This window comes from Strongylocentrotus purpuratus, unplaced genomic scaffold, assembly GCF_000002235.5.
Source record: "Strongylocentrotus purpuratus isolate Spur 01 unplaced genomic scaffold, Spur_5.0 spur5_scaffold_13, whole genome shotgun sequence".
Lineage (NCBI taxonomy): Eukaryota > Metazoa > Echinodermata > Echinoidea > Camarodonta > Strongylocentrotidae > Strongylocentrotus > Strongylocentrotus purpuratus.
Genome location: NW_022145598.1, coordinates 9,796,297 through 9,922,368, shown reverse-complemented (window position 1 = coordinate 9,922,368; position 126,072 = coordinate 9,796,297). Strand labels below are relative to the sequence as shown.

Genomic DNA, 126,072 nt, shown 5'->3' with positions numbered 1-126,072 from the left:
GGAAAATTCCCTAATTGACAGTCAGGCAAAAAATATGCTTTTTAGAACCGTCATGTCAGGACCTTCGTAACGGCGGGGTTCGGAGGCTCAAGTCCCCCTCAAGTTCCTGAAAAATTATGTTAACTACAGAGAAAAGACTGAAAGAGAGAAAGAAATGAGGTATCAAAATATATGCTCATCTGACCGTAATTAAGTGTCTAAACCCCCTGAGCTTCATGGGGCTCAGCCCCTGGACCCCCGCCAATTAGTGACATGTCACAAATAAGGCCTGCCTGGAGAGGGGGAATATGAGAAATTCATAATAAATGTTTCTTCGACTGGTCTGTGTGTTTGTCGTATCCCCTCCCCATTTTAAGTTTAAAATAGACCGATGTTTACTTTAGAAGATACATAAGTTTCGTGGGCATATTAACTTGGTCCAGCTGGGTGAAATGGCCTGTTCATCTGCAGATATTCTTCAAACTGGTGATTGCTGTTTTGAGAGTAGGACGTTTTCAGAATATGACCAAATGTATGCTTAAAGGGATCCAGTAACTTTGTCTCAGATTCTGAAACAAATCCTGGATTTACCTCATGCTACAATGATAATTATAACGCTTTAGGTCAGTCAGGAACCCCATGACTTTTACAAGCCGATCGCCTGTCTGATTATCAAGATATTTATGATTGGAATAACAAATTTTGAAAACCGTTTGTTAAACGGTTTTCATAACACTATAGTCTATTGTGGAAAACGAGTATGGTTAAACCGGTCATTCAAAGATTTTTACATTTTTGAGGCTCTTCTTGATCATTTTGAAGCGCAATCTTTTAGGGCTTTACTGTGAGGTGGTCGAGAACTCGAAATCAATGACAGACAGATCCTGTGAGAGGGCCAAGCAAAGAGTCTTTATTAGTAGTAACCAGTAACAGACACATTACATATCACTAATGCCGATAATCATGGAGATCATGCATTCCCCAAAACATGTCATGTTATCAAATATTAAACGAGTAAATTTGCCCTTTAAAAACCAATTGCCACAGTACAATGTAGCTGAAACTCTCAACATTAACACTTAAAAAACTAGAACAGTCAATATAAACCTCGTATAAAGCAATACATTCACATATTTGGATAAACCAACACACCAAGCTAGGTTTAATAACCTTATCATGTCACCTCAATATCACTACTTAATTCTTGTTCAATAAACTATACCTTTAACTTGTACATTGTAATATTAAGACAATGCAAATATCCTAATAACATAAACTTAAATAGGGCTATCCTGGTTCCCCCTTGTCACGGTAAGCACATATTAGAGAATGAATAATGAAACTAACAATATATCATAATAATGGAACAAAGACAAAATATCGCTGCTTTTAAATATCAGAATATCCCAAGACCTGAAACATTGATAAATCCTGGAAACTATAAATCTCCTTATATCTGCATCAAATACAACTTCCATCAACCAATCCAATTCAAATATGTATCTTCCATAATTGTCTTGCTTCCAAACAAACTCCAATAATCTCCTGGTCTAACCCTAAACATTGCTCTTACTCCTATTATTCCATCTCAATTTAACATGTAACAATATTCTTTTATAGCAATCTGCAAAATGAGAAATAAGGTTTACAATGATAGAGGGCGCTAGAAACCCTCAAATGGCTACATAGTCAGACAAAGTTCGATCATCACTGTTTGAAGTGCCATAATTAATACCCCCTAGCTTAGCAACCAAAATACAAACAACATGCAATACTTTTAAACACTCAACTTCTATTATAAGCAATTCTTTTCTATGCTCCCTACCGTTCTTACTGACCTCATTCCTAAACCAAGACTTATACTCATCACATCAATTAGAGCGTACCCTGGTCCTGGTCCTGGCCCTGGGACCAGGCACAACATTAGCGCGCACGCACTACACCCAATTTTGGTACCGCGCGTTCAACTTATTAGTGTACATAACCATGTACTACAATGTAAATGCATATAACAAATCAAAGCGCTAAGCATCACACAGTTTAACATTAAATCCTCGTTTCCAATATAATCATATCAACCCACATGATACATCAAAATAACTACTGAAATCGTTTTGACACAATACACATATGTACATAACAAATCTCTAGCATAACAATATTAATATTTACTAAACATAACAGTGGTTCAAGTTTGGTCAACTCACCTGTGAGAGGGCCAAGCAAAGAGTGCCGGCTTGTCTTAGCACTCCGCCCTCTACAGGTCACAGGGTATTTTCCTAACCCTTTACAATACCATATCACGTACAGACACTCATAGGGCCGTGTATCTCAGATTTAACATTGTTAAACGATGCCTTTAAAGACCCTATCCGATGAAAATACAACTTGATGTAAATTGAAAAATGAATGAATTTAGAAAACAAATGTAAAGGAGTAAATAGTATTGAAATCAAATCAAATCAAATCAAATTAAAACCTCATGTTTTGCCTCCCCCTCCAAATTACGGGTCAACAGGGGTCAAGTTTCCCGAAGCTACAGTGACGAGATAACATTTGGACGGTGGACCCAGGGACGTGATAGAGAAGCCGCTCTCCTTTGACCCTAAATACTAAGTAGTAAATTTTAAATCTGGTAACTTCTTGGTTTGATGCACTATTCCCAATACAATCCACATAAAAGTTTTTGATTTACACTGAAATTTTGCCGATAATTTAATATTTTGTAATAAATGTAAAACTGGTGCCTGGCTTCCTTAAGTCCCCGCAGTGGAAGCGCGGTTCGGAGCACGGAACTTCAAAGCCAAGTGGAATGTTACACATCCCATTGTTACGCTTTAGAACTCACGATTGCGTTTGAATAAATTACAAGAGTTTCGCCTCCTTTCTTTCACCTCCCTGGTGGACCCGACCGGTTCACCCAGGCGCGTACGCAGGGGGTTGAGTTTCTTTTATGTGTATGTCTTTTGTATGTTTTTGGCGAAAATTATTATTATTATGCCAATGGCTGACCTAAAAAAAATGACTTTAGCCCCCCCCCCCCCCCCCCCCCCCCCACGGAACAAATGTAAAATTTTCAAATTTCAAGACCAAAAAAAAAAGTGTGTCCCCCCCCCCCCCCCCCCTTCCCCCTGCGTACGCCACTGGGTTCACCTATAGTTGAGGCGATGAACAGTGCTTAATTAATGCCATTTTAGAGTGGAAAAATATTTTTAAAAGGGCCTCCTCCTTCCTATTTTTCAAAAAATCAGGATGCGAAACATGTCTCTCTTTTAAATATCCTAAAGGCTAATACAAACCTACCTCTACTCCCACCCTGCCCCTGCATAGTAACATTTTGTTACTACTACCATCCTACCACTATAACAAGCCGGGGATTCCCCGCATTGTATGTACGATCGGTGGGAATGAACTTCGTACCTAACATACGGCGCTGTCCTTGGTGTTATGAACTATTGTATGAGCGCAATGCAGCCCTGCCTATTTATAGGCTACACCTATTGGTTTCGTTAATCGTTATAATATTCACATGGCAGGACACTGACTGAGAAGGGTCATATCGCGGTACGTACAATTATTACGTTTATATTGATGTGCAAAGTGGGATTCATTTTTAACACCGTCTTAATATATCTTTTGTTGTTGTTGTTAATATCGGTTATACAATTATTGTCTAAATAGAATAAGGAATATCAATTGTTGTTGCAGTCTGCAGGGATTCACTCTACCTCCATCTCAGAGATTGCTCTAGAGTCTAGGATTATTAGAAAGGTGCAGGCGGAGGGGAGGGGGAGGGGGGGGGGGGGTAGATGTTTGAAACGGTTCTAGGGGAGTCGGGCTAACTCGGACCAAAGACAACTCGGCCCAGCTGCAAAGACGGTCAGTTTTTGCAGGTGTAGGGCAAGATTTAGGGTTAGAGTTAGTTTTAGGTTTAGGGCTAGGGTTAGGGTTAGGGTTAGGGTAAAATGAGTTAGCCCGTATTCGTCCGGGGGTAGTTTACCTAGGGATAGTTGTCCAGGGGGTAGTTGTCCGGGGCTAGTTGTCCTGGGGGTAGTCGTCCCAAACGGTGGTTGCCTATAGGGGGTAGTTGTCCAACGAGGTAGTTGTCCTAGGGGGTAGTTGACTGGGGGTAGTCGTCCCAAACGGTGGTTGCCCTAGGGGGTAGTTGTCCAATGAGGTAGTTGTCCTAGGGGGTAGTTGACTGGGGGTGGTTATCCGGGGTGGATACCCCGGGGTAGGTGTCATGGGACGACTACCCCCTAGGGCAACTAGCCCCGGAAAACTACCCCCTGGACAACTACCCCAAGGTCAACTACCCTCGGGACAACTATCCTAGGGGTCCTAGGGGGTAGTTGACTGGGGGTGGTTATCCGGGGATGGATGTCCAGGGGGGTAGGTGTCCGGTTACGGTTTGAAACGACGAAATTCCACAACTGCTTGGAAACCTAGCGTGTGTATTGTAGAGACCGACTTCGGAGTGGGGTAGCCCCTTCCCCCAATAGATCCGCCTATGCATTGATAAAGGCTAGATAAAATATTCTGTATTGGATACACGCGATGGATAAGCCAGTTCATAGATACAATCTGCGCATGGGCAGGAAAAGGTCATTTGTACCAAAAGGGTAAAACTCACAGAGATGAATACTGGATATGCGCTCATGAAAGTTATGTAACATTATTCATTTATACACCAACGGTACATTCTATGATACGCAGGTGGAAGTATTATTTTCAAGAGGACAAACAAAAGGTATTCATGAAGCACATCTAGGACTTTGGCAGTTATTATTCTAAGATGCTCAAAGTGGAACTTCTCCATGAGTAAAAGATCTGTGGATATTTGGGGTCATTTGTATTGTCGTTGAAAACATGGAAAGTTATAAATACTTTGCTTTCAATTTCAATTTCAATTTTGAAATACCTTCAGCTGGATATATTCAGGAACCAGTAACCATGGGAACCAATTCCAAGCTAATACTTGACAGTATCTTCAGATTGGATCATGGAACTGATCTAACTCAGAAGCAACGAACCGAACTATTTAAAGCGATGACACCAATACGTCTGGTAGAAGCATTCCGAGATACTAGTTTCATTGGGCTCGGGTAAGGATACTTTAACTGACCATCTTTCCTCCATGTTGTATTACAAAACATATAGTTTCATTATAACACTATATTCCACTATTCCACTATAACATGGAATCAGAGGCGGCTCTCCCAAGGGGGGGGGGGGGGAGACGGGGGGGCACAGCGCCCCCCTCTTTTTCAATCACAAGAAAAGTGCCCCTTTTTACATAGGAAAAGTGCTCCTTTAACTTGTTAAGAAGTGCCCTTTTTTCATAGGAATAGTGCCCCTTTTACTTTGACAAGTGCCCCTATTAATTTGTAAAAGTGCCTCTTCCCACTTTCAACTCTAATAAGTACCCCTTTTTTGGACACGTGCCCCCTTTCCTTCGACATGTTCCCATTTTCCTTTGCAATAAGTGTCCATTTTCCATTCTCATAAGTGCCCTTTTTAATTTCTAGTAAATGCCCCTAATTAGGTACGAATAGTGCCTCTTTTCACTTTTGATAAGTGCCCCCTTCACCTCTGATAATTGTTCTATTTTAATCTGAGAGGTGCCTCTTTTACTTTGACAAGTGCCCCTTTTACTTTGTCAGAAGTGCCCCTTCCCCTGTTAATAACTACCTCTATTTAAACTCGGATAAGCGCATTTTATATTTTCACATTTTCCCTTTTTCCTTTCTAATAAGTGCCCCTTATCTTAATGAAAAGTGACCCATTAAAAAAAGGAGCCCCTTCCCCTTCTCATAAGTGCCGCTTCTTTGATAAATGACCCTTTTCAGGTACGAGAAGTTACTCCTTTTCACTTCAGATAAGTGCCCCCTTCACCTCCAAAAAATGCCCCCTTAAAATATGTCCGGTGCCCATTTTCTTTCAACTAATTTTTGTTAATTACAAGTGCCCCTTTTTCATTCACATAAGTGCCCCTTTTCATATCTGGTCATTGGCCCTTTTCATGTGCAATAAGTGCTTCTTTTCACCTCTGATAGTTTCCCTTTTAACAATGATACGTGCCCCTTTTCCTTTCTAATAAGGGACCTTTCCCCTTTTCATGAATGCCCCTTTTCACTTCTTATAAATGCCGCTATCAAGATCTGATTGAGGCCCCTTTTCCGTCGACAAATGCCCATTTACTATTCTCATGACTCACTTTTTTCATCCCTGGTGAGTGCCTCCTTTCGGGGGTGTAAGAAGTGCCCCATTTTCACCTCTGATATGTACTCTTTGTACTTTGGCACATGCTCCTTTTCTTTCATAATAAGTGTCCCCTTTTCCTCTCATCATTAAAGGCGTCCTAGCTAATTCCAAGCGAATAAGAGCAATTTCCCCCAAAGTTCGCTCGCACGCATTTATAGATGATAAACTTATTTTACTTAATTATCAAAGGTCTTTTCAGTCTTCTGTTATAAGAATGTGCTGATAACCCCATTAGGATTTGTTTTTTCCTCTTTATAAGATGTAATTTATCGCACTGCGACCTCACACCTCTTCGATATTTTCCTCGCTCGCAGATAATTTTGTAGACAATCAAACCCAACTGCAAAGCATGATGCTTAAGCAATATCTTGTATGGTGTAAAAAGTGAAACAAATATTTAAATCATCCCTAATAATTGTAATCACAATGTAGGGGTATATACCAATACCAACAAAATTGTATATTTTCGCTTTGAGATTTCCCTTTGTAGGTGCCCTTTTTTCCAGAAAGTGCCCTTTTTCTTGGTGCCCCCCCCCCTCCACTTTGGAAGTCGCTCGGCCGCCCCTTCTTGTAATTGATTCAAATTCAAAACAAAGTGATATCTAATATTCGAAACTCCCGAGTTGATTTCTACTCCTCTACCTTTTAATAAAGCATTTTCAATGAGTTAATAGTCTTGAAATATATAAATTCTAACAAGGAAAAAAAGGAAAAGGCATCAGGTTTTTTTTATTTGGAAGGGGAAGGGGTGCCACATGGTCCCTCTGGAATCGACATAACCTTTCACATATCAACTGTGCATGGTGGTGTCGTGGTATTGCAGTTCATTCACTTGACTCTTAATATAAGGATTGAGGGTTCGAATCCCAGCCAGGCACCAACATCTTTTGGCAAGACATTAATCTATATTTGACACCCTTCACCCAGGTGTAAGTGGGTACCTGTTAATTGTTGGGGGTAATGATGATTGCAACGCCTTCAGGAAAAACAGCACTGACGCTTATGAATCCTCCCTTGGTAATATCATTATCAAAGCTTGCCGTGGCATAGAAAATGTTGTCTATACCCCAGAGAGGATTCATATCGATGATATATGATAACGACATTGCATACTTGTACTAGTTTAAAGTTATTCAGTTTTGTTTGAATATTGTCAAATGAATCTTACACAGTATACGTTTAGATTATAGCCCCCGCATGGCTTTTACAAACCAAAAGTATATATGCCACATCATTTTTATCTAGGTCTTTCTCTATATTAATCGAAGTATTGTTTTCTACATTTATATTTTATTTGAAGAGACCAATATGCGGCTTTGCAAATGGACTCACTGAAGGAAACCTTTTTCCTTCTCAAAGGCAACATTAAGCTCTTAGAACAGGTATGTGTCAATACTTTAGTTTGTAATATTCATGTATACCGAACTCGCAATTATATTTTAGTTTATTATTGCAAACTTCTTCTTCTTTGGTTAACATTTAATGTTATGCATAAAATAACTCTTGATTCATTGTGATCGCATGACTTTGTTAAAGTCGAGCATATAGTCATTTGTGTTTGAATGAGTTTAGTTAACATTTCTGAAATAAAAAAATCTGATCACTTGCTGAAATCAATGTGTTAAATCTCCCATGTCAAATCGGCAATTCGGTCAAGATTTGTGATGCTACAACTTTCCAATTCGCCGCGTACAAATATTATTTAAACATTTTTCCCACTTTAATAAAAGGACAGACTTTTTCCTTCAAACATAACAAATTAAGTTTCATTATTACATTGAGAAAGTGGTAAATTTGAATGATTTAAATACGATGGAGATTTTGAGTTAAAACATACATTACCGCATTTATATTTATATATTATGGTTCTAGGACACCCCCTGTTCATCCACCCCCGGATATCTACCCCAGTCAACTACCCCCTAGGACAATTACCCCCTAGGACAACTCCCCCGGACAACTACCCCCGGACGACTACCCCCGGACTACTAACCCTAGAAAACTACCCACTTCGACAACCATCCTCTAGGACCGCTACCCCCTCCCCGACAATTCTCCTAGAGGCTAGTTGTCTGGGGGTAGTTGTCCTAGGGGTAGTTGCCCTAGGGGGTAGTTGTCCTCGGGGGTAGTTGTCTGGGGGTAGTTGTCCTAGTGGTGTTGTCCTAGGAGGTAGTTAACTGGGGGTAATCATCCTAGAGGGTAGTTGCCCCGGGGTAGTCGTCCTAGAGGGTAGTTGTCCTAGGGGGGTGGTTACCCTAGGGATGGTTATCTGGATGGTGGTTGTCAAGGGGTTAGGTGTCCTAGAACATATATATATATATACTGCACTATATAGTAGGGTGATCACACTGCCTGTGCACACAGTCTGCCCCACGCACACACACACACACACACACGCACACACACATACACACACAACAGCAGTCAGTTGGTAGAAATAGCCATTTTCGTAAATTTATTTCAAAAATACTGAACAATAATTTTAAAAATTTTATTTCACATATCTTTCAAGCATACCTTTAACTACAATTCTGTGTAGTTTCATTGTTATAGGCATGTGGGAAATATGTTAAATTATTAATTAGAATATTGTCTTTTCAGCCATGTGTGACATGGCCCGCTGATCGCCTGTTGACTGTTATTCTGCGAGGTGAAAATGCACCTCAATGTATAAAACTCCCCTACAAAAATGCAATATCCTCATGTGTTTCACTCATTGAATCAATTTGTTGTTTACACTCAAGGTAGCCACAACTGGAATCACCAAACTTTGTTTTTCTCTGAAATTCAGTCCCTGTGGAATGTTATGGACTGTTGAATGGTTTCTCGGAAAATCGTCATAAATCCTCAAATCTGACATTATTTAAAAAGAAAACTATACTGTGATGTAGCTGAAAATCTGCAAATTCTTATCATATGATCGTTTTTTCTGAATAATTTGTGACACATATGAGGAAAAAAGCTGTAACGGTGATCCAAGTAATTTCTATCGCCATATTTTATTGGCATTGCAAAAATATTTGGAATTTAATGTTAATATTTGGTGTAAATATGATAAATAAATATATGATTTATAAAATGCCACAAAATGAACAGTTTGACTTTCCTATTTCGTCGAAATCTTGAATTTTCAGGAGAGCAAAAAAACCTTTCCTGTCTCAACAGATTTAGTGCTGTGACACCGTCTTTTGTGTGTAATTTGTGAAAAAAACCGAGACAGGAAGCGTTCCATGGATTTATCAGGTGGTGTCGTAGGCCATTAGGTACAAATTATGCAACAAAAAATCAAAATCTCAAAAAATTGAGATACGAGGTTTTGTCACCCACCAACGATATTTATAATTAGCTGAAATGACCTAATTTGCATATTTGATGAATATTCATAATTTCCTTTTCTTCAAAAAAATAAATATTTCCATACCTGTGTGATATACATAGGTTTCATTGATGTATCATGTTCGGTTATGATTCGATTACATATGCGCATATTAATTAGGCGGACTTAGTTATTTTCACAACTTTTTCATATCTGCAGATTCGCAAAAATAGCAAAAATTACTTATTTTGTTTGCTTCTGTTTTCAAAACGGTAATAGATATATGAATTTTCTTTTTTGTAGTTTTTACCACAAAGATGATATTTTAGTGTCTGATAATTTAATTTTTATTTGTGTCCGAGAAAGTGATGAATTAAGTTATCAACTTTGTCGAATTTTGCCGTTTTTGCCAATTTGACCATTTCTGGCAGGTTTTTCGGTAATTTTGCGATATCAAAAAAATTGTATAAAATCACAACGCATTGACCGATTTCAATTCTGCTTCTTTTTTTGTTGAACCTTTCATAAAGCTTGATCATTTGCAATCATCAAATAAAATGTGTTTGTTGTACTTATTTTTGGTGTGCTATACCTATATACAGTGCGTCTCAGAAAAAAACGAAACCGAGAATCATCGATGTTTTATCATAACTTTAATAGTCACAATCATAATTAATAAATGACACATATATGGAAAGCTTAGATCCTCCTCTTTAATTTGATGTAACTCATGATAAATTATGATGCATATTTCACGCATGAGTGATTAAAAGCAATTTGAAGAGAGGAAAACAAAAAGTCATTTGGCGGGCGGTATCTGAATTTTAAAGGGAAAATCTCATTTCTAGAAAGTTCAATTTCTGCCCTTCCATATGACATCTCAATTAGGGAAAAATGAGCGAGGAATAACAAAGTTCTGTTTGTTTAAAGTAATGCTTGCATTTCCATAATTTGATCAAACGGGTTCGTTTTCACTGGCTTCTTGCCGTTGCAACGAATGGAGTTGACAAAAGACTTAACTCCGTTTCGTTGACGATCAGCCATGCACAAAGAAGACGAAAGACCTGATGCATGGGAGTTAAGTCTTTTGTCAACTATGTTTGTTGCTACAGCAATCCCCCCCCCCCCCCCCTCCACTGAGCGAATTTTCGGCCAGCGTGATTTTCAAATTTTCGGGAGCAAAAATCTCATTCTCACTATTCGTTTGGCTCATGTTGAATGCAGGTAGCAGGAGCTATCTACGAGCACATGAGGAGGGGAATGCAGGTAGCAGCAGCTTTCTTCGAGCACATGAGAAGGGGAATGCGTTCAGAATTATGCGATGATGAAATCGAACCCGATCTTCTCCTAGTAGTTCCGATCCTACTCGAGTGTCCAGCCTTCGACAGACCGGATGAAGAGTGGGGTGGTCGTATCATCAAAGAAATGGCAGTAATCTTGACCTTGATGTATCAAACTTCGAAGAGAAACATCGCTGTGCTTGGTAATGACAAATCAAAAGTGGCTTGAAGCATAATGTTCACTTATATAGTAAGGCAAGCCCCTCCCCCTCCCCCTCCCCCTCCCCCTCCCCCTCCCCCCCCCCTGCCCCCTCCCCCCTCCCCCCCCCCCCCCCGCACTCAGTGTTATTTAGGGTACGCATATACATGTTCCCTCCCTTTGAAAGGACCCCTATTTCCGGTGTCTAAAGTCAATACGGGATTATTACGTACAATTACGAATATTTAGTCCTTATATTAGGGGTCTACTATTTCCAATTATCCAATTACTGCAGGTTAAAATACATTTCTCAATCGTGAATTTAAAGAAACTCAAAATAAATTGACTACAATAGTTGTGTTTGGACTGATTTAAAGCGTATCTGCCGTAGTTTACAGGAGGGATTAGACTGCCCTGCAAGGTCACTGGACAGGTGGTTATCTCATCAACTCAGCTCTCAGTTAACATAAGAAAAAGAGGATCATGGGGGACAAACGGTCACCGATTAGACATTGTTTGTTATATAGAGGGCGCAAGTAGCTACAAGTAGTGCAGTGGGCCTTTAAAGCACAGAATGAGTCTTGATAACAGAGACCAGGACCTTTAGACAAACTGTTTTAATTTCGCGTGCAAAAATTTACGGGAAAATGAATTTCTCAGTCGTAAATTTATAAAATTGACTTCAAGTGGTTGATTTTAGACTGATTTGAAGCATAGAATGAGTCTTGAATATTTAGATCATTGGACCATTCGATAAAATATTTTATTTTCCCTTGACAGAACGTTGGTGGGATAAGGATTCTGATCTTTTAGCCAGAGTGATCAAGGTCTTCGTACAGGCATTCAGGCATGAGCTGAAGTTTTATCTGGACAATAATGCGTCGAAACCACCTGATAATTACCCATACTTTGAGATATTGAGACTGGTTCGTATGTTTGGGAAACGGAAATGATTTAATTTTCAATTAATAACTGTTATTGGTTGTTCTGTCTGTCTGACTTCATGTTTGTTTTCATGCGACGCGTTGTCGTAATTTGAATATTCATAGTGTGAAATGCATTGTGATGTCGACCTACATCAAAAGATCGTAACAAAGTAGCGAATAATCTGATAATCTGAGGCATACTGTTGGGGATAGGTTGAACATTTAACCTGTCAACTCTTCCGGTCAGCAACCTTCACTGTTACCCTCTTGAGGTTTATTGTTTCACAGTCAGTGCAAAATGTAACACTCATTGATACGTGTAATCCTACCCTTGTAATAAGTTCATTTGTATATAAGAATAATTCATTTAAGGAAATTATTAGTGTTTGAAATATGAGATCACTAAGTCTATGTGCGTGTCTCTAATCGACAGTTTAGTCAGTGGTTGTGACGTTGTCACGGATAACTCTTCCGTTTGTCATGTACAAACATATAAATAATCTCAGTTTTTTTTCCTTGGTGTCTTCTTCCTTGGGACACTACTCAAAATATTTTATGGATAGCATATTATTATAAGTCCTCTAATGATGATAAACCCTCCTGAATCATACATTTTTGAAAACGTGAAATTTTAGTCATTTTGTGTGATTGAACAAAAAGGAAAGTTATTCGAAACTACATCCTCGAGACATTACTTTATTTATTTATTTCGGTTTAAAAAGACATATAAATATACATGATTCAAAGGTCCAAGGACCAAAACTGTTCATGTTTACAAATTATACAATACGGTTATAAATAAAGTAAATATACAATAGTGAGCCAAACGAAAGGTATGACAAGTACAATACGAAATAAAGATGACAAAAATAATTCAATTCCATCAATACAATACCAAAATAAACTAAGAGAAAGTAGGGTCAGGATCATCAAATTACTAAACTGATATATGGTAATGGTAGCAGATAAACAGACAAAAATAATGTTGAGCAACCAAACAATCAAAGAAAAAGGGGGAAAAATATTTTGAAGATAGGCAACGATAAAAGCCTTAAAACCTGAATTAACATAATTACGTTTGAGTTGATAATATAACCACACAGAAATATATAAATTACAAATTGGAATCGACTTTAAAAATTAGTTATACAATGCCATTATTAAAATATAACGTACACCAAATTGTGAATGTGTCAATTAAAAGATTCTGAGGAATAAGGCAAGAGGGAGAGAGAGATAGAGAGAAAGAGAGAGAAAGATGATAGAGATAGAGATAGATAGAGAGAGAGAGAGAGAGAGAGAGAGATTTTGAGTCAATTTGAAGAGCGCATATCTGTAGTGATTACAACTTTTAAAAATGCATAGCTTTCTCATTTTTGTCTAATTTCATTCAAACTTTTACCAGTCTATACTTTTCCGACTTGTCTACTTTCCTCGAGAGTACTTTGATATGAAGGTAGGATTTCCCTTTAATTACGTTTCTATGGAACTGCTCAATGCAAAATTGTCTCACTATAATGATGCAATGAGATTGAAAGACGTTTATGGATCATTTCACATACAGATCAATGAATCGCCTGGGTGCAAGGTCCGAGCGAATCAGTTTTACATCCTTCAATCAGGAGATAAAGAAACAAACAGGAAGATCGCGAATAATCTTCTTGAGTATCATCAACAGCAATTGCAACCCCATCTCCCGGTATTTATTTAGTCATCTTATGCCTCATATTTTCTTGAGAACATTACACTACACTACAAAAAAAAAACAATCATGAAATTATGCAGTAGGCTTACGGTTGCACCATGTGAGAGGTGGGGGTGATATAATTATGTTATCGACAATGTATCAAATCTGTATCAAGATTACTTGAACATTAATCACTTCATTCTAGATTATTCTAAAGAAACATAATTATGATGATTTTTAACCAAAAACAGGTTAACTCAAAGCCGGGGGTAGGGGTGAAATGTTCTTATCTCATCCTTGGATTTGAGATTATATTGACTCCCGCCATCGAGTTTTCTCTTCTCGTCCGCTTATGTAATAGAAAATATTTTTCCCTTTTCCCCCCTCTTCTCCCCCCCCCCCTCGTTTATTCAGGGTCCCCTTCCATTAGGTAACCTGCTTTTTCTACTGGATGTACCTCTGAAGTGGAAGATGCTGTGTATTGACTTTGAAGATGCATGTAAGGTATGTTTAAAGTTCTATTCATAGACATGGTGAGGTCATGGAAGCAGCAAAAAAAAATCTTCTCGATTTCTCGATAAATGAAAATTAGATGTGAATTTAAAGAAATTTCATACAATGGTCACTATCCATATTATTCTACTTTTCATAACCATAACTAATTTATTCAAAATGTCTTTATGAAAATGTGAGTAAAAGAGGAATTGGCAATTTCAGTTTTAATTTTATTTCTTGATCTGAAGGAACAAAAATGAAACCTGTCGTAGTGAAGAAGTGAACTCTCAATGATTTGTATTTAAAAAAAAATATATATATATAAAGGCGTGGTAAAGAATGTCACTTATACATGTAGTAAGTAATAAATATTTGTTTAATCAAAACAAAACCAGAATGTAGCTAAAACTTTCTCTTTGTGAATTAGTTTTCATTAATTCTTACTTTGTGGATAAATAACCCAAAATGAACTTACACGACTTAAAAATGTCGTTTTAGTCCATCTGATATTCAGATAACCCAAATTATATTTGTTCTATATCTTTCTGTGTATTTGCTTTCATTTTCTCTTGTTTGCGTGTGTGTTGAGACATTATTATAGTCTTACCAAATCGCTTATCTTTCTTACTTGAGTGATTGGACTTGCCAATAGTTGTTTGCATTATAAAACACGTTACGGAATACTGGCAAAAAAAATAACAAAAAAATTAAACTGTATTTTAGAAAAAAATGTATTTCAGCAAAACTGAGAAATATCAGCCTAAAGAGGGAGTTTTAAATAAAAAGATTTTCTGACCGACCGACCCATGTTTTTGGCACCTAAAGGGCAATACAACATCTTTTTTGTGAGGCCTTATCATTATGACCATCGATGGTTGCATGCATGGAAGGCTTATTTCGTTTCAAATATTTTTTTTTACCCATGAACCCCTCTCCAGCGCCATTTGGAGGAAGCTTTTCGGAATCTGACAATGAACCCAGCTGCATTAAACCTGAGAGTAGCACAGCTTCAATTCGAAATCGACAACGACAAAGAGAAGGTTGTTGAATCGGCGATCTCGGAGGTTAAAGGTAAAGATGAAACGTCTCTCTTGCTCCCGTTGGCGGTCCATTTCAAGGATAACGAATCTTGGGGTGTAGATGCTGGTGGCCCCATGAAGGTAAATCTGAACACCCTTTCACGAGATCTCAACTACTATCGAAAAATCAACCGAAGGCACTTTTAATCGTTTTGCGTGTCACCTATCGAACCGTGTAAAAAGGACAATGACGTATTGTGTCATCTGAAAATTATTGATATCGGACATACAATAAGGTATTTAAAGAGAAGGTTGAGTTCTGGGAAGAGGTGAACAAACATTTGTGAGCGTTATCATTCTTATTATGCAAATGTGGAAGAACATCAGATAAACCATGTTCCCTAAAAAACATGGCTCTTCAAATGCATTCATGTTATAAATATGGCATGTAACTTCGTACAAATCGGGACGGATTTTTAGGTCACGTGCTCGCGTAGTCCCATAACTATACATCTTTCTGTGTACAGTGCTTGTAACTTTACCAAGACTTTGCCAAATTTCTTATCATTTTGATGATTCCAAAACATTGCTATACACACAAATACTTATATGCTAGATGATCAACCTCTTCTGATCCATTCCACACCGTTTTTTCACAATGCAATCGTATGAACACAACTCAACTTTATCTTTAGGCTGCCCTTGAGTTGATTTTCGAAAATAGTGTTGCGGTCGTGTGAACATAACTTTATCTAGAACATGCAGACATGCTTAATTTCAAAGACGTAGGCCAACATTTATTCTGCGATGTCGTCTGAACAAAACGAAATATTTTAGTTGCTGTGACTTTAGGCTTTGGAGAAGGAAACAACACTGAAAATGCCTTAATTTATTGTTCATTAATCTGGATAATATTATAAAATATGATGGTCAAGTCGCTTTGTAACCGGTTTCCTCGGATTTAATAAGGCTAAACGAGACTTAATACAACTTCTACCGAAACCCTCGTTGTACTTTCAAATTAGTTATACTGTACGTGTGTTATTTTGATTTTTCTATATAAAATTCGAGATGAAGAACCTAAATTAACATTAAGATATTTCAATTTCAATATTACAATCTTTACTGGACCGTAATTTTTAAATTTAAGAAAACTAGTTTTAATTAATTGCTGTTTCCGATTTCGGATACTTTGGGATTGTTTAGATATTATGTTTAAATGTGTATTTTCCTTTTCATTTCTCTTAAAGGAATTCTTTTCCCGACTGTTCGAAGAGCTGTTCAATGTTGAGAAGCATTCCATCTTCAAGAAACTCAAGGATTCTCCTTCGTGTACGACATTGTGGTTTAACAAGGTTATTATTGAAATTAAATGTTCATCTCGGGAGTTGAGTACCCATTATTACTAATCTCAATATGTAAGTTGATTGTAGCTATTACTAGCATCAACATGCCGGAGGCAGGGAAACACGAAATCATTTGCCCGTCCTTTTATGTTTAAAATACGTGTTCTGTATAGAAACCTCCACATGTACATTAAACAATTTGCTTGATTTAATCTACAATTCCAACACTATATAAGTACCTATTTTGAACCCCCTCCCCCCCCCCCCATTTTTTTTTTGAAAGCCCTCCTTGGTTATCCCCCACATTTACTTCTGGGAACCTGTCGAAACCGTCGTTCGTTTATGAACGTATTGGTTTTCTAATCTGATTACTCGACCATGAGTAATCAGGACCTGTGGCCCAGTGTTCAGTGAGTGGGTTCGATACTCAAGCAGGCAAGCTAGTGTCCTAACGGGATCAATATATTGACTTTATAACCAGAAATTTATAAACTATATACATTGCATTACCATGAGAACAGACCAACAATTTGCACACCCTCATATACATAATGTTTGTTGGCCAAGGAAAAGCATACCTAATCAATCTGTATTTCGTGCAGGAATAGTTGTACTGATCAAAACACCTGGCAATCGAAATTTGTATTTTTCTGTATTTGAAATGTATCATATAGGACGATAAGGACCTGGACAAATTGCGATCAGTTGGCAAGCTGTTTGCTCTGATGTTCTACAATAAGGTCATCGTCACAATGCCGTTTCCACTTCTTGTCTACAAGAAACTGCTTGAAACTAGGTAATAATAATAATAATAATAATCATAATAATAATAATAATAATAATAATAATAATAATATTAATAATAATAATAATATATTAATAATAATAGCCTAATAGTCCACTCCAAATTGTATTAAACCGAAACGGAAATTCTTTTAGCCCAATTGATCGTGAGCCCGGCAGCCACTGAGCAGCGCCAGATCAACGTTGCTCTTTCCCTTCCCTATATACACCCAATTAACAATTGTTAGTTTAATCGAAGGAAAGCAAGTAAGTTATGTGTGTCTAATATTTTGGGGCCAGGGGTATAAAGTCTCTCATTCTTTTGCCAATTTTGTTGCCAATTTGTTTGATTTTCATTTGCATTCCTGCATTGGAGAGCTCATTGTTACATTTTCTGAAAAATGTAAACATTTCAAAATGATTGTAATTCTCTGCGAACTAAAACGAGATCGAGCTTGGCAGGACTTGTTTCCCAAGATTTCCGTACGCGTTTTACCGAGTTTGTTTGAGAGATAGCTCGTTGTCAAACTCCACAAGCTCTTGAAAAGAACACACCAAAGAATGACTTCATGTATGTCAATAAATTGATCTGGAATACATTGAATGGAAGAGCTTTAGCTAATGAATAGAGAAAGGGAGAGAGAGGTGGAAGAGGAAGAGAGGAAGAGGGAGAGAGAGAGAGAGAGAGAGAAATAAAGAAAGAGAAAAAAGAGAGAAACAGAAAAAGAAAAAAAGAGGGAGAGCGCGCGAGAGAGAGAGAGAGAGAGAATAGAAAGAGAGATAGAGAGAAAGAGGAAGAGGGTAGAGATAGATAGAAAGAGAAATAGAGAAAGAGTGAGAGAGAGAGAGAGAAAGAGAGAGAAAGGGAGAAAGAGAAAATGTATATATATAGAGAGAGAGAGAGAGAGAGAGAGAGAGGGAGAGAAAAGAGAGTAATATATCTCATTTACATTTTAAATCATATTTGAGGATGCATTGCTGATTACAATACAGTAAACAATTAAATTATTCGTACCTCTTTCAAATTTGATATTTTTGTTTTGTTTTTCGTATCTCGAGAATTAAAGGTGAACGGATTATATTAGGGTATTTGTTGGATACTTTTTAATGTGAGAAACATAAATTGGGACAAATCCAATTTTTATTTAAAGCCACACTGTCCTACTTGCAGCTACTTGCTCCATCTATATAGAAAACAATGCCTAATCGGTGACCATTGATGCCCCATGATCCTCTTTTTCTTATGTTAATTGAGAGCTGAGTTGATGAGATAATCACCAGTCTAGTGACCTTGCATGGTGGTCTAATCCCTCATAAACTAGTACAGATAAGCTTTAAACAATTACAAAACTTGGTAAGGGTATGAACAATTTAGTTATCAACTGTAGCTTATTACAACAGGTGACTAGAGAAATAATACGACTCGTATCTTAAAGGGACCGTATCGGCAGTTTCCATGTGCAGAAGGCCATATTTCGCTGACACCAGACTTGGTGGATATACCATTAATGGGAGTACAAATCTGCACACAGCAAAACCGTTGGCCAGTCAAGAATTCTCCCCTAATCTCTCGGATAATACTCGAGAGTTTTCGGGTGATGGGGGAAAGCAAAGCATTACATAAGGTCTAATGGTCATAAAACACAAGGCTAACCCGGGTGATTGACAACACCTGTTTTGGGGTAAACACCCGAACGGTGTCGAATTCTCCATGAGAGCTGACTACTGAGTGTCTTTAACAATATTCAGCCAATCCCAGCCTGGCCAGTCCAGTTTCAAAGATCTGGAACTACTTGATCCCGGGATGGCGAAGAGCATGGAAACATTGCTAGAGGCGAGTGACGATGAGCTTTCCGACTACAGATTTACAGTGGATGGACCTGTGAACGAACCGGACATCGAACTCAAACCAGGAGGCAGAGACGAGGTCGTGACCACAGCAAATGTGTAAGTGTATCATGACCCGTCAGAAAGATTTATACCGTTGAAATGTGTTTATAAGCTTCTATATTAGACATTTTGGTCGCGGAAGTATTAATAAAAAAATTCTGCTTTTACATAGCGCTGAATACATCGATGATGTCTCTAAGTGCTTTACAGATATATTATTACCCCGGTCATCTGATTCAGGCTTGCCCGCACACAATGTATGAACATTATTTTTTTCTCCATTCCCTGGGGAACATTCTAGCCAGGCGTCATTTTAAGCGCACACTTGCTCATGTAACCGCATTAACTTTCGTATCCTACCGGGTACCCATTTAAAACCTGGGTGGAGAGTGGCAAATGTAGATTAACATCTTGCCAAAGGAAATTAGTGCCGCGGCAGGACTAGAACCCCGTACCTTGAGATCTGCAGTCGGATGACTTATCCACTAGACCACAACACGTCTACATTAGTTGATTGTGGATCAATTTGTCTCAGAATGTTATTTAATAAAACATCCCTTATTATTGTTTATGAAATTTTCTACATTAAGTAGAATTATTAGAATATACATTTTATACTGACGCAAAATATAATTTCAAAACAAACGTTACATAGCATTTGGAGTTTATAGCTTTAAGTTGTAAGTTAAAAAGTTTCTTTCTTGTAATTAAGCACTAAATTACAAGAGGCGCAATAGCTCAGTTGGTCGAGCAGTGGTCCCGTAATCCGGTGACCCGGGTTCGAAACCAAGTCGATGCGCTAGTGCCCTTTGCTAAGGCATTAATCCTCATTACCAGGTCCCTCGGAGAGTACCTAAAGCCGTCGGCCGTCTGGTTGCCTACTAACAGGCATTTATGCTTTCTTAGCAGCCAGGTAAAATAACCACCACCACAAAATTTCTAAACCCCCTTTATTAATTATGGTATCCTGAGAAGTAATTTTGAACAATAAGAGAGATGTTTTAATAAAGGCCGCGTTTTCTTTACTCCCGTTTTCAAACGAACCCTAAAATGAATCCTTAAGTCTTGTTGGCTTTCAATGAAAATATTTCTTTTATTTTATGAATCCCAGTCGAGAGTACATTGATCTTTACGCCAAGCACTACACAGCATCGACCCAGTTCGACGTATTCAGTGAGAGTTTTCGAAGCATGTTCGGTCGTTTCGGTCTTCACCAACGTTTCGCACCACAAGAGCTGATGTCATTATTCCAAGGAAAGGAATATGATTGGAAGGCCTTTCAAAAAGTGAGCATCTCTTCTTCAACATTCTTTTTCCTTTTTAATCTCTCATCAACGCACTCAAAAAAAAAAATCACAAATGTCGAAAATTAATCTTTTTCGGACAAGATAGATGCAGAAAATGGATGTACAAAATATCGTTATTTTTATTTCTTGAATAATGCAAAGCTGTTAAATGCTTTTAGATTTAATAGAAGATAAAACAAAGATAATACAAATTGTATTCTTGAAATTTGTTTCTGAAGAACTAAATTTGAAATTGTGTTTCATTTTTTTAGTGGCACAGATCAATTATCTTTTCGTTGTTGTTGTTATTGCTGTTGTTTGTTGTTCTTTTTTTTAATTTGCTCTTCTCTGCACAGAGCTTTGGTTATGACATTGTCCCGACTGAAAATGCCAGTAACGAAAAAGGCTACACAGCAAACGATCGCGTGGTCAAGATGTTTTGGTCAGTGTTCCATGATCTCACTGAGGATGATAAAAGAGACTTCCTGAGTAAGTCAAATCTCCACTGGTGATCGTTGACCGACAAATGCCTAAATGTATATAAAAAAAGACGTGCCTATAGCATAGTGCTGTGTACAAAATTGATAATATCAAAAAGATCAGTTATTTCAGTGTTTTTGTTAATTCCTTTGAAAGCCCCACTGTACTAGCCTACTTGTAGCTACTTACTCCTTCTATATAGCAAACAATGGCCAAGCGGTGTCCGTTGGTCCCCCAAGATCCTCTTTTTCTTATGTTTATTGAGAGCTGAGATAGCCACCTGTTAGTGACCACTCTGGGTGTTCTAATCCCTCCTGGTCAAACTAGTACAGACGGGCTTTAAAACATCCTGTTTTGACAGTGCTACCATCAAGACAACGATAGTGTCACTGAGACAAGATAATAGTAATCTAGCCATTTCTCTCGCTCCGTTTTTAGGGCACAATGCTTTCATGATCCATCCACTATACCTTTGATTATTTCGGATGGCACTCGTTTTTACGAAAGTCATGATCCCGAAAGTTTGAAATTCAGAAAAAAAACATTTTTCCCATACCAGGTGGAGTCATAATTCCGAAAATGAAGAAGGGTTCTTTTCACGAAAATTCGTAATTTTGTACAAATCATGCAGGGTTCTATGTAATTTTCGGAATTAGAAACATTCAGAATCATGGAAATCATGAGCCCTATTTCAATTTCCGAAATATGAACCTTCCGAATTTTGAAACTTTTTTTGTTTTCAATGATATTTTATTTTCTAGAAATGACTAGATTACTATCATCTTGTCTCAGTGACACTATCGTTGTCTTGAACGTAGCACCCTGTTAAAACAGGATGTTTTAAAGCCCGTCTGTACTAGTTTGACCGGGGGGGATTAGAATACCTTCAGATTTTCTTATTTAACCGAGAGAGGGCGGTAGGCAGTTACAAGATTTAAACAAGTCATTCAACGGTTTCTGCCCCGAAAAGGGTATAGGATGAGAGTTTTTTAACACCCGAATTCTTCCAAATGGGCCAAGTAATAGAAACTTATTGATTTGACATTTGACATCTTAGTATCCAACACACATTTTATGATGATAAATTACCAGTTTTGTGGTCACTACGTTTCCATTACCAGTACTCTACTTTAAGAAAAATGGATACCGATTATTCATCTTCGATGCAAATTGTTTTCAGGAATCTTGACGGGTGCAGACCATGTCCCCATTGGTGGTTTCCAGGAGATTAGTCCTAAGATGTGGCCTATGGGAGGAGACGGAGATTGTAGGGGGAACCCCCCGAAGGATATGTGCCCTGAAGTGAATACTTGTCACGATTACGTCGTGCTTCATCTCCCGATGTACAGCAAAAGAGAGCATCTCAAAGAACGACTCATGAAGCTAATAGAGATGAAAGGGCATGGATTTTATAAAGAACGTGGTCTAGCACTTCGATAAATGCAGTTTTGTACAAAATGAGACTTTCTATTATTTAGAACCTTCAGTCGATTTTTGTTTTCAAAATACATTCTAATAACTATTCCTTCAAGTACATGTTCTGAGGTTGAGGAAATGGTAGTTTTTAAAAAGGTTAAAGGGCAAGTCCACTCTAAAAATAACTTACTTTCAATATAGAAGCAGAAAAATTAGACTAACCAGTCAAAAAAAGTTTGAGCAAAATCGGAAAATTGATAAGAAAGTTATGAATTTCTAATGACATGAAAAACTTTGAAAATCACAAGACAAAGGGGCAACTCATTAATGATTCTGTGACGTCATTGCCTCACTATCCACTAATTGTTATCGTTATATTGATAACATAAATTTCACATCCCCCCCCCCAAGAATCTTATTTCCTCACACCAGCATTCAAGTTATATTGATAGTAATATGTTTTTGTGTAGATGCACTAATATAGAGGGTTTTTTTCAGTTAAATCATGAAAAATTCGGATTTTGATAAAGTATTTATATAAAAATCAATAATTATGATTATATAATATTCAGAAAATAGTATCAATTCTTCAAGTTCATAAAAGATTTTGTGAAATGTCATGCACGCAATATGATACATAATCAGCATGTACCTGCATCCGCATGATTGGTTGACTACCTGCATGTATAGTTACAATTACTTGGAGAAAATATCATGGGGATGATAATTACAAAGGATGTGTGTGTATTACACATTATCAGAAACTCCAGCTGCCCATTGCTCTGTTTCACCTGTTTTTCTGCATCTATTAAAAGCACTTTTTTTTTTAGTGGACTAATCCTTTAAAGGAGTCACCCCAAGAAACAAAAGTGTTTTGAATTGATGCAAAATTCATATCATTGCGAAGGAAAGCCTTACTGATCAAATACAACAACTTCCCTCTTCAAAATATGTTTGGGGCCCGCAGTAATCAGCTCTCAAAAATGTTAGTTTTGAGATCCAGATTTTCTGCCTTCAGCGGTGCTTTGTAGAGCGTCAATATTTGTGACGTCACATACGGGACACGGCTGGCTAGCTGCATACTGCTACACGGCACTGAGCTGTTCGTCCAGTGTGTGACGTCACAATTCAGAGCTCGCTACGCTTGTGTGTTTGACTTACGTTCAGGGGCGTTCGGGGGTCTAAGGAGGGTCTTGGGAAATTGCATTTTACGCCTTTCCATGATATCTATATGATTTCTCAGCAAATTGTTCGTGTTTTTCAAGAGAAAATCTTTCCATCCATATGTAATTTTTTATAATTATGAGTTGTTAGTGAATTTTCTTTGTGTAGCTCCTTTAAGTTTTGTTATTAGTTTCCTCAATCATCGTTGAGTGCGCTTCGGTATACCACAACGTAAATAATGTAACGATGTCACAACAAAACGCGAGTATGAGGATGATATTAAGGATAAGAAAAAGATAAAGACAAAGTTAGACAAGTTCTGGTTGCCCATACAACATGCTCATCCATTGGAATAGTTTTTTCCATCCCTTTGGCACAGCAGAGCACACTGGCACAATACACGAATACACTGTCGCTCATATAGGGGGAATATTTTTGTTTTACCCCAATTTATGGAATTATTTTTAAAATAATTTAAAGATAATAGATCTGGATAAAAGTATACATTATCAGATTTTATTGAATAATACAAAAGCTTACACTATTGCAGAAGAAGATTATTCGTATAATATCCGGAATGCACTATCGTTCCCATACTGGTCCCATCTTTAAACAAATTATTTTCTTGAGATTCAGTGATATCAACTTGCACCAACAGGGTATTTTCATGTATAAAAGCATGAATAAAAGCATGAATAACATCTTCCCATCACAATTTAGTGATTTTATCAATTTTCAATGCAACTCGGAAACCCATACGTATAATACGAGAAGCGCTGCCAACATTCATCTCCCTAAACATAGAACCCGAAGATTTCAATTTGACATTCTGGGCCAAAAAATGTTGGAACACCTTACCATCTATTCTACAAAAATCGCTCTCCTTGCAGACTTTTTCCCGTTAGGCAAAAATGTATTTAATTGCTCGATATTGATACCCTCTCTTGTATTTATGTGTGAAATGACCTCTTGTGGAATTCAATTCAATGACATGTTTGTATTTTGATCACTTACGTACATGCCTCAGCTGTTGCTAGTACCATATATGTATATTCCCAGGACAATGCTGTCGGATAAAGCTGTTGTTTGTTTGATGATTTTGCTTGTTTGTAATGATATGTACCCGCTGTCTATTTTAAAATTGTAGTACTTCGTTATTTTTTATTATGTAATCACAGACACATGCACAGCCCAATTGAGGTAACATTCTCTTTATAAGTGAACATGCCTTCCTATACTTAATTCTCTCCTCATTTTTTTCCTTCTCTCTGTTCCATTTACTATTTTTGTTCTTTCCTATCAACTTTCTGTTATATAAAATGTAATTTTCATAATAATGTCTATAAAGTTCTTTCGGTAACTGTGTTAATTTATTATGGGCGTTCCCAACTCAAGCTATGCTTTCCGGGTTTTCGCCTCCTTCCGTATCTGAATTATTTACTGTATACTCTATGTTGAAATAATTGTTACATATATCATGTATATATATACATTGTGTTTCATATTGTACTGTTGAGAAGGAAATAGATGTTAATAAATACAAACACAAATAAAGTGTTTTGTCAGACATAGGCGCGGTTGCTTCACTATGATTATTATAATTTAAATAATAATATAATTATGTTTGAATGTAAATAGCATTTTGGTACAAGATTTTGTCATTTTCTTTCATGTGGTGACGGGGGGAATACAAAATTTGGATGCCATATGGTCAACAGAAATTTGATATTTTTAGAAGCATGTAGGTTTTAAACATACAGGTTTACTAAATTGTCCTGCCTTTGTAAAAATTTCCATGAACTCTGTTTTTTTATATTCGTTATCATGATGAATAAAAATATGATTTAATTGAATAGTTATTAGGAGGGGAAAACTTTCTTTTTTGGGAAATCCAGCCTACTTTTTCAGGCTATACAGTGCGTCCCAGAAAAAACGAAACCGAGAATTACCGATGTTTTATCATAACTTAATCACATTTATAATTAATAAATGACACATATTTGGAAAGCTTAGATCCCCCTCTTTCATTTGATGCAACTCATTATGATGCATATTTCACGCATCAGTGAAAATCAATTTGAAGAGAGGAAACCGAAAAATCGTTTGGCGGGCGGTATCTTAATTTCAAAGAGAAAATCACATTTCTAGAAAGTTGGGTTTATGCCCTTTCATATGACACCTCAATCAGGGAAAATGAGCAAGGAATGACAAAGTTCTGTTTGTTTAAAGTAGTGCTTGCATTTCCATAATTTGATTAAACGAATTCGTTTTCACTTGCTGCCTGCCGTAGCAAAAAGCAGAATTGACAAAAGACTTAACTCCGTTTCCTTGACAATCAGCCATGCATGAAGACTTTCGTCTACGGCTGATTGTCAACGAAACGGAGTTAAGTCTTTTGTTAATTTCGTTTGTTGTTATTGCAGGCAGCTCATTTTTCCTTTTTTCCTGAGGTGTCATATGAAAGGGCAGAGACTCATTTTTTTAGAAATTTGACTTTCTGTTAGAACTTCAGATATCCTCCGCCAAATGAGTTTTTTTTCCCTCTCTTCAAAATGATTTTATTCACTCTCGCGTGAAATATGCATTATTATGAGTTGCATCAAATGAAAGAAGAGGATCTAAGCTTTCCAAACATGTGTCATTTTATCAATTATAATTGTGATTAAGTTATGATAAAACATCGATAATTTTCGGTTTCGTTTTATCTGGGACGGACTGTATATTGAAAGGGTGATTCTTTTAAACCTCTTTTACCGTGAGAAATGATTTCGTTCATAAATATTTTATTTCATCTCAAATGTGAGAGTAGACATTGTGATTCACAAGATCTTCTGGATCCGCAAATTAAAAGAAAGAAGAAAAAAATATAAATTTCTGCAAATTTTACACTGCGTTTGAAAAGATTGTTCTTAAAGTTGTCTTAAGTTTGGATATGAGGAATTAGATTATGATAATATCATTCTGTCAAGTATTTTATAAAAGTTTGCCAATGTGCGTTTTTGCGTGACTGCTAAAGCATGTGTATGCTACTATGCTTATCAAATAGGGGACCTACACCCTTAAGTCATAAATGACAGTAATGAGGATTAATGCCCCACAAAAGAGCACTAATATAGCACATCGACACGGTTTTGATCATGGGGCCTCACAGTTACGAGGCTATTGATTTGTCACTGAACCAAGATTGTACGCAGCGGGGGCTAGGGTAGGGGACAGTTTCCATAAATAAATTAAAAAACAGAAAATGCAATAAATTTTCAATAATTTATTGCATTTTAACCCGGTCCCCAACATAAAAAAATCCTCTAGACGGCCATGCATTATAATGGCATGAGCACACAGAGGATTTTTTAATGTCATAAGATAGAGTAACGTAAAGTGTGTTGCACTTTACGTCATCATAAAAAAAAAAACCTACTGTGGTTTTGCAACGTCAAATCTGAACCAGCATTAATACATCTACATTCATGATAATCATGTCCATCTAAATGTACATACAAGAAAATGCCTATACAGAGATATTGCCCCATGTGTCTTCTCTTCTATGATACTATTATTTCAGCTAAATTGGCAAGACTAATGACAAAAAATTTATTTCTATGAATATTTCCATAAAACACAACATTACGGATACTACGGATCAGGTTCCACTCCTCCTTTCCGCCAGTTTTAAATTAATTTACCCCCTCTTTTCTACCAGTTTCAATCACATTCGCCCCTGCCTTTCTACCACTTTCAATCAGCTTCACCCCCATCTTACTACCAGATCCGATCGGCTTCATATTCTCACTACTAACGATGGCATCCCTACTGTTGTTCCCAATCATCTTCACAACCTCGTTGCTGCCAGCCTGAGTGCCAGTCACCCAATTCATTCTACCGGTTCCAATCACCTTCACCCCTTCTCCACTAATGGTGCCATTCAGTTTAACATCCTTCATGGAGTCCCAGCTACCATTAACCATCATGGAGTCCTGTACCAGAAGACAAGCCTTGACAAATCTACCGATACAAAGCCCTCCTTGCTGATAAGCTTTTTGCTGAAAGCTATTCTCGGCACCCCTGATATCCCCGTAGATCTCATACCTATTCAAAAACAGAATCCGGAGCTCCTTAATAAAGTCGAAGACAAAACTAAGACAATTACCCCGAATGCACTTAAGGAGATCAGTGATATAGCCCAGGAGTTTCTGAGTGATCGAAAATAGATGACATTTTGTCAGAGTCTTGGCAACATCTTCAAGGGCTATGCCGAGGAGTTGTAGACCTTGGAACACCTAGGGGAAAAAAGACATAAACATAAACAAAGGCATAAAAATGTAAACACACTAGCAACAACAACAACAATAATAATGATAATAACAACAACAACAATAAAGTGAATGAATTCTCTCGTCAACCACACAGCTGGGTGTATGGGAATTCAGCCGTCATTCAAACATTTCTTGCTACTTCAAGCAATGTTGCAAATCTTGATAACAACATTGCCTTACAGAAATAACCGTAGAATCAAAACGCCTTACCCAAAACGTATGATCTCGGTGTCATGTCATTTAGGAATACATTGTTCACTCAATAAATTAAAATTCAATGACATTGTGTCAATCATTTTATTGCAATTGCAGATTTCATGTGTTGGGCCCGATCTTTTCTAGTGCACGTACCATGTACGATAATTATCTGTAATTCTAATGAAGGTGACGTTCCAAACACCGAGGGAACAGTCGTTAGTAATTACCTTTCCCATCTTGAACGCATGGAAGCACTCTTCAAACGTCTGGACAGTCTCTAGAGTCTCATTTATACATGCATCAATGTTATCCGTAGGAACATCCAGACCGGTGTATATACCTCGGTAAAGTTGCATCTTTTTCGACTCTTGGGATTCGTTGTAGAAGGTTACATCTGATCCAGACAAGTATAGTTTGGGTAGCAATGTGGAAATTGGCATGAAATATGTTATTAAGTTATTAGCGAAATGAACGGGGTAGTCCCTGTGTTAACTCAATGGGAAAAAGAAAATTCAGTAGTCAACGGGTTAATATGTCCTTCTAGCTTGTAGAAAAAGATAAAAGTACATAATGCAAGATCATTTGGCATTCCTTCAATGATTTACGGTGAATTTCAGTGTAAACAACTATGTAAGGGGCAAATGCTAGATCAAGAATACACATAACCCTTTAATTTTAGTCTACTGCCTGGGACTATTCCCGTGTCAAGCGCCCGATCAGCTGAGACCAGGTGGGCATTTCCCAGAACTTGTCATAAGTGACAAGTGACAGTCTTTGTTATAAGCTACTGAAATCCTTGCTTCTGATTGGTTATCAGCAGATTTGTCACAGATTTAGGTCATTTGTCATTGAAAAAAGGCTTTGTGAAACGGGTCCCTGCTGTACCACATAGGCTGTATCAAAATTAGCGAGTTGATGATGTCATCGCCTCAATTTTCTCTATCTGTTTTGAACATATTATATTTTACAAAAATTTCACTTTTCTTCTTTAGGTATGTAAAACATTGCTAGAAATCCTCATGTAATATATGTATAATCGTCATTTATTGAAATTACATTATGTTAATATAAGGAACTTCTTTTTAACAGGTGTGTCCAAGAAAAAGAAAAAAACTTCCAATGTCATTAATACAAAATATGGGGAATAGCATTACAAACGAGCCTTTAACGTACCCATTTCCATAATGCTGATGAATTGACTGTTAACCAGGTAGCGAACCTGATAAGCCCCGTTCGGAAGGAAGGAGGCCATGGACACCTTCCCTATGTTGACTGGGTTCTTTCCAGGATTCAGGCCACCCTGGACATACCTGGAGAATAATGAAAAAGAAACCTGTTTTGTAAAGACCACTCAAGAGAGATGGAAAACTCAAGAACGGTGAAACCTTTATAGACCACTCATCAAGAAAAGTGAAAAACTCCAGAAATTTGCAATTTTATCCCAAGATGGACGATTTTTAAAGTTACCTTTTATATTAAGGGACATAACACACAAAATTGGGCTTGAGCAGAGCTTAACTCTGTCAGTTTCTTCTGTCAACCTAGTCTCTCACAGTCTTGGAGGCGTCATAGCTCAGTTCGTAGAGCAGTGGTATTGCAATCCGGCGACCCGGGTTCGAAACCCAGTCGATGCGCTAGTGCCCTTTGGTAAAGCATCAATCCTCATTACCAGGTCCTTCGGAGATGACATGAAGCCGTCGGTCCTCTGGTTGCTTACTAACAAGCATTTATGCTTTCTTAGCAGTCGGATAAAGAATATTAAACCACCACATAAATATCCATAAGACATTGTTATACACAGCGACGAACAAGATTGATGTATACCAGCAAACTAATCGTCTAGTTAGAGCTTTCAGGCCTACCTGTAGTCTAGGTACTGATCGTTGTTTAATCCCTTGGGGTAGACACCAATCCAGTCCATTTTTGAAGCCTGGTTACTAGAGATGGACCAGGACACGACCATGTTCTTGGACCAGGCTACCTTCTTTGGACTGATGTCCATGGAATGTGACGCCTCAACCGGAACAACCTGTAAGGAATGGTCAGAATGAGTTAAAAGAGGAGAGAAACACTCCAAAGGTTCGAATTTATTGGCTTAATTTATCTCCTCAGATGGATACCGATTCGTATTGTATTTTTCATTCACTCTTAGATTTGTTTATGGAGTTTGTCATATCAGGAGAGAAGATGGGCCTCAGAGACACACTGTTGATTGCGATTGCAATATATGGCCCTCTGTTTGGTAGACCAACAGCTATGTCAAACAGCTCTCACCTTACATAAAGCACGCAAGAATCCCTCCAAGCTTAGGTTGCAAAAGGACTTTAGGGTTCTAGTTAGGGTTAAGTGTTGGGTCCAGGGTTGAAATTAGGAAGTTGGTTAACATAACAAATTGACGCGGAGCAACAAGAGCAAGTATCATACAACTGGTCCCATCTCTCACATGATCAAGTTATATCTCGTATCAAGAACAGTCTCTAATGAAATGTAACCAATGTTAGTCAATGTCCAATGATCACTATACAATCTTGCATGATAAAATAATCACCTGATGTTTGTAATTGAGACCATATGCTATCCACCAGCCAGCTTCGTTGAGACGGAGGAAAGGGTTATTGATGAACGCTGCCCCAGTCAGGTTTTGGGGAATCTTTCTCCAGACATTCCAAGATGTATCTCTCGCGGGCTGCCAAGTTTGCCATAATCTACAAAATGAAGACAAACAATCATGGTTTCTCGTGGGGAACTTCACATTATAGCAGATGTGTATTGGGCTACCTTCAAATCGTCTGGTCATCGCGTCTAGTCGGTTGGTCGCGTTACACGACCTTTCGTGAAACGAAAACGGATGATTATATGAAGATGCACGTTAAGGAAGAGACCTTGCGTACATTTGCCTTAAAGTTGTTAAAATGTCGAGTACATTCGACCAAACAAATGTTAGTCTCTTAGGTGCTGTCGGTATTGTGGCCTGATAATAGTCTAATCTATCCATGTCTTGAGGGCTAATTACATTTGACTAAATAAATTGGTCTCATGTGCCGTTTTCCGGCCTACAAATGAATAAATAAAAGTTAAACATTTTATTTTTTCAAGACAAATATCATAGTCATTACATATTTCATCGCGTGGTTCATTTCATTTCATTTCATTTATTTAACCAGTATAAAAACAATTTACAATGAAAATACAATATACAATATACAATATAATGGTAAGGACCCCTAAGAAGCAGAAATCTGCTTGTAATCGGGGCCCTGCAAACAAACAATAAGAAGATAATGCACATAAATTAACAATAAAAAGTAAAGGACTTAAATAATACAAGTACGCACCCGTACATCAACACACACGCACGTTCATAAAGAAGGTTACAGAGAAAGAATAGAAGGAAGCGAAAATTGGGCAGAAAGAGATAAAAGTAGAAAAAAGATGGGAAAGAGAAGTACTTACTCAACCATGGATTGAAAAATACTTTTTTTATACTTTGATTTAAATCTGGTAATTGTAGAACTTGATCTTAGGTCATAATTCAAGGAATTCCACTCCCGTACCCCAACAAATGATATAGAATTATACAGTGAAGTTGAACGACAGAGTGGGTGATGTAAATTTAGACGTTGACGAGTGGGGTAATTGTGAATAGAAGAATTTGTGTGGAACATATTATTAAAAACAGATGGTATTAAACAGTTTTTTATGAAATTTAAACATAAATATACATGTATTAAGTTTGATCAAATCATATACAGGAATAATTTTCAGTTTAATAAATAATGGTAAACTTGGAGATATATAATGACTATTTGTTATTAACCGAAATGCACGTTTCTGTAACATATAAATCTTGAACAGTTTTGTTTTGTAAGTATTACCCCAAATGATATTGCAATAATTTAAGTGGGGAAGAAGTGTTGCATTGTAAATATTCATTAATATGTTCCTTGGGAGAAAATTCTTAAGTCTAGATAAGACACCAATACTTCTAGAAATTTTAGAACAAACATAATCAATATGACATTTCCAATCTAGAGTTTCTTCAATATTAGTACCTAAAAAAATAACACTTAGTTCTCGTTCAATAGTTACATTCGCTATTTTAACAGGATTGGTGACATTTGGAACATTTTTTTCTTTGTGTGAAAAATTACATATTTTGTTTTTTCATAATTCAAAAATAATTTATTACATTTAAACCAATCATTCAATTTTATTAACTCTTCATTTTAAATAGAAACTAAGCGTGCTACATTAGAATGAGAATAATATACAACCGTATCATCAGCAAATAATGAAAACATAAGTAATTTGGATGAACTGATTATATCATTAATATATATGATAAATAAAAGTGGTCCGAGAACCGATCCTTGTGGAACTCCGGTATTTACATCCATATAATCAGATTCGACACCATCGACCACCACATATTGTTTTCTATTATACAAATAATCAGAAAATCACAGGTCTCTGGATATACTCACTGCCCACTCGTTTCTTGGACTGCAAAGATCTCAACCCCAAAGTGTACATTCCTGCTCATGACCAAGTTGTTTTGCATCCCTCCATTGTCAAATGGAATCTTCCCACCAGTCTGATGCCAGTTTCCCCACGTGCAGTAACTCCAAGGATTGTCCACTATGTCACAGGTAGCCTGGGCGCACCTGGAACAACCACATCACAGCGTGTAATTACAAAATATATAATGTATGATATGGAACTCAAACTTTAAAAAAGTACAAATAAAAGAAATGAAATGAAAGGAGGTTTAAGTCTTCTTGGACGTAATTTGGTTTTTCCAGTCGTGTATCAATCAGATATGATTATTAACGTCTGGGACCGACATTTCGCGTCACCATCCAAAAGACGCGACTCAGTTTCGAACCGGGGTCGCCTGAGCCAGGCGAAGACAGAGAGCTGACCAAGTGAACGTGGCGGTAGATCAACCCACATCTCCTTGTTTTCAAGAAATTTAATTTTTTTTGTGGAATTAGCTGATTTGATGAAAGATGGGATATTGTTTCATTCTTTAGATGCAGTTCCAGTAAATATGCGATACCCAGCTTTGCAAAAAGTTTTCATTGATTGATACAAGGAAGCAGAAAAGGTCCTTGTAACAGTGAAGATTGGAACGAGATGAATTTGAACATTTGCATCCATCTTTAATAATATAGTCCTGAATTTGATCATTTACAATAATAGTTTTGCCACAGAGGAACAATCTACAAGCGCCTCACTGAGCAATCTTACCAAAATAGAGAGAAAAGGTAGTAAGATGTAAGAGGACAATGCTAGCAGAAAGGCTCACCTGTGTACGTAGTTATCCACTCCGATTCCCCCAATCATGATCTTGCCGTTAAAAATGTTGTAGCCCATTACTTGAGCGACAGGTCTGGAGACAACTGAGAAGGTAGGTGAAGCTGAAAAGAAAATAAGGGTTAGGTTCTTGTTTCAAGCACCTGATACCAATAATCGAGCCAGTAAGGTATCGAAGCAGGTGACCCAAAGTCGCTCAGTATATATCAGAGCAGAATATATATTCTGTAACCCAGGTGACATAGTTGCAATAGTTATGTACTGGAACTATATTGTCTCCTGGATTATACTGATGACGTAGTAAGATACTGTAAAACTAGTCGTCCAGCGCGCGCGCGCTACTCAGCTACTGTAGATCACCGCCTCTGGATTATATTCTGTTACAGTAACTTACTGTGGAAGGCTTGTGCGGAATACGCGTGCGTACCATTAGGCAGCCTATGCCATATACATCCTGCATGCTCGACCGGCTGTAGCGGCGGATCCAAGAGTTTTTTTTTAAAGGAGGGGCATGAAGTGTTATATCGGCATGGGACACGGGGCCAAAGGGCCCCGGAAAAAAAATGAAATATAAGATGCTTTATGGTACATTCTGAGGCATTTCTGAATGCGTAAACTGAACATTTATTTGAAAATTCTGGGCTTTTCCCTGTTTTTTCGGAAGGAAAAGGGGGCATGCACCCCAACGCTCCCCATGGGTCCGGCCCTGGCAAGGCTAGCTAGCTCGACGCGATCCGCCATGCAGGGCTAGCTCTCTGCAGTACGCCCAGGACTGGCGTCGACCGCCGGCGCCGCCGCTAGACCCGCCAGAGCGCCTAGCTAGATACCGTACCTGCAGCTAGCATCAGCTACAGTTTCAGCTGGTCGGCGCAGCTTTTTAGCCTTGCCTATGCTGCTGGTGGTTCCTTGTCTTCACTCCAAAAATATCTACAATGTATACCGTAAGTTTTAAATATGTCTATAGATATTCATCTTAGAGGAATAATCGATAAGGACTAACGTTAGGCCTACTCTGATATTGTTTGAAAAACATTTGCCTTTGTATTTCATGAATAGTAGGGAGGCCAATGCCCGGGCGTAAGGCTTCTACACCTACGATTTGTGCGCTCGTCGCCCACTTCAAAAAATTAGCAAAGGGAAAAAAATGATGTAAAAATAAAAATTGAAGAAAATATGAAAAGAAAATACAATTATACATTTCACAACATACCTATAATCACGGATCTGTAACAGTCTTTCACCATTTGTTGACAATCTTGCAGATTTTGACGTTTTTTAATCCAATAATTGTGGTTGCAGACGACCTTGACGCACTCGCACCACCGACTAAGAAAATCCTAGAGGGCGTAGAGGTTTGCTCACTAAAAACCTTCTCATTGGCAGAAGGTAGACCCTAAAAATATGGGATCCGTTTTGAGTAAAGAACTTTTGATAGAGATCAACATTTCAGATGTTCACAATTGCCACTTCTAACAACTAGAAAATATAAAGAAAAAAGATTATATCTTTTTAAATACAGATTTTCACAAACTGAACATTCGAAAGTAGATAGAGTACGATGTTTCTGTCAATCTTGCGTTGGTTTGAGCCCTATAGCTACATCCATCTCAAAATGAGAAGGAAAACAGTGAACAGTGACGTCATTGTTCGCGCCAAAAATAAAGGGTATTGCGACATAATCTGAGCTCCGGTCAGAGCGTGCCCAAAGCGTAGTCTTATTTATAGACCCTAGTACCTTATTCTCACAGCACTAGATACGAGTGTCGTGCAGTAATGTATGAGAAGTGTTAAAAAAGATATTTCAGTAAAAAAAAAGTCTACGTGAGCAGTCTATACTCCAATTGAGAATTGAAATGAAAGCCATGATTTGAAGGTGTGTGTTGTATATGATACATGGTTAGTGAGTGTGTATGTTACGTATAGCGAAAGGGAGAGAGAGAGAGAGAGAGAGTGAGAGAAATATTAGTACACGTACGTTGCATGCATGGATGTGCGCTATGATTGTGTTCGCTGCAAGATGGATTTTAATTGGACCTCGTAACTTCTCGATCGTTGATAATAAGGAATACTCATGAGGAAATCAAATTATTGGAATACACATCTAAGGTAAATATCAATGAATTATATATATTTCTTTCCTTTTTTGAACCATCGTCTTCGGCTCGTAGTAGTAGAAGATGTAATCGTTCGCACATTGATGGCTGGACTTCAGCCTGCATCGGGGCTTGCCTGTGTCGGTGGAGGGATCAACTAAGAAGAAGAAGGTGTGTACGTGTGCGACCGATTCAAGGCTAGCCGCTGTTGAGTGATTGCACTTTCGCGCGAAGTTTTAAACTTCATCATGAACTTTGTCCCTCGGGCCTGTCTAATTATGAACGTAACTTTGCGACATGAAATATAATTGTTTCAAGGCTCTTACGTACGGAAAGGCGTAGAAGGAAATGGCTACAAACCAGCTGGATATCTCCTATTTGATGGAACCTATGGAGTCGGCAGATGGGTGGATTTTCTTAGTGAAAGTAAATGCTTTCTTTTAATCTTAGTTTTAGTATAAACAAATTAGTAATTAAAAAGTTAGATTTGGGCATTGGCCTCCCTATGAATAGTCCCAAATATAAACTTTTCTGTGTGTGATTCCATCGTTAATTGTGTGTGTGTGTTGGCAATTTTTCTACGAAAAAGTGTTGTACAATCAAAATTCATCCAACTTGAGCATACCAAATTCCACTTCACACTCCTATAATTTCAATGCATAAGGTCTAGCCATTAATTAACCGGTATCAACCTCATGAAACTCATTGGATTTTACTAGGGTCTAAGTTAAACTAACAAATTACTTTTCCACACACTGGCATGCATGTAGATCTAACTAGTAACAGTTAGGTCTACAAAACGAATACCGGTAGCCTAGATCTAGATCTAGATCTAGGCCCACTAAATTATAAATAGATCTAGGAGAACATGTAAATTATTGTTCAATTGAATATTGAATATGAATCATTATGATGCTTCAAAATCATACTGCAGTTTAAATAACCTAAACAAATCAGTTCTCTTAATTTCATGATTCACACTTACAGCTCAAAATCGCGTTGAAAAACTGAAGAAACTGCCCCTTGATTTTATTCCATTGCACTTTGTTTCACTAGGGTTTGCGCATCGATAGACTTTATGATAGACTCTATCTAGATCAACAGAAAATTCAAAGAAATTTTGGGCAAACCTTGATGAAACTGCGGCTATTTGTGCTGTTCACTCTCCTCATTTGGCATGTTTGGCGCTATAGCCAATGTACTATGTAGGTATTTCATTTAAAATAATTATTATAAAGTCAAAATGACTAGTATATTGTCTACACATTCTTGGCATGCTTGTGAAATATTCCACCACTCATTCAAGGACTCTGCACAGTAAAGCCTAACGGTTCATTGTGCGCAATGCTTGCACATGTTATGTCTGTAGATTATATAGGCCTACACGAAGAAAAAAAAATGGTTTATTCACAAAATCAGTAGGGTGCTAGTACGAGAATAAGCATCGTCCGCATAAACGACAATACCCTCGTAAATGCAGACCATTCGCATCCAGAAAAATAAGGATCATCCGCATTTTTTATGCTCCATAATGCATTTTACACTTACGCAGAGACTTTCACGTCATGAACAATAAATCCTAGGGAAGACAGACAACCCATAGAAAGTATAGACGGTGAACTGGAGGTATTTTATTACGCGGAATCCGTTTTTCGCATTAATTGCCAGCATGCGGATCAGGAACCCTGTACCTGCAGAACACCGAAGAAGAAAAAACGTCCGTGAAAATTGCAGACAATCCTTATTTTTTTAGGTCGAGACTTGTCCGCGTTTACCAGGATATTTTCGTTTATGCGGACAATCTTCATTCTCAGACCAGTGCCCCTACTGAAAATGGCAATATTCCTCACATCAATTCCACTCTTAGAGAAATAACTTGGCACAAAGTACCCTGCAGGAAGTCAAGCTAGGGCCATGCAAGGACAAGTAAAAGGGCCACATCCAATCCATTGTAATTTGCAATTATAATTTTTTTTTCTTTTTCATAAAATAGAGAATAATAGGAATAACTCATTGTTAAAAATACACATCACATATGATTTGAACAAAAATACCATGCAAACATTATCTATTTTTCTATTTGGGACTATTAAATGGCAAAATGGAATGATGATGCATTTTGGAGCAGGCAGCATGTTCTTGGCCATCAACACCTAATTACCAGGATTTTTCACTGAATATTTTTTAGATGGAATATATTAATTGTTCTTTATGTTATAATTTCATTATATTTTAATCAACCAGATTTTATATGTTTTCATTGAAATGAGTTATCAATGTAATTTTTTTTTGGTAAAATTGTTTCTTAGGATCATACACTGGCCCAACTTTATTTTTGAAGAAAAAAATGTTATTGTTTTGGTAATTACTGTTGTAATCTAACAATACGAACAAGCAAAGGGCGTATACAGTAGTACACAATAAGCACTGACTTGAACAATTCAGGGAAAGCTATTTATAGTGAGGAGGGGGGGGGGGGGGGGGGTAATGATCCTATGCACCTAATTCTGCATTGGTGTAATACGTAGTTCCCATCATTTGCGATTTCCCCAGTGGTGTTATAAATTTGCTTGCATCTTCACATTGGAGTGAATGTTGTTATAGGGTTCTATAGACTATTACCCCCCCCCCCCCTCTGAAAACTTAGCCCCCCCCCCCCCAACCCTCAATTGAAGCTGTTATTCAACCCTTACACTGACAGCAGTGATCAAGGTTGACCTCTCAGTCATGAATATAAGCCATAAGGGGGAGGGGGGGGTTATACTTTGCACCATACAAGTAGGGTGATCCTATACACCCAATTTTGCATCCAGTGGTTCCTATCATTTGTGATTTTTCCAAACATTATTTAAGTCAATTTTATGAATTTGATTGCATCTTCACATTGATTTGAATGCTAGCTGTCATAAAATTAGTGTTATTTCATGTTAATATTGCATCTATTATGAACAGAAACCAAACATGCTTGAAGATGTAGGAGATCCTCGCTATCCATCCACCTTCGCAGCTTCTTTTGCCTCACAATTACCTCTGTCACAAGTCCTATCAAACACCGTGCCCGATTCTGGTGCAGATGACAGCACTGGGGACACTTCGCCTCAATTGAAGCTGTTATACAACCCTTAGACACAACCACTTGCCTGCTAATTACCTGCTATGAAAGAAATTACATATTGTGGTAAGTACATTAAAGCAGCAATGGGAATGTGGGGCTGTCTCACTGACAGCAGTGATCATGGTTGACGTACTCTCAGTCGTATAATCATCATGGGCGGGGGTCATACGTTGACGCTATACAAGTAGCATGATCCTATACACCTAATTCTACATCCAGTGTTCCAATCATTTGTGATTTTCCCAGAGATTAAGTCAATTTTATAAATTTCCTTGCATCTTCACATTTGAGTGAATTTTGTTTTAGCATGGGGCATGGGGCATGGGGGGGGGGGGGGGGTCATACTTTGATGTCATACAAGTAGCATGATTCTGTACACCCAATTCTGTTTTAAGTTTCATTTATAGATTTGATTGCATTTGACATTCTTGAACATGTACGATATCCTCGCTATCCTTCCATCTTCACAGCTTCTTTTGCCTCACAATTACTTCTGTCACATACAAGTAACACCATGCCTGCTTTTGGTGCAGGGAGCCTTAAGGGCATTTCCAATTTCCTTTGGTTGTTGCCACTTTTTTTTTAATGAATGCGTTTTACAGAGCTGCCAACTAGTACGGATTTTCCGTAATTGGTACGGAAATTAACGACCATTACGGAATGTTGTCTCAAATTACGGATTTAAAAAAAAAAAAAAAAAAAAAGATTTTTTTTTTTTTTTTTTTTAATGAATTAAATATGATTTATCGTAGCGAGTGCTGTGAATAGGAGCCATTTTTCATGATAAACTGTGTTGTGATGACCTGAAATTCAATACTTAACATCTTTGTGTGAGTAAAATCACCAAAAATTTCAGATAATCATGCGTCCGCGCAGTGTTGGCGTGTCGTTTTTTTAGATTCATAGCGCCGCATAAGAAATTACTGATTTATACCCCAAATTACTGATTTTGAGCCTTGTGATTACTGATTTCTGTTCTGGAGGTTGGCAGCTCTGGTTTTAAGCCTTGTAATTGCGATATCTTAGTAATCATTTGAGGTATGAACTTCAAACCTGCTAATAGTATGTATCACTTTAGGAAGACAATCTGATTATATTTTGGGGTAAGTAGGTCAAAGGTCACATAAGGATTTCTCTTTATGCCAATAGAAAAAACTCTCACATTGTTTAATACAAATAACGTTATAGAATTTACACAATGGAGGGATTTTATTTTTTATTTTTTAATCTCTGAAACCCAAAACTGTACAAAATCCAGGAATGAAAATTTAATCTAATGATACTTTGATCTCAAGATATATGTTTTGGCGGACCCACCTCCCACTAGCATAGAGTGTTGAAAGAGTCACACACTTTTTACAGCAAACGTTATTGTTGAGGCATAACATAAACTGTTTTGCGAGAACGTGCAGTTTTCTTCATGTTGGACTGTTTTCAAGATATGTAATTTTCGATCTTTACCAATTAGTATTGCATCTGTTGGATCATTTAGAAGAAACACCTACTTATGATATTCATATTAATGTTTAAATGTGCCACATTAATCTGTACAAAGTAAAAAGGGTATTTATTCAAGATTAAAATGATAGTGTTTAAGCCTATATTAATTATACACTATTTATTTTAAAAAAAATCAGTAATGTGAAGATAAGTTAAGGCTAGTAGTCTGCAATACTTTGAAACAGATAAAGTCCTGCAAAGGAAACAAAATAGAGCCTCAAGCACGTTAGGAAATGTGTGTCGAAGTGTTGAAATGAAAAATTATCTTACAGTAGTCTGATTGGTGTCCCTTTTTTTATCTCCTTTGCAGCTTTGCTCAAGCTCAGCATCCATTATTACATTATTCCTTCACTTTTTATCAAAATTTAATGAATTTTTTCTTTTCTCTTTTTTTCTTTTATTTGATAGAGCTACTAGCAAAGGAACAACTTCAACACTGCATCAAATGGCTCGACCAAAGTTATCAGTGGAGCAATATTCACCTGGTTTCCCCAAAACAAAACAGCACATCCCAAAGAATGGTGAACTCCAGTTGAAAAGACATGCGATTCTGAAATAACCATGGTCATTTCAGACATCTTGCGGGAGAATTAAAAGGGGCAAGAACATTCAGTGATTTAGATACATTTTACCATCAGGAGCATTCACTGCATTGCACAGTATGTAACTGAATAGTTGGAGAGAAACTGGACTCTGTGTAACTATACTAGACATGACAAGTACAGAAGTACTAGCTAGTAATGGACAAGGAATTTTACTCATGTGAGCAGTTCAAAACCGAATCCAAGTAAGTTTTCCTCAAGTGTATCCAACCAGCCCTTTAACTGCTGCACCTAGACCACAAGGCCGTCCAAAACTGCACCACTCCGACAATTCTGGGAGTTATATTACAGTCAGATCTCCAATGGAATTTCCAAGTGTTTGATATGATATCAAGTGCCGGCAAGCGACTATACATTTACGACATCTCAGAGTATCGTGTGAAGATCTAGCAGACATCTTCTCGACATATATCCGATCTTCGCTAGAATACGCTTCTCCAGTTTGGTCCACATCAATTTCCCGAACAGTTATCTTGCAGTCTGAAGAAAGTGCAGAAACGTGTCTGCTGTATTATCCTTGGATAAGAACAGTTGTATGAAACCACTCGTTTCTCTCCAGAGTCTAACTTCTTGCCGTCTTGCCCTTCTTGAATCCTTTTCTCTCAAACTGTTTAAGTCATCACGAGATCGAATTATGTTCTACCGCCAACTCGTCGCCAAACCTCTTGCCATGAACTCTGAAACTCTCTACACATAACTATACCCTATTGTAGAACTGAGAGACACCGCACTTCAATTATTCCCTTTATCGTACGACTCCTTAACAACTAACTGTGATTTTAATTATCTTTGTCATGTTTGTATTTATTTATTTTTGCTTACCATATTATTGTTTTTCATTCTTCTCTTTTCCATTCTTCATTCTTTTATCCTCCCCTCTCATGTACTTTTTCTCCTTCTCTCTAAATCAGGAATTAAAGTACTCACATGCATTATGATTATTATTACAATTTTGATTAATTACAAAAGAGTCATCTCAGAATGAAGTATCTTTTTAAAGGTAAAGACCAGTATTGGACACGCCCCAATTTCAAAAAATGAAATGGAAACTCTCATTACCAATCATGTGAAAGAATATGTTTTGACTAATACATGTACATGATGATAAAAAATTTGCCGGGAAACCGCCTACTAATTCATATATTTGGTAAATTTGTTTCTCTCGTGGTCGTGTGAGAGATATAGGGTAGTCCCATATACATCTTTCTGTGTATAGTGCTTGTAACTTTACGAAGAATGGGCCAAATTTCTTATCATTTTGATGATTCCAGAACTTTGCAGATGCTAGATGCTGGATGATCAACCTTTTCTGATCGATTCCACAACATTTCTTTCACAATGCAATCGCATGACCATTACTGGTCTCTACCTTTAATCAATCTTTTTATTCATTATGTTTAGCTTGTATTTAGGTTTTTCACACCAATTAACCAATGTATCGGTTATTACAGAATTATAAAATCACAATTATAGGCATGTATTTTCTGAGAGGGTGGTGTTGACTTTTTGTGACTGCTTTTATTTGTGTTTGCGATGGGATTCCATTTCTTTCATTACCCATTGTCGGTTTAATTCAAAACTGTATAGTTTTAAAGCTCAATAAGTAATAAGTCTTATTTAGGTATCAACAAAAGCTTTTACTCTGAACATAATTGTTTAAATATAAGGTTATACTATTTACAATTGCTATACAATTTCTATTTGGAGCATTTTTGGGGTACTAAAGTTCTTGCTAGATGTTAACCCAATGAAAAGTCATGCGTAAACAATTTTCAATATTATTATTCTACTCAAAGAAAAGAACGGGGTGATTTTTTTCCTATTTGTATACCCTTTTTCCTGTGTTTGGTACTAAATTTGTCATTATAGGAAATATAAATTTTTGAAGTCATTGCCAATTTTCATGAGTTCGGCTCATGGTCAATTTTAGTTGAATTGCCCACATTCAAATGTATATAATTCTTTAAAATCATATTGATTTTATTTTGGCATGTATTCTTTGGTAGCAAAAATACACCCATCACATTAGGTAATTAAGCTAAGGGTAATTGCTGGTAAATTTTCGAATTCTCTGGTGTGCAAGTTTTATATAATCTCTCTATTTTTTATGAGGGAAAAGGTTAAACAAGTACCTACAGTCTTCTCAGAAAATACATAGTGCATGTACAGTGTAAGTTTAACTTAAATAATTGATATTCCTGTTATAGGCAGTTTAAGACTTTTCAACTGATATCTTGTCATGATCTTGGTTTTGATAATTAATCGGTAGTGTTAATAGTTTAGCATGGGTTGAGTTACTGAGAGGGCACTGATGTCATGGGGGGGGGGGCTGCTGCTCTTATTAATTGAATTAATTGTTTAGACAGATAACTGGAATCTCAAGTTGGAGCATATGTGGGAGGGGTCATGTTGCATTCCTTTACTTTTCTTTTCACTCCTTGATGGGATGTCACATATCATTTCAGATACCCCTCCCCCCCCCCCCCCCTATAGGTATTCCTCTCAAGCAAATCAATCGATAGAGGAAAGTGTTATTGGGTTAGTTCAGCAATTACATAAAGATGCCTTTTGTCTCAAATTTTCAGACTTGTTGGATTGGATAGGAAAGGATCTTAACCCTAATAAGGCTGGGGGGGGGGCATTATGCCCCCCCCCCTCCACGATTTTTCCAATTGCTCGTGAACGCATATGGATGGCGCCCCGCTGCTCGCTGACTTTTTTCTTTCAAGTCTTTCGCAACTTTTAAAAGAATTTTTTTGAAAATTGGACCTACGGTTACAAGGTCACGTGACCTTTTGTCTTTGCATGTCAGCCCGAAAATCGCTCATTTTCGTGATTTGTGTACAAAACATATGGAAAAGTCATTTTTCCTAAAAACAGATCAGACATGGGTTATTGGGTCTTGTTTAAAGTTAAGGTGGTTGTTTTGGGAGTCAAAATAGTTGAATTGTAGTAAGAAATGAAATAGAACAACAAAAACAATGAAAGACATAAGTTGAAAAACAATGAAATACATAAGAAATTATCAAAACAAGGGATAACATAAGGAATAAGCTGGCTCTTCCGATTTTTTTGTTGTATTATTATTCAGAATGGTCTAATGAATATATGCAGTGAAAAAGAATGCCTTAATAAGAATAATATATGATTTATGGGTAAAAATGTGATTTGTATGACTTTATTTGCATAAATTACCATAAATATGCAAATGAGTGAATTTAAAAAAAAAAAATTGAAATTATCATATTATTTCTATATACTTCACTTGACAGGCGTGCAAATTTTCGCGGCGATCGGCCGCTTCGCGGCCGAGATCTTAAGGGGGGGGGGGCCATAATGCCCCCCCCCCCCGGCCGTACTAAGACCTCAAATAGCCCGGCCTTATTAGGGTTAAAGTAGTATAGTTATTTTGGCTCTATGTTCTCCAGTTTCGCTCTGATGAGTGCGAGGTTATGTCTTTTGTATGTCTTTTTTGAGAGGCATGTGCATTAGTCTTTTCTCTCTTTCATAGTATCAACTTGTATTGACATCTTTATATTAATTGCAATCATGTGATGTGTAATAACGAGTACATTTGTAGGTCCTATTATAATTCGTTTTTTTCTTTGATGATGGATCCTTTCTCTGAATGCAATTTGTACTTTTTTTGCCTGTATAAACATCTATGTGTTTTTACATTTGTTGTTGTTCAGCTACCCTAAATACCCGACGTTATATTATTACCAAGAATGTGTTTCTTCTAACAATATTGACAGAAGAATTATATCTTTAATAAACGATTTTATCAGTATTGTACGAGATGTACTTCAAACTGGATGAGATTTATTCTTTTGCAATTTCATGTCTTTGAATTGTTCGTTTGTGCCATTAAGTCAGTGTAGACAGACGCGGATCCACGTGGCGATTTTTCGGGCCCGGCTCCCCCCCCCCCCACCCCCTAGTCTAAAAAAATGTTTAAAAAATAGGATAATAACGTAAATTTAACCTTTTTTTAAACAAAAGTTAAACAAAAACAAAAGCGGCGCCCCCCCCCCAAAAAAAAAAAATTGCACCCACACCAAAACAAATATTACACCCCCCCCCCCCCCCCTGCGTATTCACCGACTGGATGAATCGCTGCTAAATATTTTCTCACGAATTGGGCCCCAAAAAGATATATTAAAAAAATATATATATATATATATGTGCTCTTACCCCCCCCCCCCCCCCCCCCGCCGCTTCTTAACAGCCGGCTGAGTCGGCGCTAAATTTTTCCTCTAAAACTGTACCAAAAAAAAAAAATGTGCTTCTACACCCAGCCCCCCCCCCCCCCCCCCGTTTTTTTCATTTTTCACCGGCCGGCTTAGTCGGCGCTAAATTGTTTTTTCAAGATTTGCCCCCCCCCCCCCCCCCCTCCCCACTCTTTTCGCCGGCTGGATCCGCCCCTGAGTGTAGACGCCACATACTTTAAGTATAATGGCTGCCAGCTGTGCCTTGGTGTGATTAAGAGAGACTTGATGTGAAATGGGTTGTTGAGATTTGGAGAGGGAAGTCCTGGTCCATCATATTACGAGAAACCGGTAGGACGCCGCTAAAGTAAAGTAAAAATATTTGGACTAAGGGCTGTGAGATTCCGAGAAAAGTAAAACATCTGCTCAGAGCTAGATTATATTCTGGATCTCCACAGAAACATGATAGCTGTTCAAAACACATCGGTGTTCTCTACTCTATGTCGCAAATTGGGAACTAGAAGGGCATTGATATAACCCTGTGATTTCACTGCATGTCATGAAAACCCTCTTATGTAACAACAAAATCAAAAACTATATTCCAGGGCCAAAATTGTCAAGCTTTTCATTACAATGCTGCCCCTCATCACTCATACAATGTACATTTTATAAACTGATGCACAATATTTTGTCAAATACTATTTTTCACATTTTCCTGCAATGCCCCGTTAAAATTAAAATTACATCTATGATTTAAGACATTCAATATATCTTACTAAGGCAATTCTACTGAATGTATGGGCATGGCTACATTTTATTTTCAATAATCTATAATCATTTTTTGTAATTCTCCTTGATAAATTTCCTAAATTGTTACACGGTTTTAATATAGTTTGTAGATAATCCGTCTTATATTTAAAAGGGGGGCACTACTACAAGAAGCCTCCATTGACAAAACATGGCAAACATATTAAGAACAATGCGCTATTTAAGCACATTTTCCGTTTAGGGACAAACATTTGAATCCAATCAGTTGTAAGACCAATTTGAAAGAAGGTTGAATGCACACGAAAGGAATCTAGCTGAAAGAAACCTCTATATTGACCAGAAAAAAAGCTGACATAAAAGTAAAATGCAATATTATTAGGTACGTCGATACGAGGATAAAAGAGAGGGCGCTCTTCAAAATAGATTAGGTTAATTAATTTTTAAAATATGTTTTTAATGTAACCGTGTTTCAAAAATTGATTCTAAAAATATGTAATGGCATGAACTATCACTCTACAAAGTTTGAATCATCAATTTAAAGCGCAAGACAAAAAGTTGAACAAACTACCTAAACAGGACAATAACACCATCTCGAACTATAAACCTTCGTACATACACATTTTGCCATTCAGGATGGATCCCATTCGTGACAGATTGTGTGGAAATCGATTTACACGTCGTGTATTTTACATGCAGGAAAGGGTGTATCACGCCGTTTAATTCCGTTGAATTAAAGGTAGAATTTGCGTAGCAATTAGACGAATTCAGATTTTTTTCCCCCTGCCATTTATTTATTATGCAGTTCATATGCAAAGTTGAACCTAATACGTTCTTATGTCTTTCCATAATACTTAGTGTAAAACTAACAAAATTATACACATTATGTGGTGAATATTCTAACACAAGAAATCTATAGAAGATTATAGCTGCAATATGTGACAAATAGATGTAAGAGCTGTTGTGTGTGTAGGAAGTTTGCCACTGCTTAGTGTGTATAATATGAAACTATTTAAGTTGTATGATTATTGGATATCACGATATTAACAATGTTTATGTATACCCATTTCATGTTAAATAAATCATTCGCATAATAGGAATTTATTTAATCCTGCAGTCGTTTTAGAACAATGAAACCTTGGTATTCATCTATATGGTATAGATTTGGGCTTTTTTGGTTTACCTTGCATATGTTATTATTCATTATCTCCATATGTTTTCTTTTAATGCACCCCCTCAATAAACTTTATTTTCAGCACAATTAACTTTGAGGTATATATATGCTATTATGTTTCTTGTAAATTGATCCTCAGCATGAGTGTTCAAGCAGTATTAATTCTGGGGCGATGAATTGTAGTTCCGCTATTCAATTTTGTTTTTAAATACATACAAAGTTTTAATTTGAAAAATATATATTCAATATGTCTGATCTGGCGAGAGCATAATTTAACCAAACTGACTGTCAAATGGTGCGAACTGAATTGAAGTGACATAAAAGCTCCAAGCCTCAAACATATGGTTTATTATCATTATTGTAAGTTTTTATTGTTGTTATTATTATCATTATTATTACTATTAATTATTATTATTATCGTTATACTGACCTTAGTTTCACTGTATAGTCTAATTGAGCTGTACCTCTGCACCATCTAACATTATTCTGAATTCGACTTAATTGGCTTATGAAGATAATTGTTTCCCTTTGAAACAGAACTTTAACAAACAAAACTGCCTACAACTTAAATGACAACGTGATCGACACAAAGCAGTCGTTGGCAATTGCGGATATTTTCTTTAAGAACAGCTACCAAGGGGAGCGTCTGAATAGTCTTGTTCAAGACTCAAATGCACCAGATGTCTTAAGAGACTCGAATATATCCGCAGCATTGAACTCAGAATCGAATTAATATTAAAACAATTGTTATTTATAACACATCTAATTAAGAATTCAATCTGCGATAGAAGTAAAAATCCGTTTCATAAAACAAATAACAAGTTTATATAGTCAATAATGTATTGACTCGTTCGCGAACGAGTCTAATTGCACTGTCGCACTCTCTGCGCCTATATATACTAAAACAACCACAAGGCTAAATATAGACCTTATCTGTGACAATGAACCTAACAGGCAACTTCGGTGCTGGACACGGTTTTCTGTAGAAATCCTGTAAGTACATGTCATATTTATTCCGTAATTTCGTATTCATAAGGTGATATTTATGTGTTTTTTGAACTAGAGCCCTAGAACTCCCGGGCATTTTCATGATTTTCGCAACAGTCCCTACGGCCTACTGTCTACTGCACACACATAGGTCTAGGCATAGCTGCATAAATAATAATAAATAGAATCTAGATTCTAGACCTAGACCTAGGTCTAGTAATATTTAATTTTTATATAGGCCTAGCGCTAATTAATACAAATGTCTCTCAGCGCCTTTAGGCCTAAGTGCTTTACAACAAGTATATAAATATTACTATCCTTCTTCTTCTTCAAGATAATCTGCCTCCGGCCTCCTTCAATACTGAATTCTTCTGTTCAAGATGCCTGCCCTAGAATCTAGATCTAGGGCCTATACCATGTAATATAGCCTACTAGTACTACTACTACTACTAGGCCTGATTGGGGTGTGCATGTGGACCATTAGTAGGGTCTAGATTTTACTACTTACTAGACCTCTAGCTATAATTTATAGCTACGAATAGTGCAATGAAATGGTTCTTTGCAAGGGTGGTGACTCCCCTGTACACGGGGCCTCCATTTAACGTCCTATCCTGTTTTCCACTTGACATAACCTGCGCCTATGAACAAGGGAAGGGGAACGTTAACACACTTCAGTCATCCGCCTGGGTTGGGGTCAAACCCGGGATCTCCCTTCTTAGATCTAGACTAGACGTGACCTATATCTTCATGTTTGCTTCGACAGGCAGACGCTTTACTAACTGAGCAAACTCGCCTCCTGCATCCTGGCTGTGTATTAATAAAGCTGTGCTGTTGATTCTCAACATTTCACACAGCACTACAAAACTCAGCTGATTTCACTCAAAATTCGTACTTTACTTAGATCTAGTGACAATTGATGACACCCCTACTACTAATACTAGGCTACTAGTCTAAAATAGCAGTAAAATATAATTTACAGAAGTTAGAAAGAATAATTTAAAGATTTTAAGCGTGGGCTTACTGTCAAAATTGCCAATCAGCCACTTCGCATCGTTTGTTAGGTGTGTATGGACTATTTGTGTGTGCAATTCTGCCTATTAAAGTATTAACACGTAGTGCAGTGCTAAATAGCTAAGGTCAATACGCATTAGCATTGACCCTCTATCCTCCCCCCCCCCCCCCCCCCCCATTCCGAAAACGGAGGGATACCATGCGTGTTACCAAAATGTCCGGTAAAGGGGTACTTTTTGTGCGACAAGGTCCGGCCCGAGAATTCTAAAAAAAGGGGTGTATTTGACTTTTCACCTCGGAGATTTCTTTAAGAAGGGGGTGTTTTTTCTTTTTTCTCTCATCTCTTTGGACTCCTGAGAAATTAAAAAGGGGATTATAAAATATCTCGAACATAGAAAAATTGATCAAATCCAGGGATTGATGTAGACTGTTTTTATACTGTAGTCTATCCTAATTCACACACAGCTGCATTACTATCCTGGCTGTGTCCTGTGTATTAAACCTATATTCTCAACATTTCAAACACCACTGTACAAAACTCAACTGATTTCACTCAAAATCAGTACTTTAGTTTAGTGACGATTGATGATACCTAAAATTAAATAGCAGTAATTACTGATTCATTAAATCTAAAGAGTATCTTTACGAGGATAAAGTACTTAGTTACAGAGTTTGATTACAAAGTCATTCATTATGACAGGTACAAACATTAGTAGGCCTATGTGAAAGGACACAGTTATGCAGGCACAGGCGATGTCAGTTAAGAATAATGGAAGGCTTATTTCTAACTAAGTCTCAATATCAGGCACTAAATTAATTATTCGGTAGTGATATATTATGCAGATAAGTGAGCATAGAACTAATTTGCAAACTTTGTTTATTCTTACAAGGTACATGTATGAATGAAAACAGGAGCACAGAAATTTTGTATGTATTTCATGTGCTAAATGTACGTAATGCAGGCTAAGTTCTTTGGGGTATTCCCTGGGTGTGTGAGCCAACCAGTAGACAGCTTATCTGAGTAAAGGGGGGGGGGGGGTTGGTCTGCTTTTTCTGAGATAGGGGGTTCATTGAGCAGTGTTCCGGATTTAGGGGGGTCTCAAAGGCAGGAAAAGCCCGCATAAGGGGCGTCCAGAAATTTTGGCAGTCCTCAGATAGGGGTGCTTTCATAAAGAGAGAACAAGCATATGTGTACCCTAAATAACACTGAGGGGGGGGGGGGGTTCTCTATCAGTCTTAGACAGAAATAACCGTCTGATATGGGTCATTTCTTTAATAAAACTGACATTTGTCGACATTCCCCATACACAGATCGTAACCCAGACGACTCACACAGGGGGGGGGGGGGGGAGGGGGGAGGGGGATAGATTGAGCCTATTCTGTACCTCTTTTTACTCTGAAATCTGCTCCCCTGATTTTCTATATTTAGATCTAATTTTCTGATTTATAAAGCAAATAGAAAAAAAGCTAGACCCTATGTATATTTTTCTCCTATTCACAGTTATTTGTTATGACTTATTTTCAAAGTGAAATTTATGGACTTACATGTACAGTACGTGTATGAGTTATCCAATTTTGATTTCAGAACCGTGAAACGGTACCTTCATGCATTCATTCTGGTAATCTATGACATGACCCGGCCGATATATTTCCGGGTCAACCTACCAAAACATAGCCAATGGCCAATCAGAGCACTTGTTTAATATTGGGTTTATGAATATGCATACGTCACTGGGTCAAGACGGGCTGACTCGTACGTAGCTATTGGACGTTCAAAAAGAAAAAATGAATATTCATCATCTAAAAACCAGGTGGCTGACAACGAATCATGTTGACTACGAGACTTTCTCGGATTAATCATTATCCCCTAGCAACGAAGTTGGAGGGGATATAGAAACACTGCCGTCCGTCCGACCGTAACAATTTTGGATTCCGATCAATAACTTCGGTAATGTTTGACGGATTTTAATGAAATTTGATATGAAGGTACATGATATCAAAATACAGGCTAAGTTAAATTTCCGAGTATGTAGGTGAAAGGTGAAAGGTCATATCTCATTAAATATGCAAAAGCACCTAATTATATATGTGAAAATGTGGTTAACTTCCTTGCCTAGTAATATAATAGTATAGTCCAATGGAGGTAACTTGTTCTGATGTACATGTACATGTATATAGGCCATTTGTACCCTGCGAGGGGATGCTACGCTTTGCGTTGACTTGTTAATGTAGGATCTAAATGAGCAAGCTATCGTAAGTCAAAGTAGATATTTCTGTGTTATTTTTTATTTGTTAATATAATCAAATGTAATTTTACAGCCAAAGTGAATATATGAGGATGTAAAGAGTAAAAATCTTGTTGCATATCTCATTCATCGCGGTCCTGCCGAACCAAACCATTTGTTCCACTCAGTCACCATAGGACGTACTTCAGTCTATGTATAGAGGCGGTCAGATGAGCCAGATGCAATTTCAGCAGAACAACCGTCGATATCAGAGACTGAAGCTTTCGGTCTATATCAGTCTATGCTTTGCTGGAGTGGTATACTGTAGTAGTAGATCTACTGTCATCCGTTGCTGTTATCCGGACTTGGCTGTCGGATTTAATAAATTTAGAATTGAAAAATTTCATTTTTATTTCAAGGGCAGGCTAAGCTGTAAGCAGCCAAAACAACAACTCCTGCAATAAACTGCAAACCCCCAAACAGTGTTTAGATTTCACTAACACCATGCTATACATGTACATGCTTCAGAGAGCTCCGCCTACGGCCTCCGAAGGGCTTCGGTGACGGAGCTCCCTGGAGTAAAGATTTCACTAGACTTTAGTTAAGTTAGAATTAAAATAGAAATGTAAATAATCTAGAGTCTAGTCGGTAGACAGTAGGAGGACTAGGAGGCGAATTGGCTCAGTCGGTAAAGCGTCTGCCTGTCGGCCCAAAGATCTTGGGTTCGAATCTCACCCAGGCGGATGACTGAAGCAAGCGTTGTGTGTTAACGTGCCCCTCCCCTTGTTGTTTCATAGACGCAGGCTATGTTACATGGAAAACAATCCGTCTCTCGGATAGGATGTTAAAAGGAGACCCCGTGTACAGGATAGTCACTACCCTTGCACGTTAAGAACCCACGGCACTATTCGTATAAGAATAGGGGAAAAACCTGGTGTAGTGGTCTACCTGCACACCCCACTCAGGCCGAATATATATATATATACATGTATATACGGCATCTGCAAGAATCTTCAGTACCGGTATTGAAGGATAGGAGGCAGATTATCTTCAAGAAGGAGAAGAAGTATACTGCACTCTGCAGTGTAGTGTAGTCTAGTGCCTAGTCATGCTAGTGGTTTCTAAATTTACTCTAGAGTATTGATCTTTTTTTGGCGCAGTCTTGACTCTATGTCTCTTAGTTTACGTCAAGACTCTGTCTCTGCTCTCAGTCTTTAGACTGCAAACATTGTAGCAGTGACTGTTGTTTTCAGTCACTGAGTCTGAATGTGAACCTAGCTATTTTAAGAATAAATTTTCCCCCTCTCTTTTACAGGAAATATACAGAGTGTATTACCATATGCTTGCTTCTTTGAGTATGTGCCTGAAACAAGAATGTCCTGGAGAAAACAGACCACAACAAGAAAAGGTAATTTTTTTTTTTTTTTTTTTTTTTTTAACTTGGACTTTTTAAAACTTGACCTGTTTAGTTTGTCAAGTAAAAGGAAATTTTTAAATGTGTGAGGGCATTAAATAAGGCCAAGTTGGAGGGGTGTGCAAAGGGCTGGTTTGAGAAGTATCGATTCAGGGGTGGCTACATGGTATGTGTGCAACAAGATGTCTACTAACAAGTTGCTGTAGTGTTTATTTAAAGTGTATTTTAACTTCCAATGTATATTTTTTTATAATTAACATTTGAAGGCCTTGAAGAAGGGATGGGGGGGGGGGGAGTCCTATACACGAAACAGAATGACAAGCAAAAAGAAAATAATTGACCTTCATATTTTGCTGAAAAAGAAAGTAAACATTGAAGACAATTGAAGAAAAAAAAATAATGCAATTTTTGTGTATTCTTACATATTTGGTTAATATTTATTGAATATTTTTATAATTCGGTTCCAGGGATGGAGAGGAAGGGCTTGCTGTTGAGAGATCATGGAGTGCCTTGAGGTTCCACCTTCAGTCTTGATGTTCTGCCCCTTACCTCAAAGCGATGGCCTCTTGTGCCTGGCAATATATGAGCGAAGCACAATGGACTGGTAATTCATAATGCATATTACAATGTTTTTTTAACAAATCAGGGAAAGAAACGGAGATAAATTCATAGCATATGAGTCTGTCATGGCATTTTTAGTAACTCAACATTTGCTCCTGCAACGACTACTCTAGGCTTTATTTTGTCAAAGGTGTAGGGTTAGACTGAGGGTTGGAATTGTGATTAAGGTGGTTTAGGTTTAGGGTTAGGCCTAGGGATGAAGTTTAATAGAGTAGAAAAATTATGTGAAGCAATTGTCTCAGGAGAAGGTGTTGTACAACTGGATTTTCCAGGTGCTGGTGGAGCTGCATGTATCTTTTACTCATCAATGGTAGTTTTAAAATCTTCCTCTGTATTGTGAAAGCAGAAACATGATGTAGAGTGGAAGGGAAAAAAGTATATAACACAGTATCATTTACAATAGATTTTATAAAGTAAAAACACACTGGCCTGCAGTTTGTGAAACATGTAGCACTGTATTACCAATTAAAAGAATTCAGCGATTTTCACAACGTGCTCTATTGGCATTTATGTACTGGTTATGTTGTAACACAAAATGAATCCTGGATCCATTGCTAAACATAATGTCAACCCTAAATGTATTAAACATTGCCAGACCCAATTTCGGGCTACCCTAAATCCCTTTCTACATACCAGTATTGTTCAAAGTTTATATTTATTACACCCTTACTGCGAGTTCTAGAAATTCTGCAAGAACCCTACCCTGCTGTTCACTTTATAATTAGTACTGTACATAGCTTTCATGAACATGCCATAAAATGAATTTATTTTATGTTTCTATACAAACAGGTGCCTGTACATGTAATGTATTTCATGCAAATAAAGGGTAGAATGAGAAGCTCACAATGATATGGTAGACAAGGACCTTGCTGTCTAAAGCTCGGAGGCCAGATGACAGTGTCTGAAGTAAGTCGCCCCATAGAATAGCGAGAAATTTTTGTTGCAATTGTTAACCAACACATCCTTACCACATGCAACCCATCCCACTTTCACAATATATTTTCTTAACAACAGTAACCCAAGTTCAACGTTTGGATTGGTGATTTTAAACAAAAATGGGGGTGGTAGGGCGGTCAGCCTAGCAGTACAAGATCTAATTATGTCATATGGCTGTATCTTGGATGTCCTGGAGGTAGTTGCCTGAGAAGTGTGATAAAGAAAAATATGTTTGCATACTAACAGTAAAAAAAATAAAAATGATTGGACACCTTTGGTTGTAACAACTCAGATCAGAATGAGATTTTTACACTGTAAAGTTGCCGGTGTCAAGTATTTTTGGAATTCAATTCTATGATTTCTCTGTGAATGCCATTTTAAAAACAATGGTCTGAATGTTTAATTAGATCTTTTACACAAACGTAGTATATTAGTAATGAAAGGCATGTTTGGTAATACAGTAATTTCATTTCAGACCATGAAGACCATGTATTATTATAATTATCTGGGATGTGTCGTTGGGCTGATAAGCATGGAAAATAAGGAATGTACTCCTGTCGAGCAACAATATGTTTATATAAAACGAATAACTCTTTGAAGATTACTTACTAGAAGAAGTAGAACAAGAAGAAAAAGAAGAAGAAATACACTGATGATGTCAGCTTTACTTCCTAAAGTTGTATACTATTTGAAAATAGTTTATATTTTATTCATGAACAGCCGGCTTGTCAGAATTGCGTACAAGGATGCCATTGGACTTTTCTGTACTAGTAGCTGAAGGGGAGCAGTCACCAGAAGGAGCATGCAACTCCAAAACAATGTGGATACTTCTACCGAGTTCATCTCAAGAATCGAGATGTGACAGTGGATGTACATGTAGAGGGGTTTGTGACCCTCCTGACTGTGGACTACTTGCAATACACATACATGTAAACTCAATCAATGGATTGTAGAGGAGTAATGGTGGGTCCGGTGAGCTCAACTCTGGAGGTTAAGTTCGGAAAATTAATAAAGTTCCTTTTAATATGGGTGTATATGGTTCCAGGGATTAATTTGACGCAATGCCCCGTAGTGACACGCCCTTTTAAGGGGCAACACACGTGTCAGAAGGTATAAAATGGGAAGCAGTTCCTGAATTGGCGCGAGCTTTTACTTTTCGGATGACTTCCTCATTTTGTTTCATACCTCATTTCCTTTGCCGCCATGAGGTGCTAAAGTTTTAGCAGAGTTGGGGGCTTCCACCCCATAGATGTGACTTTTCATGATTAAATGTAATAAATTGTAATAAAGTTACTATCCACTTCAACATTTGTCGAGAATTTTATTTCTTTGTGTGGACTTTGTTCTTCTCTGGAACGCGATTTGGGCAGTGTGATAGGCGGCCACCGGCCACTCAGTTGCCGGGGCTGTTTCATATATAAAGAATGTGTGAAGACAAGCGACTGCATTATAAGCTCAGCATGATCAGTAACATTGATTCCTTTTATGAGGAAATTTAAATTTTTGTTCCTCCCAACCATGAGTTGTACATATTCTTTGATTCGGGGAGGGGTTGGTGAAGAGGGATAAGTGCCCCATATTTTGTATTGTAACAGGTTTTGTTTTCTACATAAGGAGACAAGGATAATATAGTAATATATCACCAATATCAACACGATGAGCAAGACAGCGAATGAGCGATAGAATGAGTTTAGAGAGGGTGGGGAAGGAGGATCGAGAGAATAGAAGGGGACGAGGTGAGAAGGAGACTGAGTGTGGAAAACAGAATTGGAGGGGTAAAGGAGGGCGGGAGCAGGAAGTAGAAGAGAGAGGTATATAGAGTAGAATAGGGAAGAAGGGAGGAGATGGATTGAGTGAGGAAAAAGAGGATGAAATGGGGAAGAAAATGGAGGAAGGGCTAGAAATGAGTGGGACAATAATAATGATATATGCCCGATATATGATGTTAGGCTGAAAGAGGAGGAAGGCCAAGAAATGGGAGGTGATATAATATACAATGAGGAGACTGTGAAAGCAGGGGGAAAAAGAAGAATTAATGAGGGGGGGGGGGTTAAAGGGAGAACAGAAAGTAGAGGAAACAGAGAGGATGGTGGAGCTGAGAGAGCGAGGTTAGAGAGGGGCAGTGGCGAATCCGGGGAGGAAAAACATGTAAAAACCTTTTGGGGGAGATGCCCCACCCCCCCCCCCCCCCCTGGCGCTCAAGGGGGGGGGGGAATTTAGAGGGCCCCCCCCCCCAAAAAAAAATGTGGTCACTACCCACTAAGGGGAGGACAAAGGGGGAAAGTAGAGGAAACAGAGAGGAACGGTGGAGCTGAGAGAGCGAGGTAAGAGAGGGCAGTGGCAGATCCGGGTGGGGGGGGGGCCATTCCCCCCCCCCCCCTTCGAAAATAAAAATGTAAAAACACGTTAATTTTACCTTTTTGAGGAGATGCCGCACCCCCCAGCCCCCCCCCCCCCCTGGCGCTCAAGGGGGGGGGGCAAAATTTAGAGGGCCCCCCCCCAAAAAAAAATGTGCTCACTACCCCACTAAGGGGAGGTTAAAGGGGGAACAAAAAGTAGAGGAAACAGAGAGGAACGGTGGAGCTGAGAGAGCGATGTAAGAGAGGGGCAGTGGCGGATCGGGGGGGGGGGCCGTCCCCGTCCCCCCCCTTCAAAAATATTTTACCTTTTTGGGGAGATTCCCGCCGCCCCCCCCACCCCCCTGGCGCTCAAGGGGAGGGGGGGTGCAAATTTTAGAGGGCCTCCTCAAAAAAAAATTGTGCTCACTACCCCGCCACCCCCCCCCCCCCCCCCCCCTGAGCGCATTTTCGGCTGGCGCGATTTTCAAATTTCCGGGAGAAAAAATTTAAAAAAATGAGCCCCCACCCCTAAGAAATCCTGGATCCGCGCCTGGAGAGGGGAAGCAGGAAGAAAGGGGGATCGAGAGAGGGACCAACATTAATGAGACGCGGAGAAAAGGGAGCGTAGATGGGGAGAAGGCGAAAGGGGGCATTCTTTTGGATTTAAGAGGGCGGCCGGCCGGGTAAGGGAATAAGGGCGTATACTCCGTGGAGCGTTTAGGAAATGAGGGGAAATAAGAAGAGCTAGCGCAGGATAGTGAAGGGAAAGAGAGAGGAGAAAGAGCGCGTACGGGATGGAGGGAAGGAAGATTGAGGAGGGGGGGGGGGGGGCGGGTGGCGGAATAAGCAGGCCGACCGGAGAATGAGTTGATGAAGGTTTGGGAAAAGGGAGTGAATGAACTATGGGAAAGGATTGGATAAACTGGGATTAACGGATAAGAGCGAATTAAACGCGGTGAAAAAGAAGGTAGAAGACGAAAGTTGGAGGTGAATGAGGAAGGAGAGAATGAAAGGGGAGAGAAGAAGAAGGAGAGAGTGGTAAACAGAGAGCTAGAGAGGGGAAGCGGTAAGGCAAGGGGAGAAGGGGAGGGGAGAGATGAGCAAGCAACCCGGCGGAAGAACGAGTTTAGAGAGGATGGGGGAAAGATGATTGGATTTACGGCGAAGAGAGGGAAATGGCTGAAGGGGTGCATTGGGGGCGGGGGGGGGGGGCAGGGGAAAATCAAGGAGAATGGGGATGAGGGATTGAGACAATAGAAGGGGACGAGGAAAGAAGGAAGAGACACTATAATACTCAGGTGATAAAGAGGAACAGTGCGTTACTGTGGCAACCGTAATCTGGATAACATTAAAGTAAGAGGTAATAGTCTACTCACAAGACGATTTTATGTTAATCGAGGGTCTATAAATAGGGATAATATCAATCTATAGCTCTTTTAAAATGTTATACAATCGGCCTATAATCAAATGAAACTCCTAACTTCACTACAACCTTTGTTTTGGTGATTAATTGGTACTCTTTACCGTTAGGTTCTTTTAAAGCTATGATCTTGCTTAACTCGTTGTTTATGCATGCATGAAGCATTGCCCCTACCCCCCTAAAAATATTTAAAAAAGTGAATTAAAAAATGTTATGTCAGTGCCAACAAAATCTAAATTAATAAGTGAACATTAAACAACATGAACAACCTACACAGAGGAGCATGCACGCGTTTTATTTTATATCATTTATATTTTCATTGCCCATGCGATTAAAAATAGGTAAAGTCTGGAGTAAAGAAAACTCATCAGACCAGTGTACTATCAGGGCGCAAAAATTACTCATCCTACAGTTCACTACTGTTCTATAAATCTAACCTAGGTGACAATAGTTCCAGTACATTACCATAGCAACCTTGTCACCTGGGTTTCAGATTACATATTCTGCTCTGATATTACTGAGCAACTTTGGGTAATCTCCTTCGATACTTTACTGTTACTGTATTGGTATCGGGTGTTTCAAGCGATACTGAACAGCTGAACTTTCAGCCCTAGCGTACTGTCTATTTCACAACGCCATCTCATGGTCAACCGACGCGAGAAACAACAGTGCAGCCATGCAGGAAATAAGTGTGTGCCGGGACCATACTGCTACAGCTGACCTGAGATGGCACTAGAGGGAATTTTGCGTTGGTGCTTCTAGTACAGTATGGCTTTGAATAGACCGATCTACTAATGTATTTCAAGCAATGTGCTTCTAACTTGTGTACATTTAATTCACCTGCTATGCATCACAGTATCTCTAAGGGTTAAAATCCACTTTGCAAACATTAGTTGTTATTATAAGATGATGAAGCGGATCCTAATCAAATGATTGGTTAAGAGCGTAAACGTGACCAGGCATTTATTTTGCCTGACACGTAATTTTACTAATGACCGGTCATTAGTAAATATTTATGACCGGTCATTTGTAAAATCATGTTATAAAACATCATTTCATAAAACAAATAAAACATCATCTTATAAAACCAATAATAAACATCGTTGTGTTCGGGCATTAATAAAATTACCCACAGTCGGTATCTTCGAAGCAGTCCAATTAAACACCCTCGGCTAGCGCCTCGGGCGTGTTAGACTGTTCAAAGGGTACCTTGTGTGGGTAATACTTACTTTAATATGCCCTCATTGATGTGTATTATTTGTATACTAGTCAGTCAACAAACATCCTTCTCCCTGATGTTTTGACCATTTGACGCCATGAATGCACCCGCCTTAACGACCAGAAACCACCCTTTTTACACGTTTCTGGAGGCCCGCGTGTGTATAGCAATGTATTTGACTGCGCCCCCCCCCCCCCCCCCCGGGGGGGGGAAATGATTCACAATAAACAAAATCTTACAAGCCATTGCTTTCCAGGCTTTAAAGCTGTTGCCACTGGCGTGCTGCCATGTCCGGTACATCTTCCCTTTAGGAGATATCACGAATCCTTCGTACTTGGCCGTGAAAGGATTCTTGATCAGCGTAGCATCTGTTCCAATGAGCGCAGTACCAGCAACAAGACCCCAAGTACAGCTGGTTGAAGTGCCTATTCAATTGAAATTTCAAATACATTTATTTTCACATTAGTTAAAAACTACAATATATGCAGAAATAATCAAAAAGACCAGAAACTTGAACTGCAATCCTATTAGAACGTTATTCATGCATTGGCGCCGGTGTTTTTTACGTGACAGACGAAAGAGCCTCTCTTGGACTATCCAGAGGAATTTGTTAGAAGTCTGTAGCATGTAGGAGAGTGAAGATAGGTGGGCGGAAAGAAAGGCTTTAATAACGGCCTCAAAGGACAAAATGGCGCCTGGACGGTCACGCATGAGCAATTTCGGAAAACGAAGATGTCTGTGACCTTGATGGGATACTAGAAATTATGCCTACGAATTGTGTAAGGTATCTGGATAACGGAATCGACCTATCACTATGAACATGACGGACAAAGAAAGAGGACAAAATATACAGTTCTTCAGGTAGACAAAGAAACATCCCTTCACTGCTATTATATAAAAATGTGTAGACCAGGTGTCACATGCATATTCACCTTTTTTTTACTCATTTTTACATAATAGCAGTGAAGGGATGTTCCTTTGTCTACCTGAGGAACTGTATATTTTGTCCTCTTTCTTTGTCCTCATATTCATGGTGTATATAGGGCTCACAAGCACTGCGTGCATAACATATCAGATTTGATGAAAGAAGAAGATGTCTTGACGCGTGCCGTGGCCTAAATGGCCTTCCATACTGATATAATCAAGCAGAGTATAAAATAGGGTCAATAATGCCCGCCTTCACAGATTTTCAAAATCCGGTTGTTTACATTGTGATTTTAAACAAGTTGTTCAAAATGTTGATCAACTAGGTGTTTAAACCTTAAACAACTCGAGATGATTAACATTTTAAACAACTCTCAGATCAGGTCACCCGTTAATCCGATGTTGTTTAAACTTTTAAACAATATGTTCACAAAAATGTTAACTGTGTAGCAATTAATACTGGGCACAAGACGTTTCGCAAAATATGCTTATGATAATAATAAGAAGAATACAAATAATTATAAGAATTAAAACAATATTAATAATAACAATAATAATTATAATAATTACGATATTAACTGCTGTAGCAACAACACCAATGATAATGAATAAAATAATGATAATAATATTATACAAATATACCAAGCTGTGAGAAGGAATAGTGGAAATTATTTTATCTGAGGAGGGACTGGCAAAGTATTATTGCAGTCCCTCCGAAGATATATAATTTCCACTACTTTTACGAACTAAATGCTTGGTATATTTGTTTTAAATCACTTCGTTACGATCCGAACGTTTGACTTAATGATTGGCTGGCATATGTTTTTTAACTATATTCTTATGTCACCCACATTGGGCCGGGTATTGGAGGGAGAAAAAAAATCCGGATTTTATTTATCCTCTTAAATGGGTAATTTTAAGATAATATACACCTTACCAGAAAATTTATCTTGTCCACTATGTATAATCCTACACCAGAAGTTTTTCATTCTGCTTTCGATATATTTCTCAAGTTTAAGCCTCCCCAATTCACCAAGTACCATACAATTTGCAGTTGTTTGTTGACAGAAAAGGCTTGCTTACAAAATTTCATGTGGAAAATTTCAAGGTCATGTAGCACTTCAAATCCCCATATCTCACTTCCATAGAGAAGAATATATATCAGGCACCTTGGTTTAAAAAAAAATCAAGCTTACTCTGGACAATATGGGGATGTCTAATTTATAGGAAATTTGTGAAAATACTAGCTGTGAGTGGGTCAAACAAACTGTGGAACGTCGATTGAGAGATTCTCATGCTCAGTATTGGTCTGCTTGTATGTATAATAATTCGCATTGTGTTAACTATCGAAACTTCAAACATTCTTTATGTTTAGAAAGATACTTAATCGATCTCATTAAAAGAGATCGGACAATATTAAGTCGTTTTCGTTGTGGCAATCATTACCTGTCGATTCCGTAGCTGGTAGATATTTATATACTCCGAGGGAAATGAGGCTATGTACGCTGAGCAATTTGCAATCGCTCGGGGATGAGTTTCATTACTTGTTTGTATGCCCTACCTTTCGTTCAGACAGAAAATTGTTCATCGATAAATATTTTATTGAAAGACCAAATACACTGAAAATGGATCAGCTCTTTAACTCCAATAATGTACAAACACGTTTAAACTTAGTAAAATTCTGTCGAAAAATAATGCTTTGTTTTCATTAATTTAAGTATGTGCATAAAACATGTTATGAGTTCAATATTAACTTGATGTTTCTCTTTTTTGTCTTATATCAATTTATTAAATTGATATCAAAATGTTTTCAGTAATTCATTAATTCAGATATCAATTTACTGGTGCCAGTAAAAAAAAAAATTCAATTGCTTCCATTAATTTCGTCATTAATTATCGTTTTTGATTATTATTATTATTATCATCATCAATATTGTTATTATCATCATAATTTTTCTCACTATTGTCGATAGTGTTATTTTATATGGATTAACATTAATTCTATTTGTATTGTATAATTCACAGTGTTAAATTGACAAATTCAAACTGATTGTAAACTTCTCCAATACCCCAATGTGGGTGACATGAGTATAAATTGTCATTGTCATTGTCATTGCTCATTACTTTTGACTGAACATGATGTGATGTCACAATGCTTATCTACCTGAAAATCTCATAGAGCATGGGCAGTTCTGATATATTTGTTTTATATTTTTCAAACCAACCTTCATAAAAATATTAATGATAATAATTATGTTAACTGTCACTGAAGTAGTGTAGAGTGCAGTGAGGGCAGCACAGACGACAGTACCGCGACCGTGACCGTTAGCACATTGATCTTGATCGATCTATATGACGTCATCCATGGTATAGTGCCATGGTATAGTTTGCACTATACCATGGATGACGTCACGGTTACATCATAGCAATGTTATGTTTGGTCATGTGATGCTATGTTGACCAATCACTGAACAGGATTTCATAGGTTTTTAATAGTGAAATTATATTTTATTACGTGACCACCAATTGACCAATCATGTATTTAGAAAAGTCATGAATATTCATAGAAGGGATATAATGATCATTATGATACTGCTGCAATTACTAGGATGAAGAAGATGAAGGGGAAGGAGAAGAATCATTTTGGTGATATTAGTGATTATATTATCTGTGATTGAGGCATACACATACACATTACATACTCCGTAGTAGTAAAGATGGAAGTAAGCGAGGGGGAGGAAGGCAATGACAAGAGAGAGATAAAGAGAGAGAGAGAGAGAGAGAGAGAGAGAGAGAAATGTGGCCCGGTTCATATTCAGTTTTCTTTAGATTTAGACGGTAGACCCGGTACTAATGATCATTTATCAGCCTGTTATTGCCTCGTACATGACGCTAAATGAGAGTGCCCTCTGTTGTCATCAAATACTGTTCACATAGCATTGTAGAAATGATGAACAAATAAAAACAATACTATATGGTTGTTCGTCATGAGAATATTCACTTCTCTCTCTCTCTGCCAAATAATTCGAACAATAGAATCAACCGAGCGTAATCAACTGTTAAACGAATGTGTTACAGCTTGGAATCGTAATAATGGTAGGGATACCAATAAATAGCATATACGAACTTTTCAGGACTACCAACAGTCCTACACAAACACTCAGGAAAGAAAATGTACCGACAGTCCTTTTCAGGACTCCCCAATCTTTCCCCTCTCCTACATGGTGCAACTGTCAGCCTACTGTATGTGATTATTAATGTTGTTGTTATTATTACCATTATTGTCCTTACTATTATTATTATCATTGTTAATACCATCATCATCATTATCATCATCATCATCATCATCATCATCATCATTATTATTGTTATCATTATAAGGTTACCCATTCTTTATAATGTACATACCTTTACACCATACAGCCTTGAAGTAGTAGTACTGATCGAGCGAGCAAAAACCATGAGTTGCTTGTGATACCAGACTGCAGATACGGAATCTACGAGCGTGGGTCGCTTGGGCAAGGTGACCGGGATGGAGTTGGAACCAACTTTCTTCCACGAGGAGAAGTTCAAAAAATTGAGGGTGTCTTGAATCACCGAGTAGACTTGCCCATCGGATGCTTGCACAAAGACCTAGATCATTAAATAGGCATTATTGTTTTATGTATTAAAGATACTATGTCCCTTTTGCAGCCAACATCAAATTCTGTAGAACTTTGAAGGAATTATGAATATGTCATGTATGTCCTATCTGTGACATTTAAACGTTAGCAATGTCCTAGTATTCAAATTATGCAAGGAAACCGGTTACTTGCTAGACTTCACTGTTAGACACTATTGAGTGACTGACTGGCTTTTTGGTAATAACATACATAAAATGAGCTGTAAAGGGTACATGAGCATTTGTCTACACTCTACACCAATAACCCAGTTCTTGTAATGGCCAATATTAGCCTGATTGAATCTGTGTGCAGCATAAAACATACGACCATTCCGTACAATGGTCTGAAAATCAGAATATTATTTACTGGCTCTAAAGCTCTTAAGTCGATTCGACAACTAATAGTCGTTATTTTTTCCACTTAAAGACATGTTCAAGCTCCCCCTTTTTAAGGGAAATTCTAATTAGTATTATCTTTCAAATGCTGTTGGAATTTAACCTTTTCAATTTTTTGGCCTGCAAATGTGACATAGTACCTTTAAACAAGAATGGACGGTATAAATTTGCCACCCTCAACCGCTCGGGAACAATCAGGAAAACATATTATCATGGTATATATATATATATATATATAATGTATTTTAGAACTCTTTTTTGTTGATGTTTGTTTCACACATTTCAAATTAAGTTCACACCGTATTTAAAAATAAGTTCCAGAATGAACATGTAAATATTGCTACAACTAATTGTATGTTAGATAAGTTCTTTCCTATTATTCTGTTTATATCAATTCGGTTTAAACATTAATTTATATCTTTTTATCTATTTATTGTTTTTAAATTTGGTTTAATGTTTTTATTACATGACAACCATATTTAATCAAGTATTTGATATCTTTATGAATTAACTACATATTTGTTTAGATTCCAAACCTTGGAAATAAATGTTTTGTTACCTCTCATGAGTCATCCATGGCAAGTTATATTTTTCATGATTTAAATGTTTGGTAGATTGCCGTTTGGTTTACTTTCTACTATCCTCATGGTCTGACAATGATTGTGTCTACTTAACATTCTGGTCTAATGACAATTTAGGCCAATAGCCAGTTGGTCTTTTCTCCAGTACGTGTACTCTCTGTAAGTTCAAATAATCATTTGATGATTATCATGATTTATGATGAAATGATTATTAGACCATAGTGGATAGTAAAAGGTTAAGTTAGATTACGAAACACACATGGATCGTATTACTCATGGCATAATAGTTCGGTCCCGGGCCAACTGGGTCGAGTACGGAGAGAAAAACAGTAAGTTCTTTTTAAACCTGGAAAAGGCAAACAAAACTCGATCAACCATTTACTGGTTAAAAAGTTGAGATGAAATTCTAACTGACAGTTTAAAAGTAAATACGCATATTAACAAATTCTACTCAGACTTATACAAAGCAGAAGAACCAAGAGTTTTAGTAACTGTAAGTTTTTTGAAGCAAAATAACATACCAAAATTATCTCCCAACCAACAAGATTCATGTGAAAAAGAATTATCCCTTGCAGAATGTACGGCTTCTTTATTAGCCATGGCTAAAAACAAATCACCCGGCAATGACGGAATAACCGTCGAGTTTTATTGTAAATTTTGATACATATTAGGACCGTTGCTCGTAGACACCCGCAGAGACAAGGCATAATCACCCTAATAGTAAACAAGGGCAAGGATAAAATATTTATAGAAAATTATAGACCAATAACACCAGGCGCGTACGCAGGAGGGGGGAGGGGGTTTGGGGTTAAACTCCCCCCCCTTGAGTTTTTGTAATGTGTATGTTTTGTGTATGTTATTTGTGAACCCCCCCCCCCCCTTGTGATTTTTTTTTTTTTTATAAAAAAATAAAATAAAAAAATATGGCAATGGCTGACCTAAAAAAGGTGACCTACCCCCCCCCCAACGGAACAAAATATCAAATTTTGAATTTTCGAGACCCCAAAAAACAAAAAAAGTGTCCTCTTACCCCCCCCCCCCCCCCCCCCCCCCCCCCCCACCCAATCGATTTCAAAATCATCAATTTCTTTTAGAAGTGTTGAAATGTTTCAATTTCGGAAATTAATTTTGAAATTTTGACAATGTTCTTTGCAAGGACATGGAAAGCTGCGTAATGAACGATAACATTTCAACTGGATTTTTTCCAGTAGGAAAAGGAGTAAGACAATGGGACCCCCTTTCTCCATACCTCTTACTTTAGCGATAGAAACTCTGGCAATAAATATAAGAATGAACCAAAATATCCAGGGCATAAAGTTAAACGATATTCACGAAATTAAACTTTCTATGTACGCAGACGACATAACAGTATTTTTGTTAAATTTCGAATAATATTCTTATTTAACTGCTATGCTTGATGATTTTCAAATTTGTTCGTCACTTTCACTGAATTACCAAAAGACAAAGGCAATGTTTATAGGACACTTTAACGTACAAAATCCAGCAATTCAAATAAATATAAAGTTTGATAATGTTTTGACAATACTCGGAATCGATATCTCCGACTCTTTTGAAGATAGAATGGCACAACTCCAAGAAATTTTATCCAAAATCAAATCTCAACTGAACTTATGGAAAGACAGGAATATGTCACTATATGGAAAAATTCAAATAGTTAAAACTTTTGCTATTTCCCAGCTGTTATATGTAGCCAGCATTGTGTCCATTCCCGATTCATTTATTCATAAGGTTAACACAGTACTATACGATTTCGTATGGGGCGGCCCAGATAGAATAAAACGTGAAGTCTTGGTAAATGAGTATAATGAGGGAGGTTTAAAGATGACTTGTATTAAATCGATTCTTCAAGCTCAGAAAATTAAATGGGTGACAAGAATATTCACTTCAAATTCTATAGGTTGGAAAACATATGCTTAGAATTATTGTCACCAGTTGGCGGAGAATATATTTTTTGTTGTAATTTTGATATGAAATATTTAAACATTGAAGTGTTAAAATGATTCAGGGAAAATTTTAGAAACATGAAGTCTTTTGAATAGAAAAACCGATATTGCTAACCAGTGTATATGGAATAACAAAACTATCATATTAAACGGAATATCTATATTTAAACCAGAAATAAAAGAAAAGGGTTTTGTAAAAATTGCAGATATGTTAGATGAATTTGGACGTCCACTTCGATGGAAAGACTGTATAGAAAAGTATAAAATTCACTGAGTATTTTGTATTGCTAGATTGTTATAAAAAAAATACCAGGAGCATGGAAGCATTTCTTTTTGCAGCAAAACTATCACCATCTCGTTAAAGATCTAAGAGATTTTCCTTCTATTTTCTGTGATTCCGAATTCAAACAAATCCATAATATAATGACGAAGCAACTTTATCGTACTTTTCTAATACTTAATAACCAAGAAATTTCTAAAGTATTTACTCGTTTCAATGAGCTGTATAATATGAATGAGCAACAAGTGTCAAATCTCTTCACTCTACCAGCAAATGTTACAATTGACTCCAGACTCCGAATTACGCACTTTAAAATTTTGAATAGTCTAATCCCAACTAATGAATGGCTGGCACGTATAGGAAGAAAAAATAGCTCGCTGTGCTCTTTTTGCAATGCGACACCCGAGACAATGGACCATTTATTTTTTACATGTCCTAAGATTACAGCCTTTAGGAATGCGCTACGCAGAAGAGTGACTGATTTTAATCCCGATTATTTTCTTACAGGCAAAATCACTTTATTTGGAATTAACGAACCAAAAAGTCAAGCCACCTCAGCTTTTAATTTTCTTATTTTACTTGGTAAACAGTTCATTCTACGTTGTAAATATCAAAAGAGTATACCTAGTTTGAAACAATTTAATAATTATATTTTGTCTTATAAATCCACTGAAGAAGCTATTGCAAAAAAGAAAAACAAATTTGAGAAGCAAATGGCAAAGTGGCAAAACATCAACAAGTATTTCCGTGTTGCATAATGATAATGTTATATATTATGTGCAAAACGTTTCAGGGGATAGATTTATTTGTTTGTGTTAAAAAAAAATTCGTTTTACTCATGTTGTAGTGTATTTGATGTACTATGTTCTATTATGTAATAGAAAAGGTCAGATTACATCATGCGTTATGCCCCGGCGGTGCAGCCGGGCCGACTACGGACCGGCGGGGGAGAGAGGGGCAATAAATGTTCTTTACTTCTTGGCCTCTCTCTTTCCATTTAGTGTCGGTCTGGTGGTCGTATCGTCTGTGCGGCCGGGGTATACAAAGTATCATCATGCTATGTTTTTCAATGTTACACTGAAATGTGAAACCGCAAGATTGTAAGTGTGAAACAATATGATTATTCATTATTTTTGTGCAAAACGATGTAACGCATATTTTGTAAATCATTGTGTTTTCTGACCAATAAAACTTATCAAGATAAAAAAAAATAGTGGAAAGTAGACGAAATAGGCATTAGACAAACTTGGAATAATACAGACTGGAAATTAGACTAAATTAACGAAAGTTCAAATGGATAGTAGACAGATTTTCTACAATATTTACTTATATATTTTAAGGAATATTTTGCGAGAGGGCGTAGCGACCGAGCGAGAAGATTTTTAGCTTTTTAATTAGTCTAAACGCTGCACTCTTGGACCACCCAGAGCCTAAAAGCGGCTCAAGGCATGGGCACACAGAGAATTTTTTTATGTTGGGGACTGAGGTAAAGTGCAATAAATTATTGAAAATTTATTGCATTTTCTGTTTTTTATTTTATTTATGGAAACTGCCCCCCTACCCTAGCCCAAACTGCGTACAGCCATGGTTCAGTGACAAAGCAATGGCCTCGTAACTGTGAGGCCCCAGCATCAAAACCATGTCGATGTGCTATATTAGTGCCCTTTTGTGGGGCATTAATCCTCATTACTGTCATTTATGACTTAAGGGCGTAGGTCCCCTAGTTGATAAGCATAGTAGCATACATATGCTTTAGCAGTCACGCAAAACACACATTGTCAAATTATTATTCAATAAAATCTAAGAATGTTTACTATTATCTAGATCTATTATTTTTGAATTATTTTTAAAATAATTCCATGAATTGGGGAAAAGCAAAAATATTCCAACTTTATGAGCGACAGTGTATGTTAGGCTGCTGACTCTGACAATAGGGGGCGTTGTAAAATGAGACTAAACGGAGCTATTTGTTAATAACGAAGAAAAAGAAAAAAGTTGAAGGCATTATTACCTTTTCCATGAAAAGTTTCATGGAAAAATGATAGGTTTGTGCGGAATGATCTAGAAGACGAAATTACAAGTAAACAGTGCGGGGATGGGGGGGGGGGGGTAGTTCGAAATGCCCCTCATACAGAATATAGTCAAAGAATATCTGAGGGTTTGCCTCATATCAACCAATATGATAACCAATATGATAACCGGCCTAGTTCACGCGTTGAATAGTGGAAAACACCAAAATACCCGATGATATAGACATCTGGATGAGAAATCTTTGTTGTTTGAAGGCTAGCAATATTTTGTGCGTAACCATGGGAAAAAACACAAGGCAGACAATACAATAATAACAAAAGCAAACCACACGTGTTTTATATTTTCGCTTACAAAAGTGAGTACACTTATTTGTTCGTGTCCACATTTCAATCAAAATTTCTTCTCGAATTCTCACTTCAATAACAAAATAACATTTAAAAAAGCAAGCTTAAAGGCATTATTACATATTCTATCAAGACTTTTAAAAAAACCTATAGATTCGTGCGAAATGATCTTAAAATGAAATTATACATTTTCTTATTAAAAGAAGCTCAACATGATCACCAGGAATAAACTCTTATGACATAACTACCGGACGAATGATTTAAAATCTAAGATCTTTTTTTCTTCTGCAAGCAATCTATAAAATATCAATGGCACGTTTAATAATAGACTTGACATTTTGCAGGCCCACTTGCGTGGTCTACACAATATTAACTTAGAGTTGGTCATAAATGTGTTGTTAAGTTTATTTAGTAGCTGGTATTGCACTGTGCAAATAGGCAAACAGGATGGGACACCGTGGTTGTAACCCCCCCCCCCCCCCCCCCTCCCCCTCTGCAATGACGGTTGGATATTCGTTCAAGCAAACAAGAACTTGGGGATAACGGTGTGGTCTATTTATGTAATAATCATGTAGTGAAATTTTGTGACAAAATTACCTTTTCTCGCTGGCCTATATAAACCATGTTTTTTTTAAAAAATGCTCAAAGGTTGTTTCTCCGAGACTCGTACAGTGATCCCGGTGTCAATAATTACTCCGGTTTTCAAACCAAATGTAGTGTTAATAGATTTGCAAGGAGTTTTGTTTAATGTTATGTTGATATCAGATCTTTACAAATTTGATAAAAATTAAGTGCAGGATATTGACCGCAGAGCAACTGTCGCCGAAGCTTGTGTCGCCTTAAGGGCCTATTCTAACGCCATGGCTTTGTAACTAAGAACAGGCTTGTTTCTGATACGACAAAACTTGATGCATGCAGAGGATTGAAATATTATTTTGTGTTTTATATATACCGAGATAATAATGATGTTCATGTGTTCCCTTAAAGATAAACTTTAGTACTGGTAATGCGATTGCATTGTGAAAGAAAAGGTGTGAAAGGATCAGAAACAGTTGATCATGTAGCATGTAAGTATTGGTGTGCACTGCAAGGTTCTGGAGTCATCAAAATCATAATAAATTTGACCGAGTCTTGGTAAAGTAACAAGCACTCACATAGAAAGCTATATATGGGACAACACACATGGTGTCGGGGCTAGTACTACCTTGATTTCCTTGTCTTTCTATGCTCATTACTCAGCCAGTATACATTTTCTTCCAAAATTGTTTGGCACATGTCATTTATTTTGTAATCTTGAACATTCAGTGTAAGTTTCGTTTGATTCTGTGAGAATAATTTTTTTTTGTTACCAGTACTGGAGTTTATCTTTAATTTTCTTCGATCTCACCCTCCGTGCCATAATCTTTCTCTCAGTGTCCCTCTTCACTTATATATCCTTCTTTCTTTAATAATGCTTCCATACTTTAGGCTATAATCAATTTTCTATTTAATGTCAAATGTTTGTGAGATATCTTTTTCTACCACATGACCAACATGGGAATAGCACTTCCGCTGCCATAATTTTTCCTCAGTTGTCTTTGAATAAAATAACTATATGGGTATAATCTAAAGTCTGTTTTTTTTAAATGCAAAATTAACTTATTAATGGCCATCGAAACAGTGGTATAAATATTACGTTTCAAAAGGGCCTATACGTCTGACAGGCCTTTTAGATTGCTATAGGGTGATTTTTAGGTTCTATACGTTGTGAGTTTGCAGAAGTTTTAAGGCGATTAAAGGTTGACAAATTTCATTTATATCCGTAATTTAATTCCCTTTTGGCAATGAAATAAATTAATGAATGAATGGATAAATAAATAAATATGTAAACTTACAAACTTACAAACGGAGAACAAGGGGAAGGGGTAGATGATTCAGTGGTAGCGTCGAACAAAACTGTATTTCTACAGATTCATAAAAGGAATGAAAAGGAAGAACAGGGCGTATCTGTGTACGTTCCTGCATGATCAGTATGGGGCGATTTATGTACGGTCACATTGTACATTTAACTATGTCGAAGAAGTGTGGGAGGGGGGAGGGGGGGTTCAGGTGCTAAAATTAGACCAAGCAATATATCAGAAGGGTAATTTTTCTCTCTACGCACAACCAGAAAACGCCTTATTTACAGGGGATGGGAACCCCCTCCTGTACACGCTACTAGGTTGCAGGATTTTTTTTGTGTTGGTATGTCAACAAAATTTATTAGAGACTAACTTTCAAACCTCTTTGACTGCCAAATTCCCTGGCGAAGACACCCCCCCCCCCCCCCCCACCCCCGTTAGCTTTGTGGCTTTATATATTTATTTTACCGAGTAGTGGTTAATTTATTTTAGAAATTGTTTGTTTTTGTTGTTTATAAATTAACCTAGAAAAATGAAATGACGATCAAAAGAAATCGTCAAATTCAATTCAAAGCAAAACTGAAGAGACAATCCTTTTTTCCTATTCCGATTTGATAGCGACAAAGTGATGTACATTACCACCTGCATGATTCATTTTTTCCCGGAGAAGTTGTCTGTGAAAGACTGCTCGAGCCAGCGGAAACGGTGCAGGCTTTGATAACTATAATAATAATGATCATGATCATCATTACACTTTCATCACGAGAATTAGAAAAATGACACCAACAAGCTGTTGATCGAACCTCTCATGTTTTACAAATGCGTTACAAGCGCTAAAGTCTCAAAGAAATGAGAACTTGAAGACGGAGAAGCTATTTAGAAGGAGGAGAAAAAGAAAAAGACAAAAAAGGGGAAAGAAGAACAGGTAAAGGGAGGAGGTGAGAAGAAGACTAAGAAGGAGGAGGAGGAGAAGAAGAAGAATGTTCTGTCACCTTCATCATTCTATTACCCTCTCCTTAACTTGTGACCCCCCTCCTCCCCCCCCCCCCCCCCCCACTTCATCAGCTGCTTCATGATAGAAAATTATTATTCAATAATTGAAAAAATTAATAAAGAGACAAACCTGGGTTTGATTTCGTTCTGTCATTTCACACACAGGGTTGGACAGCGGCGGACTGGCCAACGGAGCTCCAAGATTCTTCCACGAGCTCCACCCGGCCGAGGAGGGGTCCACATCTCCGTAGCTCACTTCCACGGAAACTGGAGAAGCTGTAGCATTTGATCTGAAAGCAAGCAGGCGTTGGTTCCCAACCCCACTGCTCCCCACTCGATTTGCAATCACACAAAATCGCGATGTGCTTGAAACTGATCCGCTGCATGATGAAAAACACCCAATAAGCACGATGCCCAAAATAGCATTGTCTCCATGATCATGATCTGATAAGTTAGTGATGAGGAATCGATGCGAGAAAAAATTAACGAATGCACAATATTAATGTAGATTTTCAGGCATTATTGATCTAATAATTTACAGATAGAAAGACTTGATTTATTCCGCCAAACAAAATTAATGATTGCCGTTCTCCGGATCCATCCGTTACCAGAAATGGCAGAAAATGCTTCTGGTACACAAAGCTACTATATATAGGCCTAGTACATGTACAGGTATTACTACATCTGCCCGATATATAATGGCCGACAAACCTGCATTTCACAATAGTTGTTGTTGTCGATGGGGAATACCAGTTATTCAAGAATAACGAACATAATTATAACGCATGCACATTTTCTGTGTCGTTAATAGTCTTTAGCCGCAGACTCTATATATTCGACCCCTTTAATGAGACACGCCAAACAGCTTGATAACAGGCTACAGGTACAGACAATAAATTTGTCTTGAAACTGATCCGCTGCATAATGTAAAACATCCAATAAGCACGACGCCAAAAATTAGCATCGTCTCCATGATCTGATAAGTGATGAGGAATTGAGGCGATAAACAAATGCACAAGGTTAAGGTAGATTTTCAGTCATTATTGATCAGTTTACAGATAGAAAAGCTTAATTGAATTCGCCAAACAAAATGAAAAAAGGGGCCCGGCCCATGCAAATTTTCAAATTTCCAAGGCCCCCCCCCCCAAAAAAAAATGTGCTCACTACCCCCCCCCCCCCCCCCCCCCCCCCCCCCCCCCATTAATGTCCACCGGCACTTCTTGACACAAACGAGGCCTTCTGATTGGTTAGAAGTTAGAGAAATGTGATCTGTCACGTCGTGAGACGTTGTATATGCTTCATTGCTGCACAATGCACAAAGACGGTGGTCTGGTGCTTCACCAGTAGTACTTGCAAAAATTATCTCGACTGTGTTGTTATCAGAGGCGTCGCTAGACCTTTTTCAGTGGAGAAAGGGGGGGGGTAGAGGCCACCGATTACCGACAAAACTAGCCACCAATTACCGTCAAATATATTAATGCCAATGTCTACAAATTTATCCCTATAAACCGGGGCCAGGAACTAAGTTATTTTTTTCAGTTTACTCCCCTCGCGCGCAAAGCGCGAACGCTTTGACACTTCATTAAACTATTAGAGAAAGAAGACGATTCGTTGTACCGTTCTAGACTCGTAATTCTTGTTTCGCCCCTCCCGCGCGAAGCGCAGAAGCACTAAAGAAACTGTAGCTTGATTCACACTTTTGTAATTTGGGAAGATGGAATGATGCAAAGAGCAAAGTTTGTACGTCAGTTCTTCGCTGGGAATTAACTTATAAAGGCCATGTAACTAAATTAAGATTGTGATGTCTAATTTGGGATCGAATGGAGATGTGAAGCGTAATTACTCACCTAACATTTTATTTTGTAGATGCAAAATAACTAAATGAAGACAAAAGTACATATCTCCGCCTGTAGCAGAGTCATGGCGTGGCGCTCTCCCTATTTCCAATGGAACACGGATGTCTTTCTTGATTGTCGCCCTCTGTTGTTACCCCTATCTCGGTCAGGTTGGTGATGGGTAGAAAGGAGATCGTGCTTAACATTTTGTTATTCTCTCTCTCTCTCTCTCTCTCTCTCCCTTTCTCTGTCTTTCTGTCTCTGTGTCTGTCTATCTGTCTCTTGTCTGTCTGTTTTCTCTCTGTCTGTCTGTCTCTCTCTCTCTCTCTCTCTCTCTCTCTCTCTCTCCATATCTGTCCCTCTCACTCATACACTCCCCCCCTCCTCCCCTTTCTCTCTCTCTCTCTCTCTCTCTCTCTCTCTCTCTTCTCCTCTTCTCTCTCTCTCTCTCTCTCTCTCTCTCTCTTTCTCTCTCTCACTCCGATATTCTCCCTCTAATCCTTCAATTAAATAATTTGCAATGAGATATTTAACAACCACGTATATGAGTTTATGCATAACATAGGATTACATAACGAAAGTGGCCTATAACCTAATACGAAGAGATATTTTGAGTTGGCGCATAACAAGGAAAGTTGTCACATTAGTTATCTATAGTCGACACTGATCAGCGAATACAAACGAAGTAGCCTATATTCTATAATTATACATTAATTCCTATCGAATGTGTATCCTTGTTAGGAAGTGGTTGGGCCAATGTACTTGTTCCCCCAAGGTCATAAACAACCACGCTCGTGACTTTCAAAATAACAATGTCATCTGCTCTGAAGTTCATAGGGGCGGAGAATGATCTTGGGGAATGGGGAGAGAGCCGGGGGAGAGTGGTGGTGGTAGTCATGATAGCGGCTGAAAGGGAGTTGTTGCTACTTGCTAGCGCCAACAGGGGATGGACCCAGGATTGTTTTTTGTTTTTAATTAGAAAGAAGAAGAATTTTTTTTTAAAAATCGATATCAGGGGGGGGGGGGGCGGCAGTCAGATATATTTCTTTACACATGCACGCCCGGAAAAAATAGAAACGAAAACGCGTGAAACGGATCGCGATTGACGCGCGTTCTGGGCGTACGAGTTCGTTGATAAAAAGGGCATCTTTGGCGTGTAGGGAAGTTACCGGAAAAAGTGGAAAAGTTTGTCGACTGCTCTAACGGAGAAAAGTTTGTTAACCCCCATTACGCAATGTAACTAACAGGGGCATTCCCCGTGACCGGTGATCGTATATGCACATTGTATATTTCCACTGGTATACCTGTTTAGTTAAGTGTTACCTTTGAAATGTATAGTCTCATCAGGTGGTAGTGTCGGGGCTACACGGGGCATGGGTATATATGCCCCCCCCCCCCTAACCTCAAGTTGTGAAGCAAAACAAAGGCGAGAAAAGGAAGGAGGTAAAACTTAAAGTTGTGAAGAAGAAAAAAGAGAGAAGGGAAGAACAAGAAAAGAAGACACACGGCCAATCTCATGCACCCTTTCCTCTTGTATATTATTTCGCATTTAATTTTCTGAGTGAGACCGGCGTGGACGTCCCCCTCCCCCGATTACTACCCCCGATCAATATAGTACCCCTTCAACGGGTGGACTCAAGCTACGCCACGGGCAGCTGGATCTTCTGATAATGAGTAATTCATACACATCCCTTTGTAATTATCCTCCCCATGATATTTCCTCCAGGAAATTCGAACTACACATGCTGGTAGTGAACCAATAATGCGGATGCAGGTACATGCATTTTCTGGTATCAAAGTGTGGTTAGAAAATTTATAACCTGCATGTATGATAAAAAAAAGTATTAACTGTGAACTTGTGAATTGAATTCATGAAGATGTTAAAAAATAACTTTGAAGCGGAAATACAATTTAGGCTTGCTTCTCTGCTGATTTGAAAAACAAATTAAATTGAATATAAGCAAACAATGAAAATTAACTTATAAATATCTCTCTCTTCAATTATTCTTCTTTTAATATCCTGCTCCTGATCCTGCTCCTGACCTTATTTTCCTTCTCCTTCTTTTCTCCTTCTTTTCTCCTTCTTTTTCTCCTTTTCCTTCTCCTCCTCCTACTACTACTACTACTACTACTACTACTACTACTACTACTACTTAATCTACTACTGATACTACTACTACTACTACTACTACTACTACTACTACTACTACTACTATGCGTATTCTATACTACACTAACAGCACACCTCCACTACATCTGCTGCTGCTGCTACTTTTACTTCTACTACTACTACTACTACTACTACTACTACTACTAGGCCTACTACTACTACTACTACTACTACTACTTCTACTACTACTACTATTACAACTGCTACTACTACTACTACTCTACTACTACTAGTAATGATAATCATATTAATAACAACGTTTCTACTTTTATTTGATTTTTCACCTTTCCCTTCCTTTTCGTGTTCTTCTTTCTCTTGCTACCCCCCCCCCCCCCCCCGTCAAGACAACATGTCTTTCTTCCACTGCTATTTTTATCGTGCCCCTTGTTTAGTGATATCAAAATATGAACGATGACGAATGCGTCTGGCCCAATTTGTTTACTTTACTTGATTTGTGAATTTCTCACGTCAAAGTACATGTCTTGATGATTACTTGTTTCCGAAAGTAATTTTCTGAATCACCTGCAACCCGAACCCTTGGGATAAGTTCGTTTGAATTTGAGACCATACACAGTCATGTGTCAAGCCACGTGTCCTATTCGTCAGTAACCATGGCAACAATAAATGAACACAATAATCAAGGCCCGTCATTAGGGCATAAAAAGGATTTCTGCTTTTCTGTTGAAAAGATGACAATGACGAGGCGATAAAATGCCCTCGATAATTAAATCTGAACTACATTTATAATTTTTCTTTCTTCGTGGTCTAAAGCTTGACTTATTTGGATCTGTACGATGAATTTTGTTGGTGTGAGTATTTGTGTCTGTGATATTTTGTTGGTCTTATTCATTCGTTCCCTCTGATCAGTCTTTTGCGAAATTTGCATTTTCTCGAGTAACATTCTAAAGCTATTCTACTCATTAACTTTTAAAAATTGCATCCCTTTTGTCCTCTTCGCTCCATCAGAATTCATATAGAAAACCTATGTATGTATAGTAGGCCTTAATTAAATCAAGGGGCTCATTAGGCTTCCGGCGTTCAAGTACGCCCCCCCCCCCCCCCCCCCGATCTCGGAGAGTATTTCGCGAGCTCCACTGAGTAGGTATATAATGTTCTGGCTACTCCAGCGGGGCCAGTTTCTCAAAACCTTCATAAGTCTAAGTTCGTGGACATTCCATAGAAACGCGTGTTAATTCTACAACACCTGTTTCAATGGGATGTCTAAAAATTAGACCTATGACGGTTTTGAGAAACGGCCCCCAGTGCACTGCTTGCTCTTCCGTTTACCGCACTTTTCGATTACAATATTGTGAAGGGCTCTTTTTGTGTTTGAAGCTCATGGGTCCTTTAAATAGGCCTCCGTCAAAAGGTTTAGTTTCCTTACATTACGTAACAATACTGTAGCTTTGAACTCAAGATCAATTATTACGTAACTACTTAAAGAAGGTCGATGCATGTAACGGTATAGTAAATTATAGCCTTGGCCCTATACGTTGAAACGTGAAAAGTGAACGGCATTTTGTTTTCTATGATTAAACTTTCTCTAGTTCTGTATGAAATACAGTGCAAGATAAAAATAAATGAAACGAGTTTACTATTAATCACGAGTATTGGTAGAATTATCTAAGATTATAATCTAAATATTTATGTGATTACTGAAACGCAAACTATAATGTTTTACCCATTTCGGTGAAAGTCACTTTCACATTTAAGGATATTAAGCCACATATCCCTGCCTTGTACTTTTTTTTTCACTTCCTTGTGAATCAAACCATGTTTACAGGTCCATGATCAAACCATGACAAATGTGTTGAAGCTAAACCCTACCCAGTGAAGGCAGCTCTGAAACCCTGAACATAAGTTTTGTTTTACCCTAAAGCCTAACCCTAAATTATACTAAAATAAATCGCAGTCATATCTAATTGTATCACGAATTTGATTCGACAGTCTGAATGAGTGATACACATTAAAAAAAGATTGCATGAAACGGTGAATCTTTACAAATTCAGAGTATTCATGGAAAAGGTGTATGTTCATAGTTTTTACTATAATCAAATTTGTAAAAGAATGGCCTATTTTGGCGAGAATTCATGAATGAAAATTAAAATATAAAATGATCTAGCATTAGGGCCCATTTAAAAACTATAAAAGAAACAATTTTATCTTGCGAGTCTCGTTATATGTATTTTTTCCTTCTCTCTGTCGCTCTCCCCCCCCCCCCCCCCCCCCCCCCCCTCTCTCTCCCCCTCTCTCTCTCTCTCTCTTCTTATCGTTTTTTTTTCTTCGAGTGCCTCTCTCAAATTAATTGTGTCCACCTTCTCTTTCCCATGATGTTCTCTGTTCTTTCTTTCTTTCTTCTTCTTTTCCAGTTCTTCATTTAAATACGTAACATATTATGTAAGCCTAAGAAAACCATTCCTAATTCAATTTACAGTGATTTATGTGAGTCACGATATATTGCGCTTTAGTTTACGACTTTTTAATCTTAAAAAGGGCGAATTTTATGTACCATTGTCCGCATTACGACCAATACGATTTTTATGGTCATAGAAAAAGTTTGTTGAACCTGCAAAAGCACATGGTGCGAAAGTTTGTTCACCCATCCTGATATCAACATTATTTACATCGAATTTGCATAGGGCCAATCACTGTCGTCAACTCAGGGAGAAAACCAACAAACTGACCAATGAGCATCCTTATAACTGAATATGCATTTATGGAAATAAGCTTTATCACAAGTGCGCAGTGAAAGTCGGTACGAGAGCGCGCGCTCCGAAATACACCGGTAGTACGCAAAACCAATCGGGACGGCGAATATACCAAATTTAACCTCCGAAATAGAGGCTGTTCTCCAATTTACAAGTTAAAGAATTGTTTGGATGTCTATGAATTCACGATTATCATATTGGCCAAGGAAGGATTGTCTTGTTTAGAGTTGGTAAGTACTGAAATTACTATTTGTATTAATTTTGTAAAAAAAAAAAAACCTCAAAACCACCCCTGTAATATTTGCAGACGATGCATGCCACGTGTGTGTGTGTGAGTGGTATCCGGTGATCAGCTGGTGTTGCAGAAGTGGTGAAATAATTTCCTTTGTTGCGTTGCACTGGTTTCGCGCGCTTCTCTGAATGTGCCACGGATGTATGATTATTTCACGTGGAATTTGAGATAAATCTGACAAGATATTCCTTCATTTAATGGCAAATTAACATAACTTGCTATATAACAGTATAAGCTTGATACATTATTATTTGTGTATGAATCTGAACACGTAAAGCCATTATTTTGAGTTCGACCAGGGGTAAACACCTTCCTGGTTCGACCTATCTAGGCCTATTATAAAACAAGGACATTTTATATCTTTCTATAAATAGTAATAAGAAAGGATTTGTTTTCTCAAATAGAGAGATGGAAAGAGAGAGAACGAGAGAGAGAGAGAGAGAGAGAGAGAGAGAGAGAGGGGGGGCTATGGGGGGGGGGGGGGGGGTCCAGGTAGAAAGATAGAGATACAGTCAAACTCATTGGAAAGTGAATAAGTGTCCACTCGACTGAATTTACTTTAGCATGTTGAGTTTTTCCGCAAATCATTCCCTTGGATGGTTCTGTTGTCAAATGATAATCTTATACTGACATTTTGTGACGATTTCCCCAATCAAGACTGATAACCCCAAACAATGCACGATTCATACCAGTTTGCATGGTTTGTAACTCGACAATCCCATACTTCACGCCTTCACTGTTTAATAAAGCGAAGTATACTGTCTTCAATCCAAATGACTAGATGTATTTCTGTCAGGGATTTCGACATGAAACCTTCGAAAACTAACGAAACCCAAATGTTCCTGTCCATAGTATTGGCTGCATAATTCAAATTAATGCAAGCGGCATAACAAATATTAGGAAGGAAACTCTTTGACGTCTTATTGCAGTACATACCCGATTTGTGTTCATGCTTCCTGGTGTATTTCTTCTACCCTCCATCTCCCCCTCTCTCTCTCTCTCTCTCTCTCTCTCTCTCTCTCTTTCTATCCCTCCTCTCCCCCCCCCCCCCTTTCACCCGCTCCTCTCCCTCTCTCCCTCACTACTTCTCAACCCCCTTTCTCTTGGCTTGCATTGATATTTCTATTCCCGTGTTTCCCCCCAACTAGACCGATAGATCGCATTATTCCTATGTATAGACACCTCTGAATCGTCACAAAATTAGTTTACATTAATTTGATCTAGAATTCTAGTAGGACTATACAGGGCAGGGTCCCTCCTTTAATGTATAATTTTAAAGAGTCCTCTTAATCTAATCAATAGCAAATTTGCAGTCCCCTATCTCTCATATCCATAATTGCGATTAATTTCAATAAGACGGGGGGGGGGGCGGTCTTTCTCTTGTTTTCCCTTTATTTTTGTTATGTAGCTCATAATTGGCTCAATAGCCTTGACTCTCATAGTGATTCCAATTCCTTGATTTTTCGAGATCTAGAATAAAACCAAGAATTCATTTGTCGATCCATTTAATTCCATCTTTTTAACGGCCACATCTTGCGTGAAAGAGTGAACATGTAAAAATATATTCCAAATATAAATGCATAGTTGTTTTCGTTTCTTTTTAATGGGATATAACGTACATTACACATAATTAATTTGGCGTTGGTCTATTTTACGGTCATAATATCATAATACAGCCTCTTTTTTCTCTAAAGACTGAGGTCAATTTCTAATTGTTGTTAACTATCCAATTTTGCAATCATAAGATTGACCGTAGAGTGAAAAAAAATTGGTGCAGTGCCGGTGCAGAGTATTATACCAAAGGGATATGCTGGTATCTCCTTGATTGTACCTTATTTTTCTATACTTCGAACTGCATGAGTGCTTCGATGTTGGACCTGTTATTTAATGGCTCGAGACTCGAAGAGTATTTCAAGGTAAACATGTTTTTATGCTATTTGCTTGCGATATAAAAGTCTGAATACCCCCAACCGCAGACTTTTCTGGAAGTTTGAACCATTACCAGTTACAAATCCCCATGAAGATCACATTGTATGAAATACAGCTGTTGTTATTTTGAGAGTCTCGCAATACCTCATCACTCAGTTATTTTGCAGCTTTCAATAACAGACCTGTTAAAAGCCATTATAATAATTTGGAGTTCAATATCGAACAAATATTCACATATCAGACTTTGATATGGTTTAAAAGCTCATAAAGATTTATTCACGTCTCAACATTCAATTTATTCCTATTTTTAGCTAGTCCCTTCAATATTAATTGTACATTTTCTTCATAAATGTCAGACAAGGTCTGTATTTTAGACTAGTACTCGAGGTGCCAGATGTATGGTAGTGTCAACGGGTCGCAAGTTCGTGAACTTGCATGCATGCAACTTTTCCCCCTACATTTTCTCGTTATGCTCATTGTGTAGAATATCATATTATGTGCTTTTGTGCCGGCACGTTTATGATATAATGTGTGTTTAATTTGAACCACTGAAATAAATATCGAGAAGAATAGGGGGGGGGGGGTGTAGTTTGAAATAATAATTCCAAATTTGTTGAATAATTGTTAAAAGAATATATGGATATTTTTAAATTGGTTATGTTTAAAGTATGAGAATACGAAATAACAAAATCTTGTCGAACATGTTTAGCCTTTTAGGTAGTATAGCGTATTTGAAGGGATAGGATTCCGAGGGAGGGGCAACCAACCACCCGCCCTCCCTCCAACACTCAAATAGCCAAATCAACCATGTATATACAATTACTGAAAACTTGAAGGAATATTTTCAAAGTAAAGTGTGATAAATCTCCGAAAATTACAAGTTATGGATAAATTAAAAAGGAACAAGTTGTCTCTGACCCCGACCCCCCCCCCCCCCCTCCGGACCTCAAAGTTGGAAAGTGATTTTCTTGTTGGATCACCATCGGTTCCCTCTTATAGAGAATCTATTTTGGCCAATACTAATTCTATTCTATTCTAGAACATTTTACTCAGCGGGGGCGTTGATATTTGTGTCCATCGAGGCAGCCTACCCTGCTCCCTCCTAATAAATACAAACAAATCGTGAGCACAAGACCTTTATTTAGTAATAAATAATAATCATGTTTTCCTCCGTCCTTCCTCACCAAGCATCCCTTGGCCATACATTATAAGCTTATTTACGAACCGAAGTTGAAAGAATCCCTTCAACCGTCTGTAATCGCTTAGAAAAAAAGAGAAAGAAAAAAAAAAACGGTGCAAAAGCAATTTTTTGAAAAGCGCATAAACCTACTCCACACGTTGACTTTCAGCAAATAAATCCATAGTTTGGATGCAGATAAGCTTTTCTTAATAATCCCCAGCATAAGGTTTTTAATTCTTAAACGAATTCGGTAATGTTTTAGCGCAAGTGTAAACGGCAGCGCAATATATCGCGATCTTTTCAAAACTACACAAGGAGCGTAAAATTTTCCAGCACGTAACGTGTGATTGTAGTCTTCCGATATGAACCGTCCTTGAAGACTCAATTTCATTTGCAAAGTGCGATAGTTTTAAAGTGTTTGTATAAAGATAAAGTCTGCCATGATTTAAATCCTTCTACTTGGCAAAGTAAATTAATTAATTCGTGTTTTCTCGTCCACTCCATTTTTCGAACTGCTCCTTCTCATTCTTCTTCTTCTTTTCTTTTCATTTTCTTCTTCGGTATTTTGTTGTTTGAAAATATTGTTCTGAAATGAAATGAAAAAACAATCGGAGTACAATTTGACAACGAGGTAATAAAATTATCGACGTTATTTTCACCTTATCTTGTTCCACAGTATAGTCTCATGTTCAAATTTAATTAAATCAAGGAAAATGGTGTAGAAATGGACCCACTAGTTATTCCTAATGTAAGTACCAGTAAATATGAAATACAAATTATGCATGTGGAACACTCTTTTCTTCATTTTCCGAAAATTCGGGCAGGAAACAAATCAATTTTAATTGGCCTAAACTCATAAAGCTATACTTGCTACCGTATAGTCGGCATATCATGAATTTTTAAAGAATTTAGAGAAATCTCTATAAAGATCTCAATTTTGTATCAAGTGCAGTCAATGAACTCAGCTGATTATGATGAATAGATTCAGCTCATCATTGTGTTCTTTCTCCACAATAATAATGTAATATTTACAATAGAAATTGACCTTGTTTAAACAGTTATTATCAGCAAAAGATGTTATAGTTGTGTTTACTTATGACATTTCTTCATGTTAATATGTAATAGGTAAATAAGACAAGAGCGTTTGCTGTATGCCGCCAAGTTACATTATAAGATTAAGATGATATTGATAGTGATTAAAGGTCTATTGACTCTTTTCATTTGTTCGCTGAAATGTTTGATAACTATTTGGTCAAAATGGCCCAGCCCGAGGGTAATAATGTATCCAACCAATAATCGGACATTTTCTTAACCCAACTTGAGTATATTGTCCAATTTTTGAAAAAAAGGAACAATATTATTTAAAAATTGGCATAATATTAACCAGGTCGGATTTGTAAAAAAAAAAGAAAAAGCCCAATGTTTATTGGCTATAATCACTCTCGTGGCACTTTTTCAAGCTGTATTTTCTTTCTGGTATGGATTGTGCCTTTACAAAGCCTAAAATCTGAATCTGAAAATTTCAGCTCTGAATCTTTTGGTCATTGAAAACATGGATAATACCAAAAGATGGTATCCCTTGTAGGTTCATTCCCTATCTTAATGACATCGTTATTGAATAACTTCGATAGATGCAATAATTTAACATTTTGAAGCTGCATGTCTGCTAAATCCGCGAAGTTACTCGAGGTTTGAATGCATTATAAATTGAAATATGCACACTCAGTAAGTGTGCTCTTCATAATTATCTGTTTTGTGGTGCGGCCTTAAAATCGATAATCTTTAACGGACTTTTTGACAACTTTTTTGAGATTGTTAATTTTGAACCCTAATTATGTTTGTTCTGACCTCACAGTCACCCGTTTAAGACACCGAAAGATATGTCAAAACTGATAAAGTTATCTTTTGTCTTGGAACTCGAGGACGTTTGTTGGGTAACCATAATATGAGATAAACCTTTCATATCTAGGGTATATGCATTCTACCAATCCCTTTGCCAAGTCGCGTGGAATTTAAGTAAATGGTGTCGCGTGGCTTGTCAATTCCACTGGCAAAATTCCAAAAGAAGATGGAAATATTTTTTCGGCGTCTTACGATTTTCCAATGCGTTTTTGAAGACGGAAAATGGAATGGACTCATTTCCATTTGGAATGGGAAAGAAACGTTCTGGGCAAGGTTGCAAAGTTTTAGTCTTTAACTATTGTTCCGGTATTAATGACTTGTTTTGAACTCCCTTGTTGATAAGGGATCAAGGTCCGCCCTTGTCAGAACGCCCGATAATTCTTTTCTTTTTTTTAATCACTTTTTGGTCATGAAAAAGGAGATGCTACCAATCTCTCCTCATCATTTTCATTTCCTCGTCGCATCACTTCAGAGCCCTCAGTTTTGCGTTGCGTTTTCTGTAAGTATGCTGATGAGATCTCTCCTATATTGTGTTCTTCATAAAATACTGGAACTGGACCAATAGTTCAAAGTTTATATTAACTTCTTTTACTGTAACTGGTTTGAAAATAACAATTTCTTGCGAATATCAGGGAATTAATTGAAGTTTTAAAAAAAGGATTGAATTATGCGTTGATGAGATTTGTAAATTACGTGCTCAGCGATTTTGTTGTTACTTCTCTTAAAAACACAATTTTTTAGTTCAATATCCTTTACTTCGAATTATTTGTTAAATCTTTCGAATTTTAGATGTAGATGTACATTTGCATGGTAATTTAATGTTGCGCTTGACGTTTTTTTTAATTCCTATTTATTGTTTTTTTCTTAAAATGTACTACTTATTCGTTTGAAAACACTATTTGAAATTTTATTTGAGAGGTGAATCAAAACCAGTTTCTAATCTACTACCTTAGTTTTTCATGAAATTATTTCATATAGTCATTATCGTCACGTGTGTTAGAAATTGCCCTTTGCAAATTAGCAGTGCCGGGAATTTCAGTTGAATTGAATTGAAATGAATTGTCATTCAAAATGAAAAAATGTCTTTATACAAAAATATCTTCACAAACATATTTTCTCAAACTACATGCAAACAGGTATTCAAAGATGTTGATTTCCTTAGAAACATGTTATGGATTTATGAAAATTATTGAGGAGGAGTGTTGCATAATTGGTAAACTGGAAAGGGGGCTGCGTGAGTTGGCGTAGCGTTGATCCAGCCTTTGAGGAGGACATTGGCATTTTTAGGGGGAGAGGCACTTCGTAATTGTAGAATACGAATTATCAAAGCCATCGCTTAAGGGGTGCATAAAGGGGCCTAATCCTTTGTTTTCCATCTTCTTATCGTCCCCTTTTCATTTCTATTGTCCCTTCTCCCTTCCCCCTATATTTCATGTATGTTCTTATGGGGGTGGGGGGCGCCCACCCGTAACTTCACCATTGTCTGCGAGTGGCACAAAGTTTGTCGATGGTATTGCCATGAATATCCATCCACTTGGAAAGCCTTTCCCCTCCATTGTTAGAGGAACGGAGAGGCAATTACAAAAATAATGATTACAATTAAATCAGGTTTAGTGCATCCTGTTAAGAGGAAGATCATAATTATTCAGAATATGCAGAGCTGCAAAACCATGTTTTAGGACACAATTGATATGCCACTTGCGGTGACTGGCAAAATGTATATCATGATCATCTGTTTTTAGAATTGCTCATTATAAGTTTTTTCCAATAGTAAATGGGACTTTCATCACCTCACCACTTGCAGTGAGTCATTTGTTTTTCAAATTATTTATTAGAAGGTTTTCAAACGTTAAACGGTATCGACTATATTATCAGCGATTTAACACTTGACATGACTTGCAGTATGGTGATCTTGTATTTTTTATCATCATTTAATAAAATACTTTTTGGACTTTAGATGGGACTACCAGTGATATCCTATTACTGTCTTGCAGTGACTGGCCAAATTTATAATCATCATGATACTTCATTATTGGAAGTCTTTCAAATGTTAAACTCGTGATCTCTTGACTACCTAAGAAACTTTGAGTATACTCCTGCGTATTTAATCATGGTTATGATCGTTTCTTCACATTTCAATTATTAAGAGGAAGTTATAAAGCCATGTTGATGGTTTGGTGGGGTGTTTTTTTGTTTTACCCGACTGCAAAGAGAGCATGTGTTTGCTTGGAAGTAAGCGACCATGCAGGGGACATACGGCTTCAAGTCCTCTCCGAGGGACTTGGTAACGAAGATTAGTGGCTTAAAGGACATTATAGGGTTTCGAACCCGGGATCTCACGATTTCGAGACCGCTGCTCTACTACTGAGCCATCACGCCTCTTACTTGATTATTTCAATTTGTAGCAGTTTTTTTTTTTATGATACGTGCATTAACGCAATGGACTCTAAATCTAAAACCTACAAAACAATTTTGGAAGATAAATTATTTTGACTTCTTTCTCTTTTTGTCAGTGAACCTATCAAATCGGAATTGGGTGTTCACTTTAGATATTTATATTACACCCATAATTGCCTTTCAAATAAATTATAACAAAAATGTGAGCTACATGACGACTTACATGTAACTACTACGCTCCTCCTTGACTTGATGTCGGTTTGCTGCCCTCAGACGTTAAACCTATTTTATGCATCATTCTATATAATTTTTCTTTTGTCACTCTTTTTTTGTCATGTCTTTGCCCTGAGATGGGGGTTGGGGGGGGGGGGGAGGGGGTATCAGCGAATAGAAAGAAATCAACCTGTTGATATTATCGTATAGCATCGTATCAATCATCTTTGTATCTTTGTCATAGTTGTATGAGTACTTAATGGGTAGGCGTATCTGCATTGTGCTTGAGAAGTTGAAGTAAAGATTATCCTCGTTACTTATCGACTGTTTATCGATTCTCTGGCAGGCGGGGAGAAGGGAAAACATTTTACATTGTACATGGCTATGAAAAGAAGTGTCCCCGAGAGCGAAAACGAGAGCTAGAGTCGCTAATGATTGTATTGTATTTTGGTTTTACAACTCTGCATGGGGGTAGGAGGAGAAAGAGTGATATGAAGGGGGTTGGAAAGAATGAGGAGGAGGAAGAGGAGAAGGAGGAGGACTGAGGCAGGGGAAGATTGGGGAAAAGAAAGAGGATGGGAAAGGGAGGAGAAGAAGGAGAAGGAAAGAAGGAGAAGGAGAAGAAGGAAGATGTAGATGTAGAACAAGATAATGAGAAAGAGGACGAGGAGGAGGAGGGGGAGAAGGGGAAAGGGGAAGGGGAGTAGAAAGAAGAAACAGTAGGGGTGGAGGAACAGAAATATGAGGAAGAGGACTGAGTATGAGGAGGAAGAAGATCATAATAACGATGAATAACTTATGATAATCGTATAGTAAGACATCGTAGCAATCGTAGTAAAACATGCATGATTATGCATGGAAGGGAGTGAAATGATATTCTCAATGCACCGAAACTAGGGACGTGGGCACTGCATAATTATTATGCAGACATGGTACAGTCTAATATCACTGAACAAGGATGCGAAAGTTTGTTCACCCATTCATGTCATGAATATGTAAATCATAATAATTTCCTCTCTGAAGTTAGCACATGCACTCGTTACAAGTGAACTTGAAAAGGGCTTAAAGATGAGACTTGTCTTAAATGCTCTAGTGAGAGCATAAATGTCGTTATTAATCAACGTCCTCCCGGCACTAAAGCAGACCTACATGTAGAAGATTCAGGAAAAGTGCCTGAAATAGAATATTGATTTAAAGACATTTCCGTAAAATCATCGCTTGCAATGCATCATGCAGATCAAAATCTCGTCTAGTACCATCAACATCAGCTGTGCACATCAGAAAGTTTGTTCACCCTTGTAGCTCATGACTATGCAAATTATATTATAATTAGTGAGCTCCTAGACAGGAGTAGATGGATGAATAGGTTGCATGTAAAGTCAAGTATTTGTCATGGAAATGGAGATAATAGAATTGTGAAGAGAGTGAAACTATAAATTGAATGGAACGGGAAAATAGTTAAAAGGAGGATACAATTTGCTATTATTCCGTTAGTGATTGGTTTTGTTATTATGGATTAAAATCGACTGAATATCTCATGATTCTCATCTATTGAAACTGACAAGTATTGAAAGAAACAAGTCTACAAATTGAATTGAAGGAAAAGGTAGAAATTTGCTTTCCCTTTTACGGATGCTTGCTATAATGAAGGTGTTGCTATATTGCGCAACGACTGTCTTTCTTTGAGATAAACCCTTTCACATCGTACATGACTATAGGCTTACTACTGTACTATCTGATATTGCATCACATAGTCAAGTCAGCAAGAGCAAGTGTCTTCTCAAAGTTTGTTCACCCATATCCCTCATGAATATGTTAATTTAGAATTTCACTGATGTTTTTTCACATCTCACTTGTATTAGCCTGTGTTGTATCGCAATTCAGCAACATCAATACAGTGTCTTCTTCGGTTTGTTCACCCATTTCCCTCATGAATACGCAAATTATACTGCATGAATTATGTTTTTACACATTAATACTGGTACTAGAATTATGTTGCTCCGCAAGTGGGCAGTATCTTCCTAAAGTTTGTTGACCGGTTTCCCTCATGAATATGCAAATTTACCTGCATATTTTACTTCATACACTGGTTCAAGCTTACCAAGGGCGAGACATGTGGCTTCCAAAAGTTTGTTCACCCATCTCATGAATATGCAAATATTTTTTTACTCGTATTTATTTATATACACATGCCATTTCCCTTTCGCTCGTGTTTGTATAGCTGGTGCTTTTGCATGCATCTGTCCATTGCCAACTATACTATTGAATTTCCAGTGGGGAAAACAAATTGTGATTTTAATTGCAGAAGTTAACAAGGAAAATAAGATTTATCAGTCATTCCTTGCCATGATATTATCCTAATATAAATGGTAAAAAACTGAAAAGAGGAAGGAGAAGAGCTTTATTTATATCGTTTTCTCTGTGTTGCTCAGACGCAGACTCCACCCACAGACAGTGGAATGATGTGAAAGTTTGTTCACCCATCATATCATGAATATTCATACATCATTATAATTTAAGATCTCGTCTGCATCAGTTCATGTACATAGATGCATGCCCGAACCTATTTCCAGGCATAGGAGCAAGTAGCCTAGGCTATATACAAGCATGAGGATCACCCAACAACCTAGCGTGTTGCACAATTACAGCTTACATGAACGTGATAATGAATCGGAAAATTTCTTCATGTTACCCATATTTTCCACTGCATTAGTGACAATGATGCGTGTAATAGATGGAATAATCCAAGATTTTCCGCTAACACATATTTTTTAGTATTCAAGTGATCACGGTCAGCTTTTTCAATTCAAATTTTGCCGTTACTTCTTGTTGATTGTTGCTATGTTGGGAAAACCTGTCGAATATTTAGAGGCTTTCCTAGTTGTATCATTTGCTTTTAGATAAGTGTATGATATGTGAAGAACATGAAGGGAGCGAGCATCGGAGCTTAATTGCATGCATCGCATTTGCATTTCCAACCGAGCATCCGAAAGTTTGTTCACCCGTTTTCCTCATGAATATTCATAATATTATAATTCGAGCGCCAACTCATGAATAGATACCTGTACACGATTTGCCATCGCAGATGACTTATTCTCCAGCATCGGGACAAACCATCTCAACGTTACGTTCAAGTACGTACTCCATTGCGCCTTCTCGCTCCGCCCCCTCATCAGAGGCTCGCATCAATAAGCGTAGTCATGGGAACGATGGCGTAGGGAACCGTCGTGCATATTATTTTCCAATTTAACCCGCATGCAGTACTACATACGTGTGTGGATTGAAGGCCTCGAATGGCGGCTATGTTATTAGGAGCATGTTATTGATTTTGGTGCTTTAATTGTACAGTAATTGTGCTTTAATTGAAATAAGAAGTGCAACATTATCAGGTTGTCCATATTATTTACGTTATTTTCCTCCCTTCTTCCGTGGAATTAACTTATGGAGTTGGATGCTGAACGTCGTGCATATACTAACGTAATACATTTATCCATACGTTAATACATCAGAACTATTCTCTCTCTCTCTCTCTCTCTCTCTCTCTCTCTCTCTCGGGTTAAGTGTATTCCAATATTTCTTTATAAGAGAGAGAGAGAGAGAGAGAGGGGGAGGGAGAGAGAGAGAAGGGGGGGGGGGTGTCTGAAATAAAATGCTGTATGGTGGCCTATCTTTGTTTAAATCGTTCTCACCATTTCAATTTGATAACAATTGTTTTTATTCTTATTCTGAATTACATTTATATATGTTTTTGTGGGGATCCTATTTATGACCATATGTTTGCTTTGTATTTCGTATGTTTTATGTATTCTATTTTCTATTGCATGTTTTGCTTTACATTGTGAACCAATGTGTGCATTTGGGTACACTTTTTTTTATACGAATCGTTCAATTTTTATGAATTAACTAAATGCAATGATCCTTGGTAACGTACATCATTTCCCAAAGAGCCTAGTTATTACCAAAAAATACACGTTTGTTTAGTTCTACTAGTTTTCCAAAATATCTGGTTTTTGTTTTCGAAAAATATGTTTTTGAGTGCATATTGATTAGAAAAAGTTCGTCCATCCTTGTGCTATAATTATACTGCTTCTCGCAGACTCTTCATCATGAATATTCATAAGAGAAAGTTTGTCGACCCTCCACTCGAGCACGATTAATGATTTATTATAAGCAATTTGTGGTCCTGACCATATACATGTATTTACTTTGTATTTGTATGGTTTATGTATTTTATTGTCTTTTGTATGTTTTATGTATGTTATTGTCTTTTGTATGTTTTATGTATTTTATTGTCTTTTGTATGTTTTATGTATTCTATTTTCTATTGTATGTTTTTCTTTTACATTGTGAATTCCTGTGTTCCTTTGGGTGCACTTTTATTTAATGAATTAGTTTTAATATGTCACTCAGATCATACAAGTTTTATGAATAAACTAAATGCAATGAACCTTTGTTTTATACGTGCCTATTATCGAAATGACACGAAAATTTTCCCAAATATTCTGGCTGCTACAGAATTGCTTGCTTCTACTTGGCTTTCCAAGATATATGGTTTTTTTTTTCTATAAAAAATGGTTTGAGTGAATATTGATTACAGAAAATTCGTCCATCCTTCTGCTATATGATTGTGTACCGCTTCTCGCAGACTCGTCATCATGAATATTTATGAAGGAAAGTTTGTCGACCCTCCACTCCAGGACGGTTAACAAATTGCAATGCTTTTTGATGCCGTCACCATTGAGAGAAAGATGTGTGTGTTTTTTAATCGTTTTGGGGACTGGGAGGATGCCTCTCCCCCCCCCCCCCCCCCCCCCCCCGGCTTGCCCCTCTATCAATCAACTTTCCAGTAAAAAAATAAAAATAACACATAATCCTCTAAATATAATAGTGTTGTGACTTAATCATTGTAATATCCCCTTTTGCTACATTGTGTATCCATTAATAGCAGTTCACGTTTATAGCCTTTAGGTTCTTCTAAATATGCATTACAATATGTGGAAAACTGCGGACAATCTCGGCTGTCTGAATATCGGTTGCTTATATTTTATTTTTGTCGGGGTCTAGTCCCGTCTCGTTCATGTTGTGTATTTCGATTGTGTTACATAATATACATGTACATAGGTCATTGTTTTTTGAGAAGTTTTGCGTTACATTATTGGTGATATGGACATTTAATATTGCTAACCAGAAAGTCCTTTGGTCCAGTCTTGAAAACCCATTCCCCCCCCCCCCCAAAAAAAAAAAACGAAGATTGCTGATAATATCCATGGTTCATGGTTACATGTAGGCCATGTCGTGTTGGTCAATTTAAATGTATATCATTTCTAGCCAAGTGTTATCCCTCCATCTTTTGCCAGCATCGAGGAACCCCCTAATTTGTCAGACGAAATTGTTAGTCATTCTCGGCTGCTCTAGATTTTGAATAAACATGAGGCAAAGTTTGTTGGCCTTCTCACCGCTAGTCGTAATTACACGTTTACGTGGGAGAAGAAAGTTATGAATATTTATGAGCAGGGAAGGCGGAGCTTGCAAAGTTTGTCGACCCGAATACTGCACATACTGCATGTGGTGCTGTATGTAAATATCGTAAAAGACTTTCCCACGTAATCACAATGTAACTCTGTAGTTTGCAGGCACACACTATAGTAAGTCGTTGTACAAATCAGTGTCTGCACGATGAGACTACAATAGACTCCATTTTTAGCTGGTCTTGTCAGAGACTGACGTAATTATCTAGGCTCTGCTCAAGGCTTTAAATATTATGGTAGAGTTTCAAATTAGAGTCTGCGGTTGCAGACTACTTGATGTTTGTGTGGATGCGTGTGTGTGTGTGTGTGTGTGTGTGTGCGATTCTATGCATTGTTCCTTCTACGGCGCTGATGACATGAATATTCATAGTCTACTGATGAATAAACATGATGTGATCGGAAACGAAAAGTTTGTCGACCCAGCCACATCTGCTTTCCCTGGCTTGATGCATGTGATGCGGTTGTAAACTGTGGAGGGAAAAGTGAAACACCAGAATCTGAATAGCTGGCGTAAAACAAGGACCACGCAATTTTTGGAGCCAACATCTGATGAAATACTGGCTGTGCTTGCAGGGAAAAAGCCGATAACCGGTATTTTTTTGTTACTGGCCGAAATCATAGGAATTTGAGGGTGAGTTTGGGGGCAACCATCATTATTAATTTCTGTTTAAGACTAATAATTGTTTTGTCATTCCCATTGTTTTATTGCTGATGCTGACAAATGCATATTCACAGTTTGTTTGCCACGATAGGGTTATGGTGCTAGTATTAACAATTTTAAGAATTTGCTATTTGTTTTCTTTCTGTGTTTTTAGTTTAATAATGTTTATTAAAACGCATTGTAAGCAAGATAACACTTAATGTGTGATATATACATCTTGGACCTTCTCTTTTTCATCTTCCAGCTAGCCAGACATATTATAATATTTGTATCATTATCATCATCATCATCATCATCTGGTACAGGAAGAAGGCGTTTATGTATATCGCCAAGTAATAGGATTATTGATTTTTGGAGTGAATGTAAATCGTTAGATATGGGTGTATGTGTGTTTACAAGATATTCAAAGGTTTTCTAAAGTTCTATTCAGTATTCTATCGATTTCACGCCGCCTTTGTAATTGTAGATTATTCTACACATAGGCCTAGATAGATCTGCTTTCTCTCAATATGAATCGATATTATTTGCCTTTTTATGGACAAGTTGTAATTGGAGGCACAAGCTCGTTCTAGAGAAGTTGACAGACATGCTGGATAAGGCTAGATTGAAAAATGGAAGTGTTGAAAGCATTTATCAAGAAGATGGTTTCAAGAATCTACCGACATTTCTGCAGATTTCATATGAAGACTGATCAACGTAGATCATCTATTTAATGACAGTTTGAGATGATCAAGTCATGACATGGACACTGGCAACCCTGTTAGGTTTCGGCAATTTGAAGAGTTTTGTGGTTGATATTGTTTGTGTGATTTCTACATCAGACGTCTAGTTTCTAGGGAGTCCGGTACCTCCGGCTCTAGTATGATAAAGAAAAGAAAAGGCAAACAATTTTCATACGTTTTCTTGTAATTACCAACAATTGCACAGCATGACCGCTCAAAAGAAAAACATTTCGACACAAAAAGAACTTTTCTCCGGGATTTTTCCGCCTCATCTCAAAGGCCGTTTTTTACAGCGCGGTTTTCCCCGAGTCCGTTAAATTCTTTTGTGTTCACAAAAGTTACCATGTGAGTCAACTCAACTTTTGTTTGTCACAGCTTTTAGCCTTTTGCATACAATGCAATAGGTTAAAACCTTAATTTGTCTGGCCCTTTTCCCACGCAGCTGATAAATAACGCTTCCGAAAGTGATAACTGCAGAAGGCTAAAACTGCATGAAGCGATAATTGGACTGTAAATTGCTTAAATGATGTGAGAGAGAGAAAGTATCATGATGAACCCCAAGTTTTTAGAGACCATTAGAATTGGCAGTTACGCATGTTGCTTAGCATCTACATGTCTGACAATATCCAGGACCCCCCCCCCCCCCCCCCAGGTTATTTGTCTTCTGAATTTCACTTTTTCAGGAAACGCCGTCCTTTTTGGGGTTTTTCTCCTCTATTTCTTGCAGAGTATTCCTCGATTTATAGCAGAACAAAAGAAGGGTACCCTGTGAACTTTCTTACCATCAATAAATCACCCAAAATGTTGCCAGTTGTATGGGACTGGAAGGGGGGGGGGGGGCTCCGTATAGGAACTTTGCAGTAGCAGAGAGAGAGGTCTCCTTACATTACAAGAAGGTGATATTCAGCTCGCGGTAAGACAAGAAGATAAACATTGATCAGCTGTACGCAAAGGAATTTTACAGGTCTCTAAACAAACAGCTTTGTTTGTCAAGAAAGGTTAACAATGGGTCGAAGAAAGCCATTCAAGATATTTTATGACAACATGCACGGCCCCTCATTACCAGTATTTTTCTGTCTGTTGCGCAATAATTATACCAGCACTGTGTTCAAGCAGGGTCCATGGTTCAAGATAAGACATTTTATTGGAATTTAGAAAGTAGCAAATTTCCGGATGAGTCCAAACTAAACAAAACTTAGGCATTATTTTGTCCATAATCGTCATGTGTTGGGAGACTCGTTTTGAGTAATTATGGTGCGAAATTTTTAAACATTTTCCCGCCTTTTTTTTTATTTCTAAATTTGCAGTGTACATGTATGTGAATGTATGACGGGCTAAGACATAATTGATACAGCAAGCTTGTTAGTCGTTTTAGCTTTGTTCCTCTTTTCCGTCCAAATTGTTTTCTTTTTTCCTCTTTCTGGGCCCTATTTTCAGCAATGATATTAAGAAGAACTTTTCTTCTTCCTTTTCATCAACCGGCATTCACATTATTAAACGTTATTCATTTTCATTAATGCCTTTCATTGACAAATATCTTGCATAGCGTAGATTACTAGTAGTTTTATATTTATTTATTTCGAAATACTACTCCCCCGCATGAGATGCTAAAACGATTGAGAGCCAGTGATGGGGAAACCACACGATATGGCTGATGTAAATTATGAAACTGTACTGAAATAGCTTTTTTGCTATGGATGTATTGTGTACAATACGTGAACCTGCGTGCATAATTATTGAGTGTTGCATTTAGCGAGTGAAAGAAATTCCGTCACAGACTCTTTTGTTCTTCCAAAACGGATTGTTTGCGGTGGAAAGTGAGAGAGAGAGAGATAGAGAGAGAGATCGAGAGAGAGAGAGAGAGAGAGAGAGAGAGAGCTAGAGCTGAGGGAAACGGCAAAGTTTGTCGAACTGGTTGTGAACCGCTGCATTGCGCGGCCTGTCTCAATGTTATGCATATGCATGAGTGCGCCAGGAGGACAGGATTTGGTTGGCTGGTCAGATCAGCTCAGGGACAGCCCCTTGGTATGATATGCATGAGATGAAAAGTTTGTTCACCCAAGGCTTGCTGACGTAGACACCAAGGAAAGTCCTACTGATGAATAATTCATATAGCGAAAGTTTGTTCACCCAAGACTTGCTGACGCAGACACGTACCGAGGAAAGTCATGCCGTTGAATAATTCATAAGGCGAAAAGTTTGTTCACCTAGCTGGAGATGGTATTGCAGCGAAAGCCACGGGTGCATAGAGAACTTCGTAGAAAATGTATTCTGGCATAGACGAGATTGAAGTTAATAATTTAGTAAACATTATTCCTCTTTTATCCAAAACATTCCAATCTATATTTTCATTTTATGGAGCTTCAACTGTAAAGGGTGACATGGAGATAAGAGATTGAGATAGATTAAAAACTTAAAATCGTGCTCAGAATATCAGCTTTGGCCCTATTATTATAAACATTAAAATCTATTGTATTCCCAATCTTCCTGCAATTTTATTGTATCTTACCATGCATTGTATCTATCTGTAATGTTAAGCAAAACACATTAAATATTTATTGTAATGTTTGATAATTTATCAAAGGAGATGCAATTAATCTCAAAGTTTTTTTGTTTTTGTTTTTTTTTTTTTTTTTTTTTACAGACCCCAAGTTTTTATTCAAATTAATGAAGTACCAGGCACTGAGTAGGCCTTTGCATCATTTTATCCTTTTTATTAACTGTAATATCACAACCGTTCTTCCCGGATTCTAAGCAAAACGTGGAGCCTGGAGGTCAAATTTGGCTTGTTAATTCTCTTTCGTTTTCTGTTCTTTGTATATGTTGCTTGTATAGCAATATCCTGTTCAACGGACCAAAACTTATGATCTTTGGAGTGTGGTTATAATTTATGATTTTTGTTTCCTGCTTTTTTTTAAACCACAGGATATGAACAAACCTTTTCTTGTTAATTAAACTTGATTATTAATACACATGTATAGGGCTTTACACTTTGATGTAAAAGTGTATTGACATTCATTTGGCGGATATGAGACTATTTTCAATGAGAAATATAAATTATTTTCAAAGTAGTAGGCCTTTTGCCACGGTCGTATTACCCTTTCTGTCATTTACTTGTTTATTTAGACAATTTTGATACTTATTGATTCCTATCTCTCTCTCTCTCTCTTTCTCTCTTTCTTTCTCTCTCTCTTTCTTTCTCTTCTCTCTCTCTCTCTCTCTCTCTTTCTTTCTCTCTCTTTCTTGGATTGTTTCTAAATCTTTCTATATTTTTGTATTGCTTCTTTCTGCAACAAGATTGCATAGCCTCTAAATTAACTGAAGAAAGTTATTTCATTGTCCGCGAGGTTAGTCATTGCATTGACCTAATCACCTGACACTTGTATTTAAAGGTTCCAAATGAGTCACATGACCCAGCTTATCATGTGAGCCGCATTAGGGTTTAACTTTGTTGTTTTCCTTGGCAACAATGGATAGCTGTGGAGACAGGATTAGTGCAGAGACAGACAAATACTTTTTCAAGAACGATCATGCCCTGTCATTTTTAGCAGTAACTTAACGCCAGCTGTAGAAGCGATATCTAATGATAAAAGTGCCTTTGGAATCAGTAACAATGACAATTTATCTAATCTTTAAAATATTATTTGACACTTTCTTTGCCAATATTGGCTATTGAGGATTGAAAAGTCTATATTTTATCTCCTTGAATAATATGTAGTAGTAGGACAGAATAGATGGAAGTCTAAACATTTGTTAGCATACGCACTGCACCAGTGTTCATTTTTGAAAAGATATCAATCTGGTACTCGCTTGTCGTCTGAAGTTCTGCCAAGAGGGATCATCATTTTGGTTTTAAAAAAAGTTGAAGGAAACCTGATCCAGTTGCTCGACTTAATTCATGTCTGGCCTACTGTCGGGAGCGAGAGGGTTCATTCCGAGTTTATACACGCATTGCCAATTTCAGGATCACGATCAGTGAAGAAATTGAATGCATTGACATTCATTTAACCATGGACCCTACTAGAAGGTCCATGATTTAACTAAAGCCAGGTTGCTGGCTGTAAATTCTGGACAACTCCCACTGTGATCTCTCTAAAGTTCAGTGCCGAATTTGGATTCTGGTTGTGGGCAGAGGTGGGCGAGTTCACGGCTGGTTTATTTATTAGAAAGAGGCTGACTTTGTGTCTGGTTTTCATCTCCAAAAATGGAAAGCCAGTAAGAACTGAACAACAGATCCTTGTTCTTGAATCCCACTACATGCATTCTTTCCTATTTTGGTGAGGTTGATCTGGTTTCAATTTGGACAAAGCTTTATCACTTGGAAAACAGTGTGGGAGAGGAAGACCTTTTATGCTTATGAATTGAAAGAAATGTGATGATAGTTTTCATGATAAAGAACAAATTATATTTTATAGGTGTAAATACAAATCCATGAACCTATTTAGATCCGTGGTTTGTCTTTCGCTTACGCACACAAGCTCTACTTCTTTCTCTCGATCTCACTTAACCTGTATGGCTTTCCCATGTATCTACATATAGGCTTGATGACGCGAAGACTCCTGAATGAAACAAAACCCTGACATTTCTCCAAGGTAAACTCTTGGGCCCTATCGTGTTCATTTAGTACACCACTTCAGTGATCTCTGAAACCTTTGTTTAGTGTACTGTTTCTGTACATGTAGGTCTGCTTACCTAGTTCTGTTCAAACTTAATTTGCATGCCATTTGATAGATGCCAATGTGATGCTGCCCCCATATCTTGTTCCAGATTCACACCAATCTATATTGACAGTCAATGGCAAAACCTGAGCCAGTATGCAACCTATGCAAGGCATCTAGCTGGCATTATCACTAGTCTCTCGCCAGGCATTGCCTTCTATTCCAAAGTTCTATCTTTCACCTCTATTCCTTTTGGTCTCCGCGTTGTGACATTTATTCATATAGTTGTTCCATGAATGACATTTTTCCTGAACTCAGTATGACTAATGGTAATGATGCCAGAAATAACATCATTAATTGATAGTCATTATATCAAGATAATTCATTTTTGGATGTAATAAGTGAGGAAAAGTGCCATTGTGTCTCATGGTTATGGGATATACTACACCTCACCCATCTGTGTATCAAGGGGGCCTTTTTAAGGTTGGATACTCGCATCTTGAAGCTATAATAAATTCACTATATCAAGATACAGTTATCGTTTGCGAATTCCCCCCCCCCCCCCCCTTTCTCAATAACTTGGATCGCCCTGTGCAACCCTGGAAGAACAGAAGTGCAATGTCCCAAAATAAGTTCTAGAGCACACTTGGCAATGGCTTGGCTGCCTGTTTGTCACAATCGCCACAGGTCCATGGGTTCTTAAATGTGTCATGAAAACGACAGCCCAGAATGCCCTTGCCAATTCTGCTGAAGTGCGTCCTTCACAAACCTTCACAAAGTTCGGAGGCCACATCACACCCGAAGAGTGATATGTCACATGTTGTCACGAATCTCTGGTCTGGGTGAAAGAGGTCAGACGGCTATTGTTTGCATTTACCGATGGGGAAAAAGTGCTCTCCTAACAGTCTCTTTCAATTTCAAAACTGTTCCATTTATCTACCTCTGAGTCTGATCATGTACAGGTCTGAATGACCTGTAACTGTAAAGTAAAGATAGTGAATAGGGTCTATGAACAACGCTCCATCGACTATTGCTCCACAATCAATTCCCCTCATTAGTGGAATTTCTAATTTCAGCTTTGGACTAGATACTACACCTTGCCTTAACCCTAAACCTAAACCTAATTGAAAAGCAAATTGCAACCATATAAAATTATATAAGGCCTGAATATAACCCTCATCCTAAAATTAACCCTAACCCTCACCTGGGCATTAATTATGTTCATAAAGCACAGCAAACTTTGCCTGAGTATATTAATGTTGGGTCGCAAACAACAAGTATTGTATTTGTAAGAAGCATCTCATGATGTTGGACAAATCGGGTTCCATTGAAACAAAAGAGAAAAACTTGACAGAAATTGGTTTTGCGGCATGACACATTTCTTGGTAAATTCAGTTAATTTATTGTTCGGTCAAGCTAAAAAGTTCCTTAAACTTCCAACTTTTGTTTCATTAGTGCTTGTGTTTTGCTAAAACTGTTTTTCCTGACTAAGCACATGCAGCGGGGGAGGTACAGATGTTAGTCATTTCCTACATTCAGATAAAAAGCAGATATTGAACCTGATGACTGAAAAACACCTTGAATACTGGTATACTGATACTAAAATATACAGTGTCAACTGTCAAGGAAAAAACGAAGGGGAAGTAACTGATAATATAGGTGGACTCACTAGTAGAGAGAGCGTAAGCATGTAGTATAGGTCCATGATGTAAAAGAGGGGGGGGGGGGAGAGCCCCATATTTCTATGGCGAAAAACTCACCTCCTGCTTAAATACATAACTGTTTTCTTTTCACCTTCATCAAAAGCTGCTTATAAACTGTGAACATTGAGCTGAATTGGCAGAAATGTTCCTCTTTTTGTGCCTCCTGTCTAAATGTGTGATTAAATAACAATAATGGCATGAATAATGGCATGACACATGCTTGGTTTGATCTCAAAAAACAGACTTTGTGGGAAATCACTCGAGTGAATAAAGGCGCAGATTTTTGCGGGTCGTTGTGCCTTAGTTTCTGTATATTTTCATGACATTAGGATTTAGACAATAGAATTAGACTCCACCCTTTTCATGGATCGAGTTATGAAACACGTCTAATTGGAAAACTAACCCAAACGTATATGCTACGATTGTGCTATGTTATTAGAGGTTTGATGAAAAATACAAAGAGACAAATTGACAAAAGAAAGCTTGAAAACCAACAAAATATTGTTATTTCATAAACTAATTCATTTAAAGATGATAATAGACTTATAGACAAAGATCTAGGTTGTAGAAAATGGAAAGATAGGAGAGAGAGAGTGTGTGAGAGAGAGAGAGAGAGAGAGAGAGAGAGAGAGAGAGAGAGAGATGCACACACTTCAGACAGAAAACAATGTGTATAGACATTACATTTATAGGCAGAGGGAGAGAGAAAGAGAGGGAGGGGTGCAAGCGAGCAAACAGCTGTGTTCGTCATACAATATTCTATGTGCGTACATTCATCAAATATCAGAGGGGGAAAAAAGATGGAATTGTCTATAAATTTATAATAGTACCACGTAATTATTGATTTCTTGCTCAAGCGTTTCCGCTTACGCAAATGCACCACATGGTGGTCGACCCAGTCTGGTCGACATTGAGAAATATTTAATATATTCTCATGATCTCATCGTAATGGGGGACAATATGACAATATTAATGGGTTTTAGGTGTGTTGTATTTCTCCCCAGCATCCATTGTATTGTGTGTACATGTAGGGCCTATGGCTGTGTATGACAGATTGTGTATAGATAGTCAAGTGTACACTCCTATTAATGTGCAGTCGATGACTAGCATTCATTAGGGTCTATATTATTGTTATTTAAATATATATTTACCATGGGTTGCCTTTCACCCTTTGATATTTCAGCTGTTGAAAAGACATGGTTCATCATGTCATCTTTAATTTCCAAGTGGTACTTCCAAGTTTCAATCATTTGATTGATTTTTTTTCTTCTTTGTATTTCAACTTGTGAACTGAAGCTGCAAATTCAGGTTCATGTTCGGTTCATATTCAAGATTGATGACTTATTGAGAAAGGGATAATGGCAGCAAAGAATTCAAATTGTGTTAATAAAGATGTTATCTATACCTTATTACCATTATTTTGGATTTTTAGTTGTTGTTGGTTGTTGCTTTTTTCTCAGACTCAGATTTTATTATGAGACAAAATTGTACAAAAAAATCTGATTAATATTAGAAATCTTTGTTCATTGTTTATCAAACCGAGAGATGAAGTCACAGTCCCTTGTGAGGCTTACAGCTGCCAAAGTTTGTTGACCCATATGAACCCTCGCCAGCCAGCAAATCAGAGAAAGTGATTGCTGGTTGCCGAGTCCCATCAGCCAATCAGCTTCCAGAAGTGGGAAACTCTGATACATATCCATGAGAGGACTTCTCTTGTCTTAATGAATATTGATGAAGGGGGTGGGGGCTGGGGCAGTGCTGCATGAATATGTATGAGGGAAAGTTTGTTCACCCGCTTTGTTGTGGCTGGGGAAATGAGATGAGATGCCTACCTGCCTGGCTGGCCTTTCAAGGAGGAAATATGAATGATTAAGTTGAGGGAAAAAATGAGGCTCATCCTGGCTGTGACTGCCTGTTCGTGTAGTTTGATCTCTGTGGTCGGCTTAGTCATGATTTCAATGTAATACCTTCTTGAAAGAGATTGGAGAAGGCAAGTGGATCAGAAGGGATTTATAGTCTGAATTGTGATTCATGTTCATTTGACACGTCTCTTGTAAATCGTATATTTAGTAAAATGGGGCTCGAGTTTCAATAACCTGGATTCTAATAAGTGTTTGGGGGGGGGGGGGGGTGGGGGGAGATGATAATTAAATGAAAATATTCAGTCAGAGAATTGTTATGGATTCCCTAATTTAATTGACTACAGTTTTAATAGGATATTGCACCCTTTTCTTGTCTCCCCCTCTATTGGTTTGAGATTTTTTTCAAAGCAAAAAACAAACAAAACTGAAATAAAGGTAAAACAAAACAGAACAAGAATTGTATTGATTCAAATGCCCCTGCAAGTCAAAGGAAAGAAATTCTTACATATAAAAGTGGGAGTATCTCATTTGGTTGTGTAGAAGATCTTTCACGCTGTTGATTTTAGATTTTAATCAATTTTTGTTTGGTTTTATCTTGACACAGATCTTGTTGACCCTCAAATCATTTGCATCATCACCAACTACCAGACCAAACTCTGATGCTACATTCCAACTACGCCTCACGAGGGGAAAGGTGACACACTTAAAGCCATCATTTCAACTTCTGTGAATTATTTGTCTTGATTACCAATCACTCAGCGTCATGGCCAAGTTTGACTGCGTTGATCGCTGCATCAGCGGCGTGTTCTACAAACTTGGACGCCAGGTGCACAAGCACCGGCTTATCTTCTTGCTCGTACCGCTCGCCATGGTGACGTTCTTGATGACGGGATTTACGCATTTCGTCATCGACGATAACGTAGAGTACCTCTTTACCCCGGAGAACAGCCAGAGCCGCGACGATCGCGCGACGACGAAGGAACTCTTCATGACCGGAGACGAGGGGGAGGAGTTTCTGCCGAATCGCGAGCTCGACCTCTTCATCCGGCGCGGTAGACTGATCATCTTGCCAGCAGAGGGCGACAACATCATGAAGCAGGAGATGTTCGAGGAGATCGTGAAGCTGGACGAGAAGATCCGGACCATCAGTCTCCACGACAACGGAACCCTGGATAACTACGACACCCTCTGCATGAAGTGGCTCGGACGCTGCTTGGACAACAACATCATGACGATCTACCGTGAGAACGTAGCCGCGTTTGACCATATCAACCTGACCTACCCATACTTCGAAACCCCGCAGTATCCTCTTTTTATTGGTCCCAACCTCGGTGGGGTCAAGTTCGTCGACGACACCGATGTCGTCGAAAGCGCCGAGAACGTGCTACTGATCTACACTCTCTCTACTGGCACCAAAGAGAAGGACCACCTGGCCGAGGACTGGGAGAAGGTCTTCGACAAGCTCATCGAGAAATCTGCACTGGAGATGAAGCACATCAAGCTGGCCCGGAGCACGTCTCGCTCACTCTCACACGAGATCACAGAGGCCAGCATCCATATCGTCCCACGCTTCGCTGCCACGTTTTGCATGATGATCATATTTGCTGTTCTCTCCTGTATCATGAGGGACTGGGTTCTGAGTAAGCCATGGTTAGGGTTCCTGGGGGTCCTGTCTGCGGTGTTTGCAGTCATCTCAGCTGTCGGACTTCTCAGCTACTGCGGGCTCAAGTTCAACGAGATTGTCTCACTCATGCCCTTCCTTGTCCTTGGTAGGTTTATTTTATTTTCCTCATGACTTCATTCATCATCATTAAGACTCAGTCGAGCATGATCTAGTCTTTAGTGTCACAAGTTAACGAAGCATTTTTCTCATTTCTTCCACTGAGTTTCGTATTTCCCAATATATAGTTATCATCCTCAGTTATTGTCAAAATTCCTTCACCTTTTACTGAAGTGTAGTAATATTTGATCTCCTCATTTTCTTTTGAGTCGTCTGTTACATGAACAAATAATAGAATAGTCCTCTTAAGTGTATATCAGGGGTTGAAGACAATGAAATAATATTCACATTGTCTCCCCATACCACAGTAGCTCACCAAAATTTGAATAAATGCTTTGTTCTTACAGTATGTCGGTAAAATTATTCATATTTGCGTTCTTTCTCATTCCCCCAGGTGTTGGAGTCGACAACATGTTCATCATGATCGCCGGGTGGCGTCAGCTCAGCATCTACGTCCCCACCGAGGAGCGCATGGCACGCACCTTCTCTGAGGCTGCCGTCTCCATCACCATCACCAACCTGACGGACATGCTCGCCTTCATCATCGGTGCCACCACCTCCCTGCCCGGGGTGAGGACCTTCTGTATCTACGCGGGCGTGGCCATGCTCTTCGTCTATTTCTACCAGCTGTCGTTCTTTGGAGCCTGCATGGCCTACATTGGAGAGAGGGAGGCCAACAATATGCATTGCTATGCATGCAAGAAGGTGAGAAAGAAATAGGGTCCCATTAGACCTCCCTGCATGGTCACTGACAGGTGGCTATCTCATCAACTCATCTCTCAATTAACATAACAAAGAGAGGATCACGGGGATACCAATGGTCACCACTTAGACATTGTTTGCTATATAGAGGGAGCAAGTAGCTACAAGTGGTACAGTGGGGCTTTAAAGGGATAGAGGTAGGGTTGCGGCTCTAAGTGAGGAGCCGATGTGAGGGTCCAAGGATGAATAAAAGGTCATGACCCAAAGTGAACATGGTAATTTGGACAATTCTCTTTTTGGTAGCCATTGTATGTGCAGAGACCTAAAAGTACCGGTAACCCTTTAAAAGTTTTGAAATGTTTTTCTATGGAAGCGTGAGATTTGCTCAACCATCCTTTCAGTACTTTTTAGACTGACTGCTACTTTGTAGTACACCTCCTTTCATTTAGTGATTATTTTCCATTTATCTGTCTAGGTTGTGCCTAGGGAGGAAGCGCCAAACAAGTTCTACCAGATCTTCTGCGCGGGAGGCGTCTCAAAGACGACCCGGACCAAGGCCGCTGACATGGAGCATGGCATCATGAAGTTCTTCGGTGAACAGTTCGGACCCTTTATCATGAAGAGCCCCTGTAAGATCCTGATCGTCCTGACGTACCTGGGGTACCTGGCCGGCGCCATCTACGGTCTCTTCCACATCACGCAGGGGCTGCAACTGAACAGCCTGGCCCGTGACGACTCACCGGCGTTCGTCTACTACAGCTACGAAGACGAGTACTTCAAGAGGTTCGGCCCCGTTGTCAGCATCATCATGCAGGACGACGTGGAATACTGGAACCCTGAGACGCAGCAGAAGATTGAGGACCTGACCCAAACATTTGAGGAAAGCGACTACATCTACGGGAAGCAGTTGACGGAATCGTGGTTGCGAATGTACCTGATGTTTCTGCAACAGGCCGTAGGCACAACAGAGGTGGATAAAACAACTTTCGTTACCGTCCTGCAAAATCAGTTCCTGACGCAACCAATGTTTAAGCAGTATTCATTGGATATTAATTTTAGGAAGGATGAGAATGGAGTAGCTACAGACATTGATGCGTCACGTTTCCTTGTCATGTCAAAGGATATGATGAACACAACTCGGGAGGGCGACATGATGATCGAGGCTCGGGACATTGCCGAAGCTAGCGAGTTTAATCTCACAGTATTCAACCCAGCATTTATTGTTTACGATCAATACATTGGGGTTTTGCCAAACACCCTTCAAACTCTAGGCATCGCGATAGCGTGCATGTTTTTCGTTGCCTTAGTGATGATACCTCATCCTGTCTGTGCATTATGGGTAACATTCTGTGTCATCTCCATAGATACAGGGGTCATAGGGTACATGTCACTGTGGGACGTCCCACTTGACCCTATCTCTATGCTAAACATTATCCTCTGCATAGGGTTCAGCGTGGATTTCTCCGCGCACATCACGTACGCGTTCGTCATCGCGCCAAAGGACGAACCGAATGATCGCGCCATTTCAGCATTGCGAGCCCTCGGCATGCCCATCCTTCAAGGAGCGCTTTCGTCGATCCTCGCAATCTCCGTCCTATCAACCGCGCCTGTCTACGTCTTTCGCATCTTCTTTAAGACGCTGTTCCTCGTCATGATTTTTGGAGCCTACCACGGACTCATGCTCCTACCCGTGATCTTATCCTACATGGGACATTGCATGCCTCACAAAAAGGAGGAGGACAAGGAAAATTATTACGAAAAACCACCACTCCCTACGAGCGAGAAAGACATTCAGGACTTCAAATCGCTTAAAGGTACGGGGGAAATCAACACCAAATTACCTTATCATACTGTTGTCTTTGAAGGAGAGCAGGAAATCTTAGTAGTAGACCTCAAGGTTTCAGTTGTATGATGTCCTTAAAAGATGAAAGATCAGGCTTAGCCTACCTACCGACTGTAAATACGATTTTGCAGCTTATGCCAGACAAAACATTTTATTATGACTTCTGTGAAGAAAGGTTGCAAAACCAAAGACAAATTGTTTTTCCATTTTGAGGTCTTGAAATAAATACCAATGACGGACCAAAATTCCTTTGCATACGATTTGTTACCGAGATGTGCAACAAATGATATGAATTAGCATGTTAGTCTGAAATACCTCGAATTATGGAATTATATCTAGCATTTTCCTTTATACAAAAAGAATTTGTATGATTGTGAATGTGAATGTTTATTGATAATAATGTTAATAACTCTCTCTCTTTCCATTTTTTCTATTTCTCCATAATCTTGGACATGTACAGCATATAGACACGAAAACGGTAAAATTCCAACGATCGATCAGTGTTTTGTTCCCCTTTCATTGCTTGATATTCCTATAACAAGCATCCCTTATGAAAACTGAGTGTCAATTTTTTTTTCAACCTGTGATCACGATTTTTTTTTCAGCCCGTGATCATGTTTTTTTTATGTCTGTGAAGTCTGTGTTTCTATTTTCTGTTTATATATGCATGGTTTTATGTTATGACCGTGTGGATTTTTTTTCTGTCCTAGAATATACTATTCTTTTCCTCATTTTAAAATGATACAGCTGATTCATACCATGACCACATTTCAGTCATTTAATATAAGTACCTTCAAATCAGTCAAATGAAAAATCATCTTGGACTCGAGAAAAGGCTTACTCAGTTTTTGTTGAGACTGAGAATTAGGTAAACTACATGTAATTTTCAAAACGATAGACAATTTAAACATGCATACACCTCATGCTGAAGCCAACACTACAAAGGTGTAACTAGTATGTTTAAAGTTTTAATCCACCGTAATTAAAATTTCACTCATCAAAACTTTTCAACTGCTAACTTAATTATCATTTGTGATTTTAGTGCATGCAACAGTATATCACATGAAATATCACTGTTCTCTTTCAGTCTGCTTTTCTTTTCTCTCTTTTTTTTTTTTTTTTTGCCTGACTGAAATATCCTTTATTGGTCATGGTGTGATTAGTGTATCATTTTAATTCGATAATGTTGTTTTTTCCTACTCTTTCCTCTCTTAAAATCTGTTTTGTTCAGTTCTCTGATCCCTGCATTATTGTTAACCATTAAGGTCTGTTTAGAGCCAGAAGTGCATTAACTCATATACTTTTACACAGAGTTGATCCTTTCGTGGTTCTGAACATACATCTTGTGCAGTTTGAATTCATCAGTGTTTTCTTCCTTTGATGCTCGATGTTTTACTTTTCTTTTCTTAAATTACCCCCGTTCATTATTGTGTGATTTGTCTGGATTTTTTGTTATTGTTTCATTTACAAAATGACACCTTGCTAATGTATGTCGTAGCTTTATTTGTTTTCGGTTGGGGAAAACACTGTTTTTTGTTGTTTTGTTGTTGTTGCAAATCTTGTGCATCAACATATTTCTGCAATGCTATTGATGTCATTTTCCTGGGATGTCGTAGACCAAATATCAACTTATTGTGTACCAATGTGACATTATTTCTACATGTTATAAATATATTTATATGAGAAATATTTGTTTCTATATATATTTTGGTCAGTTTAAAACATCACGAGTCCTGAATATGCATAGCCTATAGGTTTGATACAAAGATATATATATATTTTACTGGTAGTTAAGTAGTAGCTTAGAAAAGTAGTAGTAACACAAGTAGTTACATTACAGATTGATTTAGTTCATATTTATTATTCTATGAGAATAATGCAATTTTATCTTTTTGTGAGAGGAGTAAATTAATCCTAAGTTTATTCACAACAAAAGTCAAATATGCATAAAAGAAGAACTCGAGCAGTGAATATAGTACAAAGAAACTCAACAGCACATTGTGTTATTGCAATTCTGAGTGTTAAGTATAAAAGAAAATAATACCGAATGAAGATCATTTAAGATGAGATGTTTCACAGGGTTCATTACAACAACATATATTGTTGGATTTTTATGAGCATTTTATTTATTGCATATAACTTAAAAGGTAGTGTCAGTCAACAAATGGAGAATCGAGAATCCAGGGGTATGAGGGGCGCCCCCCCCCCTTTAAAACACAATTTGGCACACTTTATTTAGTACAGACACAAATTCCCTTAATTATATCCTTGTGTCCTCCTTTCAAATAGCATGTATTGAACCGCAAAGCACCTGAAAAGTGGAATGAATTTAAACATTTTACTTTGAAGGTGAAGCATTACCATTCCTTTGGAGACTATTTGTTTCTTTTAGATTGCCAAGCTTAACCAAATATATGCGTTTTGAAGCGGTCGCCATTTTGTTCTCACGCCAAATTAGATTGAAGCACCGTGCCTTTACCTAACTGAAGTAGATTCGTAGACGCCTGTCGTCGATTTTGTAGGAACAACTTATAGATACATAGTAAAAGATGCTCAGGCTAGCATTTTGATAGATATTTTGTAGTTAATGTAAGGACTGGAAAATTGTGTAAATGTACATAATATAGTCTATATTGCTGCACATTTTCCTTTCCGCAATTAGTAGACAACTTATTTTAGGCAATGATTCTTATTTTTAGTTTTAATAACGACCGCTGGGTATTCGAAATTTGAGTTTTTTCCTAGCTGTATTTTTGTTGATAATTATTAAGAAAAAATTGTCTACGAAATAACGTTGATAATATAGTAACTTTGTATTTTGTCAAAAAAACGATTACAACTCTTGTATTTGCAATAGTCGTCGACAGTTGAGGCTTTGATTTTGCAAATTATTATGTTTAATGCTTTGAAATGATTCGTCCTGTGACAAATTGAGGCAATTAATGAATGGTGCTGGATTGCAGGTGGGTCGAGATTATTTAGTGAAGTGTGCTTTAGATAAGCAGACTTTAGGAGATCGCTGGAAAAGATACATTCTATTAGACCCGATTCCGATAGATGAAATACGGATGAAGATGAAAATGATGAAGCCGCAAAGTTTAACTTTGAATGCCAACAGAGCGCATAATTATGATTATTACCAGCCATATTATTTATGACGTTTTCTCTTTATTTATGAAGGATATTTCCAAGTTTGGAGTGTACTTGATTATTCAAACCTCATTCAGGTATTGAGGTATCTTGCAATCTCGCAAAAACGATATATCATAATTATATTCAGTTATTATTGTGCTGTTTGTATTTTTGTTTATGTTATGAATGTATAGGCCTATCTGCAATAAAATATGACGATAAAATGTACACTGAAGACTATTTGTCTGACGTTTTTGCCTTATTTAATATAGATAGATTAGTTGTTGACGATGATTGGTTGGTTGATTAATTGGACTGTGATTGGTTGATTGTTTGAGTGAGTGCTTGAATGAGTGAATAATTTATTCATTTATTGATTGAATGATTGGAGGATTGGTTGATTGAGTGCTTGCTTGCTTGAGTGATAGATTTTTTGAGCGAGCAAGAGAATGCATCATTCATTGATTTGATAGGAGGATTGAAAGATTGATTGATTTATTGATTTATTGAGCTAGCGAGTAAATGATAAATTCATTTACTGATTTATTGATTGGAGGATCGATTGACTGAAATATTGAGTTAATGAATTAAAGATTGGTTGATTTATTGAGCGAGCGAATGAATAATTTATTTATTAATTGATTGAATGACTGATTTATTGAGCGAGCGAATTAATATCTTATTTATTTATTTATTGACTAGGAATGATGGGAGGATTGATTGATTGAACGATTGAGTTAATGAATTAATGATTGGTTGATTGATTGAATGAAAGATTGAGTTAATGAATTAATGATTGGTTGGGTGATTGATTGAATGACTGATTTATGGAGCTAGCGAGTGAATAATTTATTCATTTACTGATTGATTGATTGAAGGATCGATTGACTGAAATATTGAGTTAATGAATAACAGATTGGTTGATTGATTGAATGATTGGAAAACCGATTGATATAACGATTGAATAAATGAATAAATGAAAGATTGATTGAATGAATGAATGAATGAATGATTGATTGATTGATTGGAAGACCGATTGATATAACGATTGAATAAATGAATGAATGAAAGATTGATTGAATGAATGAATGAATGAATGAATTAATGAAAGATTGATTGAAAGATTGAATGAATGAAAGATTGATTGATTGAATGAATGAAAGATGGATTGATTAAATGAATGATTGATTGAAAGATTAAATTAATGAATGAATGAAAGATTGATTGAATGATTAGAAGACCGATTGATATAACGATTGAATTAATGAATGAATTAATGAAAGATTAATTGATTGAATGAATGAATGATTTATTTGACTTATCCGTAGATTAACGTGATAAGATATTTGGTGTTGCATTGGTATCAACAATGTTATTTTTTTAATTGCTCGATCTAATGATTATTAAAAAAGGAATAAATGATTGATAGGTCATTGGTGACGATAAAGATGTGAGGAAAAAATTGTCGCAATTCAAATTTATCGATAAAAATAGCTCTGACAAACATTTCCAACTAATTAAATCATTAACGGAACCATTGCTTATCTACATCCATCCTATCCTTTAATTTATAGTTTTCTTTCTCTTGTAAACATGCGAGTTAAGTGGCTCAAAATTCCCTCTTTACATTAGCACTCGTCTGTGAAACATGGATTACAACGATAATATTTTGTTCGGTAAAAAAAGTACAACTGAACTATAAAAACAAAGCCCGTGACATAACCCTATATCCAGACATTAAGGGACAAGCTTGTTGAGGGGGGGGGGGGGGGGGGGGAGAGGGGGAAGCATATTTCGATCTTAACATGCAACGTTAAAAAGGGGCTCATCGAGAAAAGGGAAGGGGGTGTTGGAGGGGTGTTCTTTCCACCCTTATTCACCTCTCTCTCTCTCTCTATATATATATAATATATATAATTATAGGCCTATATATTATACCTAATTAATATCTATCGATCTATCTTTCTTTCTTTCTCCCTATTCTTTTCTCTTGATTGTATCCCCCCCCCCTTTCTCTCTCTCTCTCTCTCTCTCTCTCTTTCTCTCGCTCTCTCTCTCTCTCTACGTACCTTTCTTTTTCTTTCTATCTTTCTAATTCTCTCTTCCCCTTTTTCCTTTTCTTTATTTCTCTCTCTTCTTCCTCTCTCTCTCTCTCTCTCTCTCTCTCTCTCTCTCTCTCTCTTTCTCTTTCTCCGCCTCCCACCCCATCCCGTGTATTCTCTACTCGTAGCTATGCCACTGCCACAATATCAATTATGCAGAGACAAAAACGATGAAATAGCTATGAACATGCTCGTTACCTTGCCAAACCGGAAAGTTAGCTGATTTGCATAGAATAGGTTTGAAACCTTATTTTGGTTTTGACCCGAACCAAATTTTAGGCCAGCGGGAAACAGGATGGGTTTCAGAACATGTCTGGTCCCGCGATCAAGGTCAAGGGTAGGTCACAAAGGTTGGATCGTGCAAGGACTCTTTTTGCTGTTTTCGATGACTCCTCGAGGTTTTGTTTTGGATACACCATCATACACAGCCTCGCAACAAAATACATTTCATGTGCTTGTTTTTAAACAGTGTTATGATTTATGGGCACATCCAATCAGACATTAAGAACGCCTTTTATTTTCAGCAAACCCGTTTAAAACATGCAAATTCATACCGCACGATACCCCTCTTTTCGTGGACAGGATATTAGCATATCTGATGGTTGTAACAAGTTCATAATTCTGCTATCATGAACATGAATTATCCATAATACTACATAATTATGAGTGAGAGGCGAACGAAAGAGAGAGAGAGAGAGAGAGAGATAGAGATGCGGGGGGGGGGGTTACAAAATTAATTTTTAAAAAAAGAAAGAGGAAAAAAACATCAACACTCTTCATATTAGAACTTATAGCCTATATCTGCATTAGATTGTATGTTTTTGTCTGTATTGTCTACGGGTTTCATTTGTTAAAACTAAGTTTATCAATATTTATATTATGTCTATAACAGGCCTGACCTCGGTCTTATAACCCTGACCAAGTTTCGATTCTCAACAAAACTTTTTAAACGTTATGGGTCACTCCTCTGCTACACCTACAGTATTTTCAACCAAGTTGAACAATGAAATTGCAAATGATGCGGTTTCTCTTTTACTTCTAGTGTCCTAGAGCTATGGTGTATTCAGGAGGCTCTAATTTGGAGGGGGTTGGGCATAATTATAGTCGCTTACCACCATTTCAACCATCGCCACCACTTTCACTATTGCAGGCACCATAGCCACCACTTTCATTACAACCACCACCATCACCAACGTCACCACTGTGCCATTACCACCACACCCGTTCAACCACCGCCACCACCACGTTCACCGCCACCATGAGTGATGATGATGGTGGTGGTTGTGGTGGTTATAGTGGAGATGGTGGTGGTCGTGGTGATGGTGGTGGTGGTGGTAGTGTGTGGTGGTAGTGGGGATGGTAACGATAATGTGAGTGGGGTTGATACCAGTGTTGCGGTGTTGTGGGTGATTTGCCGATGATGATTGTGTGGGTATTGGGGTTGGCCGTGTAATGCCGTTAGTTGTGGTGGTAATGGTTGTGGTGGTTGTGGTGGTTGTGGTGGTAAGAGCTGTGATGATGATGGTGACAGTAGTGATGGTGGTGGTGAAGATACTACTGGTGGTGAAAGAATTGACGAAGATGGTCGGTTTTATGCTTCTGGTGGTGGCATTGATATTTGTCGGTACCAGTTGTGGCGTGGTATATAATAACTGACAGGTAGTAACGTTCTTACCCCTCTCCCCCTCTCTCTCTAACTCTCTCTCTCTCTCTCTCTCTCTCCGCTTTTCAAAGTTAGTTCACCAACCCCTGTAACCCCTACGGACTACAACAATACATTACATACACCATCAAATCAAACTTTGTATAGTCTGCTACAATTTAATTGAAGGAAAACAAAACGAGTGAACTTTCATCTATTTTGTTCTCTCTGTATCCATATTTCCCCATTTTTCCCCTTCCGTCATGCACGGGTATAGATCACGCATTACAATAACATTAAAGGAGATAGGGTATACATGTACAAGCTCTTTCACCAGATCATCGTTAACGATGCAATACCACGAGGCGCGCCAAAAAAGCGAACAATACCGGTAAATGATTTTCCAATCGATAACCTCTTCCACGAGTCACCCCTCCAAAAAGTTTGTTGGCCTCCACACACAAAAGGTAAACACACTAACTTGTGTTCTGCTGATGTTTCGGCATTCATTCATTCACAGGTGTTCGCTGGAGTCGAGACATCATTTGAGCTTACACAGAAGTGCACTGTCTTGAGATGCGTCAATTTCGTTGCCTCGGAGCAGACGATCTGGAATATTAACAACTTTATGTATTTTAGGCTTGGCGCCAATTTTGGAGCTTTGTGGGATTACTGGGAGTTTTACGCTCATACTTGGAATTATCAATTGGTGAGTGTTTCATAACTTTGTAAGTTATCAACTGGCTCTCAGAAAGATACAATACATTACCTTTACTTAGATTGATACATGTAACTGTGTACCGACTTTATTGGGTTCAATATCTGACCCCAACATTTCATGAATTATTTTATGGCGAAAAAGGTTTTTTCGTGATGGAAGCCAAAGATAGCGAGTGTTTCTTTTTCTTCGCCATGTTTAGTGTTTTGCGATTTTGTTGTTGTAGATGAGATAAGATATATTTGAAGATGAAGAAATAGAATGGTAATTACTTCTTAACACCTTTATGTACATTTATCCTTGTTACATATTGACTCATATTCCTCTTTGTCAGCTTGTAAGATAAAACGCTGAATTTGGAAGCGGTCGAATGTTTCTTTTACATAAATTAATTTGACCACTTCCACTGTTCATCAATCGAGGCCTTTATAACTGCACGTCTATTTCTCTCTGATTCTGCTGTGGGCCTTCTCCAATACTATTCTCTCTGTCTCTCTCTCTCTCTCTCTCTCTCTCTCTTCTTCTCTCTTCCTCTTTCTCCCACCCCTCTCACCAATTTTAAGCTGATTATCTATTTATTGTCTTGAGTATACCCCCAAGCCGCTGTTCAATATTGGAAAATCGACAGACTTAGTTATATTGTGGTTGTATAGGCTGCCACGGCCAAGCATGCTCATAGTATACCAAGGGTATTGTTTTCTTCTTCTTTTTTCTTCTTCTTCTCCCTCTTCTTCTTCTTCTTCTTCTTCTTCTTCTTCTTCTTCTTCTTCTTCTTCTTCTTCTTCTTCTTCCCCCTCTTCGTTTTCTTCTCCTTCTCCCTCTTCTTCCCCTTCTTCTACCCGGTCATACCTGGGAGCTTTGTCTCGCACCAACATCTGTTTACCACTTTACCAGTACATTAATAGATAATGCCTCCGATAAAAATGTCTTGCACAAAGCACGTATTAAGATAAGACGTGCTTCTTTACAGAGACAAAGTATTGGTCGGTACTAGCAAGGAGAAGAGATCTTAGACTTCCTCGGTGCTAGTAAATGGATTTTTGTTCTTTCCTTGCATGGGTGTTGTCTCCCATCACCGATTTGCAAACAGAAGTCCTATGGCAACATTGTGCTTGAAATTTTATCAAGAGTAACGATGAGGATGAAATAAGACCAAAAGCATATTTGTTCATTATACATATAGTTTTTAAGCACATTGGGAGCTCTTGCATAATCGCATTGCAATAAAACGTTATTGCATAGTTTCTGCGATTTGTGAATTTATATAGATCATTAATAGGCCTAATCATTATGAAAGATTATATGATCCTGATATATAGACAACGAATTGATATGATGGGGGAAGGAGGGATTAGCAAAGTTGATTCCGTACACATTCATGGGTAACATCTTGGTAATTTGTTTTTCGTGGTTTCATATTAACCTTCCTCAATTCACCTATAGTATACAAAAGATGCGATACCAAAAATACGAAATTCAACTATATTTCCAGAAAAACACCCAAGTTATAGCTTTACCTGGTAAACAGAGAAAATCCTCAGTTGCCCTCCTTTTTATGATGTCGTTAGGGTTGATCATGTTTGCTAATCAAGTTGAACAAAGGGATGTCTTTGGGATGTGTAAACGTTTTAAAGTTTGTAGAGGACGAAATCTTTATAGACCCTACATGATGACCCAAACCATGAAAACACGATGACAGCCTCAGTACAGTAGTCTTGTCCGTCCTGATGTGTATACAATGTAGTGAAATAATAATTATGAACAAAATGATTTGTTTGGATATACACTATAATGCGGGGTTGTTATAGCTGTATGAGTAGAACTCAAATGAAGACATATTCAGAGTTAGGTTTTAATCCAGCATGCCTGGTTATGAACAAAAAGATTTGTTTGGATATACACTCACTCACTCACTATTGGAATTGTCCCTAAGTTGATTTCTGTAAAGTCTTTTATATCACATGTATTACTCGAGGGGATGCCCCCAGACGATAAACTGTTATTGAAAGAGATCCTATAAACTTTGAAATGCTATTCTCTTTGTCAATGTCCCGAATCTCTGCTTTGAAAAGCCACTGTCATTGCCAAGTTTACATGTATTTTTGCAGAGACCTTTGTGTCAACTTCAAGGCTACAGACAACGACCTTTTTTTATAAGTCGAGTCAGCAGACTTTATTCATAAAAGATTTTTTTTTTGACGAACCAGACGGTTCTGCACTTTCCTTTCATAGTGTCAGTTGAACAATGACGATGATTTATGTTTGTCTACTTGCTGGAAGTACCAAAAATAATGGGTATTGAATTTGAAGTAAATTCATCAAAAGGAACTTTGCTTTAATCTGTCGAGCAAAAAGAGCAAGCTTTACTTCTTTAGCCTGCGCTGATTTCATGTGTTTCATGTACACACTGAACAGAGCTCGAGCTGCTTGTTATTTGTAGAATTGTATTGACTCTTTGACCCCCTCTCGGGGTATGAGAGTTAAAAAAAAACATAGTAGGCACAGACAACATCATTTTTTTTTGGGGGGGGGGGGGGGGGGGGGGGGGGGGGGGCATTCCATAGACCGACAGCCCACGACACCTACAAAACGAAGGGTCAAACTAGAAAATCTTCATGCAGTTCGGAGCCCGTAGTATAATTCAGTTAACCCCGACTCCGTGTCTAAAATCACGTATAATGGGAACTCAACCTTCCCAGAAAACTACTCTGATACGACTCAAAGCAGAAGAAATTCACATTTTCAAAGTTGCAATCACTATTATGGGCTCTTCATATTGGCTTAATCAGTAATTGTCTTTGTGATGTAGTGGTGGACAACTTTCAGTTCAACTTTTATTAATGTATGACTCGATTAATTTCCTGTGAATCTATTCTATTTAAACGCTGTTGCGGTTAGTAATTACATTTATTTCAAACGGATTGATTAACGAATTCCTGTCTTATTCAAGAAAACAACAAATATTCAATAATTCTCTTGCATGTAAAAACAAATCTTTTCTTTCTGTTTTGCTATGAAACTTACTGTCATGACGTATGTATATACAGTCATGTAAGGTCGACCATTGGCTTCACACAATGGAATTGTCAAATCTGAAAAGGACAAACAGTAATTATAGATGGCTGACATGCATTCGATTAGCTGAACAAAAAGAGAAGATTCTTGAGGTTTTCTTGAAGAAGACATTCGAAGGTCGAGAAACCCTGAAAATACAGTGGATCGTCATTCATCTTCTGAAGTGTTTTTGAAAAACAGCTAAAATTGGGCTTACGGTAGAATGACAATGTTAATGTTTGCAGGGTTTGCAAGGCCATGCTTTATATCAGTATTTACCTTCGGGAAAGAAAGAGAGTGGATCTGGAGACGTCCTTAATATAGATTTAGTTATTGGAAAGTGGAGAGAGAGAGGGGGGGTGGGGGGGGGGGGGGGAGGAGGCTGAGTGGGGTGCAAACATGTTTAATACAAAGAGTCGCTATAGTGTGTATGGTGGAGATTGGAGAGCGAGACAAAATGATTGAACGATGCTTTTGGGCTATAATTTAAATATGCTCTATTCTTTAAACAAAACCAAAAAAAAAGGTTCTTTATACACTGTTGGTCATAATGGTGGAATAATTATTTTTACCCTAATTAATTGAATGATTTTGACAATGATTTATTCCTAATAGATCTAGATAATAGTATACATTCTCAGATTTTATTGAATGACAATTGGGTAGTGTATTTGTTTTGTGTGACTGCTAAAGCATGTGTGTGCTTCAATGCTAATCAATTAGGGGACCTACATCCTTAAGTCATAACTGCAGTAATGGGGATTTAATACCTCATAAAAGGGCACTAATATACCAAATCGACACGGTTTTGATCATGGGGGCTCACAGTAACGAGGCCATTCCTGAGCCAAAGAATCATGACTTTACGCAGCGGTTGCTAGGGTACGTCGACGCCCCCACAAAAACAAAAAAACAAAGAAAATGCAATAAATTTTCAATAATTCATTGCATTTTGCCCCGACCCCCAACATAAAAAAATCTTCTATGTGGGCTTGCCTTGAACCATAATGCATGGCCCTACATAGGAATTTTTGCTGTTGGGGACTGGGGGACAATGCAATGAATTATTGAAAATTTATTGCATTTCCTTTGTTTTTTTGTTTTTGTGGGGGCGTCGACGTACCCTAGCAACCGCTGTGTACAGTCATGATTCTTTGGCTCAGCAATGGCCTCGTTACTGTGAGCCCCCAGGATCAAAACCGTGTCGATGTGCTTTATTAGTGCCCTTTTATGAGGTATTAATCCCCATTACTGTCAGTTATGACTTAAGGACGTAGGTTCTCTAGTTGATTAGCATAGTAGCACACACATGCTTTAGCAGTCACGTAAAACAAACACTCCCCAATTGTCATTCAATAAAATCTGAGAATGTATACTATTATCTAGATCTATTAGGAATAAATCATTGTCAAAATCATTCAATAAATTGGGGTAAAAAAAATTATTCCACCATTATGACCAACAGTGTAGTTTTAGAACATATAACATGTGTTTTTATTTGATTTGATTCGGTTTATTGCATTGAAAGTACATGAAGCTGGAAAGCAGAATTGCTTAATTTACAAATTCAATGTACAACGCAATAAACGATCAAAATATTAATGACTAAAACTTACAACCATAAATCATGCATAATGAAACGAAATAAAACTCTCAAATATTACATCAAAATCGAAATATATTACAAATATTAAAAACATTAAAAATGTGACAAAGTTATGATCGGGAGAGCGAGGAAAACGTAAACAGTTGCTAATGTCGACACGTGAGAGAGTGGGAGATATTGAATGTGACCACTATACATAGATTGCCATTACTGAGAGGCATTGTCAATAGGTTTGACAAACGGTTCATTCATGTGGCCTCCATTATAATACAGGGTCAAGAGCTGACCACTGACCTGGGCTGGGAAAACAAACTTGACCATTGCCATACCGTATGCCAAGGACTGTGGTCTCGTATATCCGTATTGTACGTGCTTATGACGGTGTATCGGCGGTAGATGAAGACATACTAACATCGATAAAAAAATATATATAAATGTGTGTGTAATTGATCAGTGAGAGATAATTGGGGAATATTATAGGGAAAGAGGGGGGAGGGAACATAGTTGAGGGTTAGTGAGGGAAAGAGAGAATGACTGGGAGAGGAGGGAAAATGCAGAGAGAGAGAGAGAGAGAGGGGGGGGGGGAGATAGAGAGAGTAGGGTCGACATTGGGAGGGGGGTAATCTTGTGAGGAAAGAGAGATGGAGGGAAAGAGAATGAGAAAGATAGAAGAAGAGATGGGGGAAATAGAGAGGATGAGAGAGAGAGAGAGAGGGAGGGGGTGGGAGGGTGGCCGTGGGAGAGAGCGAGAGAGAGAGAGAAAGAAGGGGGATGCAAAGTGAGAAATAATGATAATTGTGTCGAGAGAAGGCAAAGAGATGAAGAGCGCTAGAAGAAAACAATCCTGCTCAAGCCTGCCCTACTTACAGACTGCGAATGTTATTTACACGCATCAAGTAGCAGAAAGTTTGTTCACCTTACCGAGGATAAAAGCCTGTTCACCTTGCTGGTGAGAGAAAGCCTGTTCACCTTGCCAGGGCTAGAAAGCTTGTTCACCTTGACAAGGACAAAGCAGACAACGCAGACAATGCTAGCACGACTACCAGCACATTCATTACAAGTACATTGTACTTATATATGATTTCCGGTCTTGATACTAGTACTACACAAACAATGCTTATTATACCCGCGAATATTCGTATTTCTTTTGCATGTATATTAGCAGGAAATGCAGCTTAAAATCATGTAGACCGACGTCGCGAAAGTGAAAGAAACGAATATAGTAAAACCTGGTTATATATTGCTTTCCTGCATATACTACTGATGTAAAAGTGGCGGCCATTTTATGTAACGGCAATTACCCCCCCCCCCCCCCCCCCCCCCCCCTCCTACCACCACCATGCCATTCCTACGCCAGCGCTCAAATTCCGGTCTTCTTTTTTGGCAGTTTCCCAAACCCTGTATTTTTCCTCTGCTTTCCAATTCATCTGACCTTAAATAATGCAAATGCTCTCCACTGAAATTTAAAACATTTCCCTATTCGACCGAATTCTTAAGTTGCCATGACAACGCAGATGAGATACAATCATCAATTTTTAGGTAACAGCCACAAACTCCTCTGGCTGACGTCATTGGTTAATTCGTGTTGATAATTATAAATACTGATGAAAAGCCTCGAAATTGTTTACCTTTTCAAGCTCATCTTGTCATGCCGAGTTATGATTAATGTGGTTACATTGTTCTGTTTGGAATAAAAGGTTTAAAAAAGGGGAATAACAATGTCATATAAATTTAGGTTGATTAAACAGGAAAAAGGAGGTAAAGTGAGTCTCGACTCTTTACCAAAAAAAAAATCCTTTCGATTTAATGAGGGGGAATGTTATCGCCCAAACACACTTATTTAGAGAAGACCAGAACGAATGGATAAGCTAGGATATGCCAGATTTGAAACTCGAAAATAAACCCCCCATAATGAGAGCAATATTCCAACTTATGCGAGAAAGCAAAGCAACCGAGCAAATGTTTTGTGGCAAATTTTCATTTAATTGACGATATGTTTTTGCCGGTTATCTGAAATCCTTCAGATACGCCTTGTGGTAATAACAAGCATGTCGTACATTAATTTCGCTCAATAAATATATTTGTAAAGGAGGACGGCTCTCATAAGGTCACGTGCAACAAAGAAGGTCAAGCAGGTGACCCGAATGAACAATAGGTCATTGAATTTTGTCGGTAGATTAATGGATCTTATCACATGGCTTTGAATTTCCCACAAATTGACCTTCATTCCACCTTCACCTATAGTACTGTGTTAAGACGAAAGAATAGTACGGAAGATCCTTTGTTGACTCTCCACCTGAATTGAAATTTCAGTCAATGGGAAAATTATCCAGCTATTTATTAATTATGTCATTCATTGTGTGTAAATGAAAACACTATTTAAAAAAGACAGATTTAGTTGTACTATTGTTGATACAGTATTACTATTAATATTTGTTTTTAAATAAAATTATTATAATCATTTATTATTATTATCTATTTGTTAGGGGGGGGGGGGGTGAGCCGAAAAGTTCCGTCTAGAACTATATGCTAGTAGCCTGGGTAATGCCAAGATATCAATGCTTTTCATACGAGGAGGTACAATGCTTATGGACATAACCTAACTATTTTGCATCGTTTTCTTTCAGGATTACATTGAGCCTTTACGTGCTATTTTCACAAATAAATGTATACAAAAATATTATGTGCAGAGATGGCTGAAAATGATTAAAAACAGTCATGTTTTATTCATTATAGCGAGTATGTATGGGGGCGCCGGAGGGAAATGTGGCTTTTGTTGGGGCACTTCCGAAAATCAACATACGATATCGGCGCTCGTTTCTTGTATAATTATAGGAGGCGACTGAGGCAATACGTGCTCTCTTATTGCTTTTCTTTTTCTTTTTCTTTCCGAAAATGTTGATACATCGAGATGATGATATGAAAATAGACCAAGAGAGAATGGGGACATAAAACTGTATAAACGCCCAAAGCTTATAATATAGACAATATTGAAGAACCTTCAAAAGATATTTAGATACATGACGAATTATGCATCTGGCCCGACATCAGGCCTACAGGCAAATTTTATTCACGGTAGTCACTTTAAAATTGAAGACCAGCTACGAGCTTTCATTCAATACAGCCAATGGCAGAAAAATTGATTGAAGTAATAAAACGGTGACTTTTTGAAAATATTTATTTGTTTCTTTATTTAATCGCAAATCACTGATATGAATCTCAAGGCGTTTTACATTTCTTCTCATAAGGCATTAATAATAGTTACCCAATAATATTTTATCTGTCTTCACTATATGTATAGTAATGCATGCATTATACATTTCATTCTAAAAAGACCCGTCTAATTTAGATTATCAGGCAATCGCTCGTTCGCTCAACATATTTATTTCTGTCCGGGGTATGACCCGGCTAATTTAAAAAGATGCTCAATACTAAAGTACACTAATTTTGCACATTAAAAAGAGCTACGTGTTCGAGGGTACCGCTGTTCTTCTTTCTCCCTTCTTGTGTCGATTTGTCATGGTATTTCGAATCAATTCAACTTATTTCGGCGAACCGCAACACAAAGAAGAAAGAGGGTACCACAAAAGATGACGTAACAAAGAGTAGATCGATACGTACAACAAAGAAAATGCAGGAAGTCACATGACTATAGTAGCGCAGTTCGTGCCATAGGTGGTCATTTGATGTAAAATTATCGTTCTAGTTCTAGCCTGTATTAATGTAATTTAGCTTTATTTCTGATTTTGTTCTTGATACAGTTGAGTATATTTGTATAGAAATTACGCAATATAAATCTACAGTTATTTTATTGTTATTACTTGTTATCATATGCAGCGGTGTACCGAAAGTTCAGTCATTTAGTAGGTGTTTCCAGTATTGATTGAACATTTTCTGGTCATTGCACTGAACCAAATAGCCTAGTAGCCTAGGTCAACTTGATGTAGTTTACAACTGCAAAATTCACCCCCCCCCCCCCCCCCATGAAAAAAAAAGAAGAAACCAAATTATGTCGAGTTAAGAGTCAGGTCAAGTTTTTTATCCTACTTTTTTAACCTGATAAATTAGTCTGATAAGATTATTTTGATATTGTATCACCTTGAATGATCTCTGCTGACTTCATTATAGGCGAGAAGAACAAATAAAAGTAAAAACGTTTTTTATTCGAAAAACCAAACCAAGGGCAACTTTGGAATTTATTTTCAGATTGCGCATTGCGTTCTGAAATGTTCGCACGTATCAATAGGTGACGTACATGGCTATTCGAAAGTATATTAATTTTCCCTCGTGCCTCTTCTAACATGAATCCTCATAAACAAAATAAAAGTTCCAATCTCATCGTATTCTATTATGAACTCCTCTTAGAAACCTATATAAATTATTTATTCAGTAGGGTATTTTTGTTTGCGGGAGGGGGCAGGGGGCTCACAACATGCACTTTGGGGCATTTTTAAGGAATCTGTACAATGTGACATTCTAATATTTTTTAAGGGTGGCGGTAATTTCGAAATCGCACCCCTTTTCAAACCAAATTAGATCCGCCCCATTAATTACATCTGAGTACATCCTTCTTCTCGAGAAAGCCTCGATAATTGAATTACTCTATAGTCAAATCAAATTAACATGCATTGTCCCTACATTGAGCTGCTATTCCCCGTAGCCAGTTTATAAGAGAAAATTATCTTGCAATTGCAGCTCAAAAGGAGACGTGTATTGATTTCATGAGGCTCAAACAGGGCCGTTGCTATGAGGGCATGGGAGCACGTACCACCCCTCAAATAGTGAAGGGAGGTAGTTTGAAATGTAACATGAAAATAAACGACCCCTCGCACCCTTTTCCCCTGACTGTATTATGGCCGTATTCTCTTGCACTGCACCGAACATTTACGACCCTAATGGCACCGGTGTCACGCAAAATGACCGCTTTCTTTGAAAATCATCTTCACTTGTAATCTCGATAATTAAACTCGACTGTCTTCTCAAGCCGTGGGACGTTGACTTCTTCTTGTGACCTTCTTTCTTCTCGAAAAGCTTAAGACGACCCCCCCCCCCCCCCTCCCCCAGACCTGCTGGAAATTGAACGGGGGAGCACAGATGGGATTGACATACAGTCACATCGGTACACACGTGCAAACACTTGCGGTACAGGAGTAACGGGGGGGGGGATGACCCGCTTAATTATGCCTCCCTGGCTACGCCTTTGCCCACCCCCCCCCCACACACACACATACACATCCTCTCAAAACGATCGAAGTGACACGAAGTCTAGCACTCAGTGCACCGACTTGCTATTAATTATTGAGGCCTCAGTCTTCTGCGTTCCCGAATCTTCATCCTAAATAGATCCGCACTTAACCTCTTTCAGCTGAACAAGGAAGGCGAACAAACTCTTCTTCATTAATATTAAGAAGCTTTCCCGGTACACCAGTAAGGGGGAACAATCTGTTCTACTTCGTTATTATGAAGACACATACCCGGTGCATCGGTAACACTACACAAAGGGGGACACAATTTCTTCCTTATTGTTATGGAGAGGCTGGCTCATACCCCCCCCCCCCCCCCCAAGTAGCGGTTCAAGAGGTTCTCGAGGTGGTCTTTGTGCTCAAGCCCTCCAACATTTCTTCAAGCCCCTAACCACCCCACCCCCAAAATATATTGATTATAAATAAATTTAGCGAGGTACATGTAACAAATATTTGCAAGAATTCACAAGCCCCCAAAGTTCCTAAGGTCCTCGCCGCTCCCCTCTAAAAGTTTTTAAGAACCACGCCTGCCCTTAGGGTTATTTCCAACATCTCTGTCATGTCTATTGCTATCTTATAAGCCACATCATGTACTTTGCTCAAAATCAGTGACGACGGGGACGATTTTGTTGATATGACGAGGGAAGGGTAACAAACTTTCTTCCTTATGAATATTAAGAGCCTTTCTTGACATCATCACCATCTCATGCTCTTTCCCCGCGTCATGTACTTGTCTTGAAGCAGCAAGATTGAATGAGCTCTTATCATCTCCATACCTCGCATCAGTCAGAAAGATTTCACAACAAACACAAGAATCTGGAGTTCGTTGAAGACACATCCTTTCTCAATGCATATGCATCGGGTTCAAAACAAATGTGTTTACTTAATGACGTTTGCGCGAGCATGCTGCGAGTGGGAATCGAAATGAGAGGATAAACCCGGCGAGCAGACGACACGCGAGACGATTACGATCGCACAGTCGCCGATTTTTACAGTTACAATCGCACGCTCCTCCGTATTAAACGTCAACAACGATCTACGGCAGATGTAGACTTGTTAGTGAAAATTCTAGTTTAAGAAGAGGAATGTGAATTGGATTTATAGAAGATGGATTGCTTTGAGCAAAATGAAGGTGGCGGGGGGCTTGAATGTGTCGGAGCTTGCACCTGTTTAGAGTATTTACGTCCGGATTTACGTCATGACTGACGTATTTTGAAACGGAGGTGTGTTATAGTCTGCTACGCTGAAAACTCGGTAAGCCAATTTATTATGAAACCGACTGTGTCATTTCGCAGAATTCGAGCTCATTTGAGCGTGTTTGCATCATGTTTAACACCCGTTTAACGTAAGAATGCTGTGGGTTATGGATGAATATTGTCGGTTTTTGTTACAGCAGATATGTGTTTTACTGGGGAGCTCAGATGGGTTTTGGTGATGAAGTGTAATTGCCAATCAAGGCCCGTTTAACTTGGGAGAGCTGTACCGGAGGTGCGTGACTATGAATAAGGAAGTAGGTAGGAGAGAGAGACATAGAGAGAGAGGGAGAGAGAGAGAGAGAGAGAGAGAAACAGAGAGAGAGAGAGAGAGAGAGAGGGGGGATAGAGGGTGTGGGGGAGAGACGATTGAAAATTGAAATTACTAGTTTATTTTAGGGTTGATTCCCCCATCCCGATCGAATACTTAATGTTATTCTAGTATGCCCTAGGTAGAAATGCTTTTTGTTTATAGGGGGCGTATTAAATAATTTGTAAAACGCTAACTTTTCCTAATTTTACCTTACCCTTCAAAATGTAAACAATAGTGTGCTAGAGTCACGACTTCAATTGAAGTTATCAACCAAAAATTGATTACTAGGTGTAAAGGAACACATTTTACACTGCTATTTTGACACTATGCGTTTGAGATTTACAATGTATATAGCCCAGTATATTGAAAAGGACATCCATTAACATGATGAATATGATTAGTGTTTAAAAAGTGTACTCAGCTAGTAATTATCATTCTATAACCTTGAAGGCTGTATACTGTAAACTGTGCGACGAAAAGCACACTGTAATAAAAATACTGGCTAACGTACTGAGGAGACAATAATCGCTGATAAGTTTCTTAATCATAATTATTGTCATAAAACAGGTGATAAAGACACGTAATACAAAATAATCTTGGAATATAGCTGAAATTTAAACTGACAGCACAGTAGGTAAATCGTTGTACTTTTACATATTTTCTGTGGATTCCCATTCAGCGTACTGTTGAATTGCATGTATTTGAATTACGTTGCTATGACATGTAAACATTAATTTGATATTCAGTTCCAAATTTCACACACCCAAATACAAGGTTGAAAAGTTGAGTAAATGGTCATGCAATTGTGAAAAAAAACTGCCTGTGATCCATCGGGAGGGGTGGTTATGAAGTACATAATAACTGTTGTAACCTTTGCATGAAAG

General features: G+C 37.9%; 5 protein-coding genes and 2 long non-coding RNA genes across 9 annotated transcripts; 5 read left to right on the top strand and 2 right to left on the bottom strand.

Moving 5' to 3' along the window:
• The first annotated feature begins 4,906 nt into the window (after window positions 1-4,906).
• On the top strand, window positions 4,907-11,991 carry LOC115923174. Its single transcript, XM_030983497.1, has 4 exons — window positions 4,907-5,084; window positions 7,544-7,625; window positions 10,784-11,042; window positions 11,819-11,991. The coding sequence occupies exons 1-4, from the start codon at window positions 4,933-4,935 to the stop codon at window positions 11,989-11,991; spliced, it is 666 nt and encodes a 221-aa protein (XP_030839357.1). The 5' UTR covers window positions 4,907-4,932.
• A 3,099-nt stretch (window positions 11,992-15,090) lies between these two features.
• LOC115923173 (ubiquitin-protein ligase E3A-like) lies at window positions 15,091-17,311 on the top strand. Its single transcript, XM_030983496.1, has 3 exons — window positions 15,091-15,306; window positions 16,416-16,520; window positions 17,186-17,311. The coding sequence occupies exons 1-3, from the start codon at window positions 15,118-15,120 to the stop codon at window positions 17,309-17,311; spliced, it is 420 nt and encodes a 139-aa protein (XP_030839356.1). The 5' UTR covers window positions 15,091-15,117.
• A 9,536-nt stretch (window positions 17,312-26,847) lies between these two features.
• On the bottom strand, window positions 26,848-28,401 carry LOC115922984. Its single transcript, XM_030982877.1, has 2 exons — window positions 28,269-28,401; window positions 26,848-27,807 (listed from the first exon to the last, which is right to left on the bottom strand). The coding sequence occupies exons 1-2, from the start codon at window positions 28,395-28,397 to the stop codon at window positions 27,205-27,207; spliced, it is 732 nt and encodes a 243-aa protein (XP_030838737.1). The 5' UTR covers window positions 28,398-28,401; the 3' UTR covers window positions 26,848-27,204.
• A 790-nt stretch (window positions 28,402-29,191) lies between these two features.
• On the bottom strand, window positions 29,192-73,894 carry LOC115923172. Its single transcript, XM_030983494.1, has 10 exons — window positions 73,888-73,894; window positions 72,171-72,484; window positions 63,319-63,543; window positions 60,037-60,118; window positions 59,226-59,411; window positions 33,350-33,461; window positions 32,526-32,705; window positions 30,590-30,746; window positions 29,904-30,070; window positions 29,192-29,351 (listed from the first exon to the last, which is right to left on the bottom strand). The coding sequence occupies exons 1-10, from the start codon at window positions 73,892-73,894 to the stop codon at window positions 29,192-29,194; spliced, it is 1,590 nt and encodes a 529-aa protein (XP_030839354.1).
• On the top strand, window positions 38,383-41,605 carry LOC115922983. Its single transcript, XR_004063709.1, has 2 exons — window positions 38,383-38,628; window positions 40,474-41,605. It is a non-coding gene; the product is annotated as an uncharacterized LOC115922983 (long non-coding RNA).
• Window positions 47,716-55,314, top strand: LOC105447401. 2 transcript variants are annotated; one of them, XR_004063707.1, is made up of 5 exons: window positions 47,716-47,807; window positions 52,353-52,445; window positions 52,919-53,055; window positions 53,862-53,978; window positions 54,729-55,314. It is a non-coding gene; the product is annotated as an uncharacterized LOC105447401 (long non-coding RNA). The 2 variants fall into 2 exon arrangements; XR_004063708.1 differs by having other exon boundaries at window positions 54,707-55,314.
• Window positions 73,895-78,843: 4,949 nt separating the features above from the next.
• On the top strand, window positions 78,844-107,604 carry LOC100888465 (patched domain-containing protein 3). Of its 2 annotated transcripts, none has more exons than XM_030982876.1 (5): window positions 78,844-78,983; window positions 102,405-103,569; window positions 103,975-104,285; window positions 104,758-106,096; window positions 106,586-107,604. In XM_030982876.1, exons 2-5 carry the CDS (start codon window positions 102,564-102,566, stop codon window positions 106,684-106,686), a joined length of 2,757 nt encoding a protein of 918 aa, XP_030838736.1. In that variant the 5' UTR covers window positions 78,844-78,983; window positions 102,405-102,563; the 3' UTR covers window positions 106,687-107,604. The 2 variants fall into 2 exon arrangements, with proteins under 2 accessions (XP_030838736.1, XP_030838735.1); XM_030982875.1 differs by lacking the exon at window positions 78,844-78,983 and adding an exon at window positions 92,781-92,825.
• Window positions 107,605-126,072: the final 18,468 nt, after the last annotated feature.

What these genes read in the sequence shown, in the direction of transcription:
- LOC115923172 (XM_030983494.1), bottom strand. An exon ending in CAGAACGAAATCAAACCCAG is followed by an intron (nt 63,544 to 72,170) that starts GTTTGTCTCTTT and finishes TTAATGATCTAG; the next exon opens with GTCTTTGTGCAAGCATCCGA. An exon ending in CAAGGCTGTATGGTGTAAAG is followed by an intron (nt 60,119 to 63,318) that starts GTATGTACATTA and finishes TGATTATATCAG; the next exon opens with TATGGAAGGCCATTTAGGCC.
- LOC100888465 (XM_030982876.1), top strand. Translation starts at nt 102,564, where the DNA reads ATGGCCAAGTTTGACTGCGTTGATCGCTGCATCAGCGGCGTGTTCTAC. An exon ending in CATGCCCTTCCTTGTCCTTG is followed by an intron (nt 103,570 to 103,974) that starts GTAGGTTTATTT and finishes TCATTCCCCCAG; the next exon opens with GTGTTGGAGTCGACAACATG. An exon ending in GGACTTCAAATCGCTTAAAG is followed by an intron (nt 106,097 to 106,585) that starts GTACGGGGGAAA and finishes GGACATGTACAG; the next exon opens with CATATAGACACGAAAACGGT.
- LOC115923173 (XM_030983496.1), top strand. Translation starts at nt 15,118, where the DNA reads ATGAACCCAGCTGCATTAAACCTGAGAGTAGCACAGCTTCAATTCGAA. An exon ending in ATGCTGGTGGCCCCATGAAG is followed by an intron (nt 15,307 to 16,415) that starts GTAAATCTGAAC and finishes TTTCTCTTAAAG; the next exon opens with GAATTCTTTTCCCGACTGTT. An exon ending in CGACATTGTGGTTTAACAAG is followed by an intron (nt 16,521 to 17,185) that starts GTTATTATTGAA and finishes TGTATCATATAG; the next exon opens with GACGATAAGGACCTGGACAA.
- LOC115923174 (XM_030983497.1), top strand. Translation starts at nt 4,933, where the DNA reads ATGGGAACCAATTCCAAGCTAATACTTGACAGTATCTTCAGATTGGAT. An exon ending in ACATTAAGCTCTTAGAACAG is followed by an intron (nt 7,626 to 10,783) that starts GTATGTGTCAAT and finishes TGTTGAATGCAG; the next exon opens with GTAGCAGGAGCTATCTACGA. An exon ending in GAGAAACATCGCTGTGCTTG is followed by an intron (nt 11,043 to 11,818) that starts GTAATGACAAAT and finishes TTCCCTTGACAG; the next exon opens with AACGTTGGTGGGATAAGGAT.
- LOC115922984 (XM_030982877.1), bottom strand. Translation starts at nt 28,397, where the DNA reads ATGCAACTTTACCGAGGTATATACACCGGTCTGGATGTTCCTACGGAT. An exon ending in ATGCGTTCAAGATGGGAAAG is followed by an intron (nt 27,808 to 28,268) that starts GTAATTACTAAC and finishes TTTTTCCCCTAG; the next exon opens with GTGTTCCAAGGTCTACAACT.